The sequence below is a fragment of the Eleutherodactylus coqui genome, chromosome 2 (assembly GCF_035609145.1).
Source record: "Eleutherodactylus coqui strain aEleCoq1 chromosome 2, aEleCoq1.hap1, whole genome shotgun sequence".
In the NCBI taxonomy this organism is placed as follows: domain Eukaryota; kingdom Metazoa; phylum Chordata; class Amphibia; order Anura; family Eleutherodactylidae; genus Eleutherodactylus; species Eleutherodactylus coqui.
The window spans coordinates 136,139,959-136,284,137 of NC_089838.1; the positions used below are offsets into that span (position 1 = coordinate 136,139,959).

The 144,179-nt window shown below is 44.2% G+C and overlaps 1 protein-coding gene across 1 annotated transcript; it reads left to right on the forward strand.

Annotated features, from left to right (window-relative positions):
* The first annotated feature begins 879 nt into the window (after nucleotides 1-879).
* Nucleotides 880-104,932, forward strand: MYRFL (myelin regulatory factor like). The gene is made up of 25 exons (XM_066589303.1): nucleotides 880-976; nucleotides 3,613-3,703; nucleotides 5,555-5,613; nucleotides 9,924-10,161; nucleotides 13,315-13,406; nucleotides 13,545-13,695; nucleotides 15,898-16,093; nucleotides 17,915-17,991; nucleotides 20,432-20,542; nucleotides 22,139-22,229; nucleotides 30,466-30,666; nucleotides 35,371-35,479; nucleotides 43,536-43,645; nucleotides 47,478-47,641; nucleotides 47,902-47,962; nucleotides 49,956-50,035; nucleotides 51,352-51,426; nucleotides 52,483-52,538; nucleotides 52,747-52,902; nucleotides 55,795-55,854; nucleotides 73,999-74,086; nucleotides 76,262-76,336; nucleotides 95,157-95,265; nucleotides 99,910-99,984; nucleotides 104,578-104,932. Exons 1-25 carry the CDS (start codon nucleotides 880-882, stop codon nucleotides 104,662-104,664), a joined length of 2,709 nt encoding a protein of 902 aa, XP_066445400.1. The 3' UTR covers nucleotides 104,665-104,932.
* The last annotated feature ends 39,247 nt before the right edge of the window (nucleotides 104,933-144,179 follow it).

Here is a 144,179-nt window from a genome sequence, read left to right on the forward strand (position 1 = left end):
TTTGGTAGGAAATTTTTAATTAATTTGGTCAGATATTTTTTTATGTCAGCTTGAGGAACGTTTTCTGGAATGCCTCTGAACTTGACATAGTTCCTCCTACTCCTATCTTCTAGGTCAGTAAGCTTGTTTTTAATAGCTTCGACTTCATCTTCAAGAGAGTAGTGGGCATCAATTAATTTATTGTGAGATGCGGTCACTTCACCCATCTTGTTTTCTAGATGGTCGGTCCGCGACTCTATCTCTTGTAAAGATGAGTTGATAGAAGCTGACATGGCTTTGATATCTTTGTGCAGTGAACCATGTAATGCAATTATCATGTTCTTAATAAAATCTTCCGTTGCCGGGAGACTTGAAGATGGGATGCTGTTTAATAAATTTTCTTCCGTCTCCCCCACAAGCTGGAACGAGTTGACAGGAGGGGAGAGACGGGGCCGCTGCTTTTCAGGGCTTACAGAGGGGGTGGATAAAGAAGAGGGAGAGCGGGAACTATTTGGCGCCATTTTGAGATGTGTTGTAGCGCTAATGTCGAGCCTCTCGGCTAAGTCACTCACCCCTCTTCTGGATGCGCTCATCGGCAACTCCTTCTCCAGCCGCTCTGAGCCGCCGGCATGTCCCGCTCCCACAGCCCCAGGAGAGTCCCCCAGCGCTGCAGAAGAGCCTGCAGACGTAGGGGAGCCGTCTCCGCTCGGCGGTCCCGCTCCTCCTGCACTTCGGGAGCCAGCCGGCAAGCCCTCCACGCTTGCTATGGCTCCGGAGTCGATCCCCCCGGCAGAGTTATTCACCCGACGTCGGGATGCACTCCGCAGCGGCTCTCCTTTCAGCATCTCCGAGCCGCCGGCACGTCTCACCTCCGGAGCATCAGCAAAGCTCTCCGACGCCATGGGGGAGTTTGTAGATGGAGGAGAGCTGCTTTCACTCGGCGGTCCCGTTCCTCCCGCACCACGAGGTGTAAAGAAGTCGGACACCTTGCTCAGAGGTGTCTTTGGATTTCTCCTCTTCAGCATTGCTGCCTGAAGAACTTCTTCAGTGTCGCTGGAGGTTTTTTGCACAGCTGGAGTAGCTTTTTGTCGCTAAACTGGCTGGTTTAGAGCGGAGCTCAAGACAACACGACTGTCCCGAACTGCATCCAAGCCACGCCCCCCACTACTTCCAATTATTGACCATTATTTTAAACCCTTTTTTGTTGAGATCACCCTCTTGGTCCACTTCCACAAATTTCCTGTCTGCTCTTAATTGGTTCCCGTCTCCCAACTTTTATTCATTTCTACTTGGCCGTTGCTTAGTTTGTTTTCCTTTCATTACTAGCTCATGTAATGATAGTCTGGATGCTTACTTCTAGAATGAGTCTGCTTCTTTTCTTTTGTGAGCTTGATAAGCGATAGCCTGTCTTTATAAACTCTTGTTTTGTGAGCTCAGTTTACTATATTAGTTATTGCTGGTAACAGCTATTGCATTGGGTTCTCTCCTACCATTGTACATCAGGGGTGTCCAACCCAAGGCCCAAAGGGGGGCAGCTCACTAAGACTTAATTTGGAGGAGGTGAGGTTGCAGGCGGTACCTGGTAACAGCAGCAGGCTGTGAGCTTCCACTCACAAACAGGCTCATACACTTGCAGCTCTGTGACTGACTGACTCACTCAGTCATTTCGCATGCAGCAGCAATTCTCCTTCCTGTTCTCCTAAGTCCTGACTGCTCCTATCCAGTATTGTGGTGAGGACGAGAGACGGTGGTCTCATCTTGCCAGCCGATAATGTGTGTCAGAAACTGACCCATGACTGCAAACTGCATGTGAACCTGGACAGGTTTGTGCCCAGGTTTGCATGCAGATGCAGGCACTGACTCCAGTCTGGTATCCATATAGCCTCTTGGGGGTAGTTTGGGGGCACAGTGGAGGACTATGGAGGTTGTTTGGAAGACTGTGGAAGACAATAAGGGTTGTTTGGAGGACTGGAATACCCAGAGAGGCTATCAAAATTGGGATTATTAACCCTAGAAAAAATATGGTTAAAGGGCGACCAAATAACGAGGTATAAATACATTAAGGGACAATACAAGGATCTCTTCCATGATCTGTTTATACCCAGGACTAGGATGGTAACAAGAGAGCATCCTCTATGGGTAGAGGAAAGAAGGATTTATCGCCAACAAAGAAGGGGGTTCTTTACTGTAAGAGCAGTGAGACTGTGGAACTCTCTGCCTGAGGATGTGGTGATGGCAAAATCCATAGAGGAGTTTAAGAGGGGACTAGATGTCGATTTAGAGCGCTGTGATATTACAGGATATAGACTAGAGATGAGCGAGTATACTCGCTAAGGCTAACTACTCGAGCGAGTAGTGCCTTAGCCGAGTATCCTCCCACTCGTCTTTAAAGATTCGGGGGAGTGACGGGGGAGTGACGGGGGAGAGCGGGGAGGAACGGAGGGGAGATCTCTCCCTCGCTCCCCCCTTCTCACCGCCGCAACTCACCTGTCACCCGCGCCGGCAGCCGAATCTTTACAGATGAGCGGGAGGATACTCGGCTAAGGCACTACTCGCTCGAGTAGTTAGCCTTAGCGAGTATACTCGCTGATCTCTAATATAGACATTAAATAACCAAAAGGGTTGTTGATCCAGGAAACTTTCAACTGCTGGACTTGAAGTCTTACTCCATTATGGAGTCGGGCAAGAATTTTTTCACCCCAAAATGGGTTAAATTGGCGTCTGCCTCATTGTTTTTTTGTTTTTTTTGCCTTCCTCTGGATCAACATAGGGGGTCAGAAACACGCTGAAGATTTGTCTCTGATGGGGGTTGTGGGGAGGACGTTACCCTGCATCGTTAGTGTTTTGTGTATTTATTGTGTGGTTTAAGACAACTCTTCTTCTTCCAATGTGGTCCAGAGTCAACAAAAGGTTTGACACCCCTGCTGTACATGTCCATAAGAAGAGAGAAATAAAATTAGATTAAGAAAATATGGACCTTTCTCATAATGATATACCAGATATAGCAATGTATTTACTTATTCCTGTAGAAACATGGCTCCATAACTTGTATTTGATTGTGTTACCCTTCAGTGACTTGAAGAGAACCTGCCTATAGGTATAATGCCTTATTTGAAAGTAAAAAAGACTTTGTGTGCATCCTTTACTACTTGCAATCTATAATTCCACTGCAGGGTTTGTATAGCAGCTGTAAAGTTAGCTGCTAAGTATTTATTTGCCATAATTCTTATAGCAGTGAAAAGACAATACTGGAACCCACCAGGGGCTAAAATAGTTGGGAAACGCTGTACTAGATAAAGCCTGCAGTTAAGTGAGTAAGTAAAATATGGTGAAGAAGCAAATGCCCTTTGGATGCATACAGTAGAGGAAGGCCATGTAGCTCAGACTTACTTTAGTTCACATGTTTTTGCCTACATCCCTGATTTATGAGTTGGGGTTCCATCTGATTCCCTAGAAACATAGCGACTACGCTACTACCAGTATATCTTCCAAAGTAAATACAATTAATGGAAATGTTGGAATTCTGTTTGAATATAAATTTCAGGGATTCAGATGGAAACCAGGGATAGATATAAACAGTTCTAATGCCAGTATTTTCTTATAAATACAGTTTGTACTTGTGTAATGTTGCAGGCCAGGATGTACACCGAGCCTTGGATAATCCTATGGTGGACACAAGCATGCTGGAGGAATATATTAGTAGTGACTATGCATCTGGAGCATTGTAAGTATATATTATCACTTGTTTTAATTTTGCTCTCCAGTGTCAGATTAATGCTGAGTACTTTCAAGTTAGAAAGTAAAGGTTGTAAGCTCCAGCATACAAATACAATCCAAAATTGTAATATATAATGAATAAAATCATAGGAGTAGTGCAAAGCCTAAAAATACATGACACCTACGCGTTTCAGCTCATAGGAGTCATAGCAATAGACAAGCAGCTTTCTTATTCAGAAAGAAACACAAAAGAAGACCTATGATCATTAAATGAACATAAAATCAGTAAGTTGATTAAATCCTAAGGAAAAACATATATGCAGCTGCATTATCCAGAATGCTTCTCAATACAGATTAGATATTAGAAAACACTTTCTAACAATGAGGGTGATCAATGAATGGAACAGGTTACCACGGGAGGTGGTGAGTTCTCCTTCAATGGAAGTGTTCAAACAAAGGTTGGACAGATCTCTGTCTGGGATGATTTAGTGATCCTGCACTGAGCAGGGGGTTGGACCCGATGATCCTGGAGGTCCCTTCCCACTCTACCATTCTAGATTATAGCTAAGACTGGGCTCACAAACCATATGTTTACCATGTATTACGCTGGCTCTGTACGCCTGTGTGATACACGGTAACTTGCAGGCAATAAATTACATTGCTTTACGCAGTTCCGCTCAGATTAGAGTATCGGAATTGCATAATACGCAAGCGCAAAAAAAGCAGCATGTTCTAATTCGGCGCGTATATATGTGAGATAGAGCCCATTGTTCTCTATAGACGCATATATACACACGCCAATACGCAATTATGCATATGCACGTCATCGCTCAGAGACTGTGTGGGAAATATATACAAAAATATGCGCAGTACATTTTACCCACCATATGCAGCTGTACGCAGGGTCATAGCCAGCTCCACAGCTGTAAAACGTTGTGGGACCCCGGCAGCATTTTACGCTTATGCCGTGGGAGCCCGGCCTAAGCCTGTGCTGATGCATCATAGGATTGTTTGAAAGTGAAAGTAACATTAAGATAGTGACTGATAAGCATCGGACAGGTGACTGCACCGCAAGGACGACAGTACAGCATACATAACAGACCTCCAGAATGTAGCAGCCAATCAGGTGAGGGGAGCAGGGATGGCAAAATATGTTTTCAGGGAAGTGCTTCTTTAACATATCTTTAACTTTAAGTGTATTTGCATAAGCAGAAGTTCATGACGTTAACTGCTTGTATGTCATTTCCTTATTTATTCTAGTCTCATTTGTCTATTGCTGTGCGTTGGCTGTGGTTCATATGAGTTGAAATGTGTAGGGAATGTGTTCATAGGATTTGCTCTACTCCTATGACTTTGTTCATTATATAATACCATTTTTCATATTGTGTGCTGGAGCTTATTTTACTCTTTATTCATATTGCTCCTAAGTACCGGCTCAGCGTTTTCTCCATTGATTGCTTCTGTGGACACCGGCTTCATTGTGATGTGAGCTAGTCGGCTCGTGGAGAGCTGTAATGCACTTTTTTTTTTATTTTGTTCACTTTGAGGTTAATGCCAGTATCTGATGTAAAGCCCACACATTTTTAAACTGTAAGTACCATTGTAAAGTGAGAATGTTACTTTGAAGTATCTATTTATTGGCTTACATTTTCCACAAGTCATGTATGGAGGTGTAGGCTAGAGCAATGTAATGAAAGGTAGCAGGAACATGGCTTCAATATTTTCTTGCAAGACACGTTTATATGTTTATATACCAATTCCCAGGGTTTTTTCTATAGATGCAGCTATATGTTCCAGTTAACAAATTATTTCTATTATGAGTTGTTAAATCATAATCCTATTCTTTACTACAAACCAGATTACCTGACTCTCCACCCGATTCTGGATCAGAGCCATGTTCACCCCCACGGATCAAAGGTAAGCAAAGTCTATTACTACTCAAACTTTAAAGTTCTGATACTAAAGAGAATGGCCAAGGCCAATAATTGCGTACTACATGTACCTACAAAATCATTTATTTTACATTATTATACTACAGCAGAAAATATGGGGCCAAACATGTGGTGTTTCATTTTGTAGGCATGACCCTTAATGCCCACAGTGAGACAATGGCTTTCTATTTTAGATTGTTCAGAAAATGGTCATCTGAAATCACTAGTACAAGAGTACTCGGCTAGTCTTTGTAAGTCTGCTTACTTACCAGGGATAGTGGTCAGGTGTAGGGCTAAACACAGCAGCACCACAAGTCTGTCTCTTAGGCTTTATTCACATGAGCATATATCGGCCGCCGTTTTCACACCCGGCCGATATACGCTACCATCTGATGTATCGCATTCCAATGCATCAGATCACACAGGCATATTCCCATGGCATAAAAGCGCCCGGCTGGCCAATATAGCGCTGGGCGCTTTTAAGCCGGGCAGGAAAGATAGTCCTGGAACTATCTTTCCCATCCAGGATACGGACGCTGCCATAGACTCCTATGGGAGCCAATGACAGCTGCTGGAGAAGAGAGGTGGGAGGGAGTTTAGTAGCGTGACTGCTAAACTCCCTCCCCCTTCTCTCTTTCTCTCCGCCCCTTGCTGGCTGTTTGCGACAGGGTGGGACTTCTGCCCCCTCTCCACCCCTTGTCGGCAGCCAGCAATGGAAGGGGGTGGGATCTTAGCACACTAGCTCACACCCTGTCCTGCCTCCTCCCCTTGCAGAGAGCCGTCAAGGGAAGGGGAAGACTGCTTAGCAGAGCTAAACAGTCTCCCCTGCGCCCGATGGCAATGTGGACTCGGCATATATGCGTTAGGCCCGGGCCGTCTGAACGTTTTTACGGAGCCGGTGGGCACACACATAAATGCCTATGGCCATGTGAATACGCTCTTACCTAGATTAAGTCCATGTTCACATGGGGTGAATTTGCCACAGACTTTTCATCTGGACCCTCTGCACGGAAAATCTGTTGCGTCTACAGTAGCAGTAAACTGAATGAGTTTTTGAAAATCTCATCCACATGCCGCAGAAAGAAATCTGCACGGAATATGTAAAGAAATAGACCTGCGGTGCAGATTTTTTATCTGCAGCATGTCTATTATAGCAGAGGATTTGCAGAGTGGATTACACCTCTTCAAATGAGGGAGTGCAGAATTCGCCAAAATCCACACCAGACAGTACGGATTTTGCTGTAAAATTACACCGAATGATCATTGTTCAAATTCACACTATCCCAATTTTTTTTTATAAAATCGTTCAGTGTTAAAGGGCCCATAGTAATTGGAGATTTGATAAGGAGTTGAGACAAAGTACACTCTTTGCCAAAAAAGAAATCAAGCACCTAGAAATTGTTGTTTTGCTACAAAACTCAGCATCCAATTACATCTCAGGCGGTTATGCAAATGATTAGAGTTGTGGTGCGATTAGATGAACGGTCTTGCCCCCTGAGGCCCTAAAAGGGGTTTCACCCTTGGCCTATGAAAGGCTGTCATAGGCTACTTGTGTAGAGCTTGTTGACCACTAGAAGCATCTACAATGCAATCAAAGAGATTTAACCCTGTTAACAGAGTTTAACAGGGGGTGTATTATTGGAATGTGAGCATTACCAGCTACCTGGGCTGTTCTAACCTGACTGTTGGGAGGTTTTGAGACCAGTGTATGCAGGAGGACAGGCACAAAAGGTGACCGAGCTTAGGATACCCTCAACAGACCACCAGTAGAGAGGATTATCCAATCATCTGACAAGCACAAGCAGCTCCAACTGTTTAATTGTCCGCCTTCCAGAGATAGGTGGCATCATCATTACATGCCGCTGCATCTCTTGGAAGCATTTCCAAGCACATGGCTGATGGACATTTGGTCTCATGGTGCCCATTACGTGTGCTGCCTTTTACACCCATCCACTGAAACTGGATTTCTACGGAATGGAACCTGGTTGTCTTCAGCGATGAATCCAGGTTTAGTTTGGGCACAGATAACGGAAGAGGTAATGTCTGGTGACCTCACGATAACTGGCTCAATCCTGCCTTTGCTGTGGAGCAGCACACTGTCCCCACTGAAAGTTTGATGGTCTGGGGGGCCATCGTATACAACAGTATGTTACCTTTAATAGTGGTACGAGGGACGATGACATTTCAATGATATGTTCAGGACATCCTGCAGCCACATATTTCATGGAGGAGCTTCCAAGAGGCATTTTCCAGTAGGATAATGCTCAGCTGCACACACAAGGGTGTCACATGAATGCCTCCACAACATTACCACAGTTCTGTGGCCTGCCCCGTCACCAGATTTATCGCCAATAGAACATTTATAGGACAATCGGGGGCACCAACTTCAATAGCCTACAAGTTTGCACGATCTATAGGCTCAGTTACAGCAAATGTGGCGCGATATGCTGCAGGATACCATATGGAACCTGTATGCCTCCATGCCAGCCTGTATCACATCTTACATTCAAACTAGAGGCAGTCCAACAGGGTACTAGAGCTTCCATGTCCACCCGTATTACATCTTGTATCCAAGCTAGAGGCCGACCCACAGGGTACTAGAGCCTCCATGCCCACCCGTATCATATCTTGTATCCAAGCTATAGGTGGTACGACAAGGTACTAGAGCCTCCATGCCTGCCTGTATCACATCTTGTATCCAAGCTAGAGGTGGTAAAACAGGGTACTAGAGCCTCCATGCCCCCCGTATCACATCTTGTATCCAAGCTAGAGGCGGTACAACAGGGTACTAGAGTCTCCCTCCAAGTGTTCTGTTTTGTCTAATAAATTATCCTTTTTTCCCCTCATATTGTAATCACTTACTCATATCAATATAACAATCACACGTAGAAAGTTTCATTAGATTCAGTCAACTCCTTCTAAGCTCTTGTTTTTTTACAATAAGGCCACTCTCACACATGTGCTTTTTACCATGATTAACATGGCGTTTTGAATGCTGCGCTAATCACGTACAATGCTCTCATTGATTTCAATGGGGCCTTGCAGACCTGCGTTCAAACACGGCATTTTCTAACACCACGATCTTCGAGTACTCTCTGCTCTTTTGTGATGCGTTTTATCGCTTTTTAACGCACCTCATCACCTATCACAATGATGGCGTGCATTAAAAACTGCTGTCAAACGCAGATAAAAGTTGCGGTAAAATGCCACGATCAAAATCGCTGTGTTTCACTGACGCCGTGTGTGAGAGCGGCCTTCGTGTATAAAAGTAAATTGCCAAATTTTTCATTATACAATAATGAACTTTGTTTCTATAAGACTAGAGAAACCCTTTGATAACTCCTGTTTTATGAATTGTTTATTACAAGACATTGCTAATCTCCCACATGTAATTATTCAAGAAGGGTGTGGATAGAGATTTACATAATCCAAACCTTTATTCATATTGTTAATAAATAACCATGGACCAGGGTTCAGCTTACATGATTAGGTAGAATATATTTTTACAGGCTGTGCTTATTTTGGACTTTACTACTAGCTACAAATTAGTAATCAATGCCATTTGTTAACATCACGGAACTCCTAAGTAGTAGTACTGACTTGATAATATAATTGAGGAAAATGACGAGTAGAAGTGCAGGGATCACTCTCAAGATACTAAGTCATTAAAAACGATAGTTGCACAGTTGTGCGAGGACCTAGCTGTTTCAAACTCTGCATCCTGGTTTCTTATGGTTGGATCACACACCATAGTTTTAACATAATTTTGCAGTTGTGGTGCTTGTATTGCTATATACGAAGGTGATAAATGTGTTTTTTTCAGAAAACACATCTATCGCCTGTACATAGGATATGTGATAAATCTGCAATCGATAGGCATTCCACCATTGATACTCTGACTGATCATTTCGATGGGAGCTTTGCAGTTGTATAGTGAAGTGCAGTTTCAATGGAGGGACAATTGAGCATACACTCTGTTCCATTAATGGAGAAAGTTGAGTAACTAAGCTAATGTTCCTATCTTGGACACACACTAGGACCAGTTTCATTGAATGCTAATTAACATATCAATATGTAATTGGAGTATGAGAAGAGCCAGAATACCTGGAGGATGTCCACACAAACCTGTTTAGAACACACAGTTCCATATAGCCTTTCTTTTTATGTGTAATTGTAATACAGTGAAATCTCTTTGCTTAATGTTTTTTGCAATGGCAACATAAGAATCTGATTGTAAGTGACTTGTAGACATGGCACAGAATGCCCACAAAATTCTGGCATATCTTTCCATTTCAGGTCGACCCCACCCTACTTACTTTTCCAATGGATTGCCATCCTCCCTTTCGACACATTCTTCAGGCTCCTGCAGATATATGGAACAATCCGCAAACCCTGGCATCCATTCTCTTCCTACTTCACAGGATACCTGTATGAAAGTGAACAATCAAGGCAGCACTTGGATTGGCTCCCCACCACAGTCTTGCATGGAATACAATTATCCATATATTCAGCAGAGGGTCTCCCCAAGCAACAGGTTGTATTAAAGCATTGTGATGTGATTGTCACACTATTAGATGTGCTCAAAATCCCATACATGTCATCCATAAAATCCCTTTCTCATTCAAAATATTCAAAGCATAGGTCATTCTGTAACAATTATTGTCCAGGTTCAGCTTGTAAACAGGTTTTGGGTAAAAATAAGGTTTATTCTTTATCCACATAGGCGATGTTCCTATGTGAGTTCCCTTTGAATGTGAGAGGGATAGAACTCGCATAGGAAAAGGAACCATTCCCTTTTTCACTTGGGCCAATGTTCCGAGTTTGAAAAATCACCACATGTCCTATTTTTTTGTGAATCTTGTACAAGAATCGCCCATTATCTTCTGTGGGAGTGTAAAACACGCATCACAGTCGCATGCCATGTGAGTGCATTCCGTTTTTAAAGCATTTTAATGGAACTGCATGTGTGTTTTCGTTTTTTTGTTTTTTTCATACACACGTGAATAACAGATGCAAATCTGATGTAAATTGTGCATTTTTTATTGCAAAACCACGCATAAAAATCGCTGTGAAACCGCAGGGTAAATAGTCGGTTTTTTTCTGACCTACATCGCACTTGCCTGTGTGAATAACCATTAGAATGAAAAGTTTTGAAACTTCATAATACTTTGTGTATCAAGTCCTTGCAATTTTATAGATCTGGGCTAGTTGTCGAAGAATTGATTGTTCACATTCACAGGCAGAAAAGCTTTCCTGGTCATATGCTATAATATCAAACAAGAACATAAGACATTTTTTTCCACTAGATGTCACTGTAGTAAAACCTCATTATTTTAAGTTTGTCCTCAAAAAGCCCTTTAGCAGATTCATAGGGTTGTCAACATTATTCTGTAGAGCTGCAGACAACAATAGGCGACTGGCTGGCACAAAGAGTTCTCCATTTCCAAGCCTAAAGCCGGTTTCTTTTTTATAAAAATATCATGAAAGTTAAATGTTTGTTTTAAGTATATAATGGAAATGACTAGACTGCATTCAGCTGACATCATACTCTATTTCATCTAAGTAGTGGCTCTACTCACTGAATATATACATCTTCCTGTCCTTGAACCTTCATAGACTGTGAGCTTTATACAAATATGAGACCCCTAGGCATATATGTAGCAAGGACTGATTGTGGCCCTACATGTAGCAGGGCCCGATGCAGCCACTGGACTCTATCTAAATGTTATGTGAACCTTTTTTGACATACGTTCTGTGTAAGGTATACTGTACTTTTATATAATGTAAATATACTGTATTCTGACATTTGATAAATATTATTAACCTGACCAGTTCCCGTAGCAGGCCGTCTTTTAAAGAGGCTCTCTAATGGATGCCGAGGCAATTGGTTGATCCTGGTGCCACTAACAAAAAGCTGATTTTTGCCAAGGAAAGCAAAGGCATGTTGAACTACATGGCAGCCATTTAGATGAATGACCATGCTTATAATACATGGACAGCTAGAGTCCTCTAGAACAGCAGCTGCTCGCATGGATTGACTCTCCATTCCGGCATACACAGACGAGTTCTGAGCAGGGCCTCCCCCCACCCCAGTACAATGTCAGTATGCCCTAATAGGGTATTTGGACTAGGGCATGAGATAACTGCTTTAAATAGGGCAAAGTATTATGGTATGATTAGTTTATAGTAGAACAGTATAAAGTTCTATGAAGAGAAGTAGTACGTAGATACCAAATGTCTTCTAACAACAGATAAAAGTGGCATATAAAATCTAAAACTTTTTTTTTACCAAGTGATGGTACAATATACAGGGAGTGACAGTACAATATACAAATGAAGCAAAAAAAATGCAGCTAAACTGATATTGTCATTTCAACATCACATATTATCTCGGGAGGAGTATCGTTTCTCCTTAAAGAGAACACCTAGTAGGTGAGTGAGGAGACTTATAAGGCCATTCATGCTCCTCTGGAAAATATGCAAATAAGGAAGATGGAACAATACCTTTGCAGCACCACCTATTGGAACGCAGCATTACTGCAAATCAATGTTAAAATGTTTATACAAGCCTTACAACAATGACTGGGAATTGAAAACCAAGCCAGAATTCATACACAGACAGCTGTTTTGGGGGTTTGTCCCGCATCAGTGCAGTAGGCTTCTGGCTTGGCTAGTGTAAAGAGTCTAACATTGACTTACAGGAATGCTGCCTTCCAATAGGAGGTATTGCTCCATCTTCCTTATTAACATATCTGTGACTACATCTTGTTTCAAGGAATCAATCCACCCTATAGATTAGAAGAACAAAAGTAATCCAGCTATATTTGTTAAAAAATTGTATATGTAAATTTATCTTAATATATTTGAATACGGAATCAATAACCACAAGCAAAAGGTAGCTGCTGAAAAAAGTAAAATCCATACCTCACGCCCCATTCGGATGCATTTTAGCATCCGTATTACAGCCACAATAACTCAGAGCTCTCATGGTTTAAGGGATTCTTGCAGTCATAATATGGATGTCTGAATGCGGCATTATCAGGGTATGTTCACATTTAGAGAAAATTTGTCTTACCTGAAATTTTACTTTCGTCAAGTCTGAAGGCAGCACAAAAGGGAAATTTTGTCCCCTAGGACCGGCTCACCCAGAATCCTAAATCAAGAAATTAGCATAATTAATTGCTTCTCGGTGCTCTCCTTGGGGAGAGACTATGTCTCTCCCGACCCACTCACTTATTAGGTTTCTCCACACATCTTCTGGGTGCTCTCCTTAAGGAGAAACGACACCCCTTCCGACCTATGTCACAAGCCTCTCACTAGGTAAGCCAGTGATGAGGGGCAAACCCCCCCAAACAGCTGTCTGTGTATGGTTTTCTGGCTTGGCTTCCTAATTGCAATCATTATTTTAAAGACTTGTTTAATGAATCGTACATTGATTTGAAGGAATGCTGCCATCCAATAGGTGGTGCAGCAGACGTATTGTTCCATCTTCCTTATTTGCATATATTACCCAAAACAGCACGCATGGCCTTGTAAGTCTTCTCTCCTTGAGGAGAGACGATGGCCTCTTGACCCACTTACCTCTACTGTGTGTCTCCACACACCTTCTGGGTGCTCTCCTTAAGGAGAGACGACAACCTTCCGACCCACTTTCACAATTAACTTCTCTGTAACTTTTGCTTTCAAGGTCTTCATTTTCTCCATCTAAGAAGCGAAAGCATGAACACTTAGAAGAGAGAGAGAACTGTCTGCAGACCTGGAATATAGACAGAAGACAAAGTAATTATATGTTCCGTTGCATTTTAATTAATTAATTAATAGATTTTTACAGTTACCATTATATATGCAGGTATCTTTATTTGTGGCTCTGTGTATTTAATTTGCCTGTTTTTTTATTAAAAACTGTTCTCATTGTAGCATCACCTACTGATTGCATGATGGACATGCATGGATATGACAGTGATGGACAGACAGTGTCTTCCATTGACAAATCTTATCAGTCACTAACATGGAAGCCCTACCAGACTTCATACTGGAGTAGCCTGTACAATGCACGTGCTGAACAAATGTAAGAAATTGCTTCCAAATTAACAGGGTTAGAATTTTATATACGAAAGCCCTATAATGTGTCAAATACCATGTCCATAGACAAGGCCTACAAGGGCGATTTGTTTTTTGTAGCAGGTACAGTACAGCTTTGAGATGTAGCAGAAAAGAAGTAGTGAGTTTTTACAATTTACTGTAATTTTTATATCTGGTTGTAACATGAGAATCCAAACTCTTAGTGGGATTGTAGCTTGTGATACTTTCCAATATGGCAACTTATGGAAAGTTAAAGGAAATGTTACATTTAGCGTATTTTAATGCAGTAGTCCACAGTACAGCAAGTATAGTCTCCAAGGACAAACTTCGCTAGGCTACCATGTCACAAATCAAATAAGAGGGTGAAGATAAACAATAGTATGAATAAAGAGTTGTCCAAAGCAGTACTGAAATAACTGATATCCAATAGATATATAGCCACTAGAGATGAGCGAGCGTACTCGGCCACGCCCCTTTTTCGCCCGAGGGCCGCGATTTTCGAGTACTTCCGTACTCGGGCGAAAAGATTCGGGGATCGCCGTGGATGAGTGGGGGGTTGCAGCGGGCAGTGGGGGGGAGAGGGAGAGAGGGCTCCCCCCTGTTCCCCGCTGCTACCCCCCGCTCTGCCACGCCTCCCCCCGCCCCCCCCTGAATCTTTTCACCCGAGTACGGAAGTACTCGAAAATCGCGGTGCTTGATCGAGTAATTACTCGAAACGAGTAGGTTCACTCATCTCTAATAGCCACCAATACCAGGACAGAAAGTCCAATTAGTATACATGAATAAGGCATAATATCTGGTAAAAGTTCAGAGTCAATCATAGAACAAGAAATTGAAACAATCTTATTGGGCAAATAGAAGATCCACATCTCAGGGTTTACTAGTTAGCATGACTTGGGGTGAGTATAATATCACTTCCTCCCGCTTTTCTATCACCTGATATTTTCTTCGCCAATATGTTGCCAGGTTTAGAATTATCAGGCTCTGTTTTCGACACTGTTGACTAATACTGTGAATCGTTCTTCCTGACGTTACATAGGATGTGAATCCTCCATTTGCCAGTAAAACAGTCCCAATTTCTTGTTCTATGATTGACGGTGAACTTTTACCAGATGTTATGCCTTATTCATGTATAGTAATTGGACTTCATGTCCTGGTACCTTGATATTATTGTTGGTGGCTATATATCTGTTGGTGGTCAGTTCTTTCAGTACTGCTTTGGGCAGCTGTTTATTCACAGTATTGTATATCTCTGCTTTTATTGCATATCTATTAACATTTATGTTTTATCTTCACCCTCTTATTGGGTTTAATGCAATGCATAATTCTGCCATACCATACATTTGATTGCTGGCATTTGGGGCTTATATGTATGCTGATGGACAGCAATGGTGTTTCATAGCATTTAAGTACAGAAGGGTAGAGGGTTATAGTACGATGTGTTAATTAATTCTGTATTGGAGCATTTAAGTCATAGAGGTACGGCTGCCTGTCCACGGACGTAGCGATATTCCGCAGCGGATCTCTGCCACGGGAGCCGCCGCCTGGAAGCAGGGGAGAGGTGACTGTTCTTCCGCACTGACGGCAGAGAATCGCGGGATTTGCCACCCGCTTGTGGACACGGGTGCTGCGCTTTCGATAGCAACGCTATGGAAAGCGTTCACTGCGTTCCCCACGGCCGGATTATCGCCGTGAGGAACCTAATGAAAATTCACCTGTGGACAGGCAGTCGTAGTCCCATACTCTACATCCACCACTAACAACCAGAGCGAAGAGCAACTTTTATTATGGAACACTCAGCCCTACCATGCATTACATGATTGACCGCTCATCTGAATGAGTCCCATGTAATTCTAGCAATGGCTGCTGTAAAGGAAATGTGGGATGAAACTTCTCCCATCAATTTTATCTATTTGCCATAGTTGTGGGAACCAGACCTCTTATCTGATTTCCAGAGTCTTGATCAGTTGACCTCTTTAACTAATGTGGCTACTAACAGGAAGCACAAATAAGTCTCTTCTTCATAATCACTATTGTTTTTCTCATGTGCTTCATATACAGTATATACTTTTTTGTACTTAAGTGCAGACAGGAAGCGGATATCATTGCCCAAAATAAATCATTGCAGTTGTCATGTGGTTTAGGAGTTTACAAATGATGTTGGGTTACTCTGTGTTCTGTCTTATAGTCCTGCTGTAGGATACCAAGTAATCACTGACAAAGGATTTAACTTTTCAACTGTGGATGATGCATATGTCTGCCAGAAAAAGAACCACTTTCAGGTCACAGTTCACATCCGAGTGCTTGGAAACCCCAAATATCTCAAAACACAGCTGGGCCTGAGCCCAGTTGACCGCTTTTATGTGAAAGTCTTTGGAGTAAAGGTAAGCTGCATTCCATGCATATTTATATTTCTAGCATGATTCATCTTGGTAATATTATGAGAAGCATTGAAATTCTAGTGTAATTATAGCCTTTGAAAGTTCTCCTGTTCTTTTTTTTCTGCTTTTTTTTTTTTTAATCTAGTTTATTTTTGAAGAGTAGGAGTACCATGGGAAAGCCACGCGAACATGGAGAGCGTGTGTGTGTGTGTATATGAGTGTGTATATGAGTGTGTATATGAGTGTGTATATGTGTGTGTATGTATGTGTGTGTATGTATGTGTGTGTGTATATATATATATATATATATATATATATATATAATATATTGTATAATATATATATATTTACACTCCATGCAGATGGTTTAGAACCTATGGCATCAGATTTGAACCCAGCAGGGTCAATTTTATAGAAAATGGGGCCCTAGACAACAAGCAAAGTAGCACCTTTTCCCTTGCTCACCATTATACTGGTTGTTAGTGAGACAGCGTAGCCACGGCCCATCAGCTTGCGTGTTTTGACCAAAATGCAAACTAATAGCAGTACTGAACGGCTGCTATGTTAAGTCAATGGAGAGGGGCGAGGGAGAGCGAGGAGTGAAATCTCCTCCAGCTGCCCCGCTGTGAGCCAACAATACTAGCTCCTGTGCTACAGCACGGGTGCGAGTATATGCGGGGACAAGTGTTGGGAATCATTTGCCCGACATTCGTCCAGTGTAAATGGGCCTTAACTGTGGAGTAGAATGGAGTTGTTTGCTACAGTCCATGGTTGCTTGTGTTTTTTTATTCGCCTTCTAGGAAATAGGGACCATGGGTAGATGTCCCATTTATCATCCCCTAAATTTGGCTTTGGAGCCATCGTGCAGCTAATACAATGCTGTATTTGTTTTTCCCATTTGTTTTTTTGGTATTATGCTCCTTCTGTATAGAATATTATTTCCTGGACAAAAAAAATGGATTAAAATTGTATTTAAAGGGAACTTGTTACCACCATCTCACTCCTAAAATTAACTTCACTGGCTGGCAGGGGATGAAAAATCAATCACATCTAATGCCCTCCTTAGTCCTAATGAGCCTATGTACTCACACAATTAAATTCCAAAGTTAACCCATGGCATATGCAAAACAACCGAAAAGTGTCATCTGGCTGAGAAGAGTCACGCTAATTTATGAGCTGCTGAACTAACCTCAGTCCCACTCTCTTGATAGACAGGCTTTCCTATGTAACGAGAGATGCAACAAAGTGTCGTTCAACGGAAAAGAGGTATGGTTGGATCTGCAGCTCTTCAATTAACATGACTCTTCTCTGCTCATTTGCCTACAGCAAGTTATAACTTTGGAGCCTAATTAAGGGTTTGTTCACACCTATCGGAAATGCTACCAATTTTCCACAGTGGCAGATCTGCAGCTGATTTTGGTTTGCCACTCCTCGCACATCACAATCGGCAGCCCCCACTGCAGCACAGAAAGCAACCCTCATCCGGCAAAGTGCTTCGGCCAGCAATCAAATGATGCGCCCACTTTTGTATCACCTGACCAGGGCCACTGCGCTTAGCAGCAGTTGCCTGGTCAGGGATGTGAGGGCTGCTCCGTGCGCTACAGTGATTGCGAGGTGAGGGGAGCATCAGACTCATAACAGAGGAACATTGCACTACAGGGTTTTATGAGAAGATACCGTTATTGTTTTTTCATGGGAAATGCAGGTATTAAGAAGTATATTTGACGGGGCCCCTTTTAAATAACCCAAGTAGGTACTTAGTCAAGTAAATATGAACACCATATAAATGTATTCTGTACATTAACATATTAAATGTTCATATAGGTAGAAGCTATGAACCAGACTATTACAATTGAACAATCTCAGTCTGACCGCTCCAAGAGACCTTTCAATCCCGTTACGTAAGTACCTTTCCCCTCTCCCTCTCAGACCCGTGGGTTACTAAGATTTCTGTAAGAGGAGTTTTAGCATTGTATTTAACAGCTTACCTTGGTTGCTGTTCTTACATGGTTTAGTTCTTCACTGTAGTAACACTTTAATGTCTCCTAAAATGTAAAGCAATGATAAATATTAACACAGTTTACATTGTTTTCATATATTGCCTTCTCCACATTTTGTTTTGCTGCTTCCTTCATAGATCAAGCACATGAGCAGACCGGCTAATACCCTGTTTTTCTTAGAAGCAGCCCTAACATGATTTTTGAGGATGCAGCATGATTCTACAGGATTTTTGAGGATGCTTGAAATATAAACTCTACTCTAAAAACAAGCCCTAGTTACAGTTAATAAAAAAGTCAATTCAAATAGTGTCCAGGCACCTATACATGTAAAAAAGTTTAATATTTTGTAGCAAAAATTAATATAGGATCCTGTCTTATTTTCAGGAAAACGGGGTATATAGTACCATATGCTTATTTTCTCAATCATTTAGTTACAACGTAATCAAAATTCTCCTACAAAGAAATGAAAACCTGGTGTAAAAAAGCCTCCCGAGGCACTCTAGGGGGACATCCTATCCAACGCTCCGCGAGATGCGGCGTAGAAACCCCAGCCGGTAAAAGTCTTGCAAGAGCTCCCACCCCATTCCCCCTGAGGTCAACTCAGGTACTCATCAATTTAGACAAAAGGTAGTGCTGAAATATTTCATCTATATCAAAAACACTTTAGCAAACATTTCTGGATATTTACATAGAATTTCAAAACGTAGTGAGTGAAGACATTAAAAGCATGGTGCAGGCATTATATTAAAGGGGTTTTCCCATGACCTCAAATAGCTTTTCTCTGTTCTCTTTGGTTGTTGCTGACATGTGACTGTTACAGCCAATCACAGCCTATAAAAGTTCCCTGCTGTGGCCTTTTATTGGTTGTAGCAGTCACATGTCCTGGTCAGCAGTTATCAAGAAGGACAGTAGTTGTGAAGCAATTTTTAGTAATGGGAAAACCTCTTTAACCCCTTCCCGCCCCATGACGTAAGGGTATGTCATGGCAGGGTGGTGCTACCCGCAAAATGACGTACCCTTATGTCATAGGGATAGCGCGAGATCATAGCAGAGCTCGAGCCATCCCGCAGCGGGGGTGACCCCCGCTGTTAACCTCTTCCTTGCCGCGATCTAAGTAGATCGCAGCATGGGAAGGGTTCACAGAGGGAGTGCGCTCCCTCTGTGAAGTTGCCGGGCTCTTGCAATATAAACGCAGAGAGCCCGGCCTGTTGCCATGGGAACAGGACGCCAGAAATTGGCGTCCTGTGTTGCCAGAGCCTATGATCACTGTAGCTCTGCCATGCCTTATCACAGCGATCATAAGTGCTATGCTGCAAGTCCCTCAGAGGGACTCAAATAGTGTAAAAAAAGAAAAGAAAAATGTAAAAAAAAATGTTAAAATGTTTGTGCTTTTTCTGATATTAGTATAAAAAAAGGTAAAAAGAAATTAAAATGGCACATATTTGGTAATAACGCGTCCGTAACGACGTGTACAAAAGATTGAAGATGCTTTTTATTTTGTACGGCAAAAAGCGTGCTAAAAAACAGAGGAAAAAGGCAAATTTATAGCATTTTGCCTCCCAAAAAATGCAATAAAAGTGATCAAAAAAGCCGTATATGCACCAAAATGGTACCAATAAAAACTACAGCTTGGCTCGCAAAAAAATAAGCCCTCATAGAGCTCCGTACATAGAAAAATAAAAAAGTTACAGGACTTTGAATGCAGCGATAATCATTGTAATCTTATCGACCCGCAGAAAAAATATATGGTGTCATTTATGCTACATGATTAACGCTGTAAAAAAAACAAACAAACAAAAAAAAACTCTATGGCAGAATTGATGCGTTTTCTCTCCCTACGATCATAAAAATAATAATAAAAGTTTTACAATCTAGTCTATGTACCCAAAAACGGCACACTCAAAAAAACAGCCCTTATACGTCCGTGTCGACGGAAAAATTAAAAAGTTATGTCTTTTGAAAAATAGAGATGAAAATCCGCCAAAAATCGGGCGTCCTTAAGCCCAACATAGGCCATGTCATTAAGGGGTTAAGGAGGTTGAACACTTAGCGGTTTCAAGCCGGCAGTTGTCTGTGCCAGAAATATACTCAGAGTCAACAATGAAATTCAACGGTGAAAAAAACCTCTTAAAATAGAGGGATGGACAATTCCCTACTATGTTACTGCCTGTACAATGTGGAGTTTTTAAGTGATCTCAGCAGCAAATATGGGTATTGTGGAAATATTGCATATTATAAGGTATTTCGTGTCTCTGAAAATGATTTTGGGTTGCAGTTTGTCATTTGAGGTAAGCAATTCCTTTACCAAAATGTACTAATCTTTCATTTCCATTTATTTTAGAGTAAATTTGCCCCCAGATCAGGTCACTATAGTAACACTGGGAAGGTTACATTTTAGTGAAACTACAGCAAATAATATGAGGAAAAAGGGGAAACCGAATCCAGATCAGAGGTACAGTACAATGCATGTGCTTAATGATGTCTCATCAGGTCTGCTCCATAGCCCGTGCCATTATATAGGATATTGTCTGATGCAACTAGGAAAAGAATCCCCATATTAAATTTAACCCTTTGTAGGTCCGGAGACTTAAGGGTGTAACCTTATGCGATAACACTGTTTCGCGCTGTTAACCCCTCACATTCAGCAATTGGTGTCGATTGTGGCATGTAAAGGGTTCACAGAGGAAGCACGTTCCCTCTGTGACATTATTGGCAGACCTATTGCCTTTGATCACATTTCCCTGTTTAAAAAAATAAAATAAATGTACCATTAAAGACTACAGCTCATCACGGAAAAAAACAAGCCCTGTCATGTCATTGGCCATGTCAATGGAAGAATAAAAAAGTTATGCCCTTTTGAAAAGTGGAGACAAAAATCCCCAAAAATTGTGTTCTGAATCCCAAAATAGGCTGTGTGCGTAAGGGGTTAATTGGTTTATTCATAGTCAATTGTACGCATACGCTCATGTGAATTAGCCCTTAATCTACAGATTTCTCATCAGCTCTTTAAAAAAGTGACAGTCCCCATAAAAATGACAACTACATTGCCCTCAAAACAGAGACTAAGGGTCCATTTAGATGGGACGAATGTCGGGCAAACGATGCCCGACACTTGGCCCTGTGTGTCCTCGCTCCCGTGTTCATGCACGGCAGCTAGAAGCTCTGGCTCGCTCACAGAGCAGCCAGCAGGGTGGCGGAGCGGCTGCAGGAAATTTCTCTCCTCTCGTTCCCCCACACCTCTCCATTGACATAGCGGCCGTTCAGTACTGAACGGCCGCTATTTAAACTGAGTGATCAGCGAATCAGCTCATCATCCATCGTTTATGCAGCATATGACTGCATGATGAGCCCGCCTAAAAGGGCCTTAACATAGTGTTAGCTCATCAAATCAGTAAGGCCTTATTCACACAACTGGATAATTTACCTGCGTTAAAAAATCGTGACCATCTGAAGCATTGTCTTCCAATGTATTCATTCAGATGAGCAATTTTTAGCTGCAGAAAAACATCACACCGGGAATAATAGAACATTTGCCGAAATATGTTGGAGCCTACTGTGGAAGCTGAAAAAAATGGAGGGAGTTTATCTGCGCCAACGCTGGGAAAAGAAGTTAGGTGTCCCTATTTCAGAATTAAAGAGGTTTTCCAGTGAAATACTATTGATGACCTATTATCAGGATAGGTCATCAATAGTTGATTGGCCGGGGTCCGCCGCTCGGGATCCCAACCGTTCAGCTGAGCAGGTGCACGCGGTCAGCGGCGCTTATAACTGCAGGTACGGCTCTCGTTGATTTTAAAAAGGAATGGTCTGCTAAATTTGAACATGCTCAATATTTTTGTTCTCAGAGAAGATGAGCTGCCACCAGAGGCATCTGATAATAGATTACTCTACTCTTCTCATTGTACGAGGAGGTCAAGAGGAATAGCTGTCCACTCAATAAGAGTTCAGTGGACAACTATCCTCAGTGCATGACCAGCTTACAGTAAATGTTGCCTGTGTTAATCCTGTCTTGTTGGTCAACATTTTATTCCCTGTTGCCCTTGTACAGGTATTTCATGCTGGTTGTTGGTCTGTATGCTGTAACCAAGGAGGAGCCCTATCTAGTAGTAGCACATGTGTCTGAGAGGATCATCATAAGGGTATGTGTGTGTTATCTATTCATTTTGATACAATACTACTTCTTAGAATCTGCAAGTACTGCTCTAAGGCCTCATGTCCACGGGCAAAAGATTATTTAAAATCCGCAGCGGATCACCCGCATGCGGATCCGCACCCCATAGGGATGCATTGACCACCCGCGGGTAGATAAATACCTGCGGATAGTCAATAAAAGTGATTTAAAAAAAAAATGGAGCGTGAAAAAATCAGGACCATGCTCCATTTAGGTGCGGGTCTCCCACGGGGACGGCTCACGCGGGCTTCTATTGAAGCCTACGGAAGCTGTCCGGATCCGCGGGAGACCAAAATCAGAATATACTCACCTGCTCCAGATCTTCCCTTCTTCACGGCTTTATCTTCTCTCTGTCGCGGCCGGATCTTTTTTTCTTTGGGCCGGCGCATGCGCGCGGCACGCAACCGACGTGCCGTGCACATCCGCCGGGCCGAAGAAAGAAGATTCGGCCGCGACGGAGAGAAGATGAAGCCACGAAGAAGGGAAGATCCGGAGCGTGCGAGAGGTGAGTAATTGCTATTTTCATCCCTCATGTCCGCGGGGCAGGAGGGACCCACTACGGATTCTCCATGAAGAATCCGTAGCGGGCCTGATTTTCCCCGTGGACATGAGGCCTAAAACCATGCTAACATGACAATGATATTTGTAAAATGTGTGTTTGAGTACCTGTCGCAGAATTACAAACTGCACAAAAATACATTTTTAAGGCCCTCTCACACATGCATCAAGGAAACACTGCTCGAAATCACAGCATTTTACCCCGATTTCAAGCAGTGTTTCTGAACGCATTGTACAGTGTTTGACAGTGCTTTTTAACGCACTGTGATGGGTGATGAGGTGCTTTAAAAAACACGCAAAAATAAAACAGACAGTGCTTGAAAATTGCGGTGTTAGAGCACAGGTCTGCGAAGCCCTATTGAAATCAATGGTGGTGTTGTACCGCGGTTAGCGTGGTGCTCGGATGGCAAATGCGTGAGCGGCCTAACTCAGTTTTTTTTTATTTGGTAAAAAACAACTCTACAATATATATTATACTAGCAGACGTACCCCACATTGCCTTAAGTTTTCCAAAGTGCTTGATTTAGCTATGTAGCATTTGACCATATTCCGATTTTTATTTTTGCTTTTGCAAATGTTAAGACTGTAATTACTAGAGAGCTAAAACCTACCCTAAAACCTTCAAAACACCTGACATACACATGTGCTTAATTTGTTGCAGATTGACCGTATTCAGATTTTTTGCATATATGTCGCGAATAATATGTTCCAAAGAGTGGACACTGAGAAGATTTGGTGCAGAGTGCTCCAGTTATTTACATATATATATTTGATTATGCTAAATTAGTTGTAAACTGAATAGCAAAGTGGGCTTAGGCCTTGCACGCACAGATTGCAGTAGAATCCGTGCGTGCCCACAGACATGACAGGAGAAAAGCAGCTTCTTACCTCTCCGGATCCAGCGCAGGTCCCCCTCTGCGCCGGCCGGATCTTCTTTCTTCAGCATGGCGGATGTGCTCATTCATATTCATCATAATGTGTGTGTGTGTATGTATATGTATATGTATATGTGTGTATATATATATATATATATATATATGTATATGTGTATATATATATATATATATAATATGATTAGAGATAAGCGAGTATACTCGCTAAGGCAAACTACTCGATCGAGTAGTGCCTTATGTGAGTACCTGCCCGCTCGTCTCAAAAGATTCGGGTGCCGTCGGAAAGCAGTAAGTTGCGGGAGTGAGCGGAGGGGAGAGAGTGAGAAAGAGATCTCCCCGCTCTCCCCCTCCGCTCCCCGCTGGCACCCGAATCTTTTGAGACAAGCGGGCAGGTACTCCCATAAGGCACTACTCGCTCGAGGAGTTTGCCTTAGTGAGTATGCTCGCTCATCTCTAATTATGAAGAATTTTAATGAGCTCTAAACACCTAAGCCCATGTTTGTTATTTAGTTTACAACTAATTTAGCAAAAATTTTGCAGATTAAGAAGTTCAAGTGACATCTAAAATTTGGTGATTATTTTTATTCTCACTCCTTAAAAAAAGGTGTTTCAAGTGGGTGTGGTTAAAGGGGTATTTCGATGACATTAAAATACTCTCTATATCTGCAGGATAGGGAATAACTAGCTGATTGGTGAGGTCCAACCGTTCGCTAGAATAGGGGTCCCATGTCCCCTAAGAGACTGGCAAAATGAAAGTATCAGCTGTTCTGGCAATTTGTGGAAGTTCCAGCGGTCAGACCCTTAACAATCAATCAGTTGTTCCCTATACTGTGGATAAGGGATAACTTAACCCCTTCCTGAATCTGCCATACATGTATGGTGGATGCTGGTGTCCGTCTATGGAGTGGGCTCAGTAATTGAGCCCATTCCATATATGGTTGATGTGCGCTATCTTTGACAGCAGACAGCAGGTCGTAATGGCTGGGATCAGAGATAACTCTGATCATGGCTGTTTAACCATTTAGATATTGCTATCTGTCCCAGCAGTGATATTGAGTTGGCCTGACAGAGGAAGGGAGCTTCCTCTGTCATCTGAATGGCCCCTGCGACAAGATCACAGGATGCTGTTCAGTTAATATAGTCGTCTGGGAACTTATGAAGGCCCCCAGGTCTGCTATGGATTTCTTTCTATTTAGTCCTGACATAACTTAATAGTATGCCCGTAAAAGTACAATATACTGCAATACCTCAGCTACCTAAAGTACAAAATATGCCTGCATTAGCACCAGGTACAACTGCTTTCAAGCCTAGAATGATTGTCTTATTTGGCTAGTTGTAATTTGAAATATTGTTGCAAATGTTGGCAGCGGAACTGACACTTAGGGATGCTTTCTTCTGTGATGGAGTTTGTCAGCACGTGTAACCCTCCATCACTCAGATTTGGATGTGAAAGAATGAATGTCATCAAGATATTTCACAAGAGTTTACATCTGCCAGCAGAAGAAATACACGGGATTATGCTAACCCTGCTTTATCCTTGAAATGCAAAGACCTGCCAGAGATGAAATATGGTTACATGGGAGCAGGGTGATGTCAGGCCCAAGGAGCAAGTTGTGTTCAGAACGAATAGAAACTGTGTCTATGTATCTGCGAAAGCCCGATGCCTGAAAGAGGGAAATGTTCTTGCCATTTCCCCTTGGTGACAAAGCCTGTTTGTGCCTTAATGACCAAATAATTTTTCAGTTTTTTTTACACGCCGCATTCCTGGAGCCAGCATTTTTTAATTTTTCCGTCGACATAGCCATAATGAGGTCTTGTTTTTTGCGGGGATTGTTGTATTTTCTAATAGAATCGTGTTTGGGTACATATAATGTATTGTATAACTTTTATAAATTTTTTTAGAGGGATTAGAGGGATTTTTATGGTGTTCAGTGTACAAAATAAATAATGTGATAACGTTATTCTGTTGGTCAGCACAATTCCAGCAACACCAAGCTTATTACAAAAAAGTATGTTTTGCTATATTTGTACACAAAAAACACTTTTTTTTCTTAAAGATTTGCTTTTGTGTTGTTGCATTCCAACATTTTTATTTTCCATCGATGGAGCTCTATGGGGGCTCGTTTTTTGCAGGATGAACTCTAATCTTCATTTATACAATTTTTGGGACCATGTAAAATTTTGTTTGCTTTTTATTCCATTTTGGTCCAGAGGCAAGATAAAAAAAAACATGCCAGAATCGCAGATTTTGTTTATTTTTTTAACTGTGTTCACCATGTAGTATAAATAATATGGTAACTTGAATCTGGGTGCCAGTACAATTACACCAATACCAAATTTATATAGGGTTTTTTTTCTTGTAACTTTTTCACACTTTTTAAAAAAAATGTATTTTTTGTTTATCAGTGGATTCAAAGACCCCTAACATTTTTGTTTTTTGTCAAGTGTTATGTGAGGTTTGTTTTTTTATTGCGGGATGAGTTGTACTTTGTAATAGTATCATTTGTTTGATCACTTTCTATTCTGTTTTTTGTAAGGCTAGATTGGCAAAATTAGCTATTTTGTTTGGAAGAAAGTAGCCATATTTTTCTAACCCTAGACAAATCCCCTTAAAAATATACAGTGATTCTTTAAGCAACAATGGCCTTAGGCCTCATGTCCACGGGGAAAATCAGGCCCGCCGCATTCTTCATGCAAAATCCCGCAGTGGGTCCCTCCTTTCCCATGGACATAAGCCCTAAAAAGAAGAATTACTCACCTGTCCTGACTCTGCGGATCTGCCCTCCGTCGTGGACGGATCTTCTTTCTTCGGCCCGGCGGATGTGCTCGGCACGCCGGCAGCGTGCTGCGCGCGTGCGCCGCGCACTTTTTTTTTTTTTGAACTCCTGCTCTCCCACGCTCCCACACCGGAGAGCAGGAATTCAGCTGCGGGTCTACCGCAGATCCGGACAGCTTCCATAGGCTTCAATAGAAGCCTGTGGGAGCCGTCCCCATGGGAGAGACCCGCACTAAAATGGAGCATGCTGTGGGTGTTTTCCCGCCCACGCAATCCGCGCCTCAAGGGAAAATGACATCCGCAGGTATTCAAATACCTGCGGGTGTCCAATGCATCCCTATAGGGCGCAGATCACGTGTGCGGGTGACCCGCTGTGGATCTGTCCCCGTGGACATGAGGCCTTAGGGCGCATGCACTACTGTCTAGTAGCGCCTCACTACAGTGCACTACAGTACTACATTTTCTGTAGCACTCTTTACCTGTACCAGGATGCACTGCTCTTTTGGACACCAGCTCAGAACAACTCCATGTTATTTTTCTGGTACTCTGTGTACTGTGTAGGCTCTGAAGAAGCTCATGTCCTCAATTTAAAAAGTGATTTCCATCTTCTAGCAGATCTTTCTGACATTTATATGAAGAGCTCGTTCTCAAAACCAGTTTTCAGGAGGACAAAAAAAATTTAATCTACTTGTATTCTGTGCGGTGGACTTGTAATTAGTCTACATATTATATAGGTCTCTGTAGACTGCAAATACAAAATCTTGACTTTGCAGGGTGTCTATTATGGAGTGCTAAAAGCTTCATACCTAACTGGAACAAGGCAAACGTCCATTGATTTAATTTGTTTTCAAGCATTTTGGCCACTTTATATGGGGATAATATATGTAATCATTATTGAGAACCAAGAAATACATTTTCACCTACCCTGGTTAATGTTATGGCTGATCAATCAACTCTCAGCACTGTGTACACTGGTTGCTTTATAATATATGTAATTGTTAGTACTTTTATTTCATTAGAATATGGACTGAACTCATTTTCATGAAGACCGAGGATAATGTGTTTTTTTCTCTCTAACACTGGGAATTTCTCCCATTTGATGGAGTAGCCAGAAGCAAAGCATTTGAGGATGTAACTCCTTTTCAGCACTTTTGAACTATACGCTCTTCACATATTAGGATTTGCTTTATCTGTTTAGTTATCTGCTTAATTTTCTTTAATCCTGTATTTGTATTACTTTTGGTTAACATTTTTTTGAGGTTTTGGGATGAATTATCCTTTTTCCATAGAGTTACGATTTCAACATACAGTGGTCATCCTGGAATCAATTAATATTGTATATTGGAGAACCGCTGTAGTATGATTTTGTATTTAAATTGCCTAAGCAGATCTAAATGTCTTAATGATTACAGATAGCAAACAAACCCTCTGTGTAGTCTGACCTTGCATGTAGTTTGTATCTGTGCATAAGAGCTATAGAAACGAAATTGTTATATTTTTTAAACAAGACTATTTTCAAATTAACTTAATTGTCTGATGAACTGGGACCATGATTACTGACTTCTCTCACCTCCTTCCCCTGATGGTCATTGTCTCTACCTCTTTGTTACTTGGGGCAGAAGGCGCATCCTCTTCCATTATAGATCAGCTGTCACTGCCACATGAAGGGTGCATGTGCAATGCATGTTTAGTCCACTCTTAAAGGTCACATCCCCAGCTTTCATTCGCCTGCAAATCTGCACAGACTCTTATCTAGTTAAGATACCCTACCCACTGGAGGGTGCCCAAGCATTTAGCCTCTCTGAGGTGCAGAGATGTTACCTTGTTTTGACAGTTCTGATTTTGATCTGTGCTGTTCCACTTTCTCCAGCTTTCCCGTCTACTCTACTCCTGGCCTTGGCCTCTTTGACCTCAATTATTCTGTCTACTGCTTGCCCTGACCCTCTCCTGTTTCATCATTACTAAAGTATTCTGCCTGTCCGGACCTCAGCTCTGCTTTAACCCCTTAAGGACCAGGTTGTTTTATACCTTAAGGACCAGACACGTTTTAGGGATTTTACCCATGTGGCGGTTTTACTGCTCCATTTTTTTTCCTTTTAGCTACCAAAATTATTTTTGCTGCGTTTTTTTCCGTGACATATAGGACTTTTTTTTTTTTTTTAATATCTTTTTCACTGACTTTTTTTTCCCATTTTTTAGTTTTATTGGGGGTAAAATAATGATTTTTTAAAAACATTTATAGTTTTTTTAAAAATTATTTTTATATTTACACTAAAATAAAGTATGAAAATGGGTTCCTCTATTTATTTGGGACGTTTTGATATATAGTATGTATGGTTTTGGTTTACAGGGCGCATATGGCGATGGTTTTTGTTGGCGTCTGCTTTGTGTTATTCTCTTATGTATGTATTGTTGTTTTATTCTGTTATTTTGTTTTACTTATGTATGTAATTATGTTTTTTACTATCTATGTCCCCCATGACGTCATATAAGACCTCTGGGGGACATTCCCTTTTTATTTTTGAGCACTGTATATCGGGGAAGCAGAAGGCAAGAAGGGTTAAAAACCCCTCCTGCCTTCTGCTCCAGGTTATCAGCTGTCACTAACAGCTGATAACCCGTTCCTGCCTCTGACTGATTGCAGAGACAGGAGACTTAGAGCACCGCCGTATTTTTACTATCGGCGGTCCTCTAAGCCCAGGACCAGCCGCTGTATATATACAGTGGCTGGTCCTAAATGGGTTAAGACCATGTCTCAGTCTATACTGTTGGGTACCACGTTATAGAAACACCTATCAATTTCTGTGAACAGCCTCTTAATGCTGGGTTCACAAAGGGCGGATTTGCCGCAGAAATTTGCTGCTGCAAATCCACCTGCGGCCACTAATCCTGGGATTAGCCATCCATGTGGACAAGATTTGTAAAAAAAAATCTTGTGCACACGGGGTAGCGAATCCGTTGCGGCAAAGCCGGCAGAAACCTGCGCAGATTCCTGGGACGCAGCATGTCAATTCTTTTTTTTTTTCTGCTGCGGCCTTGCTCTATTTTATTGGAGAACCGGCCTTAAAAGAAAAGCAAGGCGGCGAAGCCGCTCCAAAACCCGCAAGTAAGTGCCGTGGGTTTTGAAACTGCGCTTCCTGACAGGCAAAACCGCAAGATTTCCGCCGAGAATACGACCTGTGGAAACCAAGCCTAAGGCCGCCTGCAGACGAGCGGGTCGGATCCGGCAGCGAGAATTCTCGCCGCGGGACCTGACCCGAGCGCCTGCAGAGACGAGCGCGTACTCACCGGCGCCCCGCGGCCCCGGCTCTTTCATGTGCCGGCTGCCGGGCAGCCGGCGCATGCGCAGACCGGAGCCGGCGGCCGGGTGAGTGACGTTTCTGTGCAAGGCTCTGCGAGCCCCGCACAAGAATAGGACATGCCGCGGTTTGTTTGTGGCGCGAGATTTCGCGCGGCCAAACCGCGGCCGTCTGCATAGGAATGAGTATTGTAATGCACTCCTATGCAGGCTTTCAGTGGCGGATATCCTGCGGGAAATCCCGCCACGGGATTTCCGCCCGTGTGCAGGCGGCCTAACAGAGACTATTTTTGTGGTAACAGTCTGGGGTCCCTCATAGTGAAGACCAGATCCTGATTAGTGAAGTTAAAAGTTAAGGAACTCCAGGTGCAGCCCTAAGCCAAATGGGTTTTCTAGCACAATGCATCCACACGTGTTGCTGTGACAAACTGTTTCATTTTAGAAGCATTGGATCAATATAAAAACATTTTAAAACATGATTAATTTCATTATAGAATCCGCATGTACTGTATATCTTATAGCTTTTGGTTCAATATGAAAATTGTATGCTGCAATGGTTCTCGTTAATTATTCTGTACATATATAGCCATACAGCACCTATAGTTACATGGCATGTAGCAGTTAATGAAAACCTTTTCATGCATGTTTGGAAAATATTGTTTGGTATTTTGTATCTTAGGCATCGAACCCTGGGCAGTTTGAGAATGATAATGATCTCCTGTGGCAGAGAGGGCATGTCCCAGAGACAGTGGTGTCTCACGGTCGAGTAGGAATTAACACTGACACACCGGATGAAGCTCTGGTTGTCTGTGGCAATGTGAAAGTGATGGGGATGGTCATGCATCCGTCTGACAGTCGAGCTAAGAGGAACATCCAGGAGGTGAGTCCCAAGGAATTGTTAGGCTATTCTGGTCTACATTGCTAAGTACAAACATCATTCAAGTGACACAAAAGATATGGCTTCTTCCAAAACACATCATAACAGTGACCTGTGCAGAAGAATACTTCAGCAGCAGCCTCCTGCTATATTATCATACAGTATTCTTCTTGCTTTCAGTCTTTTTGCCACTTTATATTTGCCAATCATATTGGTACTTGCCTAGATGCATTTTGCCACTTTCAGACTGTAACCGGCAGTGTTTAATATAGCAAAAATGACTGCTTTTCAGATGTAGAATTAGTGTAAAAAAACTAGATTTTGTAAAGAACTTACCGTAAAATCTCTTTGTCATGTTTATTGGGGGACACAGCAATGACCTTGGGTATATAGCACAGTTGGGAAGTGACTAAATGAAGTGCTAGTTGCACCAGTGTTCCATTCACTTTCAATGGGACTGCCAAGGTACGCAAGTGGCACTCACTCTGGTATTTCCATCAGCCCCATTTAAATGAATGGAGCGCTTACTGCGTATGCTCAGCTAGCGCTCCCTTAATGCTGACATCACTGCAAGAGTCGCTTCTTTTCACGATGGGGTGGGGTCTCAGTGGTGAGATCCTCACTGATAAGCAAGTTATCACTTATCCTTATTGTTCCAGTTTGTTGATGTGTTTTTTAAACTGGGGTGCCCAGAACTGGACACAGTATTCCAGATGAGGTCTGACTAAGAAAGAGTAGAAGCGGATAATTCCCTTGTGTGATCTAGACTTTATGCTTCTCTTAATACATCCCAGAATTGTGTTTGCCTTTTTTGCTACTGCATCGCACTTTTGTCTCATGTTCAGGCTGTGATCTATTAGTATACTCAAGTTATTTTCACATTTGCTGCTGCTTAACTCAATTTTTGTATGTGTTTTTGTTTTATTTTTTATTCCCCAGATGTAGTACTTTGCATTTTTCCTTCCATTCTGTTAGTCGCCGACCACTGTTCAAGCTTATCCAGATCTTTTTGAATCCTCTCTCCTTCAGTTTTAAGGTCTTTTTACAAGCAAAAATAATCTTTCAAACGACCAAAAGCTTGAAAGATTTAGCAATGCATTTGCATAAAGTGTTAATGGCTTTAATGGCCATTAAGACTTTATCATCTTCATTTGTATGTAGAGGGACCTCCAGACGTTTGCTGAGCTGGTCATGTGTTTAAACACATTCCATTGTTCTCCTCCTGGCTAGTGTAAACATGCCGTGAGGAGAACATCCTGCAGTCTTGAAAAATGAGCGAAATGGATTGAAATGGAATGTATTTGCTCAGTCTTTCAGCGGCTGTATGACTTTTATGTAAAATCCACCGTCCAAATGAAATCCATTGTAAAATCCATTGTTCAAATGAAAAGTGCGCCATGCCCGCGTTTACATGTAACGATCACTCATTTTCGTCTTTCAATTTTGAGTGATAATCCTTGCTTGTAAAAGGGCCTTTAGCTATCCCTCCCAATTTTGTGTCGTCAGCAAGCCTGATCAATTTCCCTTAATTCCCTTATCGTTTATAAAAATACGTTGAACAACACTAGACCCAGGACAGAGCCTTGTGGTATCCCACTCTTATTTGCAGCTACAAGAATGTGTAATGCGATTGTTGCTAGGGGGATGGACAGGTTATTAAATTCAAGGGTTTACTTAATGTTTTATTCATGTACTCAGTGTGCTCAATAAAAGACAATTGTGTGTTATTAATTTAGTTAGATCCAGTTTGTCTAGAATTATGACTTTTTTACAAGCACAATCCATGCAATGTGTTTAATATTTTATGGTTACATATAAAATAGCTTCTTAAAGTGTAATTTAACCTACCCTGTTTCCCCGAAAATAACACACTTATATTAATTTTTGCACTGTCTTATTTTCAGGGGGGGGGGGCGTATACTCACCTGGTCCGTGGTGTCCCAATGGTCTCTGGCGGCAAGCTACAGAGTCCTCCCTGTCTGCCATTTCAGCTTCTTCCGGTGATGGGGCTTTGAATACCCTGCCTCCAGTAAGGTGAGTGCTGTGACTGGCTAATCGAGTGCCAGCAGCCAATTATAGAAGGCGCTCGATGAAGCAATCACAGCCACTCAGTGAATGATAGCACTGAATGGCTGTGATTGGCTCATCGAGCGCCGGCTGTGATTGCCTAATCGAGCGCCGGCAGCCAATCACAACACTCGCTTTGCTGGGGGCGGGGTATTCAAAGTCCCGTCACTAGAAGAAGCTGAGATGGAATGACTCTGCAGTTTGCCGCAGCGCCGCCGGAGACCATCAGAACGCCGCAGACCAGGTGAGTATTGATATTTTTTATTTGCGCAGTTTTGCTAGGTCTTATTTTTTCGGGAGGCCTTCTACTTCAAGTCTCCCCTGAAAACCGGGGTAGGTCTTACTATTGGGGTAGGACCTACTTTCAGGGAAACATGGTAGTACCAATATGTTATAGGTTACATGATACAGGTAACCTCTTTAACTATTTTATGAAGAACATTGTAATGGATATGAAAAAACATGCTGCTTTCTTCCAGAAATAGCATCGCAGCTTTCCATGGGTTATGTCTGATATTGCAGCTCAGTTCCAATGAGATGAATGGAGCTAATATACAATATCAAACGCAACCTGTGGACAGGTGTGGTGCTGTTTTTCGAAAAAAGCTACTATGGTTTTCGAATCATTTACAATCCTTTTTAATTTGCATATAACTTGTTTTGCTTACAGTATATTCTACTGATTAAGGCTGAATGCACACGGACGGATAATCGCTGCGGGATTTGTGGTCAGACACCCACCACGAATCCCGCAGCAATAGCTGTCCATAGACATGCTATATTAATAGATTTCCCCTCCTCACAAGAGGAAATCAACTGCAATTTTTCACTCACAGGTGAGAATCACAGCATGTCCTATTCATCATGGAAAATCGCACAGCCGACTTCCATAGCAGTCAATGGAAGCTGTCCGTCCAGCGATACTCCATGCTGTGAGCACAGTGGAAGTATCACGGGAAATTGCGTCACCACCCAGCTCCAGTGCGTCTTCCAAATGCGCGCCGGCTCGCTGGCAGAGACTCTCACTGTGGATCCAGAGAGGTGAGTATAGGGTCTCTGGGGGCGCCGGGTCTGATTCTGCTGCAATATCTCGCAGGTGGAATCCGACCAGGCCGTGGGCATGAGGCCTTAAGGCCCATTTAGACAACGGTTATCACTCAAATTTTGCTCAAAAGCCGTCTTTTGAGTGACAATCGTTGTGTGTAGCTCCACTTACATTGTGCAGTTTTCATTAAGCCGTCGCTCATCATTTACAGCGGGATACAACTGATGACAGCTGGGTATGAAGAACAGAGCGGTCCAGCTCTGTTCTCCGTTCCCCTCTCTGAGCGCTCGGCTGTATAACAGCCGGGCCCTCGGAACAGGGAACAGCTGGATGCAGAATACAAGCGGGGACACCCTGCTTGTCTTCTGCATCCTCTGCTCCGAGTGCTCTACTGTATAACAGCCGGTTGCTCGGTGTGGGAACAGCTGGATGCAGAAGACAAGCGGGGACACCCCGCTTGTCTTCTGCATCCTCCGCTCGCAGCGCAAGGTGATCGCGCAACGTTTGAGCGATCATCTTACACTATAAATGACACGATTATCGCTCAAAAGTCGTTCAAAAGACATCTTTTGAGTGATAATCGTTGTGTCTAAATGGGCCTTTTAGAGTTCAAGCAGGAGTTATAATCAATTGTTATCCATACTTGCATTAAAAATACCGCTTCTGATTTCACATATACTACCGTAGTAATGCTTGCTCAGTGTTTGCACAAGCTTGCTTCGATGATTTCATTCGGGTAAGTGTAGTATATACCAAGCACTGTACAATAAACTTTAGAGAGAAATGAAATCTCTCTAAATGTAGCACAGCTGATTGTATTTTATTATAGTCAGTGCTTAGTAGAGATGAGCGAGCGTACTCGGAAAAGCACTACTCGCTCGAGTAATTTGCTTTATCCGAGTATCGCTGTGCTCGTCCCTGAAGATTCGGGTGCCGGCACGGAGCGGGGAGCTGCAGGGGAGAGCAGGGAGGAACGGAGGTAAGATCTTTCTCTCCTTCTCTCCCGCCCGCTCTCCCCTGCTCCCCGCTGCGACTCACCTGTCAGCCGCAGCGGCACCCGAGTCTTCAGGGACGAGCACAGCGATACGCGGATAAAGCAAATTACTCGAGCGAGTAGTGCTTTTCCGAGTACGCTCGCTCATCTCTAGTGCTTAGTATACAGCTAGATATAATCATGATAAAATTGAATAACTGTGCAGGTATTCTGCCTATTTTATATGGATCCTAAATCACAGATTGCATTATAATTCATAACAGCATTTAAAACTCTGCTTGTTGTATCTGGAATTGGTAAACCTTTTGTCAATAGACACATACATACTGTACAGCAGTCTCATCTCCAATGATAGAATGCTCTCTTATGTACTGCACCATGCCGCACTGTGTCTGGGGTAAAGTGCACTTCCCATAATGCAAATAACTACTGTAGATAAAGTGTATGCAAACATTCAGTTACTGAATATATGGAATGAAAGTTAAGAAGAAGCCAGGAGACCAGGAAACCTCTAGATAACAGTGCAATAATATTACAGACTGTATTACTAGATGTCACCTGCAACGCGAGACTAAAAAAGATATTTTTCTTTTCTAATCAGGTTGACTCAACGGAGCAGCTCAGAAGAATAGCTCAGATGAGGCTGGTAGAATATGACTATAAACCTGAATTTGCAACCATCATGGGAATTGATTTCCCTCATGAAACAGGTTATATTTGCCATTTTTTACATTAGTTTATATTATCAAATTTCAGAATTCATAGGGTTTTAATTTGAATTATTGTATATATTGCATATATTTTGAGAAAGTAATATTACATCAGATGGACAATAAGCATAATCCATAATTGTGAGTGTTACTTTTACATGAGTTCTGGTGTCAATTTGGAAACCAGAGAAGAGATGGAAGTCAAGGGTGTAACAATAGTGGCTGTAGAGGGTGGTGTTGCACCCGAGCCCTGGAGTCTTAGACCCCATGCACACGGCCGATTTGCACTGCAGAATCCAAAGAGAGCGTAGCATGCTATGGAAAAGTGATTTTTCATGCGTACGAGCAGAAACCAATTGCGGTTTCTGCTCAAGGAGGAAGGATCGAAGTATGCTCCATTTTTGCGCGGATGGCTTACATCGAAGTTAGTGGAAGCCATTTGGTCCGCAGCCCTTCCGCAATTGACATTGCGGAAAGGACACGGATTCTGTGTCATTGCTAGCCGATTATGTGGGAAAAGCAGAAGTAAAAAAAAAAAAAAACTGTACCGCACATGTCTGACGGTGAGCCGTGCGAGCCATCCGCACTGCAGATCGAAGAAAAGAAAAGCAGGTACACGTGGATGTTGCTGCTGCCGGGGCCAGGTTCCGCAGTGGGATTCCGCATGTGGAATCTGACCTGCCCGTGTGCATGAGGCCTTAGAGTCCTTTTACTTGGGTGGAATTATTCCACGACATGCAACAGAATTTACTGACCTGCAGAAAATTCCAAACCAAAATCCGCATGTATAAGCATTGTAGTTGGGGGCCCGATTATAGATTTTGCATTGGGGCCCAGCAGCTACTATTTAAGCCTCTGATGGAAGAGAAAACAGATCTGAAACCAAATTTCAGGTTAAATGGAAAACATTTCTATTATGAATAGCTGAAAATAGTTATAAGGCAGTCTTGGTCAACCAGAATAGTACTAAACCAACAGAAAAAGGATTGACTATAAACAGCCCCCAGGAGACAAAGTCAAACATCTGAATTCATAAAGAACTCGGAACCCTATTACTGGACTCAACAAGACAGGAAATACAGATTCTAAATGGGAATGAGCATCTACAGTAGTTAACAGGTGTCATTAGTTTTGCTGCTAGCACTATGTAGGTTGCTGGAGCTGCGCCTGCCAGCACACATCCCTTGTAGCACTTTGTAAAGATAAAGCATTTGATTGATGGGCAACATGAAATTGTTCCAGATGTGTGTTTATAAGCGTGAAGACTATACTACAGATATGAACGCAGTGAATAACAAGCTACAAATTTAGAATGATTATTTAGCTGGTAACGTTTTGTGTAAATGTGCATCACTTTTACTGGTAGGCCGTTTACAATGAACATGCCATATATTTGCTGGCGCAAACGGGCTGTGACCAGAAAACTTCTGGTATGCAGTTGTGGGGCATAATTTATAATTCTGCTATGTAATGTAGCTTCTATGTAGTCCTCAAGCAGGAGTCTACATTCAGGAGGTTGTCTAAGACCCATAACTACTCTTTAAAGGGGTTTCCTAATGACTAGAGATGATGCTTGATGCTCGTTCGAGTATTAAAGTGCTCAAGATGCTCGTTACTCAAAACAAACACCACGCGGTACTCGAGTCAATTGCATTTCCTTCCCCGCATGTTTAGCCATTTTCTAGCCAATAAACATGCAGGGAAGGCATTACCACTTCCTGCTGTGATGTGCCAGCCCTCTGCCCGCCAACAACAGTGAGTGGCTGGGTCGATCAGATGACCGCTGAGTACTTAAACTGGTCCCGCCCATGGGACGGCTCAGTCGCATGCTGGCAGAGGTTAGGGAAAGTGCTGCTGCTTATACAGGGATAGTGTTAGCATAGGATTCTGTCTTCAAGAACCCCAACGGTCCTTCTTAGGGCTACTCCTCATCATGTGCATTATAGTTGTGGCTGGCTGGAAGCAGTAGTGCACCAATTTTTTTTAAGCATCTCGGGCTGTGCAGGCCATTTCAGGTATAGCGTTCTCAGTCTGCAGTGCATTAGGCAGAGTTTAGGGACAGAGCTGACTATATAGGGAAAGTTTTACAGTCGTGATCTTCTGTACAAGCACCCCAATGGTCCTTTTTAGGGCTACTTCTCACCGTGTGCATTATAGTTGTGGCTGGCTGGGAGCAGTAGTCCATCAATTTTTTTATTACGCATCTAGGCCCGTTCCCAGCCTTTCACTTATAGCGTTCTCAGTCTGCAATGCATTACACCGAGGTCTCACCGTGAAACAGAAATCTAATATTTCCTAGGCTACTGCAAATTATTTCAGCTATAGCATTTTCAGTCTGCAGTGCATTAGGCAGAGTTTAGGGACAGAGCTGCCTATATAGGGAAAGTTTTACAGTCGTGATCTTCTGTACAAGCACCCCAATGGTCCTTTCTAGGGATACTTCTCACCGTGTGCATTATAGTTGTGACTGGCTGGGAGCAGTAGTGCATCAATTTTTTTTATTACGCATCTTGGCCTGTTCCCAGCCTTTCACTTATAGCGTTCTCAGTCTGCAGTGCATAACACCGAGGTCTCACGATGAAACAGAAATCTAATATTTTCTAGGCCACTGCAAAGTATTTCAGCTCAGCCACTGTGCAGAGCGTCACACATTACCCTTTTCTTGAGGGGGGTTGAGATAGCCACAGTTACTAGCACTATCCACTGCCTTTAGAGTCTTCTCCCACTCCATACAGCCTCTCTTATCTACAAGTCTCTGTGAGCGGTAAATTACCCCTAGGTTTCAGCACAAGACAGCGAGTTAATTTTTTTAAGTCACAGCATAGAGCCTCCGCTATCTACAAGTCTGTGTGTGGGGGGAATTAGCCGCAGTTGTCAGTGCTGTCCAGTGGGGTAATTTAGTTGGGCCCTGCTCTCTCCTTAATTCGCCATGATGAGGAGTAGGGGTAAGGGTCGAGGACGTGGATGCGGGCGTCCAAGTGAGGGTGTTGGCACAGGCCGAGTTCCTGGGCGGGGTGAATCGCAGCCGGCTGCTGAGGGATTAGGAGAGAGGCAAGTTTCTGGGCTCCCCAGCTTCATATCACAATTTGCGGGTCCGCATGGTAGACCTTTATTACAAACAGAGCAGTGCGAGCAGGTCCTGTAGGGACTGGGAGGACTCCCCTTCCCCTCGATTTAGCTCCCCACTATCTATGAAAAGAAACACGACAACTGGCTGGCGTTTTATGTGGGTAGGCCACAGCTTTATTAACTTTCTCTTTTAACCAAACTTTGAAACTTTTCGTCTTCCATGCCGCTTAAAACTGCTTTGTAAACTTTAATATATAACCGCGAAAAACCAGGCGTAAGAAAGCCCCATGATGGGCCTGAACCGCCCTTCCATCCATTGCTGGCATGGAAAGAAATTTACCGCTAACCTCAAGCTGTGACAACTTCCATAACAGACTTAACCTCTGTGTCAAGGCCTATCTCACCTCCCCCTCGTCATACAGGGCGGGTGGGTGGGCGTCTTCTCACTTCTTCTCTCTTCTGAGCACTGAGCTCCTCCTCTTCCTCCCTCTCTCCTTCCTCCCACTGCATCACCCCTCCCTGGTCGCTTCCTTCCTCTTACTTAAATTACCCCGCCTCCCAGTCCCCCACAGCTTCGTTATACACTCTGCTGTTCCTTAGGATGGCAGAAAACGCGTCCAGCAATGTATCGACTACCCAGTCTTCTACGCAGTCCACTACTCCCGGCCTAGGGACTGCAACTCTGAATCCTCTGGCTGTTCCTCCTTCCTCCCAGCCTCCTAACTCCATGAAAATGACATATTCTGATCAGGCAGATTTCCAGGAACTGTTCTGGGGTCCCTGCCCTGAGTGGGAAAAGACGGTTCCTCTCTCACCTGAGGAGTTTGTCGTGACCGATGCCAAACCTTCGGAAAGTTCCCGGAGTCTGGGTGATGAGGCTGGGGACTTCCGGCAACTGTCTCAAGAGCTTTTTGTGGATCAGGATAATGAGACACAGTTTTCTGTCAGTGAGGTAGTAGTAAGGGCAGTAAGTCCGAGGGAGGAGCGCACAGAGGATTCGGAGGAAGAGATGCTGGACGATAAGGTGACTGACCCCACCTGGTTTGCTAAGCCTACTGAGGACAGAGCTTCAGAGGGGGTGGCAAGTGTAGCAGCAGGACAGGTTGGAAAAGGCAGTAATGGAGTGGACAGTATATGACAGTATATCGCTTGATAGCCAGACCACCCTCATGTCTATATTTCAGCGCGTTTTTGAGCTGAGGAAGAGGGAGAGGGAGGAGGACGATGAGGGGGAAGAGACTGCTGGGCACACTGCAGAGGGTACCCATGCTGCTTGCCTCTCATCTGTTCAGCGTGTATGGGCTGAAGAGAAGGATCCTGAAAGTCATCTTCCTAGTGAGTACAGCGTTGTGTTGCATACTGGGACCCTGGCACACATGGCTGACTTCATGTTAGGCTCCCTTTCCCGTGACCCTCACGTTAGACGCATTCTGGCCAACACGGATTACTGGGTGTACACACTTCTCGACCCATAGTATAAGGACAACCTTTTCACTCTCATTTTCGAAGAGGAAAGGGGTACGAGAGTGATGCAATACCACAGGGCCCTGGTGCAAAAAGTGATGCTAAAGTTCCCATCTGACAGCGGTAGTGGCAGAAGATGCAGTTCAGACGGCCAACTAGCAGGGGAGGTGCGGGGATCATGCAGCTTGTCAAGCGCAGGCAGGGGAACACTCTCCAAGGCCGTGTCGTGTCAGAGAGGGTGTTTAGTGCTGCTGGGGGGATCATCACGGATAAGCGTACCCGCCTGTCAACTGGCAGCGCCAACATGCTTACCCTCATAAAGATGAACAAAGGCTGGATTTCCCCAGACTTCTCTTCTCCACCGGTGGAAAGCAGCGGATCCTAAAGAATCTTTTCGCTGCAACAGGAGAAAAATGCATCCTCTATCCCCCCTAAAAAGGGGAGAATTAGCTTTGTGTATCCCTTTCGGATATTATTACTCCTCCTCCTCCTCCTAAAACAGCATGTCATCACGCTGAACTGCTAATTTCTATGCGGCCCAAAATACTCTGTTTAAAAGTTTTAAAACTTAAAACCAATTTTTGCAGAGGGCTGCCTCCAGGCTCAGTTACAAATAACCAATAACGAGCTGTATCTTTAAAAAATGTTTATGGGTTTCACCTGCCCTCGGCGTTCAGCAATTTTTCACGGGTACACTTGTACTCTTGGTACATCAATTTTTCAGGCCATTGCCAATACTGTTAGCAAACAAATTTTTCCGGGCTTCGCCTATACTCTTGGTAAACAACTTTTTACAGGTGTGAGCCTATATTATTGGTACACCAATGTTACTGGGGTCCGCCTATACTCTTGCTACAGAAATGTTACTGGGGTCCGCCTATACTATTGCTACAGTAATGTTACTGGGGTCTGCCTATACAGTTGCTACTGAAAGGTTTGAGGGGTTCACCTATACTCTTGCTACTGAAATGTTACAGGGGTTCGCCTATACCTCTGCTACAGAAATGTCACTGGGGTCCGCCTATACTCTTGCTACAGAAATGTTACTGGGGTCCGCCTATACAGTTGCTACTGAAAGGTTTGAGGGGTTCGCCTATACTTTTGCTACAGAAATGTTACTGGGGTCCGCCTACACTTTTGCTACAGAAATGTTACTGGGGTCTGCCTATACTCTTGCTACAGAAATGTTACAGGGGTTCGCCTATACTTTTGCTTCTGAAATGTTACAGCAGTCCACCTATACTCTTGCTACAGAAATGTTACTGGGGTCCACCTATACAGTTGCTACAGAAATGTTACTGAGGTCTGCCTATGCTGTGGGTGCACAAAGACTTCCCATTGCGGTGTTTTACCTGTCTGGCACAAATACACTGACTGACTAGGGCAGAAATGTGGGCCGAGGCCCTTGGCAGGGTGAAACTCTGCCATGTTTGGGCACTCTGTTTTCCTCATGTGTATTACCATTTTTCAGTTCCTTGAGCTTTCCTATGCTGTGGGTGCACAAAGACTTCCCATTGCGGTGTTTTACCTGTCTGGCACAAATACACTGACTGACTAGGGCAGAAATGTGGGCCGAGGCTGAGGTCCTTGGTGGGGTGAAACTCTGCCATGTTTGGGCACTCTGATTTCTTCCTGTGTAATACACATGGATTTCCCATTGCTATGTAACTCACGGCACCTTGGGTCACACAAGGTGGAGGCTGGGACCAAGCCTGACCCTGGGCCTGCTCACATGATTCCCACACAAAGTATTGCTGCATTCTGGAGATGTGTAGAAGTGCTGGCACCTGAGTCCCCTTTATGCCCACGTTTGCGGCTCCTGACAAATTTGTGACAGAGGGGGCATGAGATTGGAATTATGATCGTACGTTAATTTAATATCATCAATTGTCACCAGTATTGTGGGCTATCGCCCACACTTTCAAAGAGGGTCGCTGCCTGGCCCTGCCAACCCTCTGCAGTGTGTCTCCGGTTCCTCCTCATTGCAGATGCACTTATAAATCGACATGAGGGTGGTGCAGCTATGAAGTGAGCGTGTGGCATGAGGCCAGCTGAACGCTGCGCAGGGAAAATTTTGTGTGCGCTGTGGACGCAGGGTCGTGCAGGGGGTTGGACAGCAATGCCAGCATGTAACCCAGGAGAAGAGGCAGCGGTGTCACCCGCAGGCAGTGATTGTCCTTGGTTGCAGGTAGTGTGGTGCTTAACTAAGATGTGCCAGCACGTGTGCCTTGCTAATGACGGTTTGTCCGAAGTAAATTGTTAGGGGGGTGACGCCAGACTCTTGCCCCTATTTTGGCTTAATAGTTGGACCTGGTAGCTTCAGATGCAGCCATGCAGGCTGGCCCTGCCATTCCCTATTCGTTTCTGTGGTGTTTCCACGACTTTCTGATGTTTTCTGGTGTTTCACAAGTCATCACCTATGCGGAGCATTGGTTCCATACAAAAATGCTCCAGTCCCCCATTGACTTCAATGGGGTTCGTTACTCGAAACGAGCTCTCGAGCATTACGAAAAGTTCAACTCGAGCAACGAACACCCGAGCATTTTGGTGCTCGCTCATCTCTACTAATGACTTAAAATTGCCTCACAACCACTCTGTCCTTCCTGGTTGCTGCTGACCAGGACATGTGATTCCTGCACTGGCTTTAGTAGGTCACTGTTGTGGTTGTGATTGGCTGTAGTAGTCACATGTTCTGGTCAGCAGCAGCAAGGAAGGACAGAGTGGTTGTGAGGCAATTTTAACTCATGGAAAACCCCTTTCATACTCCAATACTCTATTTAAGTTACAGTAGGAACAATGAATATCTGTGTAACTCACTTACGCGCGGAACCGGACAGCTTCCATAGGCTTCAATAGAAGCCTGCGGGAGCCGTCCCCGCGGGAGACCCACACGAAAATGGAGCATGTCCTTTTTTTTTTCCGCACGCGGATCCGCACCTGACGGGAAAAATGACATCCACAGGTATTTAACTACCTGCAGATGTCCAATGCATCCCTATGGGGGCGCGGATCCGCGTGCGGGAGAAACACTGCGGATTTTAAGCCCGTGGACATGAGGCCTAAACCTCAAAGGCTCATGTATTTTGCACATGATATAAGCTGAACTTCAGTGATTTTGACAGCGGTGGCTCATGACCTTGCTCAAGATCAGTGAAGCAGCACACATTTGTTATACTAAGTGAATTACAAAATGATCATTGTCGCAATAAATAAAAAATTAAAGAGTAGTTGTAAGTCTAAAATAACCTATATAACCACCGCAGACTTCCTATAATGTTTTCTACGTGTAGCTATGGACATTTCAGAGGATCATAGAAGGTCTGTGGTAGTTAATGTAAGGACTCAATACAAAGTTAAATTAATTCTAAGTGGATCTTTTAATTCATATCTATGACCTGCCAGACCATTTAGTAGCCTAGCATATTTAACAACTCTGAGTAGTCCTAAGGATACAGAAATAACAGAATTTGAGTGTAGATGAGTGAGATTAAGAAGCAACAGATAACTCTTCTCTTTCTTACAGGTATAATAGCTCAAGAGGTGAGAAATGTTTTACCACATGCTGTTAAAGAAGCAGGCAATGTTACATGCGAAAATGGGGAGACAATAGAAAACTTTCTTATGGTAGATAAGGTAATTAAAGTTTAAATATTCATCAAGTAGACATAACATTAACATTCAGTTCTTGATGTAGATGTGTTGTGAGAAGGAAAAATGGGCAAGTGCTCGAAGAATCTACCTTACCATAACAATGTTACAGAACACGTACACCCCTCCAAATGTATAAATGTATCCCTAATGACAGTACTCGCTTTCAACAAGATAATGTGCCCTGCCATTCTACAAAAATTTCATCCAGAAAGTCAAATATAGTGGCAGCATCAATGGTGGATTTAAAATAAATACAGGCAACATTTCGACTGTAGAAAGCCTTTTTCAAGCCTGTGGAAAGTCTTTTTAGGCTTGAAAAAGACTTTCTACGGTCGAAACATTGCCTGTATTTTTACTATGGAGCAATAAAATTTGTTTTTATTTTAAATCCACCATTGATGCTGCCACTACAATTGACTTTCTGGATGACATTTGGGTACTAGAGGTTCATGGTCCCAGGAGTGGCTTGGCATGGGCAAGATACCTCTGCACGAAACGTGCACATTTTGGAGTGCTGCGGGACTTTTCTTTTGGAGATATTCTACAAAAATTTGCCAGGAATGCTTTAAGGAATATAGATTAGGCATACCATTTTCTTCAAGAAACTTTATTACCAATTCGATGTCAAAGAGCAGGAGGTTGGCTTGAGCTAAACAAATGACACTTGAGAAGTTCTACCTAATAGCCTTTCTTGTTAGGGCATGGTGGGAAGTAAAACAAGAAGGCAATTCTCCAGATAAAAGGAACATTTTTGAAAGTTTCACAAAATGACAGAACAGCAGCAACAAAATTTAGAAGAGCGCAAGATTTGTGATCCACAATATATGAGGGAATAGTGACTGTAATCCATAAATCTTGTTCAGAAATGCTAGTTGTAATTCATAGTGCTTTAGGGGGTAATAGCTATAATCCATGGAGTGAAAAAGGTTAAAGGGACTGTAAATGACAGAATTTGTTAAAGCAATGACTGTAATCCACAGGACTCGATAGATTGGAAAAATTGTAATCAACAGATTTGGTAGTCAAATTGCAGTCCACAGGGTTACAACAATATACTGTACAGTCCCACACCCTAATCTAGGCCTTTCTCACTACCGGGGAGCATTCCCACAATGTTTTTGGTACTTGTGGGCTATCAGCAATTTTTTAATTAATTTCACAAAGGTTTCACCACATGCATAAAAAAACACTACTTATTTTGTAAACTCTTTATTTCTCCAAAACATAAATATTTATAATATTATTCAGGTGTTATAAACGCAGCAACAGCCTGCAAGATACCTTCAAATGGTATATATTAAAAAAGGGGTGACAGATAACACACAAGTACCGTGTTTTTCACTATGCTGTGGGATTCGGTTTGGGGGTTATGTTAAAGGTGCAGAAAATAGCACTGCGGCGGAACCCCTAAACAGAACCATTTCATTAGTGAAACGAACATTACTTTGGTGTCTGTTCTACAAGGTTTTCATTTGTTTCTCTTAGGTTACTCTATACTCCAAATATATTGGGAAATGAACAGAAAGTGGTGCCTGTTTCACTACTGACAATGAATGGTTTTGTTAGTTTCCATTTAGAGGGTTCTGTCACAGTGCAATTTTTGGCACGTGTGACCTAATCCCACGATTTATAGTTTTGAATTAGCTCTGTTGCTGTTGTTGTCGTCATTGTCGTCGTCAAGCCAGTTAGTCCATCAGCTTTAGGCCTCATATCCATGGGGACAGATCTGCAGCGGGTCACCCCCACGCGTGATCCGTGCCCCATAGGGATGCATTGAACACCCGCAGGTATTTAAATACCTGCGGATGTCATTTTCCCTTGAGGTGCGGATTGCGTGTGCGGAAACCCCCCCCCGGCATGCTCCATTTTAGGGCGGGTCTCCCGCGGGGACGGCGCGGGAGGGCGGGAGAGCAGGAGTTCAAAAACAAAAAGAGTGCACGCCGCATGCGCGCGGTACGCTGCTGGTTTTCCAAGCACATCCGCCGGGCCGAAGAAAGAAGATCCGGCCACGACGGAGGGCAGATCCGCAGCGTCTGGACTGGTAAGTAATTCTTCTTTTTAGGCCTTATGTGCGCGGAAAAGGAGAGACCCGCTGTGGGATTCTGCATGAAGAATTCGCGGCAGGCCTGATTTTCCCCGTGGACATGAGGCCTTAAGGGGTTTTGTCATAAAAAAAAAAAAAATGCTATACTCTCCTATTCTTCCCCAGGCAGACTCCTTACTGCATCTTCTCCTCGCTGATCTTCTCCAGTACCTCCGGCTGGCTGGATTTTCCTCTCCTTGTTATGAAGCATGCATTCCTCGCATTCTTCTTCCGGAAGGTCAGGGAAGGTCACATCCCTGTGACATAGCTTTCACTGACTAGGAAGCAATGTTGAGCTATTGCAGAGACATTGGGCATGCGCAGTCTCCGCAATAGCTTGGCACTCCCTGCTAGGCTGTGAACAAGTGACATAGCGTATATTGCCGGGCAGGAAAAAGACTGCCTGTGAATGTACGCCTCATCACAGAAAGCAGAAGAATCAGCCAACTGAAGGTAAGGTGACAATCTCCCCGGGACTGCAGGGACAGGACAAGATCGGCGGGAAGGAGATGCGGTAAGTAGACTGTGGAGGAATAGGTGAGGATAGATTTTTTTTAAAATGACAGAGCCCCTTTAATGGAGGAGCTTGTTACCAAACCTGTACCGCAAGGTGAGGAAACGGTAAGTCTCACTACCAGCTACCCAACATTCTCTAAAAACTCAGGGCCAAACCGAGCATATAGCAACTTTCCCTGGGTGAATTATACAGTAGTACAGTATTTTTCAGAGATCCTTTAAGTTCTGTATTCTATGAATCAGCCTGGTTCTTCTTCTAGCACATCCCACAGATGCTTGGTCAGATTGTGATCAGGAGAGTTTGAATTCCTGTGGCAATGTGAATTGCTTTCTATGACCTCTATTTCATAAGAATTTCCTGTTCTTCGACTTATTTTGGTCTTTTATTCTGCCTGTTTAAATCATTTTTATTATTCATGTAATAAATATGGATTTAATTTTTTTGGGTAATTTGCAGTTCTTGCTTGGCATTCTTTATAGTGACTACATTATTCTTTCACGTAAAATGAAATGGAAATTCCATGAACGGATCCCCAGTCAATAGGAATGAATAAAATGGACCATAACAGATAGATCATCATGGATCCTATATGGAAACCATGTAGCTATTGTGAAGAGGGCTTAATAACAAGTAGATTTAGCACATCAACTTCCCTGTCTTTACAGTGTTGGTTACTAAATGATGCAACAAGTAGTTTTAGGGTCCGTTTACACCAATGATTTATCGCATGAATGAACGAATGACGTCAGAGTTTGCTTGGGCAGCCTGTTTATACAGGCAGATGCGTAGTTGGCTCGTTCAGTCATTCACATTCGCTGTATAAGTGAACAAGAATGACTGAACGATCGATATTTAAACCAAATGATAGTGAAACAGCCATCAATGCCTGCATAAAATGAATGATGAAAGAAAAGCAAACAAGTTATCGTTTATCATTCGATTGTTGGCTGTGTTTACACTGAATGATTATTGTTCACTTTCCCTCATTTGACTGACTTTTTGAACAATCCATGTAAAAGGGCCTTTAAATTAGATTAGTTTAGGTTAGATCTCCCAGCCTTGTTGGCAATAGTAATAGCATTAGAAGAGGCAAAAATACATCATCCATGTCTATATCTATCTCTGAGTTGCTTACAGGGTCAGAAAAGAACAGACCTGCAGATCACTATAGACAGAAAAGTATCTGTCATTCACTCTTATCTCATGTCTGCTAGGACCAGATCTTTATGGAAAATGTGGGTGCTGTAAAGCAGCTCTGTAAACTGACAAATAACCTTGAAATGAGGATCGAGGAGCTTGAAATGTGGAACCAGAAGCTTGCCAAATTAAAACGAATAAGCAGCTTAAAACAAACCACCAGTGAAAGGTCTCCATCAAGGTTAGAGAACGTGCACTTAATTCTTACAATGGAATCATACATGGATTATTCTATTACTACTAAAAATGATTGAAAACAATGTTGGCTGCAGCAATATTCAAAATGTAGGAATGTAATACATACTGTGGTATTTAATTACTAGCCGACAGAGAATGTAACATACACAATGTCTAGCAGAGTGTGCCGCTGTGAGTATTACTGCCTGTGTTGTGATTCATAGTGTAACTTGTATGATTTCTAAGTATTGCTTTGTATTGCAGATTCAGCAGGATCAGCCATATCCCTCTGCAAAAGAAAGCAGCTCCAATAAAAGCAAAACAGGTTAATGGAAGAAAAGAGGAAGACCTTCATGTAAATTATACAAAAAGGGGTGATTATTAGTCCTTGGCTAAAGGTCCTTTACACGCAAAGATAATCTTTCAAAGGATAATCTTTCATTAATGGCCATTAACAGTTCATCATCTTCATTTGCATGTAAAAGGACCTTTAGCAGTTGTTTGCAGAGCCCAGCATGTGTTTAACACACGCCCAGCTGTGCAAACAGCTGTCAGCTCATTATATTGTTCTCTCATGGCTAGTGTAAACCTACCATGGGGAAAACATCTTGCAGTCTATTGAAAGGTGAGCGAAATACATTCAAATGGAATGTCTTTGCTCAGTCTTTCAGCTGCTGAATGATAGATTTTTAGTGAAATGAAATCCATTGTTCAAATGAAAAGTGCACGATGGCCGCGTTTACATATAATGATTATCGCTCATTTTCGGCCATTTTGATGAATTTTGAGCGATAATTGTTGGGTGTAAAAAGGCCTTTAAAATATTGAATAATATTGTAGACTGTGGTGACCATATAAACATTAGACATTAAACACTGAGGCTATGCTAATGACACCTGAAAGGTCATGGAAGCTTTGCTCATGTAACAGTGAAACCGAAGTTAATTTCTTTTTATACTGGTCTAAAACCAATACCAGACCTACAGCCCCTGGCAAAAATTATGGAATTGGAATAACTAGAAAATGGTCATTTAGGTTTTTTTTACTTAGTAGAATGCGTAAAACATCTGGGTGAACACCTCCTAGGCGTGGCGAGTCCATACACCACAGCTCATTAATTTTAATATGCTACCCAAATCCTCGATTTATTTTGCTTGATCTTAAATGAAAAGAAAAACACTCCATAGTACAGAGGGGCAGAGGATATAGGGATACCTATTTAGAGGATGATATGGTTCCTGATGGGGTTTGTGTGCTAGCACAAGACCAAAATTAGCCTGTCACTCAGCAGCAGCCTCTATCAGGCATGAAGGGAACGAGGTGCACTCACAGGACCAAAGATTGTCAGGATTGAAAGGATTCTTTGATTGCCCACAATATGGCAACAAGTTAGAAAGAATTCTTTTACTGTAGATCCAGTAGGCACAGACTGGCGATTTTAGACTCCGCATATTAAGTAAGTTACATTTTAAAGAGTTTGTGCACCTCCTGTAGTCTTCACCTTGTCACTTAACTGAATTTATTCTAATTATATATCTCTATGAGCAATGCAAAAATTTTGTACTGACCTATGTACATGCCTACTAATGTGATGTGAACCTGCTATGTGCATGCATATCCAACATAAACCGTGTATGCCGGCTTTTTGCATAGTAACCATCCATCTCATACGGCCCTTCTTTAGTCATTTTTGTGTTTTTTTGCAAATTCCTGTGTTTCTACCTGATAACAATGACAAGTTAGATATGAGTCAACCACTGGGTTGAGCACCAAAACCTGCAACATGCAAGCTGTAGTCTGGGCTATGTACAAACTCATATAAAGGGTTTCTTATTTGCTGGAATAGTTTATGCACATTTCAACCATATAATCTTATAGGGGCCATGCACTTTAGTTGTTGGCTGAAAGTTATTTTGTCTGACAGCTATTACTCCAGACCCTCTATACACATGGATGCTTGGCTTGGCTGAGTATGCATGTGTCCACAATAGGGAAAGGTGAGTAAGCCGTTACCAGGCACTTCTGTCTGCAGCTTATCTCCCTTAAGAACAAAGGATCACATCATCCGCTCCTTTCATGTAGGAATGATCTCCTGTTCTTGGAATTGGTTGGTGACCCAGTGATCAGCCCCCCACTGATCATAAAGTTATTTCCTATCCTGTACATGATATAACTTTATATCTTGGTACAATCCCTTAAGTGTTCAATTGTTTTATGACTCTCAAAAACACCAATCTGACTTTCTGATTGCAGTTACTGTAAACTGCAGCCTTAAAGCGTTGTACTTAACAATAATACATTCTTTCTTCTATTTCCAGGTTCCAATCAAACAGCAGCAATGTTCTAAAAGGATTTTTCAAATGACTGTAATTGCTTTGATTGCCGTTATGGCACTTTGGTAAATAAATTAAAATATTTTAATAACTGCTCCGTACTTTATCAATAGGTTATACATCATTAAGGGATGTTATCTACAGGATCTGCCATAAATGTATGATGGGTTGAGCCTTACCTCTGGGACCATGCATATAGTAAGAATGAGGGTCCAGACTTAAAGGAATTTTCTGGACAAAAAACTATTGATGACCTATCAATACCTAATCACCAGGGACCCTTTACATATTCACTCCCATTGAAATCAATGGTATCTGAAGCTGATTATCACACTTCTGGCATTTCCACCTTAGATACCAGGGATGAGCCTGGAAGTGCAATAGCCGCTTCATCCCCCATTGATTTTAGAGGGGGTGAAGCCAACTAGGCCCCTTCTGATTCCATCTTCTATGATATATGTCTAGCTCACTGCACCGACAGCTGGGCCAGGTTATAGGTGATTGCCAGAGATTCTGTGCAGCGGGTCCACAGCAATTAATTGTTGATGACCTATCCTGAGGGTAGGTCCTCAATGGTTTTTGCCTGGAAAACTACTTTAATGTAATTTTAGCTTGATCAGCTATCCAAAGATTTGAATGGAGAAAGTCCCACATATGCACAGTCGCCTCTGCAACTCGATGCAATGGCTGAGAGCCATCTTGTATGGTGGCACAGTGTATGTGTGGTTTTTGTTTTTTTTAAGTCTTTGCGTAAAGTTATGTTTATAAAGCAAGTAAAATATAAAGAGATCTGCTGACAGATGCTCTAATCTATGGATCAAATGTGCATAGTGCTAACACAAGAGTGTTATACATATCCTGTTTCCCTGAAAATAAGACATACCCTGAAAATAAGACATAGCATGATTTTCCAGAATTTTTGAGGGTGCAAAATGATTTTTCAGGCTTTTTGAGGATGCTTGAAATATAAGCCCTACTCCAAAATTAAGCCCTGCTAACAGTTAATTTAAAAAGTCAATTTAAATAGTGTCCAGGCAGCTATACATGTAAAAAAGTTAAATCTTTTTGAACAAAAATTAATATAAGACACTGTCTTATTTTCGGGGAAACACGGTACTTATACTTGCCACGAAAATTACACAGCGGTTAGTTTTTGTACAGAACTTTTATGCAGGCACATGGGACAAATATATCAGGTTACTTGCTTTAGATATTTTTGGTAAACTTGCATAATAAGCAAACTTTACTGTTTCTTGGTTGGGATAAGTTTGAAGGTCATTCTTACTCTCCTAAATGAAAATGTCTTATCTCTGTGTTTCCAATGTGTGGGTCATGCATTTTACTAAGGCTATGAGTATAAATCCTGTCCTATGTCTTTTAGTGCTCTGACCATGTCCACATTGTATATCCTCTATGTCCAAGAAGAAGCCATTGAGCGAGAACAACCACCGACACAGTAAGCTACTTAACTCTGTGTAGATAACAGATGTACATGTTGTACCCGTTATTAAAATAAGATGTCTAGATCAGTAATTACTGTAGATGGTGAACTCTGTAAGGAGAATTTATGTGTTTATCAAAGAGAAGACCCTCCCAGATTTCGTATAGAAGTCTGGACCCAGGAGAAATACATATCACACCAGCCTGTGCGGTATCAGATGATTTCTAATTTATTCTAAGGTGTATGCAGTTTATATACCATAAATTACATCACAGGAAAAGTATATACCTCCAAGATTAATAAGAATACATGATAGGCTGAAACTTAAATGATTAACATAAGTTACACCTTCTAAGGTGTTACTATAACATACAATGAAATCGTTATGAATTCAGTGAAAAGGAATGCAGGGGGGGGGAGGGGGTCTGAGAGACTGTCTTATCTCCTGTCTGTCTGTCCCAGTACCATGCACAGCTATAGAAAGCTTTTGTTTAACCCCTTCGCTATTTATACTAGCATCATGCTATATCCTTCTAGTCTACAATGCAGTAAACGAACAATTAACTGATACATTGATCTACAATTTTCTTAACACACTCCATACAGCTAGAATTGTAGTGGTGGACAGCAGAATAAGCTCATCATATATGACCACCACCACCCGAATTTTATGTGTCTCTAACAACTGATCAGAAAGTCTGAACCTTGAAATAAATTAAATCCGTCACTTACATACATACAACTAATGGACACTAAGAAGCTGTTTGTTTGCCTGATCCTCAGCCTTTGTGAATATGCTTGCAATGAGCTGAGAAATGAGCAAACACTCATCAGACGATCACATCTTTAACGCGATATAAAAATGTTAGCTCATTGGCAGCACATCTCCCAATATAAACAGGGGGATGTGCTGCCTATAGTTGCAACATGTAAATGGCAGTAATGAGTACTGATTGACACGCCTTTGTTAAAAGGGCAAATTGTGTAAATTGTTTTATTATTTTTCCTATGCTCTTTGCTTTTAAAAACCACATTAATATAATATTTTCTATATTTCCATGTTATTCACAGGAATAATTTTACATACATGTCAAGTTCAATGATACCTCCAGTTTACACTACGATGGGTAAGTTCCAGCCAAGTCAAGCCTTTGACCTCTAGATCTGCTGTCTGATACAAAATTGTTGCAATTTAAAAAAGTCTGAGAGGCAATTGTGTAAACTTGACGGTCTTTGAGCTTTATTACACTAACAATAATACTGCTTTGTTTAACAATATACAGTTACACAGACTATTGTTTATGATCTCATAATTTAAATGTTTTCATTCAACAGCTATGACTAAATCTACTACTACCCAATATCCATCAGTGGGAGGACAGGAAATTAACTTCTGTGATATCTTGCCTTGTGATCAAGAGTATTGCTGTTCACTCAAACAAAGCAAGCTAACAAATATTGGTTATGAGAAAGGGCATTATTTAGAAAAAAGTAAGTATGTGTACTATCATGAGAATTTTTACATTAGTTAAGGTAGAAATCAGAAATCTCCTTATGGCACACTTGTGTTACAGACTGTTTTTATAGAATGTGGCAGGACAACAGGACTTATAAAGCCAGCAATGTGTAGACATAGCCAGATTATTGTCTCCAGGCTCCTAGGGATTCTCTATTCCAGTATGATGCAGATTTAAAGGGGTTGTTGCACAACTAAATATTAATTCATTATGTTAACCCGCCAAAATACAACAAGTTGTGTTTTGATATGCTGTAACAAACTTATCATGACCCCCCTCCCTGTGTGCTTTTGTTTCGTGCTCAGAAAAACATCAACCTAATGTGCAGTGTTGGTGACAGGGCTGGCGTCAACATCTGGCAAACCCAGGCGGGTGGTAAAGCCTACTGTGACTGGGGTGCCCATAATGCACAGAGGACCAGGAGGGGAAAGGTGCCCGGGCTGCTGGGGCAGCACAGCAGTCGGGCCCAGATTTTAATTTTATTTAGTCCGATTAATAAAAAAACTAAAAAATTACCTCCCCTTTAGCTCACCAGCAGCTGCAGTTGGCACTGCTGTCCCCACTGACATCTGGGTTGTATGATCATGTGACACACACATGATCACTGAGACTGTGGAACTGGGAGGTCAGCGGGGACAACTGACTGTAGCTGCTGGGGAGTGAAAAAGGAGGGTGAGTATGTAATTTAGTTTATTAATCATTTAATTAAGCATATAATTGTGTTGAACATGACAAGCTTTGGAAGTGTCTGAAGCAAATGGGCGTCACAGAACATATTGAACAGCTTATAAGGTCACTTTACAACAACCAAGAAGCAACAGTGAGGTCAACTTATGGAAACATGGATTGGTTCGGAATCGAGAAAGGCGTATGGAAAGGCTGCATTCTATCACCAGTCCTTTTCAATCTGTATGTAGAAATAATCATGGGGTGATGAATCAGAAATCGGAGTCAAAATCAGTGGCAGATATGTCAACAACCTCCGATATGCAGATGGCACCACCCTGCCGGCGGAAAGTGAAAGGGACCTGGAACACCTTATCCAACGAGTGCAGAAGGAAAGTGAACGCATGGGACTGAACCTCAACAGCAAGAAAACAAAAGTCATGACCGCGGTAGGCAACGGTACAGTTGGAAAAGATCTGCAAAAGCAAGGATATTAGCCTGGCAATAAAAACCAGACTGGTCAATGCAATTGTCTTTCCCAAAGTTGAACACTCAGGAAAACAGATAGAAGGAAAATTGATGTGTTTGAACTATGGTGCTGGAGGAGAATTATACGAATACTTTGGGCCGCCATGACAACGAACAAGGTAGTGTTAGATAGCATCAAACCGAAAATATCACTGGAGGGTAAAATCGTCAAACAGCGGCTCTCTTTTTTTGGACACGTGATGCGCGCAAACTCACTGGAAACAGTACTGATGCTTGGTAGAGGCAGTGAAAATAGAAGATCAGGGCGACAAAGAACAAAATGGCTAAATACAATCAAGGCCACCACCAACATGTCTATCGCAGAACTGGAAGACGTTGTGAAAGACAGGAACGCATGGAGAACATTGATCCATAGAGTGACCGAGGGTCGGATGCGACTGAACGGATAATCATCATCATCAGCAGCAGCAGCAGCAGAATAAATTTATTTTTTTTGTGTGTGTGACAGCACCTTTAAATTGTATTCTTATGAGCTCCTCTTTTACTATTTGCATGACCAGGCTTGCTTTTTCATATTTTAAAACTTTGCTACTCTTAGGGTTAATGTCAATGGGTGTTTTTTCACCTTGTATTACACATGTGTGACATGCACGCATGATATGCGGTGAATGGAGGCAATTAGAGTCAATGGACTTTCTTCCATGCACACCAGTGTGTGGGCACTGTGTGTCGATACGCGCTTGAAAAGAATCATAGCATGCTCTATTTTACCACATAATATGCGCTGTGACAAGTGGTGTTCACTTGCCTGTGGATCGCCGACCTCAACTTCAGGAAATGGGCACTATATGTGTAGAAAAGGCTCCAAAAGACTTCACTTTCTTTAAAATCTGGTGCCTGCCAGTATTTATTGGACATAGCACAGCAATCATGGATACAGCATACAACAGTCCAGGGTACACAACCCTCAGGGTTCCCATCACTAACCCCTACCTGGGGCATCCTCCTCTTTCAGACCAGGTGACGGGTCCCACACTGGTCTGCACTAGACCTCAGGCTCAGAGTCCCTGAAGCGGCTCCTTCATACTGCCTCTCACTGGTCCGAACGGAACCTCAGGCTAGCAGCTCTTCAGCTCCACCAAGCTATCACTTTCCCTGAGTGTGACAGGAACTGACTGTTTTGTATCTCACATCCTGCTACACCCAGGGTGTTAACCCTCTGGTTTCCTTTTTCCAGGTATCAGAATGCCTGTGTGGCAGCCTCTGCAGGCCATCCTGTTACTGCATTCTTACAGAACGTACAGCCCCTGTTGAACTGTGGATTATTATGCATACACGTGCATAAGCAGAGCCTTGCGTGTCAAACGCTTGTTGCCTAGCAAAATGCTAATTAATCCCTGAATATGCTTATATCCCAGTCTGCATTTTTTTTCACGCGCATATGTAAACGCGGTAACATACGCAGCCATACCCGCCTAAAAAAAACATACGCACTCAGAAGCAGGGAAATACGCAAGGAATACATTGATACGCAATGTTTTATGCCTATGCCCTTGGACATGAGCCCTAACAGAGTAGTGTTGACTATAACACCAATGAATGAAAAAGCATTTTTTCACATACATTGTCTGTCCTATTCATTTGTATATATTTTTTATATATATTTTAGTATAATTACTGGTATCATGAATCCTTTTTTCTTTTTTTTAAGGATATCTTAACGCTAAAACCAATAGGAGATGGCAGAATAAGCTGGGATTTTCAAGTGACTGTAAGTTAATGCCTTTATTTTGGTGCTTGACACACGACTCATTTCGTTCAGTAGGTTTGGACTGTGCCATGTTACCAAAAAGTAACATAATTAAGTATTGCAACACTTATCAACTCGGCAAGCTCTTTTAATTTCTTAGGCCCAATGTCCACGGGCGGATTTGATTTGTGGAATCTGCACGGGTCAACCGCACGGAAGATCCACAATTCAAAGTGCCCATAGGGAAGCATTGGCATCCGCAACTGAATTTAAGCATGCAAATTTGATTTGCGAACCATTTGGTGCAGAAAATAAATGGCAGCATGCTCCAATTCTGTGTGGATTCCATGCAGACTGGCTCAATAGAAGTCAATGGGTGCGGACAATCCGCAGTGCATCCGAAAATATAATTGCGGATGCAATGCGGCTTTGAAGGTTAAAATCAATTAGGGAGGTGGGAAAATGCTCGGAGGTGGGGTTTGCAGTTGCAATATTGAAATCAGTACTAGTGTATACTGTTTCACGGTCTACTGCAAGCAATCCTGCAGGAGGAAATAGCACAGGAAGATAGCAGCGCCCTACTAATGCTGTCTGATTAAATGCTTGGTCTCACCAATGGTGCTCTTACCTGCGTAGGAAGGCTATGTGGAGAAAAGCTGCAGGAGCGAAGTCATAGACTGCTCTGACTACAGAGTACTCTTAACGGCAGCAGCCCAGACATCCCTAATAGGGAAGAATACAAGGTCCGTTCTGACGCCAAAATTTAGGGTCAGCCACAGACTCTGCCTAAACAGGACCATTCATTCATCACCGACGACATGAGGACCCATGTCCGCATGGACACTGCTGACTGAGCTACCAGCACAGTCCTCCTAGAAAGCAACAGATGTTGAAACTCCAGGAGCTAAATTTCAAAATTATCTCGCAATGGTACATGACACTGGAGAGGCTACACAGGTTTTTCCCGTCAACCTCGGATGTCTGCTGGTGTTGCTGGGCTGGAGTGGGTTTGATGCTTCACATGTGGTGGGAGTGTCCCATGGTAGCACCCATATGGCAAGACGTGATGCGTCTATTTGGGAAAGTGAACAGAGAGCCACTAGTCCTGACATCGGAACTGGCATTGTTGTCCATCCTACCAGCAATGCCCCGTAGCTCAAATCAGGCTTATTAAAATTTTTTATCATGGCAACGAGGCAGGTTCTGGAATACCCAGGTTCTGGAAGCAGGGTATCGAAGTACCCAGGAGTGCATAGGGTGGAGGTGATGGACGAGGCTAAGCACATGGAAGGATCCTTTAAAAAACATATATGGGCTATCCACACAAACAAAACATAAAGACAAAAGGATAATGAATATCCTTTCCATACAATAAGTCTCTTAAATTGTATCACGAGACGCAAAAGCGTCCAAATAGTAGAATTATAACTGGGTGACAGTGTGATGGTTGCAAATAGCTGTAATGCATACATAATTATATGCATTACAGCTGTGAAGCTGAGCCGATAAGAAACAGATCCCAGCAACAAGCTCCAACATGGCTCCAAGGCAGCCAGTGTAGGCATAACACAAACCACAAGGTGCAACACACTGCATGGCGGCAAATACCCTCCCATATGCGACAAATACACAGCCTGTCAGGGAGCGTGACACAGAAGGGAACTCCTGTACAGGGGCAGGGCAGCAAGGGAAGCCATTTTCTTACCTGCTCCTTTTTACTCCCCTATCGTTTTTCTTTCCTCCTTCCTTGTCTCCAGCAGGGTCCCCTGACCAGCTCCCCATACCCAGCAGGGAGGGGATAGGCGGCTCCTCCGGGGGACCTATGGCTGGTGGGCAATGACTGGACCCCAGCCATGCCACTTTTTCTTCTTCAGGTAGGGCAGACAATGGACAGCAATGTCTGGCCATCCACCCTCCTGCGTAGGGGTAGATCAGAGAGTAATACTGCTCTGTCGACCTGCAATCGGTTCCTGTCCACCCTCCTCATGGGGAACAGGTAGCGAGTTGCCTGGCCTGTCCCCACATCTCTGTATTCCTGAAGGTGAAAATACTATTCATGACCTAACCTCGAAATAGGTCATCAATAGTTTATCAGCCTGGGTCTGCCGCTCTGGTCCCCGACCAATCAGCTGATTTGTGTGCCAACTGATAGTGCCACAAACACATGGGTTGGAGTAGAAGCAGATGCTCCGACCCCTGTGTGGTGGCCAACGCTTGTAACTGCAGGCTGGGTTCTCATTGATTTTAAGGGGTCACCAAATAACTATGTATAAGTACATTAGGGGACAATACAATGATCTCTCCTATTATCTGTTTATACCCAAGACTGCGACGGTAACAAGAGGGCATCCTCTTCATTTAGAGGAAAGAAGGTTTCATCATCAAGACAGAAAGGGGTTCTTTACTGTAAGATTAGTGAGACTCTGGAACTCTCTGCCTGAGGACGTGGTGAGGACGTGGTGATGGCAAAATCGATAGAGGTGTTTAATAGGGGACGAGACGTCTTTTTAGAGCACTGTGGCATTACAGGATATAGACATTAAATAGCCAGAAGGGTTGTTAATAGGGGGATCTTCCGACTGCCGGACTTTTGAGTCAGGAAGGAATTTTTGTCTGAAGAGCATTGATCCAGGGATTATTCTGACGGCCATAATAATAATCTTTATTTATGTAGCGTCGACATATTCTGCAGCACTTACAAGACGGGGAAATGAAAAAAAAAAACACGGTTACGTGAAGTAATCAATTGATGGAAACAGTAGGGCTGAGGGTCCTGCTCCAACGAGCTTACCTACTACAAACAGTCAGTCAGTGGCGTTTTGGAGTAATATTGCTGTGATGTCACACGAGGAGGTGTATAACTGGGGGTTGTCCGCATAGAGATGATACTAAAAGCCATTACAGAGCCAGGAGGGAATTTTTCCTCCCAAAATTGGCTTCTTCCTCATTGTTTTTTTTTTTTTGCCTTCACTTGGATCTTCACTTCCACTACGCCATCCAGCTGCCTTTTTTGTCTGGTATTTACAACCCACTGAAACCTGATCCAGGGGCTACATCTATCTTTTGGGCAACCACTCAATTTAAATAACAAAAAACACACAAGGTTCATCCTCACACACAATTATTTCTCCTTTGACAAAAAGATATTCGTACAACTCACCGGAACTGGCATGGGCAGTAAAATGGCACCGCAATATGCCAACCTTTTCATTGCAAAACTGGAGTGACTTTTTGGCCTCCTGCCCCAACAAACCATTGGCCTACTTCCGCTACATTGATGACATTATAATCATTTGGACCAACATCGAACAAGAACTAATAAGATTCCATGAGAGATTGCATTTCACCCGACCATAAACCTTACATTAAGCTGCTCATATACAGAAATCAACTTTTGGACAGCACCATAAAGATTTTAAACAACTCAATACAGGCATCCCTATACCAAAACCGATTTGATCCACCCACATACCTCAGATGGGACAGTTACCATCCTAAGCACATCAAAAAGTCCATCGTCTACAGCCAGGCCATCAGATACAACCCGATCTGCTCCAACACAATAGACAGAGAGGAACATTTACACAATCTCAAAAAGACATTTTAAAATCAGGGCTACCATCCCACCTCAATTGATGACCAAATCACCAGAGCCACCAGGATACCCAGAAATCAACTACTCCAATACAAGGAGAAAGAAAAAAAAATGGCAGTGTGCCTCTAGTAGTGACCTACAATTCACAGCTAGAAGTACTAAGGAAAACTGCTAAGAAACTCTATCATACCCTACACAGGGATGACCATCTGAAAACCATATTCCTGGACCCTCCCCTTCTATGTTACAGGCAACCTCCTAATTTGAGGAACTTTATAATCAGGAGTGCATTGCCCTCAGACACACAAAAAGGAACTTATCCCTGTAATGTAAGGAGCTGCAAAACCTGCTCACATGTACTGATCATGGACAGGATACAAATCCACAACACACAGCAGGACTATAAGATCCCTGGAACATTCACATGTTCCATGTCCAATGTTGTGTACCTGATCTGGTGCAGTAAATGTCCTGTTGGGGGGCTTTATATTGGGGAAATGGGACAAAAACTGAGCGCCAGGATGAGATCTCATTGCCACTCAGTTGGAGAGGAAAAGACAGAATTACCTGTGGCAAAGCATTTTTGTGGTCAGGGACACAACATAGAGCAGATGACAGTTATCATACTGAAGGGCAATTTCAAATCACAGCGTCACAGAAGAATTTGGAAGTATAAGTTTTTATGGCCACGTTTAATACCCTCAAGAATGGAGTGAACCTCAGCCTGGGATTCTTGCATAAATGGAGAATATGAAAGGTCTGAAGAAGGTCAAGATGGGTGTCCTCTTCCCAATCATTATTTATTTTTTGTTTTTCCTCATAAAAATTCAGAAATTGATTCTAAGAAAGTTGCCATCCAATAGCTGGTGCTGCAGAGGTAGTGTTTCCATCTCCTTCCATGTGCAGTTCAAGTAGAGATACCAGACAACATAAAACTGTCCCATTCCTCAGCTCAGTGGTCTGATTAAGCATCTATCTCTTTGCTCAGATTGGTGTTATTTTAAGTCTAAAATTTTTGTGTGTGAACATCTATTTAGATCAAGAGGGGTGCCACCCCCCCCCCTCCCCTCTGCGTTTATATGTTAGAATTGTGTCCCATCCAAACCAGTTTCATTTTAGCCTGATGAACGGTCGATAGTAAAAACCTGTGTTTTTGTTAACCATTAAAATGTATAATATCTACAAGATTACCTGGTTTCTCTTACTGAGAACAATCACAATTAAAATAACATTGATTTTTGGTTTAGCTAAATGTGCATGTCAATAGGAGAGTTGGATTGATAACTGCTTAGTTCACAGTTATATTACATCTATGGACTGCTTCAACTTTACTATTGGACTTCTGTCAGAATGTTCCTACGTCAGCCCACTCCTCCCCTACCTTAAAACTTAAATCTAAATAACAGAGCATAGTTGTACTTTAATCAGTTGCCAGCAGAGGGCACTATCTCACTGGAAAATCAGACACTCAAACAAAAAATGCTTGTGTAATGAGAAGCACAACTGTGAATTAAACCTTTTGGGCAACCCCTAATATACCAGTACATTTTGTTTTTACCTGACTCATATGGACAATATTCAGATATGTCCATTGGGAAAAATAGTTCATGTATAGAGATGAGCGAGCACCAAAATGCTCGGGTGCTCGTTACTCGGGACGAAATTATCGCGATGCTCGAGGGTTCGTTTCGAGTAACGAACCCCATTGAAGTCAATGGGCGACCCGAGCATTTTTGTATATCGCCGATGCTCGCTAAGGTTTTCATTTGTGAAAATCTGGGCAATTCAAGAAAGTGATGGGAACGACACAGCAACGGATAGGGCAGGCGAGGGGATATATGTTGGGCTGCATCTCAAGTTCACAGGTCCCACTATTAAGCCACAATAGCGGCAAGAGTGGGCCCCCCCCCCTCCCAACAACTTTTACTTCTGAAAAGCCCTCATTAGCAATGCATACCTTAGCTAAGCACCACACTACCTCCAACAAAGCACAATCACTGCCTGCATGACACTCCGCTGCCACTTCTCCTGGGTTACATGCTGCCCAACCCCCCCGCACGACCCAGTGTCCACAGCGCACACCAAAGTGTCCCTGCGCAGCCTTCAGCTGCACTCATGCCACACCACCCTCATGTCTATTTATAAGTGCGTCTGCCATGAGGAGGAACCGCAGGCACACACTGCAGAGGGTTGGCACGGCTAGGCAGCGACCCTCTTTAAAAGGGGCGGGGTGATAGCCCACAATGCTGTACAGAAGCAATGAGAAATATAATCCTGTGCCACCGCCATCAGGAGCTGCACACGTGGGCATAGCAATGGGGAACCTATGTGCCACACACTATTCATTCTGTCAAGGTGTCTGCATGCCCCAGTCAGACCGCGGTTTTTTATAAATAGTCACAGGCAGGTACAACTCCGCAATGGGAATTCCGTGTGCACCCACAGCATGGGTGGCTCCCTGAAACCCACCGGCTGTACATAAATGTATCCCATTGCAGTGCCCATCACAGCTGAGGTAACGTCCGATTAAATGCAGGTGGGCTTCGGCCCACACTGCATGCCCCAGTCAGACTGGGGTTCTTTAGAAGTGGACACATGCAGTTACAACTCCCTGTGGACCCACAGCATGGGTGGGTGCGAGGAAGCCACCGGTGGTACATAAATATATCCCATTGCATTGCCCATCACAGCTGATGTAACGTCAGCTTTAATGCAGGTGGGCAAAAAAATTAACTGGATTACACTGTAGGCGAGGGCCCCAAAAAATTGGTGTACCAACAGTACTAATGTACCTCAGAAAAATTGCCCATGCCCAACCAAGAGGGCAGGTGATACCCATTAATCGCTTTGGTTAATGTGGCTTAATTGGTAACTAGGCCTGGAGGCAGCCCAGTTAAAATAAAAATTGGTTCAGGTGAAAGTTTCAACGCTTTAATGAGCATTGAAACGTATAAAAAGTGTTTACAAAAATTATATGACTGAGCCTTGTGGGCCTAAGAAAAATTGCCAGTTAGGCGTGATTACGTGAGGTTTCAGGAGGAGGAGAAGGAGGATGAATAGAATACACAGATTGATGAAGCAAAAAGGTCCCCGTTTTTGATGGTGATAGAGAACGATGCTTCCATCCGCAGGTGCAGCCTACGTATTGCTTAGGTATCGCTGCTGTCCGCTGGTGGAGAAGAGAAGTCTGGGGAAATCCAGGCTTTGTTCATCTTGATGAGTGTAAGCCTGTCGGCACTGTCGGTTGACAGGCGGGTACGCTTATCCGTGATGATTCACCCAGCCGCACTAAACACCCTCTCTGACAAGACGCTAGCCGCAGGACAAGCAAGCACCTCCAGGGCATACAGCGCGAGTTCAGGCCACGTGTCCAGCTTCGACACCCAGTAGTTGTAGGGGGCAGAGGCGTCACCGAGGACGGTCGTGCGATCGGCTACGTACTCCCTCACCATCCTTTTACAGTGCTCCCGCCAACTCAGCCTTGACTGGGGAGCGGTGACACAGTCTTGCTGGGGAGCCGTAAAGCTGGCAAAGGCCTTGGAGAATGTTCCCCTGCCTGCGCTGTACATGCTGCCTGATCTCTGCGCCTTCCCTGCTACCTGGCCCTCGGAACTGCACCTTCTGCCACTAGCACTGTCTGATGGGAATGTTACCATCAGTTTGTCCGCCAGGGTCCTGTGGTATAGCATCACTCTCGGACCCCTTTCCTCTTCGGGAATGAGAGTGGAAAGGTTCTCCTTATAGCGTGGGTCGAGCAGTGTGTACACCCAGTAATCCGTAGTGGCCAGAATGCGTGTAACGCGAGGGTCTCATGAAAGGCATCCTAACATGAAGTCAGCCATGTGTGCCAGGGTACCTGTACGCAACACATAGCTGTCCTCACTCGGAAGATCACGTTCAGGATCCTCCTCCTCCTCCGGCCATACACGCTGAAAGGATGACAGGCAAGCAGCATGGGTACCCTCAGCAGTGGGCCAAGCTGTCTCTTCCCCCTCCTCCTCATGCTTCTCCCCCTCCTCCTCAACGCGCTGAGATATAGACATGAGGGTGCTCTGACTATCCAGCGACATACTGTCTTCCCCCGCCTCCGTTTCCAAGCGCAAAGCATCTGCCTTTATGCTTTGCAGGGAACTTCTCAAGAGGCATAGCAGATGAATGGTGACACTAATGATTGCAGCATCCCCGCTCACCATCTGGGTAGACTCCTCAAAGTTTCCAAGTACCTGGCAGATGGCTGCCAACCAGGCCCACTCTTCTGTAAAGAATTGAGGAGGCTGACTCCCACTACGCCGCCCATGTTGGAGTTGGTGTTCCACTATAGCTCTACGCTGCTCATAGAGTCTGGCCAACATGTGGAGCGTAGAGTTCCACCGTGTGGGCACGTCGCACAGCAGTCGGTGCACTGGCAGATGAAACCGATGTTGCAGGGTCCGCAGGGTGGCAGCGTCCGTCTTGGACTTGCGGAAATGTGCGCAGAGCCGGCGCACCTTTCCGAGCAGGTATGACAAGTGTGGGTAGCTTTTCAGAAAGCGCTGAACCACCAAATTAAAGACATGGGCCAGGCATGGCACGTGTGTGAGGCTGCCGAGCTGCAGAGCCGCCACCAGGTTACGGCCGTTGTCACACATGACCATGCCCGGTTGGAGGCTCAGCGGCGAAAGCCAGCGGTCGGTCTGCTCTGTCAGACCCTGCAGCAGTTCGTGGGCCGTGTGCCTCTTCTCTCCCAAGCTGAGTAGTTTCAGCACGGCCTGCTGACGCTTGCCCACTGCTGTGCTGCCACGCCGCGCGACACCGACTGCTGGCGACGTGCTGCTGCTGACACATCTTGATTGCGAGACAGAGGTTGCGTTGGAGGAGGAGGAGGGTGGTTTAGTGGAGGAAGCATACACCGCCGCAGATACCAGCACTGAGCTGGGGCCCGCAATTCTGGGGGTGGGTAGGACGTGAGCGGTCCCAGGCTCTGACTCTGTCCCAGCCTCCACTAAATTCACCCAATGTGCCGTCAGGGAGATATAGTGGCCCTGCCCGCCTGTGCTTGTCCACATGTCCGTTGTTAAGTGGACCTTGGCAGTAACCGCGTTGGTGAGGGCGCGTACAATGTTGCAGGAGACGTGGTCGTGCAGGGCTGGGACGGCACATTGGGAAAAGTAGTGGCGACTGGGAACTGAGTAGTGCGGGGCCGCCGCCGCCATCATGCTTTTGAAAGCCTCCGTTTCCACAAGCCTACACCGCAGCATCTCCAGGCTGATCAATTTGGCTATGTGCACGTTTAACGCTTGAGCGTGCGGGTGCGTGGCGGCGTACTTGCGCTCAAACAGTTGCGCTAGCGACGTCTGGACGCTGCGCTGAGAGACATTGCTGGATGGGGCCGAGGACAGCGAAGGGGAGGGTGTGGGTGCAGGCCGGTAGGCACTCGTGCCTGTGTCCTCAGAAGGGAGTTGGATCTCAGTGGCAGGTTGGGGCACAGGGGGAGAGGCAGTGGTGCAAACCGGAGGCGGTGAACGGCCTTCATCCCACCTCGTGGGGTGCTTGGCCATCATATGCCTGTGCATGCTGGTGGTGATGCCTCCCCAGCTGATCTTGGCGCAACAAAGGTTGCACACCACTGTTCGTCGGTCGTCAGGCGTCTCTGTGAAAAACTGCCACACCTTAGAGCACCTTGGCCTCTGCAGGGTGGCATGGCGCGAGGGGGCGCTTTGGGAAACAGTTGGTGGATTATTCGGTCTGGCCCTGCCTCTACCCCTGGCCACCGCACTGGCTCGGCCTGTGCCCACACCCTGACTTGGTCCTCTGCGTCCTCGCCCGCGTCCATGTCCTCTAGGCCTACCCCTACCCCTCAGCATGCTGTATTACCAGTAGTGCAGAAACAGAACGCTGTAATTAAATGTGCCGCTTATTGGCCTGTGGTTGGAGGCTGACTTCGCTTACCGAACGCACAGCTGAGGCAGGAAAGAATTTTACGCAAGCCTGCTGTAACACTTAGCTGGCTGCGTATGAATTAGGACAACTACCCCCAGCAGAGACCCAGTACACTTGTGGACAGGAATGCAGCGGTGATGTAAGAGGCAACACAGAGGCAGGAAAGAATTTTGCGCAAGCCTGCTGTAACACTTAGCTGGCTGCGTATGAATTAGGACAACTACCCCCAGCAGAGACCCAGTACACTTGTGGACAGGAATACAGCGGTGATGTAAGAGGCAACACAGAGGCAGGAAAGAATTTTGCGCAAGCCTACTGTAACAGTTAGCTGGCTGCGTATGAATTAGGACAACTACCCCCAGCAGAGACCCAGTACACTTGTGGACAGGAATACAGCGGTGATGTAAGAGGCAACACAGAGGCAGGAAAGAATTTTGCGCAAGCCTGCTGTAACACTTAGCTGGCTGCATATGAATTAGGACAACTACCCCCAGCAGAGACCCAGTACACTTGTGGACAGGAATACAGCGGTGATGCAAGAGGCAACACAGAGGCAGGAAAGAATTTTGCGCAAGCCTGCTGTAACACTTAGCTGGCTGCGTATGAATTAGGACAACTACCCCCAGCAGATACCCAGTACACTTGTGGACAGGAATACAGCGGTGATGTAAGAGGCAACACAGAGGCAGGAAAGAATTTTACGCAAGCCTGCTGTAACACTTAGCTGGCTGCGTATGAATTAGGACAACTACCCCCAGCAGACACCCAGTACACTTGTGGACAGGAATACAGCGGTGATGTAAGACGCAACACAGAGGCAGGAAAGAATTCTGCGCAAGCCTGCTGTAACACTTAGCTGGCTGCGTATGAATTAGGACAACTACCCCCAGCACAGACCCAGTACACTGAGGACGGTCACAGGCAGCCCAAATAGATTTTTTTTCCCAAATGTTTTTGGAAAGGCCCACTGCCTATATACACTAAATATGTCTTCTGTCCCTGCCTCACCACTACTGGCCCTGGACAATGTAAAATTACTGCAGGACGCAATGCTCTGCACGGCCGATATACAAAAAAAAAAACAAGTGCAACGCTGCAAAAAGCAGCCTCCACACTACTGCACACGGTTAGATATGGCCCTAAGAAGGACCGTTGGGGTTCTTGAAGCCTAAAATAACTCCTAACGCTCTCCCTATAGCAGCTCCGGCACCAGCGGCACTGTCCCTGATCTCTGTCAGAATGCATCTGTGGCGAGCCGCTGGAGGGGCCGATTTATATACTCGGGTGACACCTGATCTCGCCAGCCACTCACTGCAGGGGGGTGGTATAGGGCTTGAACGTCGCAGGGGGAAGTTGTAATGCCTTCCCTGTCTTTCTATTGGCCAGAAAAGCGCGCGAACGTCTCAGAGATGAAAGTGAAAGTAACTCGAACATCGCGTGGTACTCGTCTCGAGTAACGAGCATCTCGAACACGCTAATACTCGAACGAGTATCAAGCTCGGACGAGTACGTTCGCTCATCTCTATTCATGTATTAAATGGGACTACATAATTCTTTTAGTCCTGTGACCTAGCATATGTGTTGATAGTGTAACTATGATCTTTTTGAATGTCATGTTTAATTATTTTGCATCATTATGTATTTCTTTTTGCTTCTATAGCATCAACCTATTCCACAGTGCTATGCATAGATTGTAATCAGTCAGTCCCCCAGTAATGAGACGTACTGGGGTCTTTTTTTTGTTAAACATTTGTTTTTTATTTTGAAAGGTTTTTTTTTTATACCAATTTGCTCAAAACCAATTGGAAGCCAGTTTTGCATATGGGAGTTGAAATTTAGCATTTTATTTTTGTTCTTTTAAAGCCAGGGGATTTAACTTAAAGAGGTTATTTTTTTATTATAAGAGGCTGACCATGTTAATAAACAAAAAAAGCAAACAAACAACTAACAAATCAGCCTATACTCACCCATCTCGCTTCCCCGCAGCTCCAGCATATTATCTCTGTCCCCCACACTGGGTCTGGGTTTGCAGGCTGCGGTCAGTCCGTAGACGGGACATCACAGGCTGCTGCAGCCAATTACACAGCTTGACGGTCAACTCGGCGGGGTAAAATGCGGTGCCGAGATTGGAAAGTATAGGCTGCTTTGTTATTTTTCAACATGGGCAGCCTATTTTGAAAAAGAATAACTCTGACTTCCCCTTTCAGTAATATATTTATAATCTTGACTCCTATATGACAGTGGAGATATTAGTACATTGGTAATGCTAAATGGTAATTAAGCATTTACCAAATTACTGTCACGCTGAGAGGAACGACACTCAAATGTTGATGTATTTTAGGGCGCTATTACATGAGTGCTGCTAATGCTTGTAATTTAGCAATAATTACCAGGCTTGCATGCTCAGTCTGGCAATTATCAGTAAATTACAAGTGCTATCAGTGGGCACTAGCGCTCCTGTACTAGTGCCCTTACCCTTATGTTAATAACCCAATTATACATTAGTGTAAATTATCAAATTATTATCTCCTAAGCCTCCAGTGTTTACATATGTATATATACTGGTAGGCTAATTACATTTCTTGGATCAATGAAAAACAAGATTTTAACTAGAGATGAGCGAACGTACTCGTCCGAGCTTGATACTCGTTCGAGTATTAGCGTGTTCGAGATGCTCGTTACTCGAGACGAGTACCACGCGATGTTCGGGTTACTTTCACTTTCATCTCTGAGACGTTAGCGCGCTTTTCTGGCCAATTGAAAGACAGGGAAGGCATTACAACTTCCCCCTGCGACGTTCAAGCCCTATACCACCCCCCTGCAGTGAGTGGCTGGCGAGATCAGGTGTCACCCGAGTATATAAATCGGCCCCTCCCGCGGCTCGCCACAGATGCATTCTGACAGAGATCAGGGACAGTGCTGCTGGTGCCGGAGCTGCTATAGGGAGAGCGTTAGGAGTGATTTTAGGCTTCAAGAACCCCAACGGTCCTTCTTAGGGCCACATCTAACCGTGTGCAGTACTGTGGAGGCTGCTTTTTGCAGTGTTGCACATTTTTTTTTTTTTGGTATATCGGCCGTGCAGAGCATTGCGCCCTGCAGTAATACTCCAGGGCCAGAAGCGCTTAGGCAGGGACAGAAGACATATTATTGATTGAATATAGGCAGTGGGCCTTTGCAAAAAAAATTTGTGGGAAAAAATCTATTTGGGCTGCCTGTGAGTGTCCTCAGTGTTCTGGGTCTGTGCTGGGTGTAGTAGTTCTCCAAATTCATACGCAGCCAGCTAAGTGTTACAGCAGGCTTGCGCAAAATTATTTCCTGGCGTTCCGTAAGCGACGTCAGCCTCCAACCACAGGCCAATAAGCGGCACATTTAATTACAGCGTTCTGTTTCTGCATTACTGGTAATACAGCATGCTGAGGGGTAGGGGTAGGCCTACAGGACGTGGACGCGGCCAAGGACGCGGAGGCCCAAGTCAGGGTGTGGGCACAGGCCGAGCTCCTGATCCAGGTGTATCGCAGCCAACTGCTGCGGGATTAGGAGAGAGGCACGTTTCTGGCGTCCCCACATTCATCGCACAATTAATGGGTCCACGCGGTAGACCTTTATTAGAAAATGAGCAGTGTGAGCAGGTCCTGTCGTGGATGGCAGAAAGTGCTTCCAGCAATCTTTCGTCCACCCACAGTTCTGCGCCGTCCACTGCTGCAACTCAGAATCCTCTGGCTGCTGCTCCTCCTCCCTCCCAGCCTCCTCACTCCATTACAATGAGACATTCTGAGGAGCGGGCAGACTCCCAGGAACTGTTCTCGGGCCCCTGCTCAGATTGGGCAGCAATGGTTCCTCTCCCACCAGAGGAGTTTATCATGACTGATGCCCAACCATTGGAAAGTTCCCGGGGTCCGGGGGATGAGGCTGGGGACTTCCGCCAACTGTCTCAAGACCTTTCAGTGGGTGAGGAGGACGATGACGTTGAGACACAGTTGTCTATCAGAGAGGTAGTAGTAAGGGCAGTAAGTCCGAGGGAGGAGCGCACAGAGGATTCGGAGGAAGAGCAGCAGGACAATGAGGTGACTGACCCCACCTGGTTTGCTACGCCTGCTGAGGACAGGTCTTCAGAGAGGGAGGCAAGGGCAGCAGCAGGGCAGGTTGCAAGAGGAAGTGCGGTGTCCAGGGGTAGAGGCAGGGCCAGACCGAATAATCCACCAACTGTTTCCCAAAGCGCCCCCTCGCGCCATGGCACCCTGCAGAGGCCGAGGTGCTCAAAGGTCTGGCAGTTTTTCACTGAGAGTGCAGACGACCGACGAACAGTGGTGTGCAACCTTTGTCGCGCCAAGATCAGCCGGGGAGCCACCACCACCAGCCTCACCACCACCAGCATGCGCAGACATATGATGGCCAAGCACTCCACAAGGTGGGATGAAGGCCGTTCACCACCTCCGGTTTGCACCGCTGCCTCTCCCCCTGTGCCCCAACCTGCCACTGAGATCCAACCCCCCTCTCAGGACACAGGCACTACCGTCTCCTGGCCTGCACCCACACCCTCACCTCCGCTGTCCTCGGCCCTATCCACCAATGTCTCTCAGCGCACCGTCCAGCCGTCGCTAGCGCAAGTGTTTGAGCGCAAGCGCAAGTACGCCGCCACGCACCCGCACGCTCAAGCGTTAAACGTGCACATAGCCAAATTTATCAGCCTGGAGATGCTGCCGTATAGGGTTGTGGAAACGGAGTCCTTCAAAAGTATGATGGCGGCGGCGGCGGCCCCGCGCTACTCAGTTCCCAGTCGCCACTACTTTTCCCGATGTGCCGTCCCAGCCCTGCACGACCACGTCTCCCGCAACATTGTACGCGCCCTCACCAACGCGGTTACTGCCAAGGTCCACTTAACAACAGACACGTGGACAAGCACAGGCGGGCAGGGCCACTATATCTCCCTGACGGCACATTGGGTGAATTTAGTGGAGGCTGGGACCGAGTCAGAGCCTGGGACCGCTCACGTCCTACCCACCCCCAGAATTGCGGGTCCCAGCTCGGTGCTGGTATCTGCGGCGGTGTTTGCTTCCTCCACTAAAGCACCCTCCTCCTCCTCCAACGCAACCTCTGTCTCGCAATCAAGATGTGTCAGCAGCAGCAGCACGTCGCCAGCAGTCGGTGTCGCGTGGCAGCACAGCGGTGGGCAAGCGTCAGCAGGCCGTGCTGAAACTACTCAGCTTAGGAGATAAGAGGCACACGGCCCACGAACTGCTGCAGGGTCTGACAGAGCAGACCGACCGCTGGCTTGCACCGCTGAGCCTCCAACCGGGCATGGTCGTGTGTGACAACGGCCGTAACCTGGTGGCGGCTCTGCAGCTCAGCAGCCTCACGCACGTGCCATGCCTGGCTCACGTCTTTAATTTGGTGGTTCAGCGCTTTCTGAAAAGCTACCCACGCTTGTCAGACCTGCTTGGAAAGGTGCGCCGGCTCTGCGCACATTTCCGCAAGTCCCACACGGACGCTGCCACCCTGCAACATCGGTTTAATCTGCCAGTGCACCGACTGCTGTGCGACGTGCCCACACGGTGGAACTCTATGCTCCACATATTGGCCAGGCTCTATGAGCAGCGTAGAGCTATAGTGGAATACCAACTCCAACATGGTCGGCGCAGTGGGAGTCAGCCTCCTCAATTCATTTCAGAAGAGTGGGCCTGGTTGGCAGACATCTGCCAGGTCCTTGGAAAGTTTGAGGAGTCTACCCAGGTGGTGAGCGGCGATGCTGCAATCATTAGCGTCACCATTCCTCTGCTATGCCTCTTGAGAAGTTCCCTGCAAAGCATAAAGGCAGACGCTTTGCGCTCTGAAACAGAGCCGGGGGAAGACAGTATGTCGCTGGATAGTCAGAGCACCCTCCTGTCTATATCTCAGCACGGTGAGGAGGAGCAGGAAGATGAGGAGGAGGAGGAAGAGACAGCTTGGCCCACTGCTGAGGGTACACATGCTGCTTGTCTGTCATCCTTTCAGCGTGTATGGCCTAAGGAGGAGGAGGAGGAGGATCCTGAAAGTGATCTTCCTAGTGAGGACAGCCATGTGTTGCGTACAGGTACCCTGGCACACATGGCTGACTTCATGTTAGGATGCCTTTCTCGTGACCCTCGCGTTACACGCATTCTGGCCACTACGGATTACTGGGTGTACACACTGCTTGACCCACGGTATAAGGAGAACCTTTCCACTCTCATACCCGAAGAGGAAAGGGGTGGAGAGTGATGCTATACCACAGGACCCTGGCGGACAAACTGATGGTAAAATTCCCATCCGACAGCGCTAGTGGCCTGAAGGCGCAGTTACGAGGGCCAGGTAGCAGGGGAGGCGCGAAGATCAGGCAGCATGTACAGCACAGGCAGGGCAACACTCTCTAAGGCCCTTGACAGCTTTATGGCTCCCCAGCAAGACTGTGTCACCGCTCCCCAGTCAAGGCTGAGTCGGCGGGAGCACTGTAAAAGGATGGTGAGGGAGTACGTAGCCGATCGCACGACCGTCCTCCATGACGCCTCTGCCCCCTACAACTACTGGGTGTCGAAGCTGGACACGTGGCCTGAACTCGCGCTGTATGCCCTGGAGGTGCTTGCTTGTCCTGCGGCTAGCGTCTTGTCAGAGAGGGTGTTTAGTGCGGCTGGGGGAATCATCACGGATAAGCGTACCCGCCTGTCAACCGACAGTGCCGACAGGCTTACACTCATCAAGATGAACAAAGCCTGGATTTCCCCAGACTTCTCTTCTCCACCAGCGGACAGCAGCGATACCTAAGCAATACGTAGGCTGCACCCGCGGATGGAAGCATCGTTCTCTATCCCCATCAAAAACGGGGACCTTTTTGCTTCATCAATCTGTGTATAATATTCCTCCTCCTCCTGCTGAAACCTCACATAATCACGCCGAATGGGCAATTTTTCTTAGGCCCACAAGCCTCAGTCATATAATTTTTCTAAACAATTTTTATACGTTTCAATGCTCATTAAAGCGTTGAAACTTTCACCTGAACCAATTTTAATTTTAACTGGGCTGCCTCCAAGCCTAGTTACCAATTAAGCCACATTAACCAAAGCGATTAATGGGTTTCACCTGCCCTCTTGGTTGGGCATGGGCAATTTTTCTCAGGTACATTAGTACTGTTGGTACACCAATTTTTGGGGGCCCTCGCCTACAGTGTAATCAAATTAATTTTTAGCCCACCTGCATTACAGCTGACGTTACATCAGCTGTGCTGGGCAATGCAATGGGATGTATTTATGTACCGCCGGTGGCTTCCTGGCACCCACCCATGCTGTGGGTCCACAGGAAGTTGTAACTGCATGTGTCCACTTCTAAAGAACCCCAGTCTGACTGGGGCATGCAGTGTGGGCCGAAGCCCACCTGCATTAAACATGACATTACCTCAGCTGTGATGGGCAATGCAATGGGATATATTTATGTACCGCCGGTGGCTTCCTGGCACCCACCCATGCTGTCGGTCCACAGGGACTTCACAATAGGGAGTTGTACCTGCCTGTGTCTATGAATTAAAAACCCCGGTCTGACTGGGGCATGCAGTGTGGGCCGAAGCCCACCTGCATTTCATCTGACGTTAGCTCTGCTGTCCAGGGCACTGCAATGGGATACATTTATGTACAGCTGGTGGGTTCCAGGGAGCCACCCATGCTGTGGGTGCACACGGAATTCCCATTGCGGAGTTGTACCTGCCTGTGACTATTTATAAAAAACCGCGGTCTGACTGGGGCATGCAGACACCTTGACAGAATGAATAGTGTGTGGCACATAGCTTCCCCATTGCTATGCCCACGTGTGCAGCTCCAGATGGAGGTGGCACAGGATTGGATTTCTCATTGCTTCTGTACAGCATTGTGGACTATCGCCCCGCCCCTTTTAAAGACGGTCGCTGCCTAGCTGTGCCAACCCTCTGCAGTGTGTGCCTGCTTTTCCTCTGGCAGACGCACTTATAAATAGACATGAGGGTGGCGTGGCATGAGGGCAGCTGAAGGCTGGGCAGGGACAGTTTGGTGTGCGCTGTGGACACTGGGTCGTGGGGGGGGGGGGGTGGTCAGCATGTAACCCAGGAGAAGTGGCAGCGGAATGTCATGCAGGCAGTGATTGTGCTTTGTTGGAGGTAGTGTGGTGCTTAGCTAAGGTATGCATTGCTAATGAGGGCTTTTCAGAAGTAAAAGTTGTTGGGAGGGGGGGGGCCCACTCTTGCCGCTATTGTGGCTTAATAGTGGGACATGGGAACTTGAGATGCAGCCCAACATGTAGCCCCTCACCTGCCCTATCCGTTGCTGTGTTGTTCCCATCACTTTCTTGAATTGCCCAGATTTTCACAAATGAAAACCTTAGCGAGCATCGGCGATATAGAAAAAAATGCTCGGGTCGCCCATTGACTTCAATGGGGTTCGTTACTCGAAACGAACCCTCGAGCATCGCGAAAAGTTCGTCTCGAGTAACGAGCACCCGAGCATTTTGGTGCTCGCTCATCTCTAATTTTAACTCATTATTGCCTAACATAAGTCTTTATCGTTCACAAAAAGTTTCATGTCCTGACATATTTATCTGTCATCTTTTTTCATCTACAGCTTATAGCGATCTGTATATTTTATTTCATAATGTATATTATTTCCTTTCCTATTCAGGGATTGATACATCCATCAGCTCTATGCAGATCGTAGAGAATCAGCAAGTAATAGATCGCCACTTTTGTAGAAAAAGCTTGCAGTGTGGGTAAGAGATTCTCCACATCCTGATGTGTTCCAATTATGGGGGGAATTATTAATGCATTTACTCCAGAATACTGGTGGCAAAAAGTGACACATTTTGGCACATACCGCATTTGTGCAAAAATGTGTGACCACTTTAGCAAAAATGGGTAAGACTTAGTGGAAGAGGTGTTTCACTGTTTAAGGGATTTACTATAATTAACACAAGAAACTAGAGTAAATTATGGCACAGATCTGCATTTCTGGCACATAGATGGCCCGAGATGCAGCAAATTTATTAAGAAGCATGCACCTTTTTATAAATATTGCTCATCTTACTCCAGTGCATCGCTGGAGTCATTGGTGATCTTACCACTGTCTTTAACTGCGGTATTTAGTGAATGCCCCCCCTGTGTAATTTTAGAAAAACCCAACTCTGATTTACAGAGCACAAAATCTTGGCTTATGTTATATACAACACTATGATATCATTCTAAGAATGGAATTAATATAAATCTGGGAATAAGCACATTTGGCAATAGTCAAAAGAATTATTTTCCAGTAGAAAGCATTATTGTCTAGGAAGCTATAAAGGCAGACTTAGAATGCCTACAACTGTTTCAGTTATTCGAAAGCACTAAAGAAGTTCATTATGCCAACAGACTTTATGAAGGTACAGGGATTACTCAGGGCTGTATTTTTTCTCTTTCTTTAGCCCTGTTGTTCATAATGAATAGGAGGAGTTTCTAAATACTTTTTCTTGTACAAAAGCTTCTTTCCTTCTTATAGTGATCATCAACCTGAGCATTGCTGAATCTGAACTTTGCAGCAGTCAGGTTAGCTTTAACCATAGGGAAAACTGTATCTGCCCCTTGAGAGCAGCATCACTCTCCTCATCAGACAGATACAGTTAAAAAGTATTGTAGAGATTTAAAAAATAATAACATAATATACTTACGTATTCTGTTCCCCCACCACTCCAGTCTCTGTGGTCCCTGCTGTCTTCAGGGTCGATTGGTCATGTGCCTGTTTAAGTGCATGAACAACTGAGGCCAATCACCAGTTTTAGTATTGCTGAGGCCAGTGATTGGCTGCGGCAGTCACATGCTTAGAGGAGCATGTTATTGATGGACCCGGAAATGAGTAAGACAGGCGGGGAGTGCTGCCTCATGAGTTAGGTGTGTGACTTTTTATTATTTTTTTAGGGAGACGGTGATTGTGGTTATGAGGCCATTTTATTACCCATATAATGGGCTCATTAAGGTATCAAAATGGCCCTGGCAGCAGCACTAAGGTTTGTAAAGGGGCTCCTACTCTCACCTGTACATTGCTCATAGAATATATCTGTCTGTGGTTTGTCTGTGTAAAGCCTCCTGCACACGGACGGATTTGTATTGCAAAATCCGGAGCAGGATTCCACCTCCGGATTCTGCAGCAAATCCAGACCATAGCATGCTATGAGAAAACGTGATTTCCTGCCCACAAGTGGAAATCGATTCCTATTTTCCACTTGCAGGAGAGAAATTTGCAGCGAGCTGTGATTTTGTGCGGTAACACACGGCCGACTTCCATTGAAGTTAATGGAAGCCGTCCGTCCCACAGCTATTCTGAAATCATCATTGCAGAATGGCCGCAGAAGCCGCGTGATCGCCATAGCGACAGCACGGTATCCTCCCAACTGTGCACGTGACGGACGGCGCTTTGGTTGGCACACTTGCAGCAGAGGAGGCCGCGTCATCGCTATAGGCGCAGCATTCTCTATACTTCGAATGTTCCGGCCAGCGCTCTGGCTGGCACATTCGCAGCAGAAGACAAGATGCGGGACAGGTAAGCTGGGGTCACCAGCCGGGCACCGGGTTGAACTCCGCTGTGGGAATCCAGCATGCAGGGTCCGACCCGCCTGTGTGCAGGCGGCCTAACAAAGTATTAGTATATGACGCAGCCAGAGCAAGGGACATCCTTGATGTTCAATATACAAATATCCTATAAAATGAACAGAGAGTGAGTTGGACTTGTATGAACCTAAGTGCTCTGGTTAGCAGGTGCTGTAAGGAAGGAGCTTTTATTTAGGAAAAATGCAATTGAAAAACCCTCTTATTCTTCATGAATACCAGAATTAAATTTAAAAAAAAGCATACTGCATGAAGAGCCGCTTTAAATCACTTATTACTAAACTTAATTATATGTGACTATTTTTTAGGTCTGGTATTTACTTCTATGCCATTCCAGTGAATAAGTACACTCCTACCAATATGCGGATTACTTTGGAGATCAAGTAAGTTAAATTACGTTATTCTGTGAAATTGGATTAACTATAGACATTCTAATTGACCTTAAATATGTTCTAAAAACAGGGTAACTAAACTTTTTACAAACTTTTGATATGTCATAGTGACATGTCAGAAATTTTGACATTCGTGTGCTGAGACCCCTTACCGATCGCTTAAATGAATGAGTAGAAGCACTCATCTGAGCTGTTTCCGTCATTTGTTGGAGCAGTGTATGGGCTCCCTAGAAAGTCTATAGAGTCCGTACACAGTTCGCAATAACAAACGAGTGTGCACATCTCTCAGCTGAGATCTTCTGCTCAATCATTTTAGCGATTGTTGGGGCTATCCGCACTTGAACCACCATTCAAAACTTCTGACATGTTACAATGGCATGTCAGAAGTCTGCAAAAAGTTTAGTTACCCTTTTAGTTACAATTCCGTGGTAGAATTCCGCAGCGTGAACATTGAGCTATTAGGTTCAATAGTACCTAATAGCTGCTGCATAATGCTGTGGATTTCCGCCGCGTGAAGCGCAGCAGAAATACGGCCATGGGCATTAGCCCTAAAACACTCTATAGCATTAACTTGGTTTACAGTTAGTAATGGATTAAGTAGACCATAGCTTCTGGGCTGTTTCCTAAATTTGGAGTGGAGATTATTGCAATTAGGTCAGGTTGTGTATATGACAAGTGAATTTACAAACCACCTTTGAAACTCAGAATTGTAGGAGCAAGTCTAATGTTCCAGGACAGCGTGGGAGAAGTCCTGCAGACTGCAATGAGAGTGTGCAATCAGGAAGGATGAGAGTTGTAGGCCACTGGCTGAACAAAGAACATGAGTGGGTTGGTAAACAGAGATGGAAGTGGAGATAACTGACAATGCAGCATTGTGGACGGCTTTTTAGACTAGTATGAGAGTTCTGAATTTAATTATGCAAGAAATAAGCAGTGTAATGAAGGACAAGAGGAGAGCGGTTTCTATAACAGCCTGGTTTCTGCTTTCATTATGTATTCATGTGCAATCCGTCTGTTACGTGGAATACCAATTAGTGAGTTACAGTAGTCAAGGTTAGTAATGATATGGGCCTGGATCAGTGTGTAAGCAGTGTCAGTGCTGAGGTAGGGGGTGGCTATGAGAAATCTTATTTGAGTGAAAGCAAAAGGATTTGGCAATGGATTTAATGTGAGGAAGAGAGGATAGATATGAGTCAAGTATAACTCCATGACATCAGGCCTGAAGACTTGGTAGAGTAGTTGTGATAGACAGATTTTAAATATCTTGCTTAGGTGTGGGAGATAATGGAGGAAATAGGAGTTCAGTTTTAGAGAGTTTGAGATATAGACACAGCAGCAACAGTCAATAAACACAGTATTGCTTGTTTAGGAGAGAATCAAGGAATAAGATGAAGAGAACAGGTGGTTAGGTGGGCACAGGAGAGAAGTACATCTAATATGGTCAATACGTTCAGTGAGGATACAGATATGAACTGTCTTCATTCCACACAAGTTTATTGAAAGATGGCCACCTGGAGGTAAGAATGGTCCTGGCTCAGCCCCATCCTGTTCATCTGTGCCTAGGCAAGTGTCTATCAATGTGCCTATAAACATGCCTTTATGGATCACAGACGGGGCAACTTCTTCCACACAACGTTCTGCCGCAGCACACTGTGGTTTCATCTCCCTCTTAGAGTTTATTCAACATCACACAGGTCATAGTGTTGGTTACGTGCTACCTTTTGTTTATTGGGCACTCTGTTATGAATGTATATTGTGCATGTCTAGTATCAATGAGAGAGTGATCCCAGACTAGGCATTTACAGTTCTAGGCCAAGTCAACAGAATTGAGGTTACTGTCTCGTTAAAGACTGCTCATGCTCAGGCATTCACTTATTTCCAATATAACATGAACGTCATAATGCTAACACTCAGGAGAAGAAGGAATATTTCAAGCAATTATCTCAGTACCTCACCACATCTTTCACTCTGGTAGTTCCTCGAGAAGAATAGCCTTTATAAGTCCCCAGGTCAGATATCCTCTCTGTCTGATGTCCAGGAGTCTTTGCTTCATTCTTCTCTCAAGATAGATATTGGGATTCTCTCGCTTCTGGAGGCTTACACTTGCAGAAGGTCACTCCGCATGTATGGTCAGAGCCATCCTCCTTGTACTTTCTGCTACCACCTACTATTCTAACCACCTCTTCAGTCCTCTTCACAGCAGCACCTACATTAGTGTTAGGCTCTACTTTGGCCCACTGTGGTGCTGGGCTGCTTCTCCTCTCAACTGGACGGCAGGAAACTCTGTTTCTTGGCAACTAGTGATGCTGTAAGTGTCCACTCAAGGGAAAAAGAGGGCAAAGTAGGCAGACACGAAAGAGAGAAACACCAATGTAACATGTGGGGGCACAAGTACATGAACAAGAGGAAACATGAATAACACCAGAGAGGGAACTCCTGCTCCTTCTCCCATGCTGGTTGCTCCTTCTTCACCCTTACATGCAGAAACTTTGGTCTCAGTTCAGAGTCAAGCATAAAGAAGGTGCAAGAAAGAAGATGGTGGTGGAGGATGTTATTTTGGGAAAGTTAGAATCTCTTGACGTTTGTCATGAGTCTTGTTCTTACAATTTCAGGCAAGGCCATGGGCCCTGAGATCAGTGACAGGTGCTTGGGCTAAAAGACCAAGAATGGAGTGAATTGCTTCAAATAAGTACTTATGACTGTTTGCTAGTGATAAGAGTAGGATTGTGAAGTTTGTTTTTTCAATATTTGCATGAGGAAGATTATAGGATCACAGCATTTAGTATGATCTGAACAGGAGAATTAAAGGATTATTTTTTGGGATAACATTAATTGAACTGAATAATGCAAAAAAAGTGTATTCTTTCCTGTTTCTGCCCATTTTTTTCCTGTATAAATCCAACAAAGTAAAAATATATTCGATCCAATTTGGAAAAATTAGAAAGACCTATCTGTCCTGTTAAAAAAAAAAGAGCAACATTTAAGTTTAAGAGATAAAAATAAAAATCCCCCTTTAGAATACAGCATTCCAAAATGTGAAATTTTGTTTTAGGTATCTAGGTTCAAAATATCCTTGATCATGAAAGGGTCAAGATTTGTTTTTTTTTTTAATACATAGAATCTTACTGTAACCAGAAATGCAATCTAAAATATCAGTAATTCTGCTACAATAGCTACGTGCATATGCTTCGTAGATACTAGTTTTTAAATTTGTTAAATATATAGTCAATATTCGTGAAAGTTAAGTGTGGATTTACTTTAAATGAATAGTAGATCATAAGTATTTAAATGGTCACTAATAGAGATGAACGAACCTACTCGTTTCGAGTAATTACTCGATCGAGCACCGCGATTTTCGAGTACTTCCGTACTCGGGTGAAAAGATTCAGGTGGCGTGGCGGAGCAGGGGGTAGCAGCGGGGAACAGGGGGGGAGCCCTCTCTCTCCCCCTCTCCCCTCCACTCCCCGCTGCAACCACCCATTCACCCACGGCGCCCCCCGAATCTTTTCGCCCGAGTACGGAAGTACTCGAAAATTGCGGCGCTCGGGCGAAAAAGGGGCGTGGCCGAGTAGGTTCGCTCATCTCTAGTCACTAACTTTTCAAACAAGTTATGTTTAGATAGTAGCCAGTGTGATAACTATCAAAATTATTATTTGCCTAAAATGATGTTTTTGTGCTGATAAATCACTCTAAAGTGCTGCCAACTAAGGAGTGCTTTCTCCTATCTTGCTGCCCTCTTACTGCTGTCAAGTGTCTTACTGGAGGCAGGTTCAGGGCAAAATAGAGAAGGAGGGGATGGATGTGTCATGCTCATTGATATCTAGGAAAGTGTCACGCACAGAGTTAGCTGCTGGAGCTAATAGTGAGTTTGCTGCTGCTGTTTATTCACATGCACACTGCTTTTTAAAAATAAATAAAATAAATAAATCTTGGTACTTGTATAGCACCAACTTATTACGCAGCGCTTTCAGGTAATTATTACCCCCCACCAAGCTGGGTTCTCATTTTACCGACCTCGGAAGGATGGAAGGCTGAGTCAACCTTGAGCCGGCTACCTGAATCACGCGGGGATCGAACTTGCAACCTTCAGGTCGTAGGCGAGAGCTTACGAGAGCTGTAGGAAAAGCACTTTTTAGTGCTTTTCCTACATGATGATATGTCTCTCTGTGTGCTACAGACAGCTAGAGAACAGAACAGGGGTGTAGCTCATGGGACCGCACGCAAAAGTTTATCTTGGGGTCCCCCAACTTCTCTTAACCCCTCAACGCAGAGGCATAGCTTGAAGCTCCTGGGCCACAATGCAAAACCTGTAACAGGACCTCCAACTATAATGCTTTATTCATAATAGTAGGCTCCCTATATGGAGAAGAGAGGCCTTACGGGCCCACTAAGGCTCCTGGTCCTGGGTTCAACTGCATCCCCCATAGTTACGCCAGTGGAATAGAATCTCAAATTCTCTGTGCCCTAGTCTATAAAACACAGCACAGCTTATTCTGAAACATTTTCTGAAAAATTATGTACGCTTTAAAAAAGCATTCAGAACTTACTAAGAGTATTTGAAATTGAACAAATCACTTGGCCTGAGTCACAGATTGCCATTGTATAGTTTACAATGGGAGAATGAATTTTGCCATTATCTTCTTAAATATGACAAAAGAGCCTCTTCAACTTAGCAAATTAATTCCCCAATGCATCCTAATACTAAAGCCATTTGCAAAGCTATTGTATTTCTGAAGGATATCTTCATTTTGTTCAGCTAAACACCTTCTCTTATTAGTCACCTATAGTAAAGCTGGGTTTACATGGGACGAATGTCGGGCAAACGATGCCTGACCCTCGTCCCTGTGTGTCCTCGCTCCCGTGATCCTGTATGGGAGCTAGTAGTGCTGGCTCACTCACAGAACGGCCAGCAGGGGGGCGGGGTGACTGCAGGAGATTTCTCTCCTCTCGCTCCCCCGCCCTTCTCCATTGGCTTAACATAGCGGCCATTCAGTACTGAACAGCTGTTTTTTACACTGAACGATGAATGATCAGCTCATCATCCATCGTGTATGCAGCATAATCGATGGATGATGAGCTGATCGCTCATTGTAAATAGCGGCCCTTCCGTACTGAATGGCCGCTGTTTTATGTCAATGGAGAGGGGCGGGGGAGCGAGAGGAGAGAAATCTCCTGCACCCTCCCCGCTGAGAGTTAATGATACTAGCTCCCGTGCAGTAATACGGGAGCTAGTATGCGCAGGGACTAGTGTCGGGCATCGTTTGCTCGACACTCGTCCTGTCTAAAAGGGCCTTAAGGTAATACGGATATGTTTATCACTAGTGCAGAATGTTACAGGAACATTGTACATATCCGCTTCTTTGAAAACTATATTAACTTTGGGTCATTGCTGTTGTTTTGTTTCCAGGATGAACTGGGTCATGTACTTATTTATCTCAAACCAGTTTTAAAAGCTAAGCATAATATAGAGAAAAAGAGTGAAATGGATGGCTCTAAAAAAAACCACTGAATGCTTAAAAGGGTTTTCCAGGCATCACCCGCAGTTGCAATTACAAGCGCAGATCCCATTGATTTCAATTAGAACTGCACCTGCAATTACAAACGCTGGCCACTACACAGGGATTGGAGCAGCGGCTTCCGCTCCGACTGAGGGGGTGTATCCTGACTGTGACACCAGGTGCTGTTTGGAAAACCACTTTAATCAGAACTTTTCACTGTCAATTTTTTAGTCCAAGTTACAACTGTGTATCTGCTGATTCCTCCAGTGTTTCTATTTTTCTGCCACCCCATTCACCTGCTATAGCTAAGGTTACTTTAAAAGTCCCCCAGCAATTGGGCAGTTTCCACCCGCCTGTGTCAGTCAAACGTCATGTCATCCATTGACACAGGGCAGTGAAAAATTCCCATTTAACAGTGAACCAGTGTGGGGCTGGTAAAGTAACCAGTGCGGGAGAGGGGAAAGAAGAAAAACAGGAATCAGTGGGGGCGCGGCTTTAAAGGTATGCAAACCACATGACTGGTTAGAGGATGACAGGTCCTCTTTAAATGCTTACTGCACTTTGAAACACTTTGTTAATTTAATATCCAATGTGATAACTAGCAAAAGTGCAAATCACTAAATTTAGTTAAAATTAATTTTTTTGCTAAAAATCCCTCTAAGGTGCTGGCCACTAAGGGTCTCCTCTCCTTCTCATTTGCTGTCCACTGTCTTGTCATGTGAAGCCCATGTCTAGTGACAGAGATAAGACAGAAAACATAAAGTGGACATGTGTTTTCTCTCATGATGTCCATAGATATTTATAGAGAGGAGGGATTGAGACTCGCACAGCTGTGGCTCCTCAAGCTAATGTTGACTAATTTACAGCTGCTAAATACACATCTACACTGCTCAGTAATTCTCTATTGTCTTCCACCCCAATATTATTTCTCTGTGTATGTGCTACAGAGAGTAAGAAAGCAGAGTATACGGTTTTCACCATGTGTAGTCTATAGTAGACATTATAATAGCAGTCTCCTCTCACCAGCTCAGAGAGAACTGAAAATTAAATATTCAGCTTGCAGAGGGCAAATTGGTGATCATATTATCATATTATCCTATTCCCCCCAAAAAATGTCTTTGTTAATTTTTTACATACTTTATCTCATGTTTTGCTGCATAAATAGACTATCACTATAATGAACTGAAATGTTGTATGGATGAATGAAGGACTTGTTCCTCAATTAATTTAAAGTGCTGCCATCCTGCTTGTTTTGTACTTGGAATCCTGGCTTACTAAGAACCATTATAACATTTCTACAGTTTTCTTTATTATCTACTGAGGCTTTGGAGAGACTATATATATTTATAAACATGTCCTGTACCCATAATACATGGATTTCCAAGGTTTAATTAACCATTTATTTAATTTATCTCCATTTGTAATTATCCCCTTTTTATTTCCAAACAAGTTCATCCAGGAATAATGTTCAATTTATTTACTTGTCCTTTTAACAAATTCTAGCTGCTGTAGCAAAACAATTATTATGTTGGCGCTATGCCACTGAATGCTTGCCTCTGTGTACTAAACAGTTGTGGAAAACACTTATATACTTGGCAGGAAGACTCAGCAACTCTTTTGTATTTTTTCAAGCTGGTAATTGATATTGTTTTAGTCATGTATGCTCAAAAATACCAGCATACTATAGCTGCCAGTTGCTTTATAGCCACATCTGTGGGTAAGCCTTGTTATGCTGCCATCTTTAATATCAAAATGATCAGATGAGAGTTGTTAAAAAAAACAAAAATTAATTGGATTTAGTTGTACGACAAATTTATGTAGCTGGTCCTTGATTTAGATGATATTCCAAGTCATCGGTGCAACTTTAAGGTACCCATACTGTACATTTTTAGTAACTATTGGCAAAACAATCATTTGTCCGACTGCTGTTTCTACAGACAGCCCCATACACAAGCGTTTTCCGTGGGGTCAATTGAGAAAGCTGCTGCCAGATTATTCTGGCAGGGGCTTATTTCCAGGTAGAACAAAAGGTTCAGATGTTGAAATTCAACCTGCCTGGTCCTTCTTTCCCCTGACAAATGATCTCCGGGTAAAGTTGAGAAGTCCCCATACACATTAGACAGTCATCTGTTTCTGCTGGAATTGGTGTGTTCAGACAGTTTTTACTAATGTGTGTGCAGGTCTTATGACAGAGGTAAATACTGTGGAAAATTACTTTCGCTAATGCTAGTTTCCAGCCTGGGATGCCTTCCAATCAGCTGATTCCTGGCATCTTTGTCAGTACGGACAGAGCAAGAAGCCAATAGCACTGTTTGTACTGCAGTGGCCTTGGTTGGTAGTGCAGAAGCAGCTCCCCTTGATTTCAGCAGGAGCTGTGGACCGCCGCTATACAGGAGGCGCTATCTGCTTACTGCATTGTCCATGCAGCTGATTGACAGGAAGCACAAGGGGAGAGCCCCTGATGATCATCTGTTGATGATCTATTCTGTGGATTTATGTTATGAGCTTGGTTCTGGTGCTTTATTTATGTACTGAGCTTGGTTCTGGTACCATATTTATGTTACAAGCTTGGTTCCAGCTCCATAATATATATTATTATTACCTCATCTCCGGTGATTTTAACATCCCCAGCTCCCCATCTGCCTCTCAGCTTCTTTCACTCACCTCCTCCCTTGGTCTCCCACAACTCACAGCCTCTCCCACTCACAGGGATGGAAACACTCTTGATCCGGTCTTCCTCCATCTCTGCTCTGCTTCCAACCCTTATAACCTCCTCTCTTTCTCTGTCATGCTCCCTAACATCTCTCCAGACCCACCTACCTACTGTACCTACAGGAACCTTAAGGCCATTCACACCCAGGACTTTGCTGAATCCCTACAGTCCTCTCTGTCCCCTCTCTCTCCTCTCCTGCCCCAACCTGGCTGCCGCTCACTACAACACCGCTCTCTGACGGAGCTCAGTGCTGTAGAGTTGGCTGCTTACTTCAAAAAGAAAATTGATGACATCCGTCAGGAAATAACTTCCCAATCCCAGACTAGCCCTGACCATAGTCTTGTCAGCACTGCATCTAGCTCCTGCTCATTGCCTGTACTCAGACCAACGACAGAGGAAGAAGTCTCCAAATTGCTCTTTACTGCTTGCCCCACCACCTGCGCTAGCGACCCTCACACCTCCTCCGATCCCTCTCCCCAGTGGTCATCTCCCATCTCACCACTATATTCAACCTCTCTCTGACCTCTGGCATCTTTCCCTCTTCTTTTAAACACGCCATCATATCTCCACTGCTATAGAAGCCAACTCTTGATGCGACTCATGCTGCCAACTACCGACCCATCTCTAATCTCCCCTTCATCTCCAAACTACTGGAACGTCTAGTTTGCTCCTGCCTTGTAAGCTATCTATCAGAGGACACTCTCCTCAACCCCCTACAGTCTGGCTTCCAACCCCAACACTTGACAGAAACTGCCCTTACAAGGGTATCCAATGACCTACTGACAGCCAAATCGAAGGGCGATTACTCCCTACTGATCCTCCTCGATCTCTCTGCAGCATTTGCCACTGTTGACCACAAACTCAGTATGCTTCGCTCCATCGGCCTAAAGGACACTGCTCTCTCCTGGTTCTCCTCCTACCTATCTGACTGCTCTTTCAGCATTTCCTTTGCTGGCTCTACCTCTCCTCCTCTTCCCCTTGCTGTTGGGGTCCCCCAGGGCTCGGTCCTCGGCCCCCTCCTTTTCTCTATCTACACAGCCCCTGTTGGACAAACCATCAGGAGATTTGGTGGGTAATACCACCTCTATGCTGACGACACCCAGCTATACACCTCTTCCCGTGACATCTCTGCACCTTTCCTCCAAAACATCACCAACTGTCTGTCCGCTGTCTCTAACACTATGTCTTCTCTCTACCTAAAACCAAACCTCTCTAAAACTGACTTATTGGTAATTCCACCCTCCACTAACTGACCTCATCCTGATATCTCCATCTCCGTGTGTGGTGCCACCATAACCCCCAGACAGCATGCCCGCTGCCTTGGGGTCATATTCGACTCTGATCTATCATTTACCCCTACAGCCAATCTCTCACCTGAACATGTCAGCTGCACCTCAAGAATATCGCAAGAATCCGCTCTTTTCTCACTGTAGACTCGCTAAAAAACGCTTATTGTTGCCCTCATCCACTCACGGCTCGATTATTGCAACTCGTTGCTGATCGGCCTTCCCTGCTCCAGACTCTACCCCCTCCAATCCATCCTATATGCAGCAGCCAGGCTCATTTTCCTGTCCAGTCGCTACTTGAACGCCTCTGCCCTGTGCCAGTCACTGCACTGGCTGCCTGTTAAATGCAGAATTCAATTTAAGCTTGCTACCTTCATCCACAAAGCCCTCCACAGCGCAGCGCCCCCCTATATTGCCTCCCTCATCTCAATCCGTCACCCAGCCTGGGCTCTCCACTCTGCTAACGAAACTAGACTGCGCTGCCCTCTAATTCAAACTTCTCATTCCTGCCTCCAAGACTTCTCCAGAGCAGCACCGGTCCTCTGGAACGCACTACCAAAGGCTACCAATCCAGGACTCACAGAACTTCAGGCGTGCTTTAAAAACACACCTCTTCAGGGAGGCATACCGCATTCCCTAAACAAACCCCTCTGTACTCTGCCTGATGGAAAACACATGAAAGCTTAGCTGAATGAAGCATTGATGTGCGCGGGGCGTCAACAGAAATAGCTGTCAGCCGAACAGAGCGTTCACCAACAGCTATTGAAGATGCATAGGCACCCAAAGTCTCTATTGACATCTGTCAGGGGAAAGTTAAGAGGCCTTATACACTCAACAGACATCAGAGCCCACTAAATTTGCCAGGTTTGGACTACTAAGACCCAGAGAAAAGCTGATCAGCAGTGGTCCCTGGTGACGGACTCCTGGCGATCTACTATTGATAACCTATCCTGTGGATAGGCCATCAATTGTTTTCCCCTGGACAACCCCTTTAAAAAAATTGTGTTCACGATATAGTCCCTTCTTTATATGCGCTGTACATGTACAGTTCATATTGGGTGTGATTACAGAGAGTGGGCTTGGGAGTAGGGCGTGATCTGGGCGTTATGGCAGCCTGTGCAGGCCCCCAGGGCTGCCATGATTGTTTGCCTACTAACACACGTCTGTGGAATGACTTAATAAAATGCCTATCAACATATTGTATAATATAATATTGCTGTATACTGTAAAAATGATCCAACGATTGCAAGTGGAAGTCTGCTATGAGTACTAAAAAAAGAAGGAAAACATAAGTTTAAAATTTTTTAGTTATTACAAAAGATAAAGAAAAACTAAGTTTAACCCTTTCCAATCCAGTGCTGAATCTTGTCTGACATTGAGATTTTCCAGCATAGCTCCCATGTTGGACAAGGTCCTAGACATGTTTCTGACGCTATGCAGAAGAGAGCTGTGACGTCTCTTTTGCATATGTAAAAATGGTACCATTGTGAAAATAAGCCCTCATGTAGTTAGATGATGGAAAAAATAGAAAAAGTTATGATTTTTCTAAAGTGGGGAGTAAAAATGAAAACAAAAAAGGGCCTATTCACAGGGACTCCACCAGTCACGAGAACAGTGGTCCCATGCCCCATGTATACGAATGGAGTGACAATTGAACACTCACATGGTCACTCCATCCATCTCTAAAGGACTGCCAAAGATAACTGTGTGCTTGGTAAAATGAGGGCTATATTTACTGGTGCTGCTGCCCTAGGCACAGAGTCTGAATATGCTCCATGCAAGGCTGAGTTTACACTGTGATTTATTATGAGCACAGCCTTTACGTTTCAGGGTTCTGTTTGAATCACTGAAAATGGCATTCAGATGGAACCTTGGAAGGAACCATAGACTTTAATTAGTCGAACGGAATATAAGGGTGTCTCATTTCACACGGTTTCCATTCTTTTCCATTTTTTTTTTCTGGAAGACAGAATAGCATATTTGACTTCATTATTCTGTCCTTCAAAAATAGCTTATTAAAGTCTTGGTCTACATTTCACTCATTAAAGTCTACAGTTCAATTTGAGGTTAAATCAGAATACCATTTTCAATGTTTCATATGGAACCTCGGGACAGAAAGCCACAGCATAGTGAATGATATTGTGAGAATGAATCCTTAAATCATAGTTTTGAGAATGAACATCAGAGCCATGCTTGCCTTATGCTTTGCCCATTTATATATGATATACTCCCCAACCTACAATATTTGTGCAGACCCCCTAATCAAATATAGACCCAGCCCTCTATAAACCTTTGACCAGACCCCATAATTAACGATCCTCTCTCTCAAATCCCCTTTACTACAGACCCCACATTAGAGCTCCCATCATAATAGACACCAGACCAGATATGCCAATTCTCATATCTCCCTATTCCTTCATTTTTTTTTTTGCTCCCTGATCATGGTACCCGGAAGATTTCCTGGCTTTTCTAGTCCAGAATATTGTCCCTTTTTCCAGGAGTTCCAGGGGAATTGGCAAGTATAACATGAATGTCACTTGCAGCCCACACACATATATTTACACATACAGAAATGTATATATAGATGTAGATGTACTCTCACAAACAAATGCATATATACACACTGCACCCATACATTAACATACCGGACACACAAACCACAGCACAGTAAGCTCCAATCCTCCTCTGCCCTGGCAAGCAAAATATCTGCCTGTTTCCTAAAGGCTGGATGCTATGGGAGGTGTTAACCCCTGCAGTGCAGAACAGAGAAGCCACAGAATGAAGAATTCATGAAGTCTTCTGTGCTGGGCTCTGGATGTTATCAGCATACAGACAGCTGTGTGCTGATTTTATTGCTGCTAAACTGTATTAGAGCTGCATGGTCAGCATCACTACGATTACACAAACATAATAAACTATTTGAGCTTTAAAGTGATACCCCCTTTCTTCCAGACACCCTAGGCATGAGCTCTCAAGTACCTTGTTATAAATGCGGTTCTGGGTAAAACCCCTTTAAGTTGGATTGATTGAAATAAGCTTTTTTTTTTTTTACATTGTCACTTGTAATCCACTGAAAAACGCAGCATGTTGGCTTGTGTTGTCATTTGCCATAATCCTTTTTTATTGTACCATTACTCAGACTTTTCATTCCCTTGACACACTGTAATCTACTTGTTTTCTCATTTAATTCCCCATCACTTCTGCTGTTTTCTTCATTTCTGCACAGAGACTCGTACAGCCCAATCCCCTGCTTTGATGTGAGCTTTACAAGCCCCTGTGAAAAACACTCTGGAGAGCCCTTGACCCAACTGTCGGCTCACCTCTTTCTCTGAGCGGTTGTTAGGAATTATGGTTAGTTTTCCTCTACCCGCAACATTTACTGAGCTCAGTCTGCTGTGTGGGAGGAAACTATTTTACTGAACAATAGAGAGATCAATGTTTTTCTTAATCAACATTACACGTGCTTAAGAGGGTTATTGAATAGGATGTATAGAAGGAAACCAAATACTAAAGATTTCATGAGGATAAATGAAGTAACTATAACCTTGAGTCACATCACATTTCCCGGCAGAAAAGCATGTTTTATGTGCATTGACATTTAGGGTGAGATCACAGACACTTAAGTCGATAGTCATATTAACCGGGCAAATGTCTGCAAAAATAACCTTTATATTGCCATTTGTCAGAAGATACATATTTCCTATTCACATCTCCTTATTTAATGCCCTCATACTCTGCAGTGAGGTACATAAATTATTACCATTCGCTTTAGTCTCTGTCCTCAGTGGGGCTCACAATCTACTTTCCCAATCTCAAATATACAAACCAAGGCCAATTTTATAGGAAGCCAATTAACCTATTGGTATGCTTTTGGAGTGCAAGCTCAGGGAGAATGTACAAACAACTGAAAGACTTGTTTGCTTTCAAATGATGTCCATTTACATGTGCAAATAATGGTTTAGCCCCTTTATGATGTAGCACTTTTCAATTTTAGTTTTTCTTCCTCACTTTTTAAAAATCATAACTTTTTTCCCCAGTAAACGTCGCTGTATGAGGGCTTGTTTTTTGCAGGATGAGTTGTATTTTTCAATGATATTATTTCATGTACTATAGAAATGTACTGAAAAACATTTGATTAGAGTACCTGCTGAAAAAGTGCATGCTACGAGTGACTGTATGAGCCGAATGTCCGTTCAATCGAACTGTATATATGGCAACAGGATTATTCAATAATTCAGTCACTCAGCTGAGAGCTTTTTGAGAATAAATAAATGCATGATTGTACTTGTCAAAAAGTGAATTACAGGTCTACTTAGATTGTCGTGAAGAATCTGATTTACATCCTTTTTCAATTATCTTTGATGAGGGGATTATAAGGGACAATTTATTAAGATTCAACTACCCATAGAAATGTTTGCTCACGACGCTGGGCAGGCCGGTCCTCGAGGAGCTCTGGAGCAGGGCATTCCAACGCACACATAAAATGTCTGTCTCCCAGTAGGCTTCAAGAGCTAAATTTTAAGATCCTATCACGATGGTACACGACTCCAGAGAAGCTACACGCATTGTTCCCCTCATCCCCGAACGTATGCTGGCGTTGCCGGGCAGGAGCGGGCTCAATGTTACACATTTGGTGGGAGTGCCCTATGGTGGCACCCATTTGGCAAGACATGGAGCGCCTGTTCGTAGCAGTAAGCAGAGAACCACTCACATTAACACCTGAGCTGGCGCTCCTATCCATTTCATCAGTTGACGCTCCATCACTCCAAAAAGGTTTATTGAGATTCTTAATCATGGCTACAAGGCAAGTGATACCGAGATTCTGGAAACAGAGCTCAGGTATACCCAGAAGCGCTTGGGTGGGGGCGATGGATGAGATAGAACGCATGGAGAGACTTAGGCTAGCAGAGGAGGTGACAGGATATGACCAGTTCTACCGAACGTGGGCAGCTTGGATAGATATACGCAACACGCCTAGATTCCTGAGGTGGCTAAATACGGGTTCATGTGAGTGACAAGGATAAACCATGAGTACCTACGACAAAACAACGTACACAACCTAGTGCCCCGGAACTAACCCTGGCCTCCCCCTGTTTGTCTTCCCCTCTCCCTCCTACCCCACTAACCCCGTCCCCTATTGCAAAAGTTAACTACAAGTTACAACACAGACGAAAGAAATTGGATGTTATAGAAAGTTTATTATTTGAAGCATACAGGTATACTGCAGTTTAATCTTCATAAGTTGTATTTTCATAGCGGTATCCAAGTCATGACGATATTTAAAATAATTGTATAAGTGATGTTAACAAAAAAGCAATAAAAATACTTTGAAAGAAATGTTTGCTCACCCAGTAGGCTGGGTATTAATATCCCCTACTGCAATATTATCAATTTTTCGCTTAGGGACTTACTGGTATAAAAATGTTTTGTAGGGAGATTACAATCATCTTATTTTTCCCTACATTTAAAATATTGCATTGGTTTGGATACCTTGATCTGGTGGTTCATCTTGTTTCCTGTCAACCAATGTAATTTCCTCTAAACTACCTTTTCTTTACATACCAGTGATATAGGACATTTAATATTTTTTGGTCCTTTGTAATTTTTTAGGTATGCTTTTTGTATTGTGTCTAATTGGCTAATTTTTTTATGTTTCTATTTAATAAAGGTTACATTTTAGGGTTTTCCCCAGTGAATTATTCTTTATAAAGGTTCTCCTCTTCAGCCATAATGAGGCCTGGATCGTGTTTTGCTTTTTCATGCTGTCCATCTCAGTGACCCCTACATAGTAATATCCCCATTATAGCCACTAAACAATAATACATACTTTGTGTCCCCACACAGTGATAGTACCCTCCCATGTTCACCCACACAGTGACAGTGCTCTGCTATGTGCCTCCATGCAAAGATTCATTTATTTTACCTGCAGACTTTTCGTATCCTATACTGGAGTGAGAACTATCAAAAACAGCCCTGACAGCAGAGTCTGGAGTCTGACTCCTTCCACACGTGTGACTAACTTCATTGTCAGTAGCATGCTCTGGCCATGTGACTGCGGCCTACTGCTGCCCCCAGTGGTCACATGCTCAGGTCCTATGATCCCACCTCCAGGACGTAATCAGAGACTAACAGGACAGTGACAACATAGGATGGGGGGAGCAAAAAGGTTCATTATATATGTTTTGGGGCACAGATTGGGTGGCTATGAGAGGGGGCCTGAAATCTGGATGCTTTGCAAGATTATTTACATTGGAGGCTCCCTTAAAGGGGTTGTCTCGCGAAATCAAGTGGGGTTATACACTTCTGTATGGCCATATTAATGCACTTTGTAATATACATCGTGCATTAAATATGAGCCATACAGAAGTTATTCACTTACCTGCTCCGTTGCTAGCGTCCTCGTCTCCATGGTTCCGTGTAAATTTGCTGGCAGCATGCTTTTTTAGACGCGCTTGCGCAGTCCGGTCTTCTGCTCTCAGCACGAGCCGCTTCAGCCTGCTAGCCGCTACAGCTCTTCTGCGCATGCGCAGAAGAGCTGTCACTTCTCGGGAGCGCGCTGGAGCGGCCATTCTGTACCATCCTCTCTTAGAGAGGGGTACAGAAACTTGAGCCGCCCAGCTGTCCCGAGAAGCCACCCAGCCGCCCAGCTGTCCCGAGAAGCCACCCAGCCGTCCCGAGAAGCCGCCGTGCCGCCCAGATAAGTGATGGGTCGGGGTGATGTGTCACTAACAGGCGTGGGCCCCTCCGGGTGTCCTAGCGCTGGGCTCCGGAGCCTAGCGCTGGGCTCCGGAGCCTAGCGCTGGGCTCCGGAGCCTAGCGCTGTGGCCCGGGACCTTCACCTGTCTTGAGGGGACTGCCGCTTGGCCGAGGGGCCTTCGTCTGTTGTCAGGGTCTAGCGCAGGGGAGCCGGGTCTAGCGCGGGGGGGCCGGGGCCTAGCGCCGGTTACCTGCTGCCTGGCGGTGGGTGACTGTGTGCGTGGTCGGCCGCGTTCAATCCCGGGGTCCGGTCGGCGGCTGCGGGGCGTCTGGTTGTCAGGGAGACACAGCTGGTAGCGTCTCGGGAGCGCGCACGTCGGGCTACAGCAAGCGACGGGAAAAGAGCCGGCGGCCATCTTGGGAAACTTTTTATAAGTTGCTGAAACGCTGGAACTGTAAGTACAAACCAGCTAGAAAAGTCATTTACATGGGTGATTAGTAATGTATGCTTAATTAGGGGGACTGGGCAAAAAAAAAATTCACTGCTTCCTCGAGACAACCCCTTTAAGAGCCCGCATCACAAATTTGGTCCAAAATACTGGACAAAATATTTTGCCTGGTAAAATGCTAGGCAGTATAACAAAAAGCCAACAGAGCCAATTACAGTCAGTGGAGTCTGTCGGGCACCATCCATGTCTGTGATATGTGGGATCTGGCACTTCTGTGATTCTTGTTGTTCTGTCCCCATAGAATGAAAACCAGTACTGCAGATGTGAATAGAGAGCCTAAGATGTATAACATTCCAAAATTGTTACATATCACAATCTGTCCTGGTAGTTTCATTCTCTCATTTGCAATTGTTATTTTACTACGACATTAACAGTAAAACTATAATATGAATTATTAATGTCAGAACCGAGTTATGCAAACGTTGAAACTGAAGTTCATTCATTTCTTAGTCCATTTACAGCTGAAATCATGATTAATTTCTTTGCGAGCATGATGTCTATAGATTACGTACATCGCTCACAATGACAGATGAATGGGCAAAGCTGAGAGCATTCACCTCTTCTGTTAGGGCATATAAACATTATAGACGGTGGCCCTGGCACGGACCACGCTCTATGTCCCAGAATGGAGTGCGTGGCTCCCGTACTGCCACACCTTCATGGCCATCCTCTAATAACCCATTTTCCCTACAGAGGGTGCTGCAGTGGAAAAATCAGACTGACCACAGCTTTCCTCAACTAGATCAACTGATTGACCCAAGCCCTGCATTCTCAAAGGAATTGTACATCTCTACATAAACCCTTTCGTGCCTCTGGCTTACACATGGACATAGAGGCCAGCCATAGGTTACATTCTACTTTTTTCAAGACATTTTCAGGAATTTCCCTGTTACAGTATAGTAATTTTTAGTGCTCCCATAGTTGCACCTACTAGCTATGTCATTGCTCTAAAATCAGTCATTCAACAAGCCAACAAGAGTAAGCCAGTTGCAATCCTTCAATGACAGCATTTGCTACGAAGCCCATATACATGGTAAATTATTCTTATACCCTAAAAGTCATAATAAAAGTGTGAATGTGCCTATCTTTTGACAAAAAATATTAAATTAAGAATATAAGAATAACTTGCCAGCCTACATAAGTGGCTGTCAAGAGGCTGATCAAATTGTCCTTCATTAGGATAATATATAGGACAACTCTTCGTCTGTCAACATTTTTGTCCTGCTCGTAAGAGCTTACAATCTATGAGAAAACGAGGGTGACACAATAAGTACAAGTGCTTGCTCTGTACAATAGTCCAGCCACCATTTAAATATATAGGGTAGTATACATAAAGCTGTATGAGTGATCACCAACCAGTACCTATATATGTACAAATATGAAGTGCATTAGGGTATATCAGGAGTGTGGGGGATGCAGTGTGATGAAGGTGGTCCAGTTCTGAAGGGAAATTTAGAAGCAGGGTAAATGCAGAAGATAAGAGAGCCTTTATAAAAATGTATTTTTAGGGCATGCTTACAACTGTGGGCATTTGGATTTAACATGATTGTCTGGGATAGTGCATTCCAGAGAACTAGAGTGGTTGGGTAAAATCCTGGATGACAGAAGTTGGAAGTTCTGAGTAAAGAGGAGCGAAGTATAAGCTTGTTAGCAGAATGAAGACTACAGGTGGAGTGGTAGACAGATAAGAGATATAGGAAGATGCAGAACTGTGGAGAGCTTTATAGATGAGAGGGATAAGTTTTTAAATTGTAATCTATAGTGGATGGGCAACCACAGTGCAGTGACTGGCACGGGCTGTGGAGGCATCGGTGTAATGGCTGGATAAAAAAATGAGCCTGGATGCTTCAGAATAGATTGGAGAGGGATGAGTTTAGTGAGGGGAAGACCGATCAGCAGGGAGTTGGGGTAATCAGGACAAGAATGGATCAGTGCATTATTATGATTCCTGGATCAGGATATTATCAGTTCTAGCAGAAGAAGCATGTAGCCTCAAAAGTGCTTTTTTTTTAATAGTGGCACGATCATACTGTAAACTAATAGGAATACACATATAACGTTGCAAAAATACAATTGTTTAATAGTATATGTTATACTTGTCTTTTATAGCACAACAGAACCACTGATCATATACCAGTGTAGGATGACATTGGGAAATATCTGCAACCGAGGAACTTACAACAGGAAAAAAAGAGATGCTTCACCAGAGTCAACTCAGGTAGGATGAGTCTATAGAAATATCAGAAAATCACTGAAACTGTCCTTCTAAAACTTCACTTTTTAATAATATATAAATTAAAACAAGAGGCAGATATTAGATGGAGAATGTCCAATAGGTATTGCCGCAGTATTAGGGCTTAAAGATAAGAGATAATCAAAAGCCAGGTGGCCCCACTAAGTGAAGGGAAAATATCTGGAATTCCACCACGTTCAGATAAATGGGAGGAACTACCAGACCCAAAATAGAGGACTATCCAATATCTCTCAATTGGATAGTTCAACCCTAATAAAGTTCAATAAAGCCCCAGACTAAAGATAACGAAAACAGGTAATGAACCATTCAATAAACTCTACTAAGGAGAAATTTGTAGAAAACCAGGAAGCCACTGTGATAACACTTCCACCCACTTAGATGGCCTACCAGAGCCCCCAGAACTTAGAACTAGGTCAGAAAATCTAACATCTGATAATAAATGGATCAAGCTAACTGTTATGTGTAGCAGTCTTAATTAAAAGATCACTAAGCAAAGTTCTGACTGTTCCTGCTCTCAGATGAAAATGACTGTCCTTTCTGGCAGATGATTGGAACCTGAGGTCAAATAGCGTAAATACTGAACTACTCAATATGGCGTAGTTCAAAAAAGGAGGAGGACCTTTTCAGTGATTTTCAGTTGTTATTCAAGGTTTTTCACTGCCTTTTCTGTGATTTGCTATATAAATATCAGTAATTAGAGTTGTCCAGCTCAGAAAACTCAGTTTTATGTACCCTATTATGGTTCACAAATACAGGAATATTCAGCAATATGCTGTCAAAATTTATATGTCTAAATGCGGATTTTGATGTAGAATTGTCAGCAAAATTAAGCCATTTTCAAATCTGCATCAAAGTACGCATGTTAAACATAGTAGTTTGATGCAGATTTTTCTGCACAACAGAATATTCCACAGCTTCTTTTGGAATATTCAGATACAAGTGAAGACGCCTTTAGAGAATTTTGAGCCAATGCAGTGCCCTGCTCTGGATCCTCAGCTCCTGTCAAGAGCAAAAGCACATACAAAGAGTGTCTCCCTTACTGGAGGTCCTGTCCTGTATTACACAGACGACCCGCTGATTTGTGCTTGCAGTGTAATGTTTGATTTCACCCATGGTGGGTGGTGGTGCAGGTAAGGTGAGCACTTCTTCCTGGAATTCCCCACACATCACAGCTGATTGTTGGGGGACACTTTCTGATCAGCTTGTTGTCAGGGAGTCCTTCTAGCAATTGGGGACTGTCCAAAGCAGAGAACTTATTTAAGTAAAAAAAAAAAGACTAAAAAGGTGTTGTCCAATGGGGCAGCACCACTATTGCTTCACATCTCATTAAGAATCTGTTCTAGGAAATGTTTCCAGAACCGTTTCTGTGGAAAACTCCAATCCAATGTTGCACATAAAAACAACATCTGAATTGTGATATGCTAAAGCTACTGTTGAAGTCAGTAAAGAAAAAATGCGTAAGGTTCAAAACTACTCTGTGGGTGGATGGGTGGTTTGGGCATGTTAAAAATCTATCAATCCGATCTAATCCAATCTACCATATAATCTAATCTATCATATAATATGTGATCTAATCTAATTTGTTATCTAATTCAATCTATCACATAATCTAATCTATCATATAATCTCGCATCTTGATAATCCTCCACGTGTGACACATATATATGGCCGGATTCACGCAGAAGTCTTCTATTTTTATTTATATTTGCATTCTTCACAAAATAGGGCAGATGTATTTTCGTTGTTGAATTTTTAAAAAAGTTAATTCTAATTTTTTAAAAATAAAATTAACCAATCTATTTTTCAACTTTATTTGAACTTTTTTTTTTTTATTGCATAAGTTGAAAAATTTGTGCTGAGTGATTTCATAATATATATTTTAGAAGGGTCAGAGCTGTTACAGAAATAGTAAGATTCAGTCTGCCTGCAGCTCTCGCTAGAGGGAGTCTAGCTGCTTGCACACTGCTTATACATTAAATGCAATAATAGAAGAGCATGCAGTTGGCTCTTAGGCTTTCTCTAATGGTGGCTGCAAAACTCTGGGTCTGTACAGGATATTTAAAGCTTTGTATTAGAAAAAAGTTGCTCCAACTCTACTATAAAGACATATTCTAAATTAAAGGAGTGTCACGATGCCTGAACCATTGTTAGAACAGGCTCCATTGTCACAAACCACTATGTTTTACTCCTAAACATTGCAGTATTTCAGAGAAAACATTAAGTGCAAGCCAGTAATGGAACAACAGTCATCTGGGTGGCCCCTCACCTGGCTCAATTGACAGGTCTATTCCTATTTTCTTATAGGGAGGGACCGATCAATCAAGCTGAGCTGGGCAGGGATAAGATGTCTGAGAACATCCCAAATGACTCATCTCCCAGCACATTTGTAAATTATATGGGATTATATGGAAGTTCATGAGCCTGTCTTGGTATGAACTTCACTGGAGTGAAATGTACCCAATTCTAAGAGACACATGCATTTTAATAAATTAGGTACATCTTAAGGCCCATTTACACGCAAAGATAATCTTTCAAACAACTAAAATATTGAAAGATTTTGCGATCTATTTGTAAAAAAGTGTTAAGGGCCATTAAAGGCCATTAAGACTTTATCATCTTCATTTACATGGGCTTTAGAAGGGCTTCCAGGAGCTGATTGCAGAGCCCAGTATGTGATTAATCACACGCCCAGCTGTGCAAACAGTTGCATTGTTCTCTTCCTGGCTGCTGGCAGATTACAATGTTATCTGATGGCTCCCATTAAGATAAAAGCATGTGGTCTATTAAAAGATAATTTATCTCTCACTAGTTAAAGGATGGATTTTAAGTTCAACTTAAAATTATTGTTCAAGCGAAAACTGCACGATGCCCACGTTTACATGTAACGATTATCATTCATTTTCGGTCATTTGAATGAATTTTGAGCAATAATCTTTACGTGTAAATGGGCCTTTATACACTTTGCTGCTGTTGTAAAATCTGGTGGTCTTTTACCTATAATTCCACAGCAGAAAATACACAGTACAGTGGTACCTCAGGTTGCGAGTGCCTCAGCTTGCGAGCTTCTTGATTTGTGAGCAGGCTCTTTCCCAAATTTTTGCTTTGATTTAAGAGCAAAAACTCAGGTTACGAGCCTGCTCGCAAGTCAAGAAGCTCGCAAGCTGGCTTGGGAGGAGGGGTGGTAATACTCACCTACCGCCAGGGTTCTGGTCCTCGCGATGATCTGCTGCATTGCTGCAGGCTGTCGCGTCCTCCTCCACACCGACAGAGCATTTCTTTCTGGAAGCGGGGCTTGAATGCCCTGCCTCCAGCAAGCTAATGCTCTGATTGGTTAATCCAGTGCCACGTCAGCCAATGAAAGTCGGCGCTGGGTTAACCAATCACAGTCATTCAATGATGTCACTTTCCAAATAGTTTTTGCTTCCTAAATGATATTTCCATAGTCACATAAATAAAATCAATCTTCTATTTCTAGGAAAATCGGTATAAGTCCTTTGATTAATTGACTAATATTATGTGAACGTGTTGGTATTGTAATAGTAGCAATCACTGTCTCTAGAATGTTTCATGTATAGCTATATACTCCGATACAATACATAGCCGTTATTGCTTGTTATTCGTCAAGGTTGTAATTTGCTTGTTCTGTAGCCGTATTACAGCGAGTGTCGCAGCCAAGTTCTATTTTACAGCTATATCTACACTGAAATCTTTTAATAAACACATATATTTGCTTCCTGAAAAACTTGCCATTTATTAAAAGCCAGGATTGTTTAATGACTATCCATTAAACCTACAATCTAGCCTGAAAGTAGATTGTTTTTTTTTGTTATTGGAGGGAGCGGATATATTCAAGGTGAGATCTAGATATATTCTGTTAGCTTGAATGGCATTATTGGAGCCAAGTGAGAAGATTAAGCCACATAAAAGCAATATATCCTTGAAGACTTTACCAATAAAGCTGTTTTATGGACTTGGCTGAGAACTGAGGAACGAAAAAGTTTACTTTGGAAATAGTGATTTATTTGGTTTCAATGAGATGCGTTCCTTAAGATGTTTGCATATGGAGAACACTACTGAATGAAACTGATGTTATTGATTTTGTGCAGTTTCTCTTTAGTACATTACTACTGATTAGAGATGAGCGAGTATACTCGCTAAAGGCAATTGCTCGAGCGAGCATTGCCTTTAGCGAGTACCTGCTCGCTCGAGACTGCAGGTTCGGGTGGCGGCGCGGGGGAGCGGTGAGTAGCGGCAGTCAGCAGGAGGGAGCCGGGGGGAGAGAGGGAGAGAGAGATCTCCCCTCCATTCCGCCCCGCTCTTCCCCACAGCTCCCTGCCCGCCGCTGGCACCCGAACCTTTGGTCTCGAGCGGGCAGGTACTCGCTAAAGGCAATGCTCGCTCGAGCAATTGCCTTTAGCAAGTATACTCGCTCATCTCTACTACTGATATAATATGAAAATTTCTACATGGAGTGAGTGTAATCAAATTATGGTACTTTGGATTGGATCAAGTTCGTCTTTACTTCACAGGACATGTTATAGATGGAAGATTTTATGCATTCTTTATAGAATACAAAATTGACTCAATTATTTTATGGTGTCCATTTAGGGTCTCCAGCATGATTGGATTCTCCCTGTAGCCCGACTGTTTGACAGTGAATACCATTTTCGTGTAGCCACACCGGTGAGTTCATATTAAATCATATAGCCTGTTCTGTAATAACCTGTTTCCATGTTGCTGATTTCACTTATGGTGCCATGTTACTTATGTGGCATTGCAAAAAAAAGGGTGAAAATCAGTAGCATAGTGCAACTTACAAGAATATGAATACAGCAGAATAGAAGAAACCATCTTTGAAAGCCACAACTTTGGGAATCAAATTGTGCTTCTAGAAAAGGGTTTTGAAGGTACCACATTTGAAAATGCAGAACCTTTAGTCAGTTATAACAGAGCAACATAATATGTAAGGCTGAAAAAAAGACATCCATCCATCCAGTTTCACCCATTACCCCCAATGTTGATCCAGAGGAAGGCAAAAAAATACCAATGAGGTAGAAGCCACTTTTCCCCATTTACCCCCTTTAGTGGCAGGTTTATTATTACCATGTCAGCGCAGCAAGCCACGGAGATTTTCCTGAGGTAATTCGAAGTGGCAAACGTGTACAGAGGCACATTTCAGCACTAGAGCTGTCCACAGAAATCTTCCAGGGTTTAACTGCATGGTTAGTGCAGCAAGCCCTGGAGATTTTCCGGGTGTGCCACCAAAGGGGTTAATGGCAAAAAATCCTTCCTGGTTTCAATCTGGCAATCGGAATAATCCCTGAATCCCTTTTAAAATTATTAATAATTATAACATGCAATATTGTATCGTTTAATATAGCTTTTTATTCCGTAAAAAGCGATATTGTAGAGTTTTGTATCTTCACTTCTACTATTGATTTATGAAAAGTTATTTATCGACTGTGTAACTCTATGAATGTGTGAGGAAAGCCCATGATTTGGAACTCTGTATCAGAAAAATGGACTTTTATCAAAATAAATTATTGCCTTGGATGGTTTGACAAAACATGAGAGCAAGTGAACCGGCTGCAGGTTGCTAGATAGCTTACAGCTTGTGACCGCAACTTCAAAAAAACGAGATCTGTTATCCTTCAAAATAATTCTGAATGAATGAGCATACGATTTTTGCCCTATTTAGAAAAAACTATATGGTGTTCAAAAGGTTCATGCAAAACACCTTATGACATTGTGATGAGTGGAATCAGTAAGCAGCAACACTACGCAGTCATAATGTACATTAACGGTCCCTAACTATACTAGTAATTTCAATGTCATATTTGTCACATTCAAAGATCATTTCAAAATCTATCTTTGGCCAAACTGAATGCTTTCCAGTTTCCCTGAATCCTCATATGCAGTAATTGTATAAAGTCTTTCTGTTCATAGCTCAGCCATTTTCTATTCTGACCCCTAATTCAGAAGCAAGAAGTGTTTGCCATATTGAACATCTGGAAGGAAGGGGCTGCTTGACTTCATTTGCTAGACCTTACTACCTCCCCTCTTTCCTTCTCTCTGCCAGTCACAGTACAAGTTGCTTCTGAGAATCACAAACCACAACCAATGATTTGCTAAATGGTTACATCACATGTGTGAAATGTCCTGGAGGGGTTATATAAAGGTTCTTTTTTCACAGTGTCTGCAAACATGAATGGATCATACTGTAGGCTGTTGAGCAGCTCAGATTTGGTTAAAGGGGTTTTCCCACTAAAAATATTTATCATCTATCCACAGCAGAGGTGACAAATGTATTATCATGGCGGGTCCAAACGCTTGAACCCTCAGGGAGCACGAGAATGGCTGTCCCCAAGTTCCCCTAGTGAATGGAGTAGTGGTACACATATGCAACCACCATTCCATACACAGTCTATGGAGATAGACAAGTGCCATGCTTGGCTATCCGAGTCAGTCCCATTGGAGTGAATGGAGTGGTGGTCATGCATCCACAATACCACTCCATTCACAATGGCAGTGGTCCCTGACCAGTGTTTCATGGCCCCTTGCTGTATGTCTCACCATGGGAGTCTGGAGTTATGATCATATGTACTGGTAACTTACATTATTGCAGCTATGTCCAAACCACCTAACAGTGTTAATTCAGATGACATAATTCTAGTTTGAAAGTTCACATAGCAAATATTTGCAATTTCATAGTTTCGTGTTTATCCACATTTAGGATAGCATTACACTGCAACTTTGGTCATGACATATGTCGCGCAGCCAAAGATTGCACTATGGCCCCGCTACATCACATTCTAATGTGGTCCTAATTGATGCTACCCAACAGTTGCAAGAAATCCATCAGATTTCAACTTTTTTTTATGATTGTTGGGTTGTGACAATTTGCAAGTCACAATATGACAGCATTTATGTACTTCAAGATACAATCTAGCAGAGCTATAGTGTGATCTTTAGGCCTATTATGTGTTCGCAGCCAAAGTTTACATGTAGCCCTAGACTGTAAGTTTCTCTACTCCATTTTTGAATGTGGCTCCTGAGTGTCACGGATAGGGAGGGGAAAGATGATCGTCTGATTGCTTTAGCAAAATTGTGAGTGTGGAGTTGCCAGATAACAGGTGGATTTGTAACCAGCTTTCCTGGGGTCCTGCCACGTGCAGACCGAAAGTACAAATCGCCCCCTGATCCGGTCTAACGCACTCCAGCACTTCAATGCCACTCATACACATGCTGCCATGACCAACTTTTAAAGGTAAGCTGTAACCCAGACTATGAATTATGAACACAATCTCTTCGGAGTTATGGTTTGTTTTAAAATGGACAAGGCTCGACTAATAAATTGCAAAGTTTATTCTAAAAAAAAAGACTAGCCGTGCAGAGAAAAAATAAATACAAAAAATATATATACATACATATATACACACACACAGGATATACAAAAAGGTTGTTACACGGGAGTATAATGGTATATAGGCATACATAACAAGTCAGTATTATAAAATAAAACGAGGAGAAAAGTAAATAAAAGATACCAGATTTGGGATATCCGGCCTAAGGTTCTGATTCCTGCAGAGTGACTGAAGCAAATGGGAACAGCTTTAACGTGAGGCGTATCTCTGAAGTCTAAAACTAAGGGTCTCTCTAAGACCCTTATTTTTAAAGTTTCCCCAGAACACACCTCCCCAGCTCCCTTTAAGGTCATTCAGAGAAGGGTGGGGTAAATGCGTATGGACCTATGGAAAAACCATAAGTCCCAATTTTCACCATATATTCCCGATCGGAGGATTTTCTGTTAAGATATGTCATATTTCTGGTCATGATTTAATTTAGTCAGTGATATCAAACATGACACACAAATAATAATCAGGTACGCAGATATGCCATTTGGAGGTGGTCTGGGCCACACATTCCAATGAGTGTAGATGCGTCTTGTTAAGCTGGTCCACCTGATTCTGAACATATAATTCATATCAAGCTAAGACCTGCACACAACCAATGACCCTTATTAAAAGATTTTTCCCTAATCTGAATTTCAGCTCCAGATTGTCAGCGAGAAGCCAGCTCCTATGTGACTGGTTTTCCTAAAGGTCAATTTACACACACAGATGATCACTCAAAATTCGTCAGAAACTGACAGTTTTGAGCGATCCTTTTGCATTAGGTACTAATGGGCTAATCAGCCCAATAGTAGCTAGCTAGCTTCATTTACATGTATTTAGAGAACAGTGGGTGGTATGTTTTCTAAATACATCACTTTTGCTTTCCCATGGGCTGTTGGCTGCATACAATGCTATTAGCGCTGCCCGTGGAGAACACAGCATGCCGTCCCTCTTATCAGGGACTGCAGATTTTATGCTGAGCTGAACTCGGCAATGGACAAAGAGTACACGGTAAGTGCACAATGGGCACACATTTACATGTAACGGCCATTACTCAAAAGCCATTATTTGGACAAATTTTGAACGATAATTGTAGTGTGTAAATCAGCCGTAAGACTTCATTTAACAAGCACATGGTCACACAATCTGGTTGACTCATACTAATTCTACACCAACAGATACAGGTGGGAGAAGGAAAAAAGGGGGGTTATTTTCTCACATTACAGCTCTTGTCCAGGGAAAGGTGAGTCTATGGCCTTTCTAAAGGCAAATATCACAGGCAGGAGTGAGTAAACGGGTGGAATGGCATCTGAAGAATTCCACAATCAATCTTACTACACACAAAATGGATGACACTATAGCCAGGCCTGAACAGGCTACTATAAAATGGAAGCTGAGATAGGCCTAAGGCCTGAGACACACAAAATGGCTGATGGCCTACCAGTCTCTATATCACACTGAGCATCACTCAATGCTGAATATAGCTCACAAAAAACCTCAAGGTTGGGGACCTCTACATTACGGCAGTTCCAGGGGTTGGACTATCAGCAATCATACATTTATTACCTATTCTGTTGGTAAGTGATAAATGTTTTTAGTAGGAAAACCCCTTTTCAGAAAAAAACAGGTTTAGTTATAATTCTTTAGAAAAATTGTCAGTATTGTTGACTAATCAGCGTGTGTAGGATTACTTGTTTTTTGTCTAGTGAATGATCTAGATTTTGCAAAACCTAATTGGTTAAAAATGGCAGAGAATTACGTCACGTACAAGCGGTTTGTAGTCTTTTAGTTTCAAATCTTGAAGTGCAATGTGTTGCATCATGACAGCTTTGAATATTAATGTCTATTTATTAAGCTGATCATTTCTTCATTCTCTTTCTAGGACCTCGCAAACTGCTCCACGGATCCACATTTTGCTGGAATCCTATACACAGACTATTTCTTTTATTTTTATAGAGAATGTAATTAGACCACATATTACTATTTCTCATAATTGCTGTACGGACTGTATATAACATGTATCTGTTGTTCACCGTGTTTGTCACCACCGCACTATGTTTGGATTCTAGTGATGCCCTGCTAACTTTTCATGTTACATTATTTTAAATGAGTACTTAGGAAGCCTGAACTGTCCAAGTGTAAATAAGAGAAGTACCACTGGCCCTCTAAGTGCGGTCTAGAGTAATTCAGCGATCAAACAAACTGCTATTAAAAATGTACAATAATTATGTCCACAAGATTATGGCACCTCAGTATATATATATCACCTTAAGGGCTTAGTCACATGGGCGCATCAGCACCCGTACACAGGCGCCGATGCACCCGTGTGACTGAGCCCTTACTGCAGGAAGAAGACGGCCTTACTTCAAGACGGACGACTCCCCACAGCGCTGAAGATAGAACATATGACCGGCAATGAAGCCAGTCACATGTTCTTTCTCCCAGCGCTGCAGAGAGACATCCGTCCTGAAGTGCGGCCATCTTCTGCCTGCAGTAACACGGGCGCCGATGCGCCCGTGTGACTAAGCCCTTACTAGGAGCAGGTTTGTGTTGCCTGTTCACTGCAATGTGGTTGATACTGTTCACTGTACTTCCAAATAACTGATCCCCCTCATGCAGTTTCTGTACTGTATTCTTAACATTTCTTTTATGTACCATAAAATCATTGTTAAATATGTAAGTAAATTGCTCCTGAACTGTGCAAAGAGATTCAGCTAGAATATAAGATGAAAAAAATCAATTAATTACACATTCCGTTCATTCAGCTCATTCTCAGTTGTGTAGTTTAGTCTTTAAATTATTCACTAGTATTTTTGCTCTTTTTCCTTACATTGAATTTAATGGCATACAATCATGCCACTGTTTGTGACTAAACAATGCAACCACCCGAAGATACAGGGGGGTTTCTAGTATACTTTTCATCACTACAACAAAACACCTTTTTTAAATGGTTATGTACTGTATGGCATTAGATATTTGTGAAAGTAACAGTAAGGAAAATGTTTCTTTTTCCAAAATGCATTGGTGTCTTTGGGCCAGTGTGGCCTCCGGACCAACGAGGGGTGAGTGTGTGTTAGCTGCTACTGGCTGGAGCACTCCACGCTGCTCGGTCCCGGTATCCACATCAAACTTGAAATGTTTCCTTCTTTTCCTTTTATAGATATTGTGGATATTTGTGAAGGTTTTGTCATAATTGATATAAAGTATGTACAAATGTATCATTGCCTAAAGTAAAATTCTATGCATTTTCTCCACATAAATGAGCAAATAAAGTGACCATGATTTATAATCTTAGACATCATGTCATATAAATATTGTCGTCTACACGTCACAGGCAGACTGCAGCCTGTAAAACTCATATTCACAGTGGGTCATACCAGCATTATGGTTGCCTATAAAATACAGTCTTACAATTACAAATGGAACTTTGAAGATATAGAGTATTAAAAAGTGGGTAAAGGGGGAGATGGATATCACACAACTGAAAGAAGCAGTGCAAAACTGAAACACATGGAGGGAGTTCGCCTTTAGGGTCACCGATGGTAGTGAACGACTAAACGGCTAACAACAACAAAAAGAAAGAACAGATGGACCAGTGCAAGGTTCTAGTCTTAAAAAATTGGGGCACAAGTCCCCAAACACGACACTTGACTGTAAACTGCCAGGTAGTTGGAGAAAAGAAAAAAAATATTAGCAGAACCTGGTGGAACATTCCCCCAAAAAATCCTTAGGGCAGAGCTCTTACCCACTGGGTTAAATAGCAGTATGACAGAATGTTCTCTCTGATCTGTGCGGCAGGCTCACAGAATGTGGACAGGCACATTGGAACAGAGTGTCCTCTGCAGAGCCTTATGTTTTGACCACTGGAAAGCAGTGGTGTACTGCAGGATAGGATCATCAGGAGAAGCAGACAGGAGAGCACACCAAAGGCTCCAGGGGCTGCAGTAACAGTCACAGAGTTCAGTTCTCCTGTAGCAGACATCACAGCGAAGGACCAAGATGGCGGACGCAAACCCGGTACCCAGCGGCAAACCACAAATGAGTCCACGGTGCACTAGTGGGTCTGCCCAGCAGAGCTCAGGACCTTACCATCTAAGAGACAAAGAAAAAATTCTCAATTATAAAAGATCCTGCGCTCATAGGCGAGTCCTCACTAAACTACTCTTAAGGCCTCATGTCCACGGGGAAAATCAGATCCGCTGCAGATTCTCCATGGAGAATCTGCAGCGGGTCCCTCCTGCCCCGCGGACATGAGCGCCGAAAATAGCAATTTAAAAGTATTTACCTATCCGGCGCGGGCGGGGAATGTCAGCTGTTCCTCACGGCCGGATCTTCATTTTCGGCCGGCGGATGAATTCCTGACGCCGGCGGCACGGGCATGCGCCGGGCACATCCGCCGAGCCGAAGCAAGGAAGATGCGGCCGTGAGGAACAGCTGACATTCCGCGCCCGCGCCGGATAGGTAAATACTTTAAATTCCTATTTTAGGTCTCCCGCGGATCCGGACGGCTTCCATAGGCTTCAATAGAAGCCCGCGGGAGCCGTCCCCGCGGGAGACCCGCATGAAAATGGAGCATGGTCCAGATTTTTTCATGCTCCATTTTTTTTTAAATCACTTTTATTGACGATCCGCGGGTATTTATGTACCCGCGGGTGGTCAATGCATCCCTATGGGGTGCAGATCCGCGCGCGGGAGATCCGCTGCGGATTTTAAATGTCATTTTGCCCGTGGACATGAGCCCTAAGGCACTTTCCTATCTTTTTATTGTCCAATTTAAGAGAGGCTATAATGCATCCAGAACTCGCAGGCCACATAAAAGGACGTGGTTGACCGGAGTGAGTTTGGCACATTTGTTGTAAACAATATATCATTCGGGAACCTGGAGAGACGGGTAAAGACTTGCAGAGAGCAGGGATAGATGAGTATGAGCTCTTTATTATGTTTTCGCCATGGGGAAAAGCCATTTTCACATAAGGGTTTTAACTCTGACTTTAGTATTGTAAGGGTCTAGTCCCTTCCTTAGCAGAGTGCTGCACGACAATGTTTGCCTCTTCTTCCTCCTCCTGTAAGCATCTCTGATGACTCTCCCTGCCTGTCCATGTTGGGTCAAACACCTCATCATCTTCCACCTCCTCTTCTTCATCTTTCTACTCCTGAGCAGACTAAGTTACAGTGAGCTCCGGGAGCTGACACCTCAGTTTCGCATCCCACTGAGTACACATTACCTGTGGAGGGAGATGACTGAGTGCACCATCTTCCTCTTCGGAAGAAAAAACATGGTTGGTCATCAACACATTCAATGTCTTGGTCTTCTCCCTCTGATTGCTTGAACTGCCTTGTTGACGTCCATGACATTGAGTGAGTAAAACAGCTCCTCAGACTTAACCATGTGGATTGTTTTGGATTTGGCACTGAGTGAAGTAGAGGGAGGATGCTCATGGCTGACTGGTACAGGCTGACTGCTATTTGCTTGCAACTGGGAGGAAAAGGAGGTGGTGATAATTGAGGCATGCTGTGTCATCCACTCTACAACCTGTTCTGTGTACTGCGGATGTAATGCACAGGCAGAAGCACTGCTAAGGAATGGCAGCGGGCTTGCCTCACCTCCTGCAGAATGTGAAGCTCTTGTTTCAGTGTTTGCTGCTTGAAGTGCCAACTTGGCCTGTCCTCTACCAGTTCCACCACCCTACCCTTTGCTTTCTTCATGTTTCATTTTTAGGCACAGTATGTAGAAAAAATCCCCGCACTCCGGAACACAGAGAGATCTTTTTGTGGACTGACTAGTCCGTACTTTATTATGCAATGCGTTTCAGCAAATGAAACTTTGCCTTTATCAAGCACACAATACATAAATACACAAAGCACATCTATATATATATATATATATATATATATATATATATATATATATATATATATATATATATATATATATAGAGTTCATAGTCCACTTACATTTCCCTTCCTCCTGTTGAACACCGGTGTGAAAGCAATCATGGCGTCATAGAGTCGGAAGTGGTTCCTGTTTAGGTGACCTAATGCGTCATTTCTAGAGATGAGCGAGCGCCAAAATGCTCGGGTGCTCGTTACTCGAGACGAACTTTTCGCGATGCTCGAGGGTTCGTTTCGAGTAACGAACCCCATTGAAGTCAATGGGCGACCCGAGCATTTTTGTATATCGCCGATGCTCGCTAAGGTTTTCATTTGTGAAAATCTGGGCAATTCAAGAAAGTGATGGGAACGACACAGAAACGGATAGAGCAGGCAGGGGGCTACATGTTGGGCTGCATCTCAAGTTCCCAGGTCCCACTATTAAGCCACAATAGCGGCAAGAGTGGGCCCCCCCCCCCAACAATTTTTACTTCTGAAAAACCCTCATTAGCAAGGCATACCTTAGCTAAGCACCACACTACCTCCAACAAAGCACAATCACTGCCTGCATGACACTCCGCTGCCACTTCTCCTGGGTAACATGCTGCCCAACCCCGCCGCACGACCCAGTGTCCACAGCGCACACCAAAGTGCCCCTGCGCAGCCTTCAGCTGCACTCATGCCACACGCTGGCCTCATAGCCACACCACCCTCATGTCTATTTATAAGTGCGTCTGCCATGAGGAGGAACCGGAGGCACACACTGCAGAGGGTTGGCAGGGCCAGGCAGCGACCCTCTTTAAAAGGGGCGGGGCAATAGCCCACAATGCTGTACAGAAGCAATGAGAAATCCAATCCTGTGCCACCTCCATCAGGAGCTGTACACGTGGGCATAGCAATGGGGAACCCATGTGCCAAACACTATTCATTCTGTCAAGGTGTCTGCATGCCCCAGTCAGACCGGGGTTTTTTATAAATAGTCACAGGCAGGTACAACTCCACAATGGGAATTCCGTGTGCACCCACAGCATGGGTGGCTCCCTGGAACCCACCGGCGGTACATAAATATATCCCATTGCATTGCCCATCACAGCTGAGGTAACGTCAGGTTTAATGCAGGTGGGCTTTGGCCCACACTGCATGCCCCAGTCAGACTGGGGTTCTTTAGAAGTGGACACATGCAGTTACAACTCCATGTGGACTGACAGCATGGGTGGGTCCCAGGAAGCCACCAGCGGTACATAAATATATCCCATTGCATTGCCCATCACAGCTGAGGTAACGTCCGATTAAATGCAGTCAGACTGGGGTTTTTTATAAGTAGACACAGGCAGGTACAACTCCCTATTGTGAAGTCCGTGTGGACCGACAGCATGGGTGGGTCCCAGGAAGCCACCGGCGGTACATAAATATATCCCATTGCAGTGCCCTGGACAGCAAAGCTAACGTCAGATTAAATGCAGGTGGGCTTCGGTGGTACATTAATGTATCCCATTGCAGTGCCCTGCTCAGCAGAGCTAACGTCACATACAATACAGGTGTGCTTCGGCCCACAGTGCATGCCCCAGTCAGAGTGGTAATATGTTCCTTAACAGTAACCGCGTTGGTGGGAATGTGGTGGCGACTGCAGACCTAGTAGCGTGGTTTTATTTAGTTGGTTTTCGGAATGTGGCCAGGATTAAGTGGGCCGTGGCGGGGGGATGGTGGGGGGGGCTCTCTTGTGTCGGTAAAGGTGAAATTCTTGGACTGCCACCAGACAGACCTATGCAAAGGTATTTGCCAAGAATGTTTTCATTGTTGGAGGAGGAGGGGGATGTTTTTGAGGCACTACGTGTCCTCCCCACGTGTCCGTGGTTATATGCACCTTAACAGTAACCGCGTTGGTGGGAAATGGCCTCGCCACCATCATGTCTTTGGGAAGCCTCCGTTTCCACACCCCAGTGACATAGCATTAGCAGTAGAGATGAGCGAACGTACTCGTAATGAGTACTTACGCACCCGAGTACCGCCATTTTCGAGTACTTCAGTACTCGCGCGTAAAGATTCGGGGGGCGCCGGGGGGCGGGGAGAGGTGCGGGGGGTAGCAGCGGGGAACAGGGGGGAGCCCTCTCTCTCTCCCTCTCCCCCCCACTCCCCGCTGCAACCCCCCGCGCCGCCACGGTGCCCCCCGAATTTTTTCGCCCGAGTACGGAAGTACTCGAAAATCGCGGTATTCGGGCGAAAAAGGGGCGGGCCGAGCACGTTCGCTCATCTCTAATTAGCAGCGGTATAGGCAGAGCCCAGAATTAGTAACATTTCAGCGGTAGCATTAGGGACAGGCCACAGTAACATATCACTAGCAGCATTATAGGGAGAGCACAGTATTCGTTCCATTTCAGTAGTAGTAGCAGTCCAGACAGGCCCCAGTAACAATTCCGAAGCAGCAGTATAGGGGGAGCACAGTCTTAGTTCCATTTTAGTAATAGAAGCACTCAAGGCAGGCCCTGGTAACCATTCCGAAGCAGCAGTATAGGGGGAGCGCAGTCTTAGTTCCATTTCAGTAGTAGTAGCAGCAATTAAGACAGGCCCCAGTAACAATTCCGAAGCAGCAGTATAGGGGGAGCACAGTATTAGTTCCATTTCAGTAGTAGCAGCAGTCAAGACAGGCCACAGTAACATATCACTAGCAGCAGTATAGGGGGAGCACAGTATTAGTTCCATTTCAGTAGTAGTAGCAGTCTGGACAGGCCCCAGTAACATATCACTAGCAGCAGTATAGGGGGAGCACAGTCTTAGTTCCATTTCAGTAATAGTAGCAGTCAAGACAGGCCCCAGTAACAATTCCGAAGCAGCAGTATAGGGGGAGCACAGTATTAGTTCCATTTCAGTAGTAGTAGCAGTCAAGACAGGCCACAGTAACATTCCCGTTGCAGCAGTTTAGGGAGATAACAGTCTCTTGCACATTTCAGTAGTTGCAGTATAGACAATGCCCCAGTTACATTTATGTAGCAAAAGTGTAGGCCAACCCCACACATCTTGCTGTACCATGAGTGCAGGCGAAGCCCATAAAATCTACTAGGATTACACTGTAGGCGAGGGCCCAAAAAAATTGGTGTACCAACAGTACTAATGTACCTCAGAAAAATTGCCCATGCCCAACCAAGAGGGCAGGTGAAACCCATTAATCGCTTTGGTTAATGTGACTTAATTTGTACCTAGGCCTGGAGGCAGCCCAGTTAAAATAAAAATTGGTTCAGGTGAAAGTTTCAACGCTTTAATGAGCATTGAAACGTATAAAAATTGTTTACAAAAATTATATGACTGAGCCTTGTGGGCCTAAGAAAAATTGCCCGTTCGGCGTGATTACGTCAGGTTTCAGGAGGAGGAGGATGAATATTATACACAGATTGATGAAGCTAAAAGGTCCACGTTTTTGATGGTGATAGAGAACAATGCTTCCATCCGCGGGTGCAGCCTACGTATTGTTTAGGTATCGCTGCTGTCCGCTTGCGGAGAAGAGAAGTCTGGGGAAATCCAGGCTTTGTTCATCTTGATGAGTGTAAGCCTGTCGGCACTGTCGGTTGACAGGCGGGTACGCGTATCTGTGATGATTCCCCCAGCCGCACTAAACACCCTCTCTGACAAGACGCTAGCCGCCGGACAAGCAAGCACCTCCAGGGCATACAGCGTGAGTCCAGGCCACGTGTCCAGCTTCGACACCCAGTAGTTGTAGGGGGCAGAGGCATCATGGAGGACGGTCGTGCGATCGGCTACGTACTCCCTCACCATCCTTTTACAGTGCTCCCGCCGACTCAGCCTTGACTGGGGAGCGGTGACACAGTCTTGCTGGGGAGCCAGAAAGCTGTCAAAGTCCTTAGAGAGTGTTCCCCTGCCTGTGCTGTACATGCTGCCTGATCTCTGCGCCTCCCCTGCTACCTGGCCCTCGGAACTGCGCTTTCGGCCACTAGCGCTGTCGGATGGGAATTTTACCATCAGTTTGTCCGCCAGGGTCCTGTGGTATAGCATCACTCTCGAACCCCTTTCCTCTTCGGGTATGAGAGTGGAAAGGTTCTCCTTATACCGTGGGTCAAGCAGTGTGTACACCCAGTAATCCGTAGTGGCCAGAATGCGTGTAACGCAAGGGTCACGAGAAAGGCATCCTAACATGGTCAGCCATGTGTGCCAGGGTACCTGTATGCAACACATGGCTGTCCTCACTAGGAAGATCAGTTTCCGGATCCTCCTCCTCCTCAGGCCATACACGCTGAAAGGATGACAGGCAAGCAGCATGGGTACCCTCAGCAGTGGGCCAAGCTGTCTCTTCCCCCTCCTCCTCCTCCTCATCCTCCTCATGCTCCTTCTCCTTCTCCTCAACGCGCTGAGATATAGACAGGAGGGTGCTCTGACTATCCAGCGACATAATGTCTTCCCCCGCCTCTGTTTCCGAGCGCAAAGCGTCTGCCTTTATGCTTTGCAGGAAACTTCTCAAGAGGCATAGTAGAGGAATGGTGACGCTAATGATTGCAGCATCGCCGCTCACCACCTGGGTAGACTCCTCAAAGTTTCCAAGGACCTTGCAGATGTCTGCCAACCAGGCCCACTCTTCTGTAAAGAATTGAGGAGGCTGACTCCCACTGCGCCACCCATGTTGGAGTTGGTATTCCACTATAGCTCTACGCTGCTCATACAGCCTGGCCAACATGTGGAGCGTAGAGTTCCACCGTGTGGGCACGTCGCACAGCAGTCGGTGCACTGGCAGATGAAACCGATGTTGCAGGGTGCGCAGGGTGGCAGCGTCCGTGTGGGACTTGCGGAAATGTGCGCAGAGCCAGCGCACATTTCCGAGCAGGTCTGACAAGCGTGGGTAGCTTTTCAGAAAGCGCTGAACCACTAAATTAAAGACGTGGGCCAGGCATGGCACGTGAGTGAGGCTGCCGAGCTGCAGAGCCGCCACCAGGTTACGGCCGTTGTCACACACGACCATGCCCGGTTGGAGGCTCAGCGGCGCAAGCCAGCGGTCTGTCTGCTCTGTCAGACCCTGCAGCAGTTCGTGGGCCATGTGCCTCTTCTCTCCTAAGCTGAGTAGTTTCAGCACGGCCTGCTGACGCTTGCCCACTGCTGTGCTGTCGTGCCGCACGACACCGACTGCTGGCGACGTGCTGCTGCTGACACATCTTGATTGTGAGACAGAGGTTGCGTAGGAGGAGGAGGAGGATGGTTTAGTGGAGGAAGCATACACTGCCGCAGATACCACCACTGAGCTGGGGCCCGCAATTCTGGGGGTGGGTAGGACGTGAGCGGTCCCAGGCTCTGACTCTGTCCCAGCCTCCACTAAATTCACCCAATGTGCCGTCAGGGAGATATAGTGGCCCTGCCCGCCTGTGCTTGTCCACGTGTCCGTTGTTAAGTGGATCTTGGCAGTAACCGCGTTGGTGAGGGCGCGTACAATGTTGTGGGAGACGTGGTCGTGCAGGGCTGGGACGGCACATCGGGAAAAGTAGTGGCGACTGGGAACTGAGTAGTGCGGGGCCGCCGCCGCCATCATACCTTTGAAAGCCTCCGTTTCCACAAGCCTATACGGCAGCATCTCCAGGCTGATAAATTTGGCTATGTGCACGTTTAACGCTTGAGCATGCGGGTGCGTGGCGGCGTACTTGCGCTTGCGCTCCAACACTTGCGCTAGCGACGGCTGGACGGTGCGCTGAGAGACATTGGTGGATGGGGCCGAGCACAGCGGAGGTGAGGGTGTGGGTGCAGGCCAGGAGATGGTAGTACCTGTGTCCTGAGAGGGGGGTTGGATCTCAGTGGCAGGTTGGGGCACAGGGGGAGAGGCAGCCGTGCAAACCGGAGGCGGTGAACGGCCTTCGTCCCACCTTGTGGGGTGCTTGGCCATCATATGTCTGCGCATGCTGGTGGTGGTGAGGCTGGTGGTGGTGGCTCCCCGGGTGATCTTGGCGCGACAAAGGTTGCACACCACTGTTCGTCGGTCGTCTGCACTCTCAGTGAAAAACTGCCACACCTTTGAGCACCTCGGCCTCTGCAGGGTGGCATGGCGCGAGGGGGCGCTTTGGGAAACGGTGGATTATTCTGTCTGGCCCTGCCTCTACCCCTGGCCACCGCACTGCCTCTTCCAACCTGCCCTGCTGCTGCACTTGCCTCCCCCTTTGAAGACCTGTCCTCAGTAGGCGTAGCAAACCAGGTGGGGTCAGTCACCTCATCGTCCTGCTGCTCTTCCTCCGAATCCTCTGTGCGCTCCTCCCTCGTACTTACTCCAATTACTACTACCTGAGTGATAGACAACTGTGTCTCATCGTCATCATCCTCCTCACCCACTGAAAGCTCTTGAGACAGTTGCCGGAAGTCCCCAGCCTCATCCCCCGGACCCCGGGAACTTTCCAAAGGTTGGGCATCGGTCGCGACAAACTCCTCCAGTGGGAGAGGATTCGGAACCATTGCTGCCCATTCTGGGCAGGGGCCCGAGAACAGTTCCTGGGAGTCTGCCTGCTCCTCAGAATGTGTCATTGTAATGGAGTGAGGAGGCTGGGAGGAAGGAGGAGCAGCAGCCAGAGGATTCAGAGTTGCAGCAGTGGACGGCGCAGAATTCTGGGTGGTCGATAGATTGCTGGATGCACTTTCTGCCATCCACGACAGGACCTGCTCACACTGCTCATTTTCTAATAAAGGTCTACCGCGTGGACCCATTAATTGTGAGATGAATGTGGGGACGCCAGAAACGTGCCTCTCTCCTAATCCCGCAGCAGTCGGCTGCGATACACCTGGATCAGGAACTCGGCCTGTGCCCACACCCTGACTTGGGCCTCCGCGTCCTCGCCCACGTCCTCTAGGCCTACCCCTACCCCTCAGCATGCTGTATTACCAGTAGTGCAGAAACAGAACGCTGTAATTAAATGTGCCGCTTATTGGCCTGTGGTTGGAGGCTGACTTCCCTTATGGAACGCACAGCAGAGCCAGGAAACAATTTTGCGCACGCCTGTAGTGAGACGTAGGTGCGTATGACTGATCTAGTGGAATTCACAGCGCAGAAGCAGTCAAGTGGCCAAAGACCAGTAGTAGGCCTTAAGTATTTTGCTTCTATTTTTTTAAAATGCTGAGCTGATACAGCAGACAGATACTGTAGGCAGCGTATAATATTATGTATACTGTTTCCCTCTGGCGGGATGACAACGCTGATGTAACAGAGACAGCAGATCCAGGAAACAATTTTGCGCAAGCCTGCTGTAACGCTTAGCTGCGTATTAATTAGGACTACTACCCCCAGCAGATAGATACTGTAGGCAGCGTATAATATTATGTATACTGTTTCCCTCTGGCGGGATGACGGCAATCATGTAACAGAGACAGCAGATCCAGGAAACAATTTTGCGCAAGCCTGCTGTAATGCTTAGCTGCGTATTAATTACGACTACTACCCCCAGCAGATAGATACTGTAGGCAGCGTATAATATTATGTATACTCTTTCCCTCTGGCGGGATGACGGCGATCATGTAACAGAGACAGCAGATCCAGGAAACAATTTTGCGCAAGCCTGCTGTAACGCTTAGCTGCGTATTAATTACGACTACTACCCCAGCAGATAGATACTGTAGGCAGCGTATAATATTATGTATACTCTTTCCCTCTGGCGGGATGACGGTGATCATGTAACAGAGACAGCAGATCCAGGAAACAATTTTGCGCAAGCCTGCTGTAACGCTTAGCTGCGTATTAATTACGACTACTACCCCCAGCAGATAGATACTGTAGGCAGCGTATAATATTATGTATACTCTTTCCCTCTGGCGGGATGACGGCGATCATGTAACAGAGACAGCAGATCTAGGAAACAATTTTGCGCAAGCCTGCTGTAACGCTTAGCTGCGTATTAATTAGGACTACTACCCCCAGCAGACACGCAGTAAACTGATGACGGTCACAGGCAGCCCAAATATAGCATTTTTCCCCAATTTTTAGGAAAAAGCCCACTGCCTATATAGCCTGAATATCTCTTTCCCTGCCTCACCACTACTGGCCCTATACTCTGTACAATGACTGCAGACTGCGGACGCAATACTCTGCACGGCCGATATACAAAAAAAAATAAATTGTGCAACACTGCTAAAAGCAGCCTGAACAGTACTGCACACGGTCAGATGTGGCCCTAAGAAGGACCGTTGGGGTTCTTGAAGCCTAAAATAACTCCTAACGCTCTCCCTATAGTAGCTCCGGCACCAGCAGCACTTTCCCTGATCTCTGTCAGAATGCATCTGTGGCGAGCCGCGGGAGGGGCCGATTTTTATACTCGGGTGACACCTGATCTCGCCAGCCACTCACTGCAGGGGGGTGGTATAGGGCTTGAACGTCGCAGGGGGAAGTTGTAATGCCTTCCCTGTCTTTCTATTGGCCAGAAAAGCGCGCTAACGTCTCAGAGATGAAAGTGAAAGTAACCCGAACATCGCGTGGTACTCGCCTCTAGTAACGTAGTAACGAGCATCTTGAACACGCTAATACTCGAACGAGTATCAAGCTCGGACGAGTACGTTCGCTCATCTCTAGTTGTCCGGCCATAAAGAATAAATCTCATTACTGTTTGCCCATTACCATGCACTTTGTAATATACATTGTGCATGGTAAATTAGGCAAACAGAAGTTATTGACTTACCTTTAGGGGTGCCCCCTTCCTGTGTTGCTCCTCCGTCGTCCATGGTTACGACAAGTCTTCTGTTCTTCTTGTCGGGTCGGCTCCAGGTCTTGACGGGACGTCGGGGACGCGCTTCTTGCTTCTTCTCTACTGCGCATGTGCAGTAGAGCTTCAGCTGCTGGGAAGCTCTGGTCTGCCTGCAGGGGACGCGCGGCTGCTGGATCTTCCTCTGTAAGGTAAGAATCTGAGGGGAGGGCTGAGCTGTTGGGGGGGGGGGGGTGCTGGTGGTGGCCGGGCTGTCAGATGCCGCGGGGGAGGGGGTGTGCTGGAGGTGGCGGGGCTGTCAGATGCTGCGCGGGGTGGGGAGTACTGGAGGTGGCCGGGCTGTCAGACGCTGTGGGGGGGAGGTGCTGGTGGTGGCCGGTCTGTCAGATGACGCGGGGGAAAACACATAGACTTGTCACTGTGGAGTGTGCTGTCACATAGACTTCTTGCGGGGGTGGGTGTGCTGTCACATAGAATTCTTGCGGGGGTGGGGGTGCTGTCACATAGAGTTATCGCTGTTGGGTGCTGTCACATAGACTTCTTGCGGAGGTGGGGGTGCTATCACAAAGACTTGTCACTGTTGGGTGCTGTCACATAGACTTCTTGCGGGGGTGGTGGTGCTGTCACATAGACTTGTCGCTGTTGGGTGCTGTCACATAGACTTCTTGCGGGGGTGGGTGTGCTGTCACATAGACTTCTTGCGGGGGTGGGTGTGCTGTCACATAGACTTGTCGCTGTGGAGTGTGCTGTCACATAGACTTCTTGCGAGGGTGGGGGTGCTGTCACATAGACTTCTTGTGGGGGTGGGGGTGTTGTCACATAGATTTCTTGCGGGGTGGGGGTGCTGTCACATAGAGTTGTCGCTGTTGGGTGCTGTCACACAGACTTCTTGCGGAGGTGGGGGTGCTGTCACATAGACTTGTCGCTGTTGGGTGCTGTCACATAGACTTCTTGTTGGGGTGGGTGTGCTGTCACATAGACTTCTTGCGGGGGTGGGTGTGCTGTCACATAGACTTGTCGCTGTGGAGTGTGCTGTCTCAGAGACTTCTTGCGGGGGTGGGTGTGCTATCACATAGACTTGTCACTGTGGAGTGTGCTGTCACATAGACTTCTTGCGGGGGTGGGTGTGCTGTCACATAGACTTCTTGTGGGGGTGGGGGTGCTTTCACATAGACTTCTTGCGGAGGTGAGTGTGCTGTCACATAAACTTCTTGCGGGGGTGGGTGTGCTGTCACATAGACTTGTCGCTGTGGAGTGTGCTGTCACATAGACTTCTTGTGGGGATGGGTGTGCTGTCACATAGACTTCTTGCGGGGGTGGGTGTGCTTTCACATAGACTTCTTGTGGGGTGGGTGAGCTGTCGCATAGACGTCTTGCGGGGGTGGGTATGCTGTCACACAGACTTGTCGCTGTGGAGTGTGCTGTTACATAGATTTCTTGCGGGGGTGGGAGTGCTGTCAGATAGACTTCTTGCGGAGGTGGTGGTGCTGTCACATAGATTTGTCGCTGTTGGGTGCTGTCACATAGACTTCTTGCGGAGGTGGGGGTGCTGTCACATAGACTTGTCGCTGTTGGGTGCTGTCATATAGACTTGTCACTGTGGAGTGTGCTGTCACATAGACTTCTTGCAGGGGTGGGTGTGCTGTCACATAGACTTCTTGCGGGGGTGGGTGTGCTGTCACAGAGACTTCTTGCGGGGGTGGGTGTGCTGTCGCATAGACTTCTTGCGGAGGTGGTGGTGCTGTCACATAGACTTGTCGCCGGGGAAAGAGTGTGTGTGTGTGTGGGGGGGGTGTTGTCACAGTAATTTGTGGATGTGGGGTGGGAGGGGGGCTGTGACAGTAATTTGTCACGCTGGGAGGGTGGGCGGTTGGCTGTCACAGTAATTTATCCCAGTGTGCAATCCTGCCTGTGCAGGGAGGGGAGGAGGTGAGCTGTATCTATTGTGAATGGTGGGTCCTGGGGTCAGGTACTGTGGGGGGACACTGTGCAGGAGTGCACTGTGGGGGGGGGGGGGGAACTGTGGTGAGGGCATTGTGGGGGGTGCACTGTGAGGGGGGTGACACTGTGGAGGGACATGTGTGTGGTGGGGGCACTGAGGGGGTGTACTGTGGAGGGCACTGTGGGGGGTGCACTGTGTGGCGGCACTGTGGGGAGGTCATTGTGGGGGGGGGTGCATTGTGTGTGGGCACTGTGGAGAGGTCATTGTGGGGGGGGTGCACTGTGTGTGGGCACTTTGGGGGTGCATTGCGTGTGGGCACTGTGAAGGGGGGGACTGTGGGGGGGGCACTGGAGGGGGACACTGTTGAGGCGGCACTGTGAGGGGGGTGGGCGTGTGTGTGTGTGTGTGTAGGGCATGCTTGGTGCTACTTTCACTTTCAATAGCAGAGGATCGCGATCCACTGCTATTGAAAGTGCTGCTAGAGATCACGATCTCCTGCTACTGCTGTGACAGGAGATTCCTTCATCTCCAGTGTCCAGTGATGAGGAGACATGCCGGGGAGATGAAGGAATCTCTTGCTACAGCTGTCACAGCAGTAGCAGGAGATCGCACTGCCCTCTCATTGCTTTGAATGGAGCCAGCCGGCTGCCGGCTCCATTCAAAGCAGTGAAGCGTGCGTCTCCATTATGACACCGGTCCTCCAGTCATGTGACCGGCGTCATCGGGAGCGTGCACGCTGGGGAGAGAGAGGCAGCAGTGCATCATGGGAACTACCCAGCGGCGCCATCTTTGAAAATTTCTTCAGGCAAGCTTTATAAGGGGAAGAAAAGGAATAAAAAGGTGAACAAAATATCGTTTTTTATGGGTAAAGCTGTAGTGTGTGATGCTTTTACTCCACAGGGCATTCATGGGGGGAAAAAAATCAGTTTGGGCTGCTGGACAACCCCTTTAAATAAGGAAAATTGGCTTTTACCTTATTTTTTTACCTTCTACTGGATCAACATGGGGGATGTAATCAGCTGAACTAGATGGACATGTCTTTTTGCAGCTAACATAGTATGTTACTGTGTTACTCTCTGCTGGACAATAATCTATAAATGAGAAGTTGGACTAAATACGCATTTGCCTCAATATTATATTATCAGAAGGTTTACTGCGCTGTTACCAGATTTTTGATTTTCACCTGTCTATGGCATATGCACAAACCCTCTTTTATTGGATGTGATGTATTATTCTGGTCTGCACTACTTCTGCAGTCAAGCACAAATTGGCCAAAAAGCCTATACATCCGAGTCAGCAGTTGCTCCACCCACACTCTCTTTCTGCACTAAGTTTACAGGATGTCACAAGGCCAGACGTATCTAGCTATTATATAGTTTTGGGTAGAGAGGGCTGAAGACTATACAAAATTATTAAGTTGCACAACCCCTTTTAACAAAAGTACTGCACCGAAAAAAGGTAAGTAACATTTACTTTAATTGATGGAATCAAGGTTTCTGTTGCTAGTTTATGCTATTCTCAGATAGGGCAGCATAAACCTGGTTACAGATTACCTTTAGGAGCATAGGAGTGTACTGTGATTTGAGTAGGAGCTTAGAAAAATTGGCACAGGATGTCACAAAACTAATAAAAGATTATAAAAAGTTTTATCCTTTCATTATCTGTGTCTTCTTTAGTCTAAGGTTACACCTGTGCCGATATAGTTTGCATGAAGTGCATTAGAAAATGACATTATTGCTCAGAGGCTTAACCCTGAGCCGCAGCTGGCATTTATGATGCACCACTAAGCATTACAATATGTATTCTTCTAATCCAAATCACTTGTCGCAGTGTCACTGCTGAGACATTTCATTGCTCTGAACATTTTGCCTGGGTTTATGAGAACAGAGAAACAGAATAAGCGGCTTTCAAATACATACAATTCCAATGGGCAAGTTGGTCTACAGGACAAAGTCTGTTCGAAAACCAATTCTAAAATCATATGTTAAAATTGAAAAGTTTAGATACAAGTAATTGGATGTCTGACATCTAATAAACATTAAAAATAAGTTAGTCAAGTTAGCCTAACACCATATCCCCAACTGCCCCAGGTCCAGCAGGACATTCCCAGTTATGCTACAAGGCCTGTTAAAAGGTCAGACATTGACTTGTAACAAAGCAGCCTTCTAACACTGTAGGTAGGGCTATGGAGGAACTGTAACATCTCCCATTCACACATAAAATATGCATACAAAACCATAATATATAGCAAAAATGTGAGGTGGAATTCAATACTGACTGATAATCCTCACACAGTGCCAGGGGAATATGTGGCCCTGGCTCTAGTCACTCTCCACATCTGCTTTAGCTGCCTACCAGCAGAACCAGCGGTTCCCACCACACTTCCACTGACTTCAACCAAATAGGGATCAGCCCTATTCGCATTTGCAAAAGGAAAGACTAGAAGCAATGGGATGAAACTGAAAGGGAGGAGACACAGATTAGATATTAGAAAAAACTTTCATACAGTGAGGGTGATCAATGAGTGGAACAGGTTGCCACGGGAGGTGGTGAGTTCTCCTTCAATGGAAGTGTTCAAACAAAGGCTGGACAAATATCTGTCTGGGATGATTTAGTGATCCTGCACTGAGCAGGGGGTTGGACCCGATGACCCTGGAGGTCCCTTCCAACTCTACCATTCTATGATTCAAATTCCATGACTTCAGTACCTGGACCTATCTGACAAAAGAACTACAGAAAAAGCCCATGTCCCCACTACCAAAAAAAACCCTGCTATGAGGCTGGTTTCGCACAGGCGTAATCTAAACTGCGCACGCCTTAGCGCAGCTTTTATGCGCTATGTACCAAGCTTTGTGCAGAAAGATAGAGCATGTTGAATCTTTTTTTGCTTGGACGAAAATGTGCTCGCAAAATATGCTTATGCGAACAAACCTATTGAAATCAATAGGTTTTATCCACGGCATATTGTGCGCACAAATTTTGCACATGGAAAACTTTGCACCACGGGGTATGCACCTCAATCCTGCCTTTTCTGTGGAGCGGCACACTGCCCCCACTGCAGGTGTGATAGTCTGAGGGTAGGAGGGCATCGCATACGACACTACCTTAGTAGTGGCACGAGGGACAATGACAGCTCAGTGATATGTTCACATCCTGGAGCCACATGTGTTCCTCTCATGGCGGCTTCCAAGAGGCATTTCCCAGCAGGATAATGCTCGGCCGCACACAGCAAAACTGTTATAAGGATGCCTTCACAACATTGCTGCACTTCTGTGGCTGCCCAGTTGCCAGATTTATTGCCAAAAGAGCATGTATGGGACATGCATGCATACACACACCAACAACCAGAAAGACCGAGCTCAGGACAGCATGCATGTATGCACGGACATATACACTTACATTATTGCTGATTGGTCGACAATAGGAACCGCCTCCCTGACCACCAATCAGTCCATGAACCTCAGGAGATGTTTAAGCAGAGAGAAGGGAACTCTGAGGCATTCCCAACAGGCAACACCTAAGGGACCTATTGCAGTAACAGGAAATACTAAGGGAATCTCAACAGCCGGCACCTAAGAGCACTTATGCAATGACAGGAAAGAGACATACCTGTTGAGGATAGCACACCGCAACTCCCACAGAGAGAAGCACACACACTTATATTTTTGTCCAAGTATAACCCATCTATCCACTGACACTAAAGAAGATGTAGTAGTGCATAACACTATCAGGTGAGTAGGCGACAAAAAATTTGTGACAAAACTAGGAAGATCTTATATTGCAGTTAGGAACCGTCTGGGAAAGGAAACAGTAGATTCTTCAGCTATGCATTATTGATTCACTAGCACATAGGATGCAGTAAGGCAGAGAAAAGTTAGATCTTCCAAAGGATCCCGATGGAAGGCATAAGAAGCTCAGTATGGACAATAAGATGAAAACCATGAATACAAGAAAGGTAAAGTATGGGTGTGATGACCTGTTCTATTCTATTCATGGTCATAATACTCTTACTTATCACATGGCCTGTTATAATGGGGTGTCAGGTGGGCTTTTGTTGGTTATTGAACACTTTTTGAGCAATCACTAAGTATAAGAATAGATGCAGATCAGTCAAGTCTCTGGAGGCATCTTCAGTTGACCAAACTTTCTGTCAACTACTCAATAGCTTCAAAACAAACAGAAAAGAGGAAGTATGTCTAGCAGAACTCAACTGATATGTTCAGAGAGGTAACAATCACTTTGTAGGAAAACTTCCAAAGAAAAGGTAGGTGGGGTGTGTTGTTATGACAGCTTTCTGGTGCCTGCAGTGTGCCTGTAAGATAGTAGGTAGTTCTGTTAAAGTTAGGAAAATATAACTAATTTGTCAAAAATGCTGATTTTCTTAATGCAAAAGACTGTAATATTCATAAGCATATTAGTCCACAAGTAGATTGGTAAATGTTATAAAACACAACAAATTGTAACCTCTTTACTCATTAAATAAAAGATAAGCTGGTCTAGGTGCTACCCCCTTGTTTTGATTGACCTGAGGTTGAGCATATACCCCATAATCCCCGAAAATAAGACAGTGTCCTATATTAATTTTTGTTCAAAAAGGTTTAACTTTTTTACATGTATAGCGGCCAGGACACTATTTAAATTGAGTTTTTTAATTAACTGTTAGCAGGGCTTAATTTTGGAGTAGGGCTTATATTTTAAGCATCCTCAAAAATTCTGGAAAATCATGCTATGTCTTATTTTCAGGGAACAGGGTAGTAAGCAGAGGAAGAACTAAACTTCTGTAACAAAATGGGACAAATCTAAAGCTAAAGCTAGCCATACAATATACATAGCTGAGCCATCAGTAAAATGACAAGCACAGAAGGAAACACACAGATGTCATTGAATGGCTGTGATTGGTTAATCGAGCACTGTCTCTCATTGGCTGATGTGGCGCTCAATTAACCAATTAGAGCATTAGCTTGCTGGAGGTGGGATATTCAAGCCCCGCTACCAAGAAGAACTGCTATGTTGGCTTGAAGGAGGACAGCCTGCATCATCGACAGAGGCCAGCGCGAGGACCGGAACGCCGGCGGTAGGTGAGTATTGTTAGACACCCCCTGAAAATAAGACACTGTGCCTCTTTTGAGGTAAAAAAATAATATAAGACAGTGTCTTATTTTGGAAGAAACACAGAATCAAATAATTCCCAGATTGAGTTTTGAATTCCGTTCTGATTTGGGTATATACAGTATACCAGAGAACTGGCACAAGCCAACCATATAGGACGCTTACTTCTAGATTGCATGTAAAGTACAGGCAAAGGCAGAGCTTGGTAGGATGGGTCATTCCCCTCATAGAGAACAGATATGAATGATTAAGTCTACAGCGAATGAAAAGTTTTTCTTTTCCAAAATTAAATTCCCCTTTATCACTTTCCTACTTTCCCATAAAACACAGACTGTTGAAGCACCTAGGCAATAGTTAAATGCAAAGTCTCTGCAGTCTAAGCTAAAGAAGGCTGTAAGTCCTTCACAGTTGTCTTTACCTTGTCACTTTGTGAAGGGCCTGCTCCTGGCAGTTTTACTGCTATGTTATATTCTTCCAATTTTCTAAAAATCGCCCTAAGTATACTATAAGGTACTGTATACTGACATCTTGTTAGCAATCCCTCACTGCCACTTTTTGATGACCTTGTTTTAGAGTTTCTGCTTGGATGTACTTTTGCCTTCATCGCTAATTTAATCCACTGTAATTCCGTTTTATTACAGAATAAAATATGAAACATTCCAAGGGGAAGAATAGGAACTGTAGAACAAAAACAATCATACAAAAGACAATTAAAATATTAATTTATCACAAATGAATATTAATTTCGCTCTCTTTGATCAAGTGAAGCAGAACAATTTTTCAGTTAGAATCATTTAAGGAGAACCTGTCAGCAGATTCATGCTGCCCGAATCACGGGCAGAATGAACCAGGGATGGGCATGCATAGCGCCCCCGTGTATGCTTTATTCTGAAATGCCGCATTTTAATATAACTTTATTTGTTCATATGTTAAAACGGTGATTTTTTACAGGCAATGTGAATGATGGTGTTATCTCAAGCGGAACATGTTGAGATTGGCCTTATGTCAGGTGAACAAAGCACACATCATCGAAACAGATATCAATCAACGTCACCCAAACAGATCTCCCATTACCCACAGTGCAGTTTCCAAACTTCTTTCCTAATTCTGAGAAACAGGTTTTGTCACTGATAAACCAAATCTGGATGACCAGGTCCATAAACCATTGTTGATGCCATTGGAAAGAAGTTTGTCCACTGCACCGTGGGTAATGGAAGGTTGGGTGGTGTGGCATTGATTGAAATCTGCTACATTGACATGTTTGCTTTGTTCACCTGATATATGGATAATCTCAACATGTTCTAATTAAAAGGGTGTCCGAGTTATGTAAAGTGCATCTTAACAGGTTCCATATGATGTAAGATAACAAAACAGCTGATACTCACTTCTCCCCACTCGTCCCTGGGTCTCCTACCCCTTTATTTTTCTGGTGAAATTCTTGGCTAGTTTGATATATCACATACCTAAACTTACATTGGAAAATTTAGAGTTGAATACACGATGATGGAATTCAAAATGGCCGTCATGTTGGTCACATGGCCTAACAGATCTCCCCCCATCCCACAGCTTGTATGCAAAATGGATCATCGTCTGCCAAACCCTTTTCATTCTATATTCTATATAAATGAAGGGCTTGAGATGGCTGAAGGTATTTAGGGATCTCTATACACTATAATGTGTTTGTTTTTTTCACTATTTAATTTTTTAAATTTCCCAGACAACCCCTTGAACGATCCATATTTTTGGTCAAGAAATTCACATAACAGTCAGATCCCTTACACATCTTCAGGGCTTTCTCCACCTGCCGCCATTTCTGCTAACTTCTCTCTTGTTGTATTTAATGAACCATTAGCAGCTGTTACTTCTATGGATCCAACTGAACCTGCATTTCATTACATGTAAGAGGACACAATGAGTCTCATTAATTAAAACTGTCAAAAAGAAAACTATTTTGTTTTGGTTTTTTGCCCATAACAACCAATCACAGCTCAGCTTTCATTTTACCAGAGCAATTTTAGAAATAAAAGCTCCGGTTACTAGGGTTAACAAAGACAGTTTGCCTTTCAGTCAGCTTTGATAAATAAGGCCCAATTGAGTTCCCTCCCACATATGCAGTATATCCTAGAAGCCATCAGAACCTCCTGGTTAGTAAGAGCTGCTTAAGGTTCCTGCAACACAGACAACACGGGTGGAGAAGGTAGTGGAATTGCCAGCAGGGAATGGGATATTGGTTCCATGGGTAGGAAGGGATTTTGCAGGGGAGGTAGGATGGTGCAGGGCGCAGAGAAACTGCACTAAGAGGGAGGTGAGCATTGTAAACTAATTTATCTGCTTTGATTTGTTTGATAAATATTGGCTCTGGATTGGGCAGAAGCACAAATAGTTATCTGCATGGGACACCACTTACCATACGGCCGGCCCTGGCTATTTATGATACTTGTGTTACATCCAGTCCACCTCACCAGGGAATGGGCGCCACTGCTACCTCTACCTGCTTTATAACTATGTACTTGTTAATGTCACTTTGTTGATCAGAGTTCAACAAAGTTTGATACAAAGTTGATACATAATAAAAATATGAAATAGTCCAGGCAGTGGGCAGATGGGTTAGATACTTTGTACAGGGATTGTATGGACTATCTGAGATAATATATGTGTTATAATGTATTCTGTAAAACTGTGTAATGTTTCACTCCTGGTGTGTTACTTTAGGTATCGTGTACTATGTGCCTCACTTCACTGACAACACTGGTGTAAGTAACTGGAGCAACAGACAGGAAATCAAGAGATTCTATTACATAACAGAGAATATTAAATTAGGACAGATTGTATGACTGCAGACAATAGCTAACAAGGCAACCTGAACTGGTGCTTCTCAGCGATGCCCATGTAATGGATAATGCATTCACTTCTAGGGAAAAACTATACACTCACAATTCAGCAACTATTCAATGGGCATTAAGTATCACAAATACTTTATTTTTAACTCTTCTGGGAGACAAAAGCTGACAGGTCAGGAATTGTTATCACCTACTCCATTCTCATTAATGGTCTACTGTACATGTGACATGAGATTTAGAATGGTTGTTGTCCTGTATTGCACAAATGCCCAGAGGAGCAAATTTCTCATAAAAATAATTTCCTTATTGTTAAAGATAATTGGAAGATGTTGCAATGTCTTCAATATTAGATAACAACCCTATCTTAAAGCAACATTCGATTGTATTCAGTAAATACAATAACATGCACACAAATGAATGTTCCAGTAAAATCGCAGATATGGTCAGCAATCACACTGATTTTTCTTTTTTTTAGCTTCGATCGAATCATGGAATAGTTTCAGCCCATCCCAAGTCCTGTTCTGGGACTAAAGGGAATATCATTATGCTAGACATTACTAAGAGTTCAGCTTGAAATTCGTGAAAGGCATGTAAGTTGTCAAGGTTTCTTCTTTTCAGTTTAAAATGTAGTAAAATGAAACAGATCTGTTTTAGTAGATATATGTGTTCCCCAAAAAGTATCAATTCTGGATATCTTTTATTGTAACTCTACATTGTGCTGTTCCTCTGTTACCATATTTCTCCTCTCCTGGAAATTAATAAGTAAATTGACAGCTGGGTGTTACCAGTTGGAGGTGTCCCAGCATACTCTAACACTGTCCAATCAGTGCTAACAGTATCTGACTAAGGACACACCTCTTTGACAGGCGGAATGGTAGCACTCAGTTGTCGATTTATTCACAAATTTGTAAGAGAAATAACAGAGGAACAGCACAAGGTATAAGAAAAGATGTTCTAGAATTATTATTTTACGGAGAATACAAGTATTTACTTAAAGGGGTTGTCCCGTGCCGAAACGTTTTTTTTTTTTTTTCAACAGCCCCCCCGTTCGGCGCAAGACAAACCTGATGCAGGGACTTTAAAAAAAAACCGCACAGCGCTTACCTGAATCCCCGCGCTCCGGTGACTTCTTACTTACCTGGTGAAGATGGCCGCCGGGATCTTCTCCCTCGGTGGACCGCAGGGCTTCTGTGCGGTCCATTGCCGATTCCAGCCTCCTGATTGGCTGGAATCGGCACGTGACGGGGCGGAGCTACATGGAGCCGCTCTCCGGCATGAGCGGCCCCATTGAGAAAAGAAGAAGACCGGACTGCGCAAGCGCATCTAATCCGGCGATTAGACGCTGAAAATTAGACGGCACCATGGAGACGAGGACGCTAGCAACGGAACAGGTAAGTGAATAATTTCTGATAACTTCTGTATGGCTCATAATTAATGCACAATGTACATTACAAAGTGCATTAATATGGCCATACAGAAGTGTATAGACCCACTTGCTTTCGCGGGACAACCCCTTTAAACAGACGTTAGAAGTGTTGACAGGTCCTCTATAAGAGTTATGTTAGGCAAAAGCAATATAATGGCTAAAAGTCAAATCATAGAGTTAGGAGACCAATAGAAATGTGTGGACACTAATTTAAGAAGATAATGTTGTATTTTCAGTGCTTAAGTACTAAAATTTTAGATTTTAGATTAGCCTAGAGTAATAAGTAACAGAATTTAGTTCAGGGAGGATTTCCAAAAAGGGAAATTGTACCCAACCTTAACTACAAAATATTACATTTTTCTTAAAGGAGATGTCCCGAGGCAGCAAGTGGGTCTATACACTTCTGCATGGCCATAATAATGCACTTTGTAATGTACATTGTGCATTAATTATGAGCCATGCAGAAGTTATAAAAAGTTTTATACTTACCTGCTCCGTTGCTGGCGTCCTCGTCTCCATGGTGCCGACTAATTTTCGCCCTCCGATGGCCAAATTAGCCGCGCTTGCGCAGTCCGGGTCTTCTGCAGTCTTCTATGGGGCTCCGTGTAGCTCCGTGTAGCTCCGCCCCGTCACGTGCCGATTCCAGCCAATCAGGAGGCTGGAATCGGCAATGGACCGCACAGAAGAGCTGCGGTCCACGGAGGAAGAGGCCATCTTCAGCGGTGAGTAGAGAAGTCACCGGAGCGCGGGGATTAAGGTAAGCGCTCCGGTGAGCTTTCTTTACCTCCCTGCATCGGGGTTGTCTCGCGCCGAACGGGGGGGGGGTTGAAAAAAAAAAAAACCCGTTTCGGCGCGGGACAACCCCTTTAAGGAATGTTTCTCTTCACCCTTGTACTGTGGTCCCTTACTACTTTTGATTAAAACAAAGTACAGGAGAGATGGTTTTCCAAATATAGAATGAAATGATCTTTAGAACACTGCATAGTGACAGAATAAAGCTACCATGTGGTAAAGAAGTTACTGGTAACAACACTGGTGATCCAGGGTAGTTCAGAGGTTAATGCCAATAGTGAAGGGGTTAATAATTCTCTAGTGTTCCAGAATAGTAAAAGAGTTACTGCCAACTTACTCATAGTCTAGGGTATTAATTTTTTTAGAGACTGTCTTCCAAACCACTCTTTAAATCAGGCCTGGTGGTCTAGGATAATGAGGGGGTTGATGCTATATTTCATGGAAGACTAAAGAACAGCAGATGAAGCGTTAAAGTGGTTGTGACAAAATATATAGTTATCCCCTATCCACAGGATACAGGTCCGACTGATAGGTCCCTTACCATTTCTAAGAACAGGGGTTCCAAAGGTCTCTACATGAATGGAGCAGAGGTCACACATGCACACCGCCACTCTATTCATTTCAAAAGGGAGCTCTGGAGATTGCCGAGTGCTGGTACATTAAGTAACTATGACATTTCTGTCATCAATCCCCTGACTGGTTCTCTTAAATTACCTTCTGGCTGTTTGGAATGTATTTTTGTCTTCATTCATATCTAATTATTCCACTGCAATTCAAAATTACAACACAATAAAATGTGAAAAACACTCCAGCTGGGTGAATTCTTTTTATAAGTACTGTGTAGGGAAAACTATGGTATAAAATTCTTTAGAAGGTTACTCAAAAGTGTCACTATATGTATTTGATTTCAAAAACATCTAAATTATTAATACATATAAAGAGTTAAAGACACTTTTAACACATCTGCAGTTTTACTAGAATATTTTACATTTGTCTATCTTAGGGAACTGGTATTGTATGGGTATGACTTGTTGAATATGTTTATGAATGTCTAAACAGAGAACTGAGGCATATGTACATGTACAACAGGTTAGAATATGTGTTTGGTTTATAGCAATCTGTAGGAGAGCAGGATTGACACGTTTACAGAAAATAGTTCCAATATTGTGCAAGTAAGTGGCAAAAACACATAATAGAATTCAACTGTACCAGACCTTACAAGGGACCTGGAGGTCTAGAGTAGTAAAGGGGTTAATTATAGTTTCCCTGGGGTCTTAGGGTAGTTCAGAGTTAATTGACTTCTTTGTCCAGTTTCTGACAGGAGGCTGAATGTGAAGTGCTCAACCACACTACCGTGCTTCCCTGAAAATAAGGCCTACCCTGATAAAAAGGCCTACCCTGATTTTCGGAGGAAGGTGTGTGTGTGTGTGTGTGGGGTCGGGGGGCTTGAAATATAAGCCTTACCCCAAAAACAAGTCCTAGCTACACTACATTAAAAAAAAAGCAATATTCACCTAGCAGGCGCCGTTTGGGTCCTTCCTGCTGGGCTGCGGTGCTCTGGCAGGCTTCTATGTAGTCCTCAATGCCGATGGAGCATCTCTTGTTGGTGACGGGGCTTGAATAACCCTGCCTCCAGCAAGCGATTGCTCTGATTGTTTCAGGAGTGCCGCCTAAGCCAATCAGAGCCGGCGCTCGATGAACCAATCACAGCCATTCATTGAATGACATAATTGAATGGCTTTGATTGGTTCATCGAGTGCCGGCTTTGATTGGCTGAGGCAGTGCTCCTGAACCAATCAGAGCAATTCATTCAATCGCTTGCTGGAGGCGGGGTATTCAAGCCCCATCACCAGCAAGAGATTCTCCATCGGCATTGAGCACTACACAGAATGCCAGAGCGCCACAGTCCAGCGGTAGGGACCCAAACAGCACCTTCTAGGTGAGTTTAAGACACCCGATGACAATAAGACCCTGTGTCTGGGGCAAAAATTAATTTAAGACAGGGACTTATTTTGGGGGGAAATAAGGTATTACTGACATCCTCCAGCATTTTAAAGCCAGACAGCTTCCTTCCAAATAACAAGGAACCATGATGTGGGTTGTGCGCTTGGTTATTTTAACAAATTTGTGCTTATATAATAGCCAATGTGCAAATCACTTTATTTACCTAAAATAATGCTTTTGTGTGGAAAAATTACTCTAAAGTGCTGCCCACTGCCTGTTGTCAAATGAAGATCATCTCTAGTATCAGCATCAACAAAATGCATCACAGGAAGTATGGAGGGGGTGTTGTCTCATGCCAGCCATAGAAGTCTGTGGAGAGGCTAGGATGAATCTCCTGTAGAGTGAGAGCAAAGCAGAGACACTGACACAGATGCTGCTGCAGGTAATAGTATTTACTGTCATTGATAGCTACTGAAATCATGTCCACACTGCTCAGTACTGCTTTGTACTGTCTTCCATGCCAATGTTCTTTATGAGGCCTTAGTCAGACGGGCGTTTTTTCGCGCGATTTGCGGATCGCATGACGGATGCGCATCCGCACATCGCGTGACCGGTGCGCGCAAGTCGCCCGCAAATCGCCCGAAAATCTGCTCCTAGCCGCGTTTCATTAGAAACGGGCAGGAGCTGTCCAGCGCATTGCATTCAATGGAGACGGCAATAGAGCCGCCTCCATTTAAAGCAATGCGCTGCGGGCGAGCCCGGGATGAATTGTCGGTAAGGGCTTAAATATATAAGCCCTTCCCTGCAATTCATCCTAAAATGTGTTAAAATAAAAAAAAATTGTATACTCACCTTTTCCCGGCAGCCGGAGCTCCATGCGGCCGTCCTGCAGTGGGTGTGAAGGGGGTGTGAGTCAGACCTGCCCCCTGATTGGCTCAGCGCTGAGCCAATCAGAGGCATGCCTCACTCACACCCATTCATGAATTCATGAATGGATGTGAGTCAGACCTGCCCCTGATTGGCTCAGCGCTGAGAGGCAGCAGTCACTCACCCATTCATGAATTCATGAATGGGTGTGTGAGTGAAACCGGCCTCTGATTGGTCAGGGCTGTGACCAATCAGAGGCAGATCATTCAGCAGGCGGGGATTTTAAAGCCCCGCCGGCTGAATAGTGCCGAGAAGCAGTTCAGGAAAACTGGCAGCGGCCGCGGCTGGACTCCGGCTGCAGCGGAAAGGTGAGTATACAATTTTTTTTTATTTGAACACATTTTAGGACAAATTGCAGGGAAGGGCTTATATATTTAACCCCTTCCCGACAATTCACCCCGCGCACGCCGGCAGCCCATTGCTTTCAGTGGAACCTGCTGTATTGCCGCTCCATTGAATTCAATGGGCAAACATCGTTCTTCTCTGCCACAGCTGTTACAGCTGTGACAGAGAAGAATGATTTGTCTTCTATATGTTCTCAATGGGGTCGGCGCTGCTGCCGCCGGCCCCATTGAGCGCATATAGAGAAGAGAACAGGGATCGCAGATCGCAGATAGGTGCGATCTGCGATTTTTTGTTCTATAATTTATCGGACGAGCGCATACATGTGTCCGATACCATTGCAAAGCAATGGTTTTATAAAATCGCCAGACGCATGCGCATGCGCAAATCGCGGCTAAAAACGCCCGTCTGACTAAGGCCTGAGGATGTGTTACAAATAAAGCACACACTACTCTATTTGTGCAGTGTATAGAAGACATCATATCAGCTATTATACATTAACCAGCTCATGGCAAACTGGAAATTAGAGATGGAGCCTGCAGAGGATAAAACCAGTGTAAAATGCCACATACAAGTCATACAATGGCCACAAATAGTGTTGCTCCTCGTGTACTCATACATGGCAACTTATTCTGAAAATTCATCTGAAGTGACAGGTACACTTTAAGGGACAACCACCTATACAAAGCAAGCCGCCGCAGTGATCAGCAGATTACCCCAGGTTTGATTGCAGAGTCTTTGGACATATATTTCCCTTGTAGTATGACATTTTATTGATTCAATCTAATAAAGGAAGGTCTGATGTCAGTATGCTCTACTGAGGAAGATGGATAGAGGTTGTTCCAGCTGAAAGTCACAATTTAAACAAAACTGTCAGAGGGTGATACAAAAAAATCCTAGTATCCAAATCTAGATAGCCTTATGCACTAGACAGTCCATTCTCCTAAGAGTTGTGTTGGAATAGGGCCAGACAGCTCACCAACAATCTTTTAGCACCCTTTTTTTCCCTGTTCACCATGGTTCAGTGTCATCTTCCCTGAACTGTGTTAAGAAGGGAGCTACATTTTATCCGTTCACTGGACACTGGATCCACTTATCTTTTTGAGAGCCGACGACTTGCAGGTAACAGGGGTGTGCGGGGTGTGCAGCAATTTTTTTCTTACAAACTACATTAGTTAGTTTCTGCTGAGTGCATGGTTTGGGGTTTTCAACAGATGAGTGAAACTTTGTCTTTCTGACTGATACAACAGTACAGGTTAACCAAGATGTCATCCATCTGCCGCCAGGACAGGGTGACATCTTATTCAAACCTATTCACCTTGCCTTAATAATATCGGCATTGATGAGATAAATAGTAATTTGCTGTTTCCCATACGTGAGATGATTTTATTTTGATGTTACAAGTGGAGTCTTTCAGTTTCCTTGGCTATTTCATTGATGCATTTAGTGATTTTTTCAATTTCATGCTCTTGCATTGTACTTTTCTCGGTAACACTATGATTTCCCTGTTAACAATAGTGATATTTAATTTGCTTTGCCGCCTCCAGATATAATTAATAACATTTTGTAGGTATTTTTTCAATAATACAGTCAAGTGCCAAGAATACAAAACAGGGTACATTGACAATGTTTAAGTCAGCGAGATAACTAATCAGTTACAATCTAACAATAGGGTATACAAATACAGCTTTCTATCATAATACGGTAATACACATGTGCTATATATTGCCCCAAAATCTGTCATTGAGGAGTCGGGCATAAAGCACAGTTCTTTAAATGTTTTCTAGGATCTGCTCACTGCCATTTATTACATCACAATGCCCCACTGTATTTTTACCATCGGTTGGGATTAAAGCCCAGGACCAAGGCAGGTAAATTTACTGTGCTTGGTCTTTAATTGGTTAGACTGAACATTATCGCTCCATTTTGCTCGCTTGAATGATTTTTTGAATTATATCATTCCATATAAACTTAGCATTAGTATCAGAACAGTAAAATGTAGATGCCTCACCCGGGGTCCAAAGGAACAGCTCATCCTGGCACAAGTAAAGATCAGTACAGAACATGTAGCACCACACTGTTCTGTAAAGAGGCATTACAAGACAATCAGTGCCTGGATTTCAGTAAGGTCCCCCTGTCCACTGCCGTTGCGGAATATCGCCAGTGATATTCCGCCACGGGGGAGGAGGGGGGGTCGCTGTCAGTGCTCTGCGGTAAGCCTATTTGACAGATAGGCTAACCGTGGAGATTCATGGCAAATTGCGGCATGCCGCGATTTAGATCCCACAAGCAGAGAATCGCTATGATTCTCCGCTCATGGGCGCTGCGGTTGCGCTTTCCATAGCAGCGCATTATTGTACAGTATTTACATTATTGTATATTAAATCTGCTTTCAGGAAAGACAATTGTATGTTGTAAATATTGTATGTAGAAGCCTTAGTAACCTGAGGAATCACTGTACTATTATTTCACAAAGGGCCAGTTGGAGTCAGATTGTATTTCCCTTATATTACATTTAGTTTGAAGATCTTAAACAATTAATTAGGACAAATATGCAAAAAAAGGAATTAGAAAAACTCATAACACTGTAAGCATCGGAGAAAAATATATTAAATATACTTAATTTGGTGCATAATCTAGAAAATGTCACAACATGAGTGAGATTTTACATCATTTGCAAGATTTCATATTTAGCACATGCTGTTTTCAGTTGATGCTGGGTTTAGCCAGGGGTTTGCTGACCTACAGAGCTGGGGTTTAAAAACTGCTGCATGTACTTCACAGAAGAAGTGCTTGTCTGCAACATTTATTACCACATCTTCAAATAGAAAACTGGTTTTCACCAGAAAAAGAAAAGAAGATTGACATCCAGGCTGTATGTGACTAGGAACAAGTGTGAGCACCGGGGTTTTGAACAGATGCCACACACCAATGCCTGATGAAGGACTGGTTTCCAAAACGTTGCCACTGCTAATATCAACTACAGATTCAATGTCTGAAAAATTACTTATGCATTATATAGGTCTGAAATATTGATGCATTCAAATGAAGTGCTTTGCATTATGTATCTTGAAACATGAATTAAAGACTTTTTTTAAGTGCACAATGGAAGTCTGCAGTGCTGCTCCCTCTTTTTGGTTTTGGATGCCACAAGCTTCCAGACAGTAGGGGCTTAGCGAACGTAAATTCTGGAATACTTGCAAGGAGTCCGACCACAAAGTGCTATGATTTCGGGTTTCTATAGTTCCCACTGCAGCCCTTTTTGGGGATTGCTCCCATTCTTACTTTTTAAAAAGCATAACTTTTTTATTTTTCCATTGTCATAGGGGCATGAGGGCTTGCTTTTTTACAGAATGAGTTGAAGTTTTCAGGGATACTATTTAATATACAATATAATGGTTTAGAAGTCAGATGACATGGAAAAAATCAGCAATTTTGCATGTTTTTGGAGGGGTTATTTTTAGAGCTTTTTTATGGTGCAATAAACATGACGTTATGTGTTGTCTGTACAATTACGGCAATACCAAATTTATATGTTGCACTACTAGAGAAAAAAAAATCTTTACAAATATTTGTCACCACCATCCTTTGACTCAATAACATTTTTTTTTCTGTTGATGCAACTGTGTGAGGGTTTGTTTTTTGCAGGGCAACCTCTAGTTTGTATTGCTTTTTATTCCGCATTTTTTTCGGAGACAGACTGTTAGTGAAATGAATATGACTCCAGTTTCCTATCCATTTTATAGTATGCTCCTTCCATTTTGTATGATATGGTCTGTGTCAATGTTTTGTACTTTTCCTTTAACAAGATTCGCTGAAATGGATTCAACAATAAAAAGAGACTAGAGCTGAGTGAGCCCGCTCCTTTAAGGCTGATACTCGATACCGTGCTCAGACGAGTAAGCAGTTACTCGAGAAGACTGATGCTCTCTCGAGCATCAGCCTTAAACGAGCATGCTCGCTCATCTCTTAAAGGGACCTCAGTGGTTAGAACATTCCAAGGTCCTAGATTGAATGGCTTGGGTGGTAGCGCCCTGTTATCTCATTTGTACCTAAACAACTTATTGTTCACCATTGCCTGTATGCGTGTTCTGAGAATCTAATCATATATGATCTCATTATGCCGGCGTGTGTTTGTCATTTTAGATGTTAAACTCATTATGCTGCATATTCATATTTTATGTATTGGTTTATGAACCAATGGTAATGAATGAATTATAATAAATTTGAATTATTGTAATTGAGACATGTGCCTCTATAAAAGATGGGTAACTTTTGAACGCATCCAGTCGTGTTTGTGGCTTATCAGTTATTTCCGAGCTTGGCCTATATAAACTAACTAATTTGAAACCCAAAGACATACTTTGGAAAGCAATCTTTAAGCTTTCACTAACACAGGGTAACAAAAAAAGCGCAATTCTGCAACTGCATATTCGTTTTCTGATGGTTTTAACTGTGCGTGACTTAGAATATGTTATTTTAACAAATTGGATTTCTACGGATGCAGTGATAGCAATTTGTTTAAAAAACTTTTTAATGTGATGTCAGGGAAAACCTTTCTTTTAAACTTTTTAAAATTTACTAATAATTAGAAAAACTTTATTAGTAGAGATGAGCAAACGTACTCGGTAAGGCCGATTTCGCAATCGAGCACCGCGATTTTCGAGTACTTCACTGCTCGGGTGAAAAGTACTCGGGGGCGCTGTAGGGCGGGGCGTGGTGTGGTGGAGCAGGGGGTAGCAGTGCGGAACAGGTGGGAGCTCTCTCTCTCTCCCTCTGCCCCCCACTCCCCTCTGCAACCCCCTGCTCACCCACAGCGCCCCCGAGTACTTTTCACCTGAGTAGTGAAGTACTCGAAAATCGCGGTGCTCGATTGCGAAATCGGCCTTACCGAGTACGTTCGCTCATCTCTATTTATTAGTCTTATATTTACTTTATTTTAGTCCCCGTGGGGAACATAAACTAGCAAGATAATTTCATACTTTAGCATTGCAGTCTATTGCATTTCTGCAGGCATTCTATTGTGGCACAACTTAATAAGCAGAAATACACGGAAGCCCTGGGGGCCGTCATAAGACCCCAGACTGCCATGACGACTGAACGGCCACCCATGATCTTGTTGAGGGGGACATTTGTGTCGGAACTGTATTAGTTGCTGTGATTGGAGTTATCTCTAATCTTGGCAGTCAAAGACAGCTGACATCCACTCTGTATACAGTAGTCTCAGCCCCCATGTCCGCTCTATACAATGACACAGGACATTCACCATATGGTAGGTGTCAAGAAGGGGTTAAAAACCTCAAAGTCAAGTATACGTAAGAAAACATGAAAAGAGCAATGGGCTATTTCTTACTATACCATGCTAGTACTGTTGTATTTTCACGCCACCGGAAGCTAGGGGTTTGACAGCCCTTAGATGGAGGAAGATACTTCAGCCGGGGAACATACTTGCTGCTGGGCTGGAGGGCGAACGGGAGAGTGACCAGCTGGCTGCCAACACTGCTCCGCGACCCAGCACAGCTCAGAGGCCGAGAGAGACTCTCAGGAGGCTGCAGCTGCTGGCGGCAGTGGTGAAACACCCAGCACTGCACAGAGGCTGATAGGGACCCTGAGAAGCATCTTGCTGCCGGCAGCGACAAAGCCAGTGTCGCTGCTTACGCCGCTAGGAGCAGCATGGAGCAAGTGGGGCTAGCAGGTCCGATGCAGTTCCCATGCTGCCAGTGTCGGCGGCAGCCTCCCTACGGGAATGCACGGGACCACCGACAGTGACCGGGGGTAGGGTGGGGGATTGCAGACAGTCAGAGCACCGCGAGCAAAAGCAGACATACCCATCCCGCTGTGGTCAGCAATGTCAGCTCCCCATCCCGCTGTGTTCTGCTGCACCCATAGCTGTATGTGTGGGGGCGGATCACCTGTGGACCATGTACAGCATCAGCCAATGAGAAGCTGGGGGCCTGACAGGGGAGTACACTGCAGCAAAGGGCAGTCAGCCCATAGCTTCCTGTGGCGTCAAGATACAATAGTGCCTACAATGCCACTATACATGGAGAGATCAATCCCTTCTCACCTCAGTATCTAAAGCAATACCCAGACGTACTTCCGTTCTATTACTTTCTTCATGAGCTGTTTAGATAATAAAAGGATTATTTCCATTTGTTTACTATTTTTTTTATTTTTTGCTCATCATTGATGCTCTGTAAGAATATATTTGCAAATGTTACGTTTCATAAATAATGTTCATGAAATACACTACAATAAAAACTTAGCCTCCTATAATAAAGTGCATGTTATGAAAATGCTGCTTGTCAGAGAAGTCCCAGTCAGAAAGCAGGGAAGAGATGCTTATTGTTCAGAAGGACCAATTCCCCCAACCCAGGGGCGTAACTATAGAGGATGCAGGGGATGCGGTTGCACCCGGGCCCAGGAGCCTTAGGGGGCCCATAAGGCCTCTCTTCTCCATATAGGGGGCCCAGTACTATGAGTAAAGCATTATAGTTGGGGGCCCTGTTACAAATTTTGCATTGGGGTCCGGGAGCTTCAAGTTACGCCTCTGCCCCAACCATTGGACTTTGACATCTATTTTGTTTTATAGTGCTGTCCCTCATAGAACCAGAGGAATAAACAATCAAGTAGTCCACACAAGGGCATGCAGCGGATAAAGGAAGAAAATGCAGCTCCAACTCAGCCAAAGTAATTTATTATTTTTGTATCATCTAAGTTTTGACAGATCCATACACTATTTGTTACATTGCATTTACTGGATGGCAAATAACTAATATGGCCCTACGCACTGCATTGAATTGGATCACACAATCAAGTCTCCTATTTCCTTTATTTCCACTTTATTTCTACCAAACGATGGGAGATCATGTTTGTGACATGGCATCTGTCCAGATCCAGACATGCTTACTTGACCTATCATACCATCATATAGCTTGTATACCTCCAGTGTCCAGACACTTCAGCCAATGTATCTATGCCAGTAGTTATAGCTAAATGGCAACTGTGCCACCATATAAAGTAATTTCTGCCTACACAGAATCTAAATAGGAGTTGTGTCTGACTGTAATACCCCTAAATGTCAAACGTTCCCTGCATTTGGCCAAATATTGCTTGTACAGTGGCATAACATGTTCTACTGACTAATACGTGTACACAGTAGTACTCATATAGTAATAGTCAGACAGGTATACCCACATAATAGTGCATGCCATGTTGTAGAGTATAAGCAGTGGTATTAGCTGTACTGTACTACCCTTAGAGAACTGCTAGTAAGGGCTTCTACCCTCTAGTGTTTTTTTTAACGCTGCGATATCGCTGCGTTATTTTCAATGGGACTTTCTAATGTTAAAATTGCATTGCAAAAAAATCACAAGTTTGTGCGATGCGATTTTAACATTAGAAAGTCCCACTGAGAAAAAACGCAGCGATAAGAAAAAAAACACCAGTGGGTAGAAGCCCTAAGGGTACATTCACACATAGTGGAGTTTGGTGCGGATCCAAACCAAAATCCACAGCCTAATCTGCACTGCAGATCCAAACCTATGTACCCTTTTAGTAGTAACCAGCCAGGTAACTGCCCATAGAATAATTCTAGCATATAGCAGACCCAATGCAACAGTTGGCCCATATAAATGTGTCAGCCATATAATACTGCTAACCCTAATATACATCCTTGCCTCTTTACCCCGCATGTACTTGAGAGCTGTTTTGCCATCCCTACATCTTTGCTTGCAAGACGTTGCTGGCTGATGGAGAAAGTAAGGAATGTGAAAATCAGCTGGCTAATATTGGTAGGCAGGTCTTTACTAAGCTGAGATGCTAAGTACATGGAAATCTACAGTGTTTTCTTCCCAAATGATAATACTTATTATTTTACGGCCTCATGTCCATGGATATAAGTGAATTGTGGAATGCTACTATTATTATTTACACTTTTATTATCCAGTGTGTAAGACTTCTAGAACACAAGCTAGTGCTGGTACATCCAACAACACTGCATCATTCCATCCACAAACTGACCTCCCGTTGTATATTAATGCAAACAACATAAAAACAAGAAAAACACTGCAGTTGTGTAAGCCTAAATAATGGTCTTAATTTGAGGGTTTTTTAGAACACAAAATGGACAATTTCACTTCATTTTTTATAACGCTGAAGTCTTCTGCAGTGTTGTAAATCTGTGACAAAGTGAATTTTCAGTGAAATAATGCAGGGATATATATCGCAGAAGACAAAGCTATTTTCCAGAGCAGAAAACTGAATTCATGCTTCATTACCATAACACTCCATTTAAAAACAGCAAAATATGGATTGCCAGGACATAAATAATTTCACAATCTCCAATCTTTGTATACAATTTCCTCTGCAGTATTTGAAGAAAACACTTCACTATAATCAAATTACGTTTATGGGTCCCAGCTCTCACCTCTAGGATAAATTCTGCATCAGGAACAGAAATGATATAAGGGTATACCCATTTGAAGCATTTCAGGCATCTCTATGACCCTCACCTACCTGGAGAATAGAGGTGCATACAGTTCAATCTGTGCATGAGCCCCTCTACATTCAAGTCTGTAATCCGCATGAGTCACCTGTGCAGAAGATCTGCAATTCAAAGTGCCCGTAGGGAAGAATTGGCATCTACAACTGAATTTAAGCATGCAGGTTTGATTTGTGGACCATTTGGTGCGGAAAACAAATCGCAGCATGCTCCATTTCGGTGCAGATTCCGTGCGGACGGGCTCAATAGAAGTCAACGGGTGCAGCTGATCTGCAGTGCATCCGTAAATACAATTGTGGATGCACTGCGGATTTGAAGGTTAAAATCAATCAGGGAGGTGGGAAAACACTGGGAGGTGGGGTTGTGGATTTTTTTGGGTGCGGTGCATCAGTGTACATCCGTGCGAAAAAACCATTACATTTGCCATTCCCCACAAATGGTTTCCGCAGGTCTCTCACTTCGGAAATCCACATGCGGAATCTAACCGGCCCATGGACATGAGGCCTTAGGCCGGTTTTTACATAATCATATTTAATTGCGGATCGGTGTCCATGCGGACGATCAATGGTCAAACGTGGGCATTGAAAAGCATGCATGGAAGAAAGATCTCTTTCTCTCCACTCCAGCCGACATTCTGACTTTTCTATTTCCCTCTTAAAGGGGTTGTCCCGCGCCGAAACGTGTTTTTTTTTTTTTTTTAACCCCCCCCCCCCCCCCCGTTCGGCGCGAGACAACCCCGATGCAGGGGTTAAAAAAACAAACCGCTCAGCGCTTACCTGAATCCCGGCGGTCCGGCGTCTTCATACTTACCTGCTGAAGATGGCCGCCGGGGTCTGCTCCCTCCGTGGACCGCAGCTCTTCTGTGCGGTCCATTGCCGATTCCAGCCTCCTGATTGGCTGGAATCGGCACGTGACGGGGTGGAGCTACACGGAGCCGGCATTCTGCACGAGCGGCTCCATTGAAGAGAGCAGAAGACCCGGACTGCGCAAGCGCGGCTAATTTGGCCATCGGAGGGCGAAAATTAGTCGGCTCCATGGGAACGAGGACGCTAGCAACGGAGCAGGTAAGTAAAAAACTTTTTATAACTTCTGTATGGCTCATAATTAATGCACAATGTACATTACAAAGTGCATTAATATGGCCATACAGAAGTGTATAGACCCACTTGCTGCCGCGGGACAACCCCTTTAAGTTGTGAGTATTTCCGCTGCTCATATGCAATGCTGATTGCATATGGGTGACGGTACACTCACATCCATTGACTTCAGTGGGGGCCGTCCACGTGGAATTTGCGCTAAAATAGAGCATGTTGCCATTTTATTTCCATTCACGGAATACGCAATTTGTACCTGTGAGTATGAACTGACTAGCCTTTTTCTATATCTAAGGGCTTATTCCGACATGCGTATATTGACTGGGTTTTCACGCCTGGCCGATATACGCTGTCTCTCTCTGCAGGGGGAGGTGGGCCGGGAGCAGTGCACTGAGCAGCTGCCCCTCGCCACTGTTTGCAATGGGAGGGGGTGGGGCGGGATGGGGGGACTTAGCTCCGCCCTGTCCCACCGTCCGCATTGCAAACCGTGCCGAGGGGCAAAGAGGGGGCGGGAGCTCAGTGCACTGCTCCCGGCCCACCTCCTCCCCTTGCAGAGAGAGACAGCGTATATCGGCCAGGCTGAAAACCTAGCCAATATACACATGGCGGAATAAGCCCCAAGAGATATAGAAAAAGGCTAGCCAGTAGAACTGCTGTATATGTGTGTGTTAACAAGTCTAAAGGCAAACACAACAAAAAAACAAGAATCTGGTAGGCAATGACAACAATATTTTTGTAGCGGAGTGTTTCTTGACATACAATATTAATGTGATGACCTTATCTGGTTACTTTTTTTCTAGGTCAGAAAACATCAAAACATCAAACAAGTCAGTACAGAAAAAAAACACAGCCGGTTCGATTAATTACTTAGAAGTAAGCACAACTTGTTACTAATTAATAAACCCATTACAATCTGTAATTCAATGTGTAATGTATAGTAATACTGAAGGGCTCAACATGCATCTGTTTCATGTACACTAGCCTACCAATAGTAATTGATCCATTTATCCTGCAAACGTCTGGAGAGTTCTCTCAAATAAGATGCATTGGCCCGTCTACAATGGTGCAAGGAGGGTCGTCATAGGACAGTGGACCTGAACACTATTGAACATCTTTAGGATGAACATCTTTGGAACAGTAGGTCACCAGATTTTCACATGGAATCTATATGCTTACTTTAACGCCTGTTTTCTGACATTTAGCTTTATAAATGTGCCAGAATTATTCAACACATGGAGGCCACGCCCACATCTGTAAGGAAAAAAAAACTGGCAGAGCCATTTGTAATTGTTCATTCTTTTTGGTGTAAATCAGTTGTTTATGTCATAAATATAGTATGCCACTACTGCGGCACAAATCTGGTGAAAAAACTTGATGGGTCAGTTAGGATCTTGTTTTAGGAGTTGTGTTTAGAGGTGTATTGCTTCTTTGTGCTTCTTCACAGGCACGATTCGGAAGGGAAGAAAGTGTGCCTTCTATTTCAGCTCTGAAAAGACATCATGCAGAATCTCCACTATGAAGCTGTGCTGGTGTTGCCAAATACTTGTGATCATTGTTAGAATTATTCCATAGTGCTACCATAATATCAGTAATTCTAATATTAGGATCAAGCGCTATCTTCTTTTCATAGATTTTAAGAATTTTTAGGGTGCATTCAGACGAGCGTGTGCGTATGTGTACATTGGTGAGCACAAAACCGCGCTCCCACTGTGGGGAAATAGCTCGGTAGCGTGCGGGTTTCGCGATATTTCAGGAACGAAACACCAGCAGATGCAGTCCAAAAGCAGGCTTGACCTGCGTTTATTTTTATAACAGTAAAACAAAAGTCCAGCCTTAGCTTCAGGCAAACAAAATTATCATCCAACATACGGCTATCAGACCGTCCCGGCCTGATCAGGTCACACTTTGCAGGTGCAGCGCACAGCAGGGCTTCTATCTCCAAGCCGGTCACACAGGCTGCCAGGGTCCAGTAGCCATCTTCGCTCCCTCTGTGTCCGTGCGCCTGCTATTTATGTGCACCCTTAGTCTGGC

Coding starts and splice junctions, on each gene's coding strand:
- MYRFL (XM_066589303.1), top strand. CDS start 880: ATGGGGGAGTTTGTAGATGGAGGAGAGCTGCTTTCACTCGGCGGTCCC. Junction 17,992..20,431: donor AGACCTTTCAATCCCGTTAC/GTAAGTACCTTT, acceptor CATTTATTTTAG/AGTAAATTTGCCCCCAGATC. Junction 20,543..22,138: donor AAACCGAATCCAGATCAGAG/GTACAGTACAAT, acceptor GCCCTTGTACAG/GTATTTCATGCTGGTTGTTG.